Source organism: Lutjanus erythropterus, chromosome 8 (assembly GCF_056507025.1).
Source record: "Lutjanus erythropterus isolate fLutEry1 chromosome 8, fLutEry1.hap2, whole genome shotgun sequence".
Taxonomy (NCBI): domain Eukaryota; kingdom Metazoa; phylum Chordata; class Actinopteri; order Lutjaniformes; family Lutjanidae; genus Lutjanus; species Lutjanus erythropterus.
The window spans coordinates 1,903,024-2,029,879 of record NC_139324.1 but is presented as its reverse complement, the minus strand read 5'-3'; the positions used below and the strand labels follow the sequence as shown (position 1 = coordinate 2,029,879).

The following is a 126,856-nucleotide window of genomic DNA, read 5'->3' as shown; positions in this document are numbered from 1 at the left end:
ATTGGTATTGTATTGCCTTATATAACATATTGAGCTTCATGTAAGAAGCCACTTACTCATTGATTTCTGGGACTCGCAAATATATTCTTATTTTTGCCCTTCTCTTAGGTAAGAGAAAATGCACCACCACACACAACCAGTGCCCATTTTAATTTTTATTGTCCCTGTTCCTCAGACATAAAAAACATACTCATAAAACAAAATTATATAAGTGGATGAATATATAATAAGACATAAAAAATGAAATATTTTTATGAGTGACGAGGATAAATGTACGGGTCTCGGAGTAATTATAAGTCCTAACTTAAGAAACTATACTGAAACTATACTGAATCCAAAGCAAATCATGGAAAAAGAAAAAAATACATGTAGCAATAACATAAAAATATCTCTTTTCATCTCTGTTTTTCTTTATTCAACTCCAACATAGAAGTGTTCAGAGATTGTTATTGTGACATCTGAGTAAGTTAGAGTAAGTTAGAGAGTAAGTTTTGTGGAGAGCAATGAAGTGTGTGTGCGCATGTGTGTGTCAACCTGTTGTCTGTTATTTGCATGTTTCATGCACTTTAGTGAGTTTTGGTAAATTGTGTGAGAGTTTAATGAGCTTAATATGGGGTAAGGTCACTGTCAAAAGATTTGTGCGTGCATACATAAAATATTGTGCACGTATTAAAAATCTGTGCATGTTAGTCTATAGTTGTGCATAAATAAAAAAAATGTGAACTCTTGTTTAAGTCAAATCATGCATAGATTATGTAGTGTATATTTTCTCTGTGAGAATACAACACATAAAGTTACAACTTTACTAAATTAAAAATATGGATTGCAGTTGTATGGTTTGGGTTTTCTTCATTATGGATACGAATCTGACACCCGTGAAATTACTGTCAAAACTAGGTCACAGGCATTATGTATCGAGTGGAAGAAAACATTGATTCTACAAACTGCGCATGTGTGAAAGATTAAAAGGCTCTGCTCTTTAGCTAATTATTGTCTTAGCAAGGTTGTTTATGAGTGATATAGCTTATAAACTGATGGAAGACGTTAAAAATGAAAAGTAACTGAGCTGTACGTTCCTAAAATCACCAAACAGATTAAAATTTAAACTGTTAATATGAACGGGAGCAAACAGGAAAAATGACTCTGCTTCCCTAAATGGCGGTTAACATGACAGTGTGACGCACACAGTTTGTGCCGCTGAAACACTATGTTAGATTTATGCATTATATGGATTCGTTCCGTGATTTTAGGAACATACAGCTCAGTTACTTTCTACTTCTCTACTTACCTGCAGATGTGTTAGATGTGTGATGGATGACAGGGAGAAAAATAGAGTCAAACAAAGAGGGAGACTTTTTGAAAGATGTGCTGCTAGAAAAACTTTGGGAACTGTTGAATTAGGATATAGCCGACAAAAAGCATATCATTTCTATTTTTTGTTGTTTTAATTTAATACAATACAACATACAGCTTGTTATGTCTTATTAGTATACCATAAAATAAATTGCAACCACCATATCTATTCACAGTGTGCAACTGTGCCTATAGTTTAAGTACATTTCTACCTCTACTTTTGATTGTGGTGCTGCAGTAACAAGTGATTATCCCCCTGGTGCGGGATCAATAAAGGTGTTTTTTTGTGAAGGAGGACATAATAGGTGAAACAAAACAAGACAGACTTTGAAACATTAAGAGACATGACAAGGTTGGCATGGATAGTACAGGCAAGTCTTGGGTATAGCAACAATGAGGGAGAGCAAAATTTGTATTGGATGGGGGGAATGCAGTGCTCACAAAGGGGCAACAGGGGGCTAAAATAAATAAGTGAATAAAATTAAAATAAAATAAAAGGCGATCAAAAGAAAGGGAATGGAAAGCAAGAAGAGGAAGCAGAGCAGAAAAAAACAAAACACACAGACACAAAAACAAAAATAAATAAACAAAACAAAAGAAAAAAAAAAACTCCTGGCATGGGTTGCTAGTTATGCATCCAGCAAATTTATCATTGCATTTATTCAGTTTATTATTACTTTTTTCTTTTTTTTCCCCAATCTTTAGTTTATGCCTTTAGACACTATACTTTCTTTCCATCTTTGCCTCTTTTCCATCTCCTTTTCAAAAAATAATTTAATAAAGTTTGTCTTTTCTTATCACTAGCAAATTTTCAGTTCTTCTGTTTATGTGTTTGTTATCTTTTTTCTTATTTCACACTTGGTTTGACAACATAAACATCTGTATCTCATGCTAATAGAGCCACTTTGACACTGTCAGTACTGGTTCTGTTTCCTCTCATCACTCTCTTAGCGACCAGCTGTCTTTCTACAACTTGTACAGTTGAATATAACTGTACAGTAGTTCTAATCTGGCTTCCTTTGTATAAACTTAACAAGCAAAACATCTCCTTCAAAAGGTAACAGACACTCACTCTAAACAGTATTCCATCGAGTTCAGTCAGACTGCATCTGTATCAAGTTTATACCACCTGGTGAACATCCGAATGCATTAAGACATGAGGATAATTGACTGGGGGCGGCTGTCTGTTTCAGCCTGGATAATATAATGTAATTGTGACTGGCTGTGCTGGACAATGACACAATGTCAGTCATATCTGGTCAGAAAGAACTCAGAACCCAAAAATTCAGGCAAACACGCCATCAAAGAGTACAGAATTGAACAGACTAGTTACACTGTAATATGGAATATGTCTTGATTTGTTTACCAGGTGGGAGTTTCCTCTTGTTTCTAAAGGAAACAAGGTCAATTAAAGTTTTAGCAAGCAGGCATTTACTTTACATTCAGTGCTGTTTGTGTTGAATACAAGGAAGTGGGTGTATTAATACCACAAATGGTGAAAGCAGGCAGGCTATAGGAAACTTGTTCTATTTCAGCACCGAATGTCGCCTACTCTCTAACTCATTGCTGGGAGAATGAGTACACACTGTGAAAAAGTTAAGAAAATTTTAAATTTCAGGGCAAATTATTTTAATTGATTTTCAGAGTTCTGGGTCCAACTCAGACACTTAAGTTTTGAAAAAGTTTTATCAAGTTAAAATGTTTTGTTTATATAATTTACTTCTTCTCATTTGATAAAACTGAATCTTTGAGTTTTAGAAACAAAAACTGTATTTCAAAAATTGTTCACTAAAGTATATAAAGCTTAATGTTTCCACCACAATGAGTGCCAGCTCCACAACCACCACAGGCGCCTCTTACACTATTACGAACACCAGCTCCAAGACCACCAGCACCAGCACATAGCAACAGTAACTAAGGAGGGCGCTCCTAGAAAAAGGTCAGTTGCAACCATTTAATTTTCAACCCCCCAAATAATGACAAATCTGGTTTGATTTAACATTTTTCAACAAGTTTTGAAATGCAATTGTTTTAGCTTTCTAAAACTCAAAGATTCGAGTTTATCTCAACAAAAGATTTTAAGTTCGGCAAAACATTATTTTATTTCAAAACTTGATTCAAAACTCAATGGTGAGGTAGGTAGGTAGGCAGGTCAGGACTGTGATCAGCTGTACATTAATGGACATTTCTTCCTCTTCATTCAGCTTTTCCCCATTAGAAGTTACCATTGCAAATCATTTGTGTCTTACTGGCAAACCACGCCCCTCCCAACCCGGTATTGAATTTTGTGATCTACATTTGATTTACCAATGCCCAGGTGATCTCCTCCTTGAACCGCCACCTTATCGTGGTGGAGGGGTTTGAGAACCTAAATGATCTTAGGAGCTATGTTGTCGGGGGCTTTGCCCCTGGTAGGGTCTCCCAAGGCAAACAGGTCCTAGGTGATGGGTCAGACTAAGAGCGGTTCCAAAGCCCCCTATGGAAAGTTCAACACCAGGGTCAGTTACGTCGCCCGGATTGGCGTTACCGGGGCCCCACCCTGGAGCCAGGCCTGGGGTTGGGGCTGGCAGGCGAGCGCCTGGTGGCCGGGTCTTTGCCCACGGGACCCGGCCGGGCCCAGCCCGAAGGAGCGACGTGGGCCCGCCCTCCCGTAGGCCCATCACCCGCGAGAGGGTTCAGAAGGGGCTGATGCACTGTGATTTGGGTGGCAGTCGTGGGCGGGGGCCCCGACAACCCAACCCCAGGACATGGAATCTCACAGTGGGGACATGGAATGTCACCTCGCTGGGGGGGAAGGAGCCTGAGCTGGTGCGGGAGGTTGAGCGGTACCGGCTAGAGATAGTCGGGCTCACCTCCACGCACAGTCGGGGCTCTGGAACCCAACTCCTTGAGAGAGGCTGGACTCTTTTCTACTCTGGAGTTGCCCACAATGAGAGGCGGCGGGCTGGTGTGGGCTTGCTAATAGCCCCCCAGCTCAGCCGCCATGTGTTGGAGTTTTCCCCGGTGAACGAGAGGGTCGCCGCCCTGCGCCTTCGGGTCAGGGATAAGTGCCTCACTGTTGTTTCGGCCTACGGGCCAAACGGCAGCGCAGAGTACCCGGCCTTCTTGGAGACCTTGGGAGGGGTGCTGGAAAGTGCTCCGACTGGGGACCCCATCATCCTGCTGGGGGACTTCAATGCTCACGTGGGTGGCGATAGTGTTACCTGGAGGGGCGTGATTGGGAGGAACGGCCCCCCCGATCTGAACGCGAGTGGTGTTCTGTTATTGGACTTCTGTGCTAGTCACAGTCTGTCCATAACGAACACCATGTTCAAGCATAAAGGTGCCCATCAGTACACGTGGCATGGGGACGCCCTAGGTCGGAGGTCAATGATCGACTTTGTGGTCGTGTCAACTGACCTCCGGCCGTGTGTCTTGGACACTCGGGTGAAGAGAGGGGCTGAGCTGTCAACTGATCACCACCTGGTGGTGAGTTGGATCCGCTGGCAGGGGAGGAAGCTGGACAGACTTGGCAGGCCCAAACGTACTGTGAGGGTCTGTTGGGAACGTCTGGTGGAACCATCTGTCAGAGGGGTCTTCAACTCTCACCTCCGGGAGAGCTTTGACCAGATCCCGAGGGAGGCTGGAGACATCGAGTCCGAATGGACCATGTTCTCTGCCTCCATTGTGGATGCAGCCATTCGGAGCTGTGGCCGTAAGGTCTCCGGTGCCTGTCGCGGCGGCAATCCCCGAACCCGGTGGTGGACACCGGAGGTAAGGGATGCCGTCAGGCTGAAGAAGGAGTCTTATCGAGCTTGGCTGGCTCGTGGGACTCCTGAGGCAGCCGACGGGTACCGGCAGGCCAAGCGTGCTGCGGCCCGGGTGGTTGTGGAAGCAAAAACTCGGACATGGGAAAGGTTCGGGGAGGCCATGGAGGAGGACTACCGGTCGGCCTCGAGGAGATTCTGGCAAACCATCCGGCGCCTCAGGAGGGGGAAGCAGTACGCTGCCAACACTGTTTACAGTGGTGGTGGGGAGCTGTTGACTTCGACTGGGGATATTGTTGGACGGTGGAAGGAATACTTCGAGGACCTCCTCAATCCCACTGACACATCTTCCGTAGAGGAAGCAGAGGCTGGGGACCCAGAGGCTGACTCATTCATCACCCAAGCTGAAGTCACTGAGGTAGTTCGGAAGCTCCCCAGTGGCAAGGCACCGGGAGTGGATGAGATCCGCCCTGAGTACCTCAAGTCTTTGGATGTTGTAGGGCTGTCTTGGCTGACACGCCTCTGCAACATCGCGTGGCAGTTGGGGACAGTGCCTCTGGACTGGCAGACCGGGGTGGTGGTCCCTCTATTTAAAAAGGGGGACCGGAGGGTGTGCTCCAACTACAGGGGGATCACACTCCTCAGCCTCCCTGGTAAAGTCTATTCCAGGGTACTGGAGAGGAGAATTCGGCCGATAGTCGAACCTCGGATCCAAGAGGAACAATGCGGTTTTCGTCCTGGTCGTGGAACACTGGACCAGCTCTACACCCTCCGCAGGGTGCTTGAGGGCTCATGGGAGTTTGCCCAACCAGTCCACATGTGCTTTGTGGACTTGGAGAAGGCATTTGACTGTGTCCCTCGTGGCATTCTGTGGGAGGTGCTTCAGGAGTATGGAGTTCGGGGCCCTCTGCTAAGGGCCGTACGGTCTCTGTATGATCGGAGCAGGAGCTTGGTTCGCATTGCCGGCAGTAAGTCAGACCTGTTCCCGGTGCATGTTGGACTCAGGCAGGGCTGTCCTTTGTCACCGGTTCTGTTCATTATTTTTATGGACAGAATTTCTAGGCGCAGCCAGGGGCCAGAGGGAGTCCGATTCGGGGACCACAGGATCTCATCTCTGCTTTTTGCAGATGATGTTGTCCTGTTGGCTCCTTCGAACCTGGACCTTCAGCTTGTACTGGGGCGGTTTGCAGCCGAGTGTGAAGCAGCTGGGATGAGAATCAGCACCTCCAAGTCTGAGGCCATGGTTCTCGACCGGAAAAAGATGGCTTGTTCCCTCCGGGTCGGAGAAGAGTCCCTGCCCCAAGTGGAGGAGTTTAAGTATCTTGGGGTTTTGTTTACGAGTGAGGGGAGGATGGAACGCGAGATCGACAGACGGATTGGTGCGGCGGCAGCAGTAATGCGGTCGTTGCGCCGGTCTGTCGTGGGGAAGAAGGAGCTGAGCCGAAAGGCGAAGCTCTCGATTTTCCGGTCAATCTACGTTCCTACCCTCACCTATGGTCATGAACTCTGGGTCATGACCGAAAGAACAAGATCTCGGATACAAGCGGCTGAAATGAGTTTCCTCCGCAGGGTGGCGGGGCGCTCCCTTAGAGATAGGGTGAGGAGCTCTGTCACCCGGGAGGAGCTCGGAGTAGAGCCGCTGCTCCTCCACGTCGAGAGGAGTCAGCTGAGGTGGCTTGGACATCTATATCGGATGCCTCCTGGGCGCCTGCCTAGGGAGGTGTTCCGGGCATGCCCCACTGGGAGGAGGCCCCGGGGAAGACCCAGGACACGCTGGAGTGACTACGTCGCTCGGCTGGCCTGGGAACGCCTTGGGGTCCCTCCGGAACACCTGGAAGAAGTGTCCAGGGAGAGGGAAGTCTGGGTGTCCCTGCTCAGACTGCTGCCCCCGCGACCCGGCCCCGGATAAGCGGAAGATAATGAATGAATGAAGGTGCACAAAAAAGTCTGTAGGACCTACAGCTTAAACCCAACAGGAAAGTGGCCATTTTGAATTTAGTGGTCAATTTTGGTGTTTTCCACGCACTGTATTTGAACAAACTCATTCATCATAATGACTTCAAAATCAATGTTTGCCAACTAGACTACTTTATAAAAGTTATTCAAAGATTTCACTCTTGTTGAAGGCCGTGGCATTGAACTCATGAACTTTATTATACATGATCTAATCTACACCAAACTTCACTTTGGAAAAGAGCCCTGCCCTGAACACATCTACATGACAACATTCAGTCATAGTGTCACCTACTGGCAACAGGAAATGACATGTTTTGGGCTCTGACGTCCTCATGTTTCTCCGACACACAGGAAGTTGTATTAACTTCAGTGTACATGGTTGAATCCCCCTGAAACGTCACATGGTTGATAACAGTCCAGGCCTGATCATATGATATGACTTTCATCGCTCTTTAAACAGCAGGCTGAACAATTTCACCAGATTTTATATTGAGGCAATCCAAAAGTAACATAATGTAATCAAATTTCATTACTTTATTAGTGTCATACTTGGATTAGGTTACAGGCTACATTATTTATCAGGTAACTAGTAACTTGGAATACATTTTTAAAGTAACCCCCCCGAAACCTGTAGATACGACTGGAGAAAGAAAACAGTTCCTACATGAAACTGGAGAAAGAGAGTGCTGTTAAACTTTTTTTTTTTTTTTTACCACAAGTTGAGTGCCGAGTTTAGTTCATTTATTTTTGAGAGAAGACATTTTCAAAACTTTTCAACTGACCAAAACTGTCTAGATGAATAAGCAGATGAGAGGAAAAATTGATTTGAGGATGAATGTCCCTTTAAAGAGATTAACACCAGTAGTTTAATCATTTCTGTACATGCTTAGAGATGCAGAGAATATTTTGCTGCTCTGTACAAGTGGTGTCTTTAAATACAGTGATAAATAACAGCTACGCAAACAGCCACACATGCTAACAGCTATATGTGCTAACAGCCATTCACAGTCACCTGCACAGGTTTATTTCATCTGCAGTCAAGCACACCCAAACAATTTGTTTGTTTGATATAAATCTTGTTAATTTGCTTGTGTCCTCACTCTGTTTAAATGGAGTGAACACATTCTGACTCTGTGGCCTTTAACAAGCTGTTTTCTGTTTTATTAACCATGTGTTTCTTTGTCTTTGACTTACTGTGGTTGTTGGGGGACAGTTCACCTCCTGGTTGAGCAAAGGTGAGTCTGAGGGGTGGAGCCTTTTAAATCTGAAATCCAGCTCATCAGACCAAACCATGTGCTGCCAAGTCAGAGGGGGGTCAGGCTTTAGTTAGTTTTTGTCTTGTATTAGTTGTAGTTGGCGTCCATCTTGTTTTCCCTTTGTGTGTTATTTGGTTTGACTCAGTCACTATATCTGTTCACTGCTGCCTCCACAACAGTTTCGTTCCTTCCTCAGCCACAGAGCTGCTCCATGAAAGAGGCGTTTATGGACTCACAGGTACGTTCAAGAATTATTTAATTCATTTTATGAAATATTTATGAGTGATAATGTTAGAGGTGACAAATGGAGGATAACCTCTTTTACTTTTGTAGCTTTCCAAATGTTATTGGGACTCTGGCCTGAACTCATGTGTGTATTTAAAACTTTTGTCCAGTCTGCATAAGACAGACTTCATCACACTCTAATGTCTATACTCTATTTCTATTTTCCACCATTTCCTGTAGTCCACAATGTCCACATCACCTGTAGCAGGATTACTCATTAATGTCCTGTTGAAACCAGTGTGAGCAAATGTCCTCCTTTCTACTTCGACTGATTTCTCTTTTTTCTCCTACTTTCCTTTGAATGCTGTAGTGACATAGGTAGACTGAGGTAAATGTGTGAGGCAAAATCTTCAAATTTAACTGTTTTTAAAAACGCTGCTGTGGACATAAAATTGTTATTAGTTAACTCTAAATTTAAATTTATTTTTAACAACTTAACTCAAATGTATAACTTCACTTCTGAGTCTTCAATCATACATAATTAAATGAAATTGAGGGGAAGCGAAAAAAAAACAAACAACAGATTTAAAGCCTTCACATAACCACTAGAATATAACTAATTAAAATAATGTGCATAAATGTCTCTAACACTGCCTGTTTCACTGACATAAAATATAGCACCTATTTGTGTGAGTTGCTGTGAAAAGAGGTCTGAAAGATTCGGGAGTGAAGAACTGAGTCTGGCCGCCATGTTGCAAGTAGCTAATCAAGGAGCCCAACAAGTAGCAAATCACGTAGCTCGAGGGCGCCTCCTGAGGCAGCTACCGGGGGGGGGGCTTTTATTTATCTTCATCCCAAAGGTCAACTTCATTGTGAAATCATAATGTTCAGCTCTCTATCAGTCACTGTACACCTCTGTTAATCGTTATTGTTGAAGGACGTCACTGCTTCCTGTGGTGTCCAAAACACGTGACAATTCAGAGCCTTGTTGACCAGTCTAGTGATGGGGTCGTGGTGAGCACACATCCCGATGGGTGCAAGGGCCCATTCAATGCTGCTTGCAGCTTTAATTATCTAATTGTAATTCTGTTTGTAATAACACAGGTGGAAACTCACAATGCTCAACACACAACCACAAACATACTGTTGTGGCTGGATTTATCCTACATTGAAGTGAGCTGTCATATTGTGGACACTGGCAGTGTGTTCTGTTAAAGGTTGCTGACTGTATGTTTAAAGACTGTCTTTTGAAGCAGCACACCCCACTGCAGCTCACACAGGATTCATATTAATTAATATTTTCCCAGGGCCAGTCCTGTACATCTGGGGGGACAGGTTAGAGGGCCCTGCCTCACGGTGGATGGACAGTGAAGTACTCATAGAACCAGAAACTGTATGTAATCATAACACTGCATTTTATTGTACCTCTATCAACATCATGGCCGCAGTTCTTTTAATGCTAATTATATACAATCACTGAAACACTCAGTGTAAAGCTGACTAACTGCTTGTTCTTTTTACTTCTACTTTGAACAGTAGAGTTAAAAACATAGTGGCAACAAACGGGAAACTTACCACCAGTAGGGGACAAATTACTCAATCCCAGTACTTGAGTCAAGGTATAGATACTCTTGGTCAAATATTACCCAACTACAAGTGAAAGTTGCTTAGTCAAAATTTTACAGTTAAAGTACTAGAGTAACTGCTTTGAAAAATACTTAAGTATTCATTCATTCATTCATTCATTCATTCATTTTCTGTAACCGCTTATTCCGGAAGGGTCACGGGGTACTTAAGTATTCAAAAGTACAAATTACAAAGTACATTTTCTAATATCAATATATTGCTGTATTGTTCTCTCGATGCATTTACAGAAGCTTGTAACTCTCTGAAACCACATAATGATGCACTGACTTGTTTGTAGAACCACTCTGCTACACAAAGTCTATAGAAACACCTATAAAAACTTCAGCATAGAAATACAATCAAAAACTAAACGGACAGCTGTTGTTGTTTTCTGATGTAAATGTTTTAAAATCACCACATGAAATTAGCTTGAAGTCAACTGTAAGGAGTTATCCAAGTCTGTTAAATAACTGAGATTTCTTTCTGTCTTCAGAGGCAGTATATACTTGAATTATGAGGTATTTTTCACCACAATAAAAACAATCCAACTTTAAAAGCTACCTGGCATTATTTCTCTTTTTCTAATTATAATAACATCTTAAGATTTAATTTTGTCTTTCTCCTGCTGTCATCATTACTGAGTTTTGTTTGAATGAAAGAGGGAGAGCTTGTTTGTTCTTGTTACAGAGTGTCTGGATGATGTTGTACTTTTGTGAGTCAAGAGTACAATATTTGTCTTTGAAATGTAGTGGAGTGTAAGTCTGGAGTTTCCCAAAAAACAAATCCTTAAATAAAGTACAGATATTCAAAAAATGTACTTAAAGTGATAGTTTAAGAAACGAAATTTCACTCAATATCTACTCATCCCTGTGCTGATGTGAAGATCTCCACTTCACAAAACACTACTGAAGCTTCAGTGGAAAGCGGTGCAACGTGAGATATACGAGATCTTGCGATAGCCTCGGATCTGCTCAGAAACAGTGACTTGTTATGCACACAGTTGACTTCACAAACTTTCAACAAAGAAGAAAATGTCCAAGTACTTTGACATAGAAGAGGAACATTATTTCTTGCTGCAGCCGCACCGCTTGGGCGAGAGCTTGTGTATCCGCCTCAGGCGTGTGCACGTGGATCAGATCTGAGAGGCTACAGTTGACATTTAGGCTAAAAACATGGTGTAAATTTTTGGGTCAAATTTTAATTTCGCAGCTTACGGACACTTGGATTACACCACACAAGCAGTATGGAGACATTTTGTGGGGGGTTTTTTGTGTTCTTTTTTTACATTTTAAAACTGGTCACCGGTCACTTCAATTATACTGGTTTTGGTTGCAAAGCTGTTTTCTGCTTAAGCTCTGGGAGTGTTTTGTGAACTGGAGATCTTCACCCATCCTCACATCAGCACAGGGGGGAGTAGATGTTGAGTGAAATTTCATAAGGTTAAATTTCTGCATTTAAATGTCTAAAAATGAGGCGCCCCTGTAGCTCAGTTAGTAGGCTGTGTGCCCTACACACTGAGGCTGTCAGTCCTCTGCAGTGGCTGCTGGTTCAACTCCCGCCTGCGGCCCATTTGCTGCATGTCATCCCCTCTCTCTTCACCCCCCTTTCCTGTCATATCTTTAGCTGTCCCTATGATTAAAGGCAAAAAGCCCAGAAAAATAATCTAAAAATAAATAAATGTCTGAAATTCTATTTTGTTGACTTTTGTATGGTTGTTCCAATAAGATACCAGCATGGGTATTGACCTATGATACTGCTTAAAATACTTGAATACGTTGGACACGTCAGACTGTGCCTTGTCCATGAATTTGATTTCTTCTTCAGATAAATTTTCATCAGAAATGGTGGTTGTTTAACAATGAAGAAAACAACTCCCATAATCTCATTCTACTTCACAATGTCACCAAACTGCATTTTTTTTTTGTTATTTTAATGTGATTAAAACACACACACACACACACACACACACACACACACACACACACACTCACACACACAACCTGCTTGAGGATCCAGCCTTGTGTGTCTGTCTCTGTACTGAATTTGAAGCATTGTTGCCAGTAATTTCACTTGTCTGAGGTCTCAGTAATAAAGCTGTAATATTGTGTGGGATTAATTCATTTTCATCTTTCCTCTGTAGCACACAGTCTCCAGTCCAAGCCTATTTTTCTTGTTTTTCATGTAGGTATTTTCCAACATTAAACCAGCTGCTTCTTTCTCCAGTTTAAAAAAAAAATTATATAAAATAATAATAAAATAGAACTTGGAATTAAACAGGAATATATGCTATTCATTTTTTAAGTATAACAATACATTTCTTTCTACATATAATTTTTCCACTGAATAAAAATGCACCTCACATGTATTTGTTTTGACTGTTGCAAATACTACTAGGGGAGACTGGGGACAGTTGCAACACTTTTTGCATTTTGCTCATTTACTCAGACTATTTGGACTAAATCTTTATGTAAGAAACTTACATATGTCTGCTAATTACCCATTTAAACCATTTAAAAATGATAACATGATTTATCATTTGCAGTATTTATTGGAAAGGAAGAGGTTAAAAAAATAGTTGTAAGAAGTTGTAAAAATACGTTAAATTTTATGCATGAATTTTGCCTTTTGTCTCAACAGGCAAAGAATTCTGAAAAAAAAAGTATTACTTAACAATAATATTTACTTATTTTGTAAGTTATTGAGTTGTTTATGCATAGAACATAGGCCTACATATTTTAATTATATAAAACTTAATTTGTTTTAAAAACTGATTTTTGTTACATTCCAGTAACACCACCTTTATTTACCTCACAATGACTTCTGTCTGTTACAAAAAAAAAAAACTCATACAAATTTGTATTTGGGTGAACTCTCCTTTTATGTACCCAGCAATGATTTGTGTATTGAAAAATATAGGGCCTATTTTGATATGACTGCTTGCAACAAGTTGTTGCAACTGTCCCGACCCTACATTACAGAACACCATGTGCTTGCTAAACACATTGACCGACACATCCTAAGCCCACAGAGATGTTCTATAGCCCAAATATTTTTTGTATATTTTTAATTTAAAATCATTGATTTAATTAATTAGATTTTTAAAAAATACATATTTATTAATAAATAACTTAATATTAATTTCCTTTTTTTCATATTTCTGTTTTTATATAAATGGCCAAAAGTACTGTTGTTAGTAATAATTCTCAAAGACAACATAATATAAATATTACATAATAATAGTCTGTAAATAATTGACATATTACATAATAATCTGTAAATCATTCTGGCACCATTCATCTTCATCAATCACATTTTTTCATAAATTAAATACAGTTCAATACTATAAGTTTTGTAATGGTGTCAGTTTTTTTGTTTCATTGAAATAAATCCAGTAATGTACAATTTCCACAGTTATCCAGGTGTTTTACATGAACAGGCTATCGACTGGAGGAATGATGCCTGCGTGTGTGATGTTGCAGGGTGTTCCCAATGGAAGAATCTTGTCAAGGGAAGTTCCTTTAACTGATGTTCCCTGAGCAGGGAGAACTGTTCATAGACACTGTGGAACAGAACCCAGCTGAAGTCACTGAAAAGAACAAAACAAAACAAAGATTCAAACTATGTTTTGGTTAATTCATATGAAAAATTCACACACAAAAAATCAGGACAGGATGACAAAAACAAACAAACAAAAAACAAATGTCCACAGTTATTTAAAATAAATTAATTAATTCAACTTTATTTAAATAAATAAGTCCCTCCAGGATTTTGCAGGCTTTCTTCAGGATGGTTGCGGCCTAAAAATACAGGATTACACAGCAGCTGTTCTAAAATATTGTGATGCATGTTTGAATGTTTTGATGCATTCTTTGCAAAGAAATTGTGGAACCATGTGAAAACTGAAAAAAATTGTTGTTTTTTAAAAATCAAAGGCAACTTTGTTCCAGGGAGAACAAAACTACACTCTGTGTTTTCACACTAATCAAACAAACTGGACTTTAGAGTCAAGTATATTCAGATCTGGACCCAGGTTCTCAATATGAAAGTCCCCTAAGTAATATTACCAAAAAGGTTACAAAAGTTCCAACAACACAAACTTTATTCATAAATGAAGAAGTGCACCTCTGCGGTATTCCAAAAAGAAGCAACATTTTTTGGAGCTCAAACTCAGTCAAGACAACAAGCACAAAATTATTAATATAGAAGTGAACAGTGCATTGATAAATGTCAATAACAGTGACAGACTTGTTTTCAGCACATATGACAAAAGAGTAAAAAATAAAACATTGAGTTGTTTCATTGAGACGTACATGTATGATGTTTGTGCAGGCGACTGTTACAATTGGTAGAACTTATGGGAAACAAGAATGATTGGTCAAATTTGCAGAATTTAGACAAATTGCAAGGTCCTGCAAAATTCCCATGGATAGGCTGAAATTGGTTTAATTGTAGCAATCGCAGCATCGCAACTTCCTAGAGCAGAGGTTTGCAACCTGTGACTCCAGAGCCACATGCAGCTCTTTTGCTCAACCTCCAGTGGTGGCTTCCTTTACTTTCACTTCAGTGATATTACTCTGCATTTTTTGAAATTTTAAGGGCTTCTAAAACTCAAAGATTCAAGTTAACCTAAAGGAGGAAATGTAAATTATCTCAACAAAACATCATTAGTTGATAAAACTTTTTCAAAACTTAAAGGAGAAGTGTGTGATTTCCAGTGGCATCTAGCATTCAAACCTTAGATTGCAACTAAGAGGATTTACCCCAACACCTCCCCTCTCTCACCACAAGTACGGTGGCCGTCAGCGGACAAAATGGCGAGCGAAAGCTATCTCACAACAAACTACAATTATGTGTGGAGGATGAATTACCTGTCCAGCAGAAAACCTCAGCGTCACTGTGAAAACGTCCATCAGCGATTTCCATCGTGTAAACGCTATGCCGATGTTGATTCGCGTTTTGCCGTTTCCTGTCATGCTTGTGTTTACTTTCTTCGCGTCTCCGCTTCTTGGATGATGGGGATTCAATGTCCGCTGCTTTTTGTTCTGGTACAGTGTATGTATGATCCTCCATTTGTCAAAACTGTGCTAGTCAAGGTTCACAACGCTAAATGGTCTGCCAGCAATCACCCGCGTCTACCCTCCCCGTCTACTTCCGTGTTTACACTGCGGCGTCTACGTAAGGTTGCCATGGGCTTCCCAAGACTCACTGTTATTGCAGTTTGTCCGCTCTGCGCTGCCGTAGACGGCGCAGGATGATGATCTCCCTAAGTCGACCCGACAGTGGCTATTTCTAAAGTAACGGGAACATATAGATTCTGAGTTTACTTGGATTGATAATAATAAACAACATACTTATATATAATATATGTCATTTATGTACATAAATTCCTGTAATTATTACACACTGGTCCTTTAAGAGTTTGTGTTGGGCTCAAAAAATCTTTTCAAGTTGCCTTGAAATTTTGAGTTTTCTCAACGTTTTCCTTTCTACAGTGTGTGAATCTCCCTTGGCTTGCTTTGGATGTCAAATCCAAAAGAAGTAATGTCTCTGAGAATGTAATAGTTGCGGCTTCAGACAGATGTTCCTTTTTTTTTTTTTTTTTTTTTTTTTTTTTTTTTTAGTTCTTTTGAGAGTAAAGGTTGCAGCCCTCTGTCCTGGTCTAAGTGAACATGTGCAGTATGAGTATCATCACTCTAGCATGTCTAAAGTGGAGGAATAAGACTTGTTGCAACTGTCCCCTGTTACATCCATCCCTTGTCTACCCTACTGTTGGGCTACTGCTTCTCTAGTATTAGTATGAATGATAAATATATCCTAATAATACTAACAATAATGATAGCAGATGATGGTGATAGTAGCTTATACCCAGCTCTCTTCCTCAGACAAAACACAACGTGTTGAGGCAGCATGTTGTTGTTGACTCAGATAGGCAGGTTGTCCTCCAGAGTCACGTGGTCATCTGAGCTGAGCATCCTTCGCAGATCCAGCAGTCTGCGTGGCGTGTCTTCTCCTTCTTCTAGGTTACGGTATGGACCAGTTTCCCTGCTGCTGCTGCTGCCGTGTCTAATCGCAGCATCTCTTTGCTTCTAGTTTCCCCACCGCTGGACTGCTCTACGAAACCGCAGGTAAGGCGGTCGGAAAGGCTTTAAAAGCGTTAAAACAGCATTGACTTCTGAGTGGGAAACTACGCACAGGCATGAAAATGATGCTGAGTCGCTTTTGCGGGGGGGGGGGGGGGGGGGGCTTGCTGTGCAACAAAGACGTGCATGTGCACGAGCGAAGGAGTCGCAGCATTGAGGTTTCGGCTCGGACTGAGACGTGCAGCCCTGCAAATGAATGCTGAAGAGTGTGTCCTTGCAGGCGGGGTGGGGGTGGGTGGGGGGGTGAGCGTTGCCTTTGGGTGCTGGGCTGCACTGAGACGTCTTCATTGTGAGCAGGTGGAGCAGCTCCGCTCCGGAGGCGGTGGCTTTTTCTGGTTGTAGTATGTTGATAGTCGCTGTTGTGCTGCTGCTGCAGTGTTTCGCCTGCACAATACTGTACTAAAGAGCACTGACTTGTTGTTAGAATAAAAGATCAGAAGCTCTGCGTGTCATCTGTGAGATTCAAGTTCAAACAGAAGCTGGAGGTGGGTAAGGTCACATAGTAATGACTCAGCAACAATCGTCTGCTGGCAGTAAACTAATGGTGCTTCACGGGATTTACAATAAATGAAGGGTTAAAGCAGCTTGTGGAAAGCAGATGGCTGTGATAACCTGACACCTTTCTGCTTCAATGTTTTATAAATAAGGAATTTCAAAATTGAGTGCAAGTATTGATTATTTCACCACTTATGTCTGAGCTAGAAGAGGCAGTGAGTGGGATTTCAAAAGCTGTCTAACTTACAGTACGTCCTCTAACATGGTTATTACTTATTTTATGTATCACAAATATCATGACTGACCCAAAGTGATTAAAGGGTCTGTTCATCCTAAACATTTTCTCTCACATCTAGTGGTAATCTTGTAATGCGTCTTGTTTTTTAATTCTTCGGCTTTCCTCCTACAGAGTGCCTAGTCACGCCCCTTGCTTCAGGTTGCTTCATGGTATCAAAATTCTGAAAAAATATTAACAGTAGACTATGGTGTGAGCCAAATTATTTTTTGATTTTGTTTGAACTGTGCCACAAATTACAAATGTGATATTTGTCAATTTGAAACATTTTTTTAAGTCAAAGTTTCAGTTTGTGGAAAGTTTGTCACAGTTTAGTTTAGTTTTGAGTGAAACTGCTCAGTAAACTACATCTCTTGTCTCACACAATATACATCATCAACTTCCCTTTTGTGACATTCTCTTACCTGAAGGTTTTTCAACGAGCGACTCCTGGTCCTTTTATCAGCTGTGCAGAATGAGTGTGACTACATCCTGGTGCGAAAAAACACAGGTATCATAGCCTCAGCAGCTAATGTTAGCTTTTGGAGGGGGAGATGACGTCACTTACGGGACTTCTGGGTTTGTAGTCTTTTGAATTACGTATCGTCACAGTCTTATACTTCAATAGTTTTATGACAAATTATGACTGTCTTGACTTGAAAAATGATCAACAAACAATTTGTGTGATTGGTGGCACTAGGGCTGAACGATTTTAGGAAAAGATCTAATTGCGATTTTTCTGGCAGATATTGCGATTTCAATTCAATTCACGATTTTCTTCAAATCAAGCTTCAGTGCAATATTCACAATGTACAGGAACATTTACAATCATTATTAATTATTCAAACTAGATATTTGTAAAGGCTTCAAAGAAAAACAACATTAAGAGAAAAACTACTGACTATACTGAAGACAATTCGCACGCATCCGTATAAATAAATAAATTAATAAACACACACACACACACACACACACACACACAGGTCTGGTCCACTCAATAAGTTCCATAGCTTTGATGACGTTTGCTGCATTGTCGATTGTGATGCACGTCTGGTCCTCTTTTTTCAGACCCCAGCTTGACAGACATGCTCCCAATCCCAGGGCAATATTCTCTCCGGTGTGGTCAGTGGGAAAGTTTGCTGTCTGCAGGCAGCGACTTTTCAACTCCAAGTTGTCATTTACGAAATGCACAGTTAAACTAAGATACGGTTCGGTCCTTCTGCTTGACCACATATCAGTAGTCGTGGCGTAATACTACACATTTTTCAGCTCTGTTACCACTTTTTCTTTACACTCTGCATACAGCTGTGGGATGGCAACCTGGTTGAAGTAGGTGCGGGAGGGAATCGCGTATCTTCTGTCCAGCGTGTGGAGGAGGTTTTTAAATACGTCTTTGGTGACCGTGTTAACAGTCACCATGTCCTTGGCAATGTAGCGTGTTATGTCAGTCGTTATCTCTCGGTGTCTTCGGCTGCTCTTGTCATACGGAGTTATACTGGCAAAAGATGCTGTAATTGTAGTCTGTTTGCTACAGTGGGCCTGAGCATCATGTTCACTAGACTTTTCACCGGACTTTTTCGTCATGCACTCCTCATGCAAATGCCTGTGGTGATTTTTCAAATGCCGGTATAAGTTGGTTGTGTTTCCGCTGGATGTTGCAACTTTAGCGCGACAGGTTTTGCACAGTACCTGTTTCTGGTGCACGTCTGCAGCCTCAAACCCGAAATTCTCCCAAATGGCCGACGTGCAGTTTTTCTTTTGACGATTAAATCCCCTAACTCCGCTTCTGGTTTTGCTGAAGCCATTTCAAATCACGTCAATGTTACAAAGCACGGGGTGCACGTTAATACTGATTGGTTAGCGTGACCTGTCCACGAGTAGCCTGCCGCTTCTGATTGGTGAGCTTGGCAGGATGGTAGGGAGACGGCATGTATGTGTAAAATAGTTGACACAACAGATCCTGGGTCAGTCAGGAGCACTGCAAAAAAACGCAGCTTTGGCGATCAGGTGATTGCATTGTCTGAAATCGCAATTTCGATCAGAAAACGATAAATCGTTCAGCCTTAGGTGGCACAATTCAAACGCAATCAAAAGTGAACCTGACTTGTGCCATTCATTACAGTTATTTTTTTTTCCAAATCTGGGTCCCATGGTTGTCCACCAGAAGGAACGTGATTTAGGCACTCAACAATGAATTGAATTTTGTACTTATGAAACTTACAGCATTGAAATTTGACATTTAAAACAGTATTTTCCTAGGTGACTAGTAGTTGTTAGTTTGTCAGTTAGTAAGTCATTAATTGACTTGTCATTACACTTTTATAATATATAATTTATTTTGGGGGGCGTCAAATTACAAGGGGAACAAAGCAAGCCACCAATTAGCCTAAATGCAAATGGAAATCACAGTGATGATACTGAATGTGTCGGAACAACCAGCAAGCAAACATTTTGTTAGTTTATTTCAACACATTATATCATCACACAAATAACTTTCAACTTGTTATACTTTACGTATTAATTACACTTTAATTAACTTAACTGCTTCACACCTCTCCTGTCATTGCCTGAACCCACCGTGTTCATGTCATTCCTGCAGTCAGAGTCCTAGTTGGAGCTGTTGTAAATCACCTCTGTACTGTATGCCCGGCTGTCAAACTGGCCTCCATCGGTCTCACTAACTGAGCTAACTATTTAATGGCAGCTTCTGCACAGTTTTTGTTTTCTCCTGTGACTAACAGATTAATGGAAACTTAGTCAACTCTTCTTACTGACAAACGCTTTGGTTGACTTTGACAAAAAAAGCTAATGTAAGCATGCTAACATGCACCCAATTACAATGCTAACATGCAGCTACTACTACAGAATACTACTTAAAAAGCACTTACATTACTTTCCAAAATACAGAATACAATACCTAAAATATAAAATTACATAAAATATAATACATAGCCAAGGCTAACTGAGCTAATGACAGTTAGAGGTTACCTAAGTTCTTTAAGTAACAAGTAAAACTATCATGAAACTCTGCAAACAACCTCTATACTGTACTGTATTCAGTTGGCTGGATGTGTCCAACTCAAGACAATAGCAGTAGACACTGGAGAAAGATACTGTAACTATAATTGGCAGCAAACACAAAGTAAGCTATACCCGATACTGTAGATGTGGTATTTGGTCATAAACCAGAGTATTGGACAGATGTTGGCACTAGATTAGATGCTCAGGGATCGCCAAAGTTAAAGTTTTACCCCAGATGTTTTTATTCTATCCTTTATATTCTTGTGTACTCTGTGTTTGGTTTAAATAACACCGGACTGCTTCCAGTGACAGTTTGACAAATCTTTGGTTTGAGTCCCATATCTTCTCTTTTATCACCTCTATTGTCTTACCGAATAAACAGTGATAGTGATACTAACATATTTGCTTGTTGCCTGCGTACAGCTGGCTGCAGCCTGGCAACATCATGGCATTGAAGTTTGAGGCCTTTGTAGAACTGTGGGCCACTCTTGTCTCTGAGTTTACTGCCCACTTGTCTCTAAATATAGATTTATGCATCGAGAAATAGCTCATGGCGTGTCTGGAGTGGCTTGATCTGGCCTGGAGTGGTTGTTACTGGGCAAAGACCTGTAAATGACGACCCAGCTGGTTGCCTCTGTTCACACCTTCTGGCCAACAGGACAGCAAAACACTAATTGCTACCTTGTGGTTGATTAAAGCAGTGCAAATACATGAGGGTGCATTAAGTACTGAGCGATATTAGTGGTGCTAGGGATTGATATGTGTGGTTTAACAGGTTAACTGTGGTTTGCAGTAGCACTCCATCCAACACTCTCTCTCTGCACTGTACGTGAAGTCGTGTCCATGTTCTGTCAGTATGTACTGTGAAACTCTGCAAGATGTCTCTGCACTGATGCCAAAACTAATATTGTAGTTAAGTTTTTGGATAAAGTTAATCACTCTCTGGTTTCTGCAGTGCCATAATAATTTCCAGATAATGCAATTTACTAGTTACTAAGAGTAACATCCTGTAAGGCTCAAGAAGAATCATTGAGCAGCCACAGACTCCTGCTGAGGGACAGACCCACAAACATATGCATGAAATATAGAATGTAATACAATAGGAAGACAGTAAACAGAAAAACAGAAAAACAAAAAATAAAATACTGGCACTGGCACATTTAATGGTGTTTGTATACAGAAAGATTATTTTAATGCATCTGATAATTAACATATTCTATTTGACTAGCCTATATGGAAAGTGCATTACTATAGACAAACTTTTAAAGTTCCCATCAATTCAAAAGGGGCAGTTCACCCAAAATGAAAAAAAACAAAACATATTTCCTCCTTGGCTTGTTGTGTCATTTATCCATTTAGATAATTTGGTGCGAGTTGCAGAGTTTTGGAGATATCAGCCGTAGACATGTCTGCCTTCTCTCCAATATAATGGGACTAAATGGCACTCTGCTTGTGGTGCCTAAAATACCAAAAAACAAAACAAAAAAAAACTTTGAAACCAGTGTCTCTTTGCTCAAAGTAATCCACAGACCTTGTTGTGAGCATTTCATGTTTGCAATAGTATCTACTGGAACTACTTTAGTGTCTACTGGAACTACTTTCTTTCTACTAGAAGGAAAGTTGTTTCCACATGAAACTGGAGAAAAGGACAGATATCATCAAAACTCTGCAACTCAACAAAACAATATAGATGGACATGTATTTTTGATTTTGGGGTGAACTGTCCCTTGAAGTGTTTTTATAATGTGTTGCACAATGTGTCACCTACGCCATCTGGTCCAACAATGACAAACAGATGTTTTGTGGGTATTCCTGGGTATTTTTAATGGGTTTCAGAGTTGTGAAATGATTTGAAACTGCTGATGACTCATCCTGCACCCAGGCATTGCTAAATTTGGAAAGACAGCTTTACTCGTTGTTAAAGTAAATTGGATAGCTAGCAGCCATTAAATTTGTTAGCAATGACTTAGAACCAGGTGCTGGAAACCAAAGCCAGAAAAAAAACCTTGGTACTTGTAGCCCATTCCCTGTTATCAGACTGGCCTCTGTTGATCTCTGTGACTGTTTTGGTCCCACTCTGGCCCTGTTAGCTTGGAGCGCTCAGTCCCAGAAGTGTCCATTGACCACTTTAGCTGGGCAGCGCTATTGGCTACTGTAATTGCCAGTCTGTGTCTGCATCAAGTCCCTCCCTAGCTGCCCGTTTTACAGGAAACATGCTACCAACAAGCACGCTGCTGGCTGTTTCATGGGAAAAAGATATGCAATCCCTGCATTGGGATCAACATAAAAATACAGGTTTAAAACAAGAATGACTGTAAAGCAGTCTACTGAGCTGAAGATGAATAGTGATACTCAGTAATGTCTGTTATTCATTGCTGCTTTCAGACTGTTTGGAAGTCCGCCTCAGTTGATTGATTCCCTATAGCCATCTGGGGGCCACACGGCACATACAAGTTTGGCTTCTGTAGTCTAATTTGTAAAGTGCTGCACCAAAGCAACAGGCCATTAGAGACAAAGATTATTAAATGACGTGAACAAACACCAGGCAGCTGAAAAATAACCACACAAACATCTGTGCATCTGGGCGCATTAATCTGTGAATTACACTTCAACCTCCTTTTTGCTTCTGTCTATGTCTCTCAGAGATATTAGCTTTCTTTCCAAAGGCCTGGCAAAAATGGCATTTCATTTAAAATGCATTTTGGCTTCTGATATAATTTGATACAGCAGAGCATGACTGCAGTTATTTTTGTTTGTTTCAGTGGGAAAGAAAAAAGAAATAAAGAAAAGAAAAGAAGGAATGAAAACTTTATTCCTGATAGTCAGGTAAATGAGTTAAGGCTGTAACATTTTCACATTGAAATGTCTAAAAACTCTAGACATATATATTTGTTGAGTTGTGTACTCCTAAATGTCTCCAACAATGGTTAAACCCAGAGAAACCTGTAATTTATGCAAGATAAAGGTGTGTTTCCTTCTGTTTGTTGCTATAACTTCTGGGAAACCGTGGAATATGTCAGAGAATGAGGAAGGAAGTCGTCTTACGTGATTAAACATAACATGAATAAGACTTTAATACTTCACCTCATCTGTGAACAATGAAGAAAACAACTCCTGTTATCCCATGTTACTTCATGACATCATCAAACTGTGTTTTTTTGTAACCTAAAACTGCATATCTTCATATTTTTGATGGTTGTGTTTTGATGGTTGACATTACACTGGGCTTTGGAAAATTGTAATTGGCCATTTTCAAGAAAGCAATCAACAAAATAATACAAATGAAAATGATCATTATTTGCAGGCCTAAAGCTTGAGGTCCCTATCAAAACTATTATAAGTTTTGTTTTTTATGTGTCTTTTCTTTCTTACTGTTAATACAAACACTCAATTTAAGTACAAGTACTTGAGTGTATACTTTTCATCTCAGTTAATTGGCTCATTTCAGCCCTGATAGTGCCTCATTCCTCTTCATCTTCACCTCTCAAACCTTGTTGACAAGTCAAGGCAACACAGAATTTGAAGGCAGCTGCCTTTAAATTCTGGATAGAAGTATTCTTAAAGTCAAATGCTTAACAGTTCACACAGTAATCGAATCAAATTAAAAGCCTGACTACAAATACGCCCTGACTGATATTAGATTTTTACAACCATTGCAGATACAGATATCAGTAAATATAATAATTCTGATATTGATATATAGCGGCTGATATCTTTATTTGTGTATAAAAAATCCAAAATAACATCAGGTCTTTTTAAAAATTCTAAACACAAAAAACAGAACAAATAAAACAACTTGAAGTAAGAAAAAGGATGAAATATACATGAAATGCTGCATATAAAACTAAGAAAATGAATAAAAACAATCCGCAAAATATGCCTTTGCCCACTTACTCATTATATCCACAACTACTGAGCTCATCAGTAATATCTTCAGTGTTAGCTGTTTCTTTGTAGTAGTAGAGAATCAGGTCATGAGTGTGCGTTCAGTCTTGCCCACGTTGTCGCACATTTGGGCCAGTATTTCTTTTCTGCAATGAAATAAGTGGTTGATTACTTTAAGGAGGTCTGAATGGAGTCACCTTCAACATGTATGGAGCCCCATCTTTCACCAGAGGTTTTGTTTTCCTTTTTTTTTATTGTGTGTGTGTCTTTTGGCATTCCTCAGCTGCTCCCGCCCCCACCCCACTATCGATGTCTGTCACTTCTGTTTGTCAGGGTCCTCTTCACACATTCAAAGGGCGAGCCATTCAGGGCTCTCTGATTACATGGCTGGTATGAAGGGGGTGGGACATTCAATATTACCGTCGCAGGGAGTTAAGTGGTGGTGGGCCGGGCAGGAGGTGGGTCAGCTTTGGCCAAGGTGACTACACGCTCCACCTGTGGCCAATCAGGATGACACACTGGCCCTTCAGACACAATGGAACATGTGTAGGGGGTATATTTTCACAAAGCACTTTGAAACAGCACAAATGCTGCTTTGAAAAGGCGTGAGGTGGTGAGAGTCGCTCAGAATGGATTATTCTGTGGCTGTGCAGGCTTTGGTACATGAGTAGGCTGCTTATTGAGCTGTCAATGCACACATCACTTACTTTGGAATATGCAGGCTATTATTGGTTTAACTAGTAAGACAATTCAGCAAAAGATTATGAATGCTTCATTTTTGATGCATCAGTTGACTGAATAATAATAAATAAGGATATAATGATAGCAAAACTCACGGTAAGACCACAATTAAAAAGACAATGATGCAATATTTATTATAAGTATATTTATAAAATCCTTTTTTAAATAATAGATCTGATGAGCACAGCATTTTTGTTCATCCAAAATGTGTTTTTCCTTTGAATTTTAAGTGTCTCTGCTTTCCTTCTTCTTGTAAGGAGTTCTGAAAATTGATGTGATTAAAGTATAGTAGGACAGGGGTTGAAGTAACTAATTACAAATACTGTAATTGACTTTTTGGGTATATGTACTTTTACAAGTAGATTTGCATGTCTGTACTTTTTCTCCTACTTATGTATGCATTACAGGATGTAATCTACTTAGTTACTTTTAAAATCCTGGTTGAGTGCTGAGCACAATTTGAATTAATATCCAAACTGCATTTTAGTAGCCAATCATGTGATCTGATAGCAAACAGGCCAATGAAAACAATGAAACACAAATGAAAAACAAAACAAAATATTTTGACATTGTTTTGTCTGGCAGAGCTATTTCTTGAAAAAAAAGAAGAGAAATAAAATGTAAATGAGGAAATAAACATTTGTTTTTTATCTCATAAATTACTGATGATTAATTGATTGTCAGTGTTTTCTACTATTTGTTAAGAAAATGTACCAAATTTACAACTCTAGTTTGGTGAAGTGACATCAATAGTTAAAAGTAACTGAGTACTTTTTGAGACCAATACTTTGTACTTTTACTTAAGTATTTTTTAACACCAGTACTTTTACTTGTAATTGAGTAATGTTTTAGCAATGTAACAGTACTTGTACTTGAGTACAGATTTTCAGTACTCTTTCCACCACTGGTGATGCAAAAGGTTACCAAAGAAAAATGAAGTCTGAAGTGCAAAACTGACATCCACAAGTTCCTAACAACCAATTAAGGGGCGTGGTTAAAATGTGGGGGCGGGGCTAACTGGGACCATGAAATAGGAACTTGCTCCTGAGTGTAATATGCCTCCCACAACAAACAATTCATGAATTTGGTCATTGTACATGAATCCATTTAGAAGTTACGTCCCTTTTTTTTAATAGGCCACTCCCCAAAATAATTAAATAAAATAATTAATAGTTTTGAAGTTACAGGTTTTTCTTAACATACTTTTTTTGGTTGTGAGTCATACTACTGAGTGTTTTACTTTATTGTGGTATGTCATTTTGTAAATACACGTTTTACTTCATTTTATTTTATTCTTTTTTATTATATTATTGTATATTTATCTTATTATTCTTGTTCTATTTTTGTTACTTAACTTACTCTTTAATGGAGCTTCTCAGCAAAAGGTTTTCACGTTTGTACTTGTATTACCTGTGACAATAAACATCGTGTATCTTGATTCTTTAATCAAAAGGATCATAAGACCTGTTTCCACTAATGTTTTTTTTTTCTGAAAAATGAGGGACACCATGTGACTATAGACTAAATTTAGTGTGACTAAACTACAAGGAGTTATATCAAATGTTTTTGTACCATTGGATTCAAAACCTCTTCATTTGACATAATTTGGGATTTGATCCAGTGTAAAACTGAAATTTAGTGTGAATTTTAAACTTACTGTTGTGACTCTTGGTGGGGAATTTTAAAAGAATATCAACGTTGTCTACCAGCTAAGGCATGATAGCTATGTGAAATTCAATAAAATTATGATGTGAAGTGTAGCCATGTCTTCACAGTTTTTTCAGCTTCTAAAAAACAGAAGTCTGTGGGGCTTTTCCTTAACAAACTATATATAGTGGTTAGTCATTAATACTAATGCAGAAGCACCATTGTTGCATGTCAGATTGTTGATTGGTTTCTGTCTTGCATCATAAAATCTTGCACAACAACTGGACTTTGATTTCCTGGATTATACACAAGATAAAGCGACAAGAGCCCAGACCTGCCTTTTTAAAGAACAAACAAACCTTGAAATAAAATATTTCAGGAGTGGATGACTATAAAACGGCTCTGTGGGTTGCAGAAGAGCGTAATGGTGCCACATTGTGCTCTTCTTGTGCTCAAGAGATAACCCCAAACTGTTCTGTATATCCATATCAACAGCGTACTTTTATTTGTGCAGCGCCTTGTACATAATGTGAGCTGTGAGCCAGCAGTAAAAGTCTCACAGGGAGTGAATGAGTCAGCTGAATCAAACTGAGACAGATGTAGAGCCTCTTTTTGCGACAGTGGGAAAACAGCAGCTTCAAACAGGGTGGGTCACTCTGGAATTATCTGCCATATTTTCTCAATTCCCATGACTACTTTTTGTCAACAATACCTTATATGCACATAATGTTTCTAATATTGGCTTTTGGTTTGTCACCTCATTGTAAGCCCTGTTCTAACTTAATTATGAGCTTAATAAAAGCCTTCACAAAAAAACTGAACCCTAGACACACACATAATTCATGAAATTACACTGTGTGCTTTATATCACCACTTAAAAGGATAGTTCACTCAAAAATGAAAATTCAGTCATTATTTATTTACCTAGATATTTACCTGCTGACTGAAGGTCGGGTTTAGTTTTTTAGTGAATGGTGACCAGTTTTCAAATATAAATAGAACAACAGAATAAAAACATAAATGCCTCCATACTGCTTTTCTGGCATAAGCCAGCATGTCCACCATGTTTTTAGCCTGAATCTTCACTGTAGATCCTTACACACGCACACTGTCTGAACTGTGTGTGTGTGTTGTGACGGTATGCAAATGGCATGTCAGGACCTCAGGAGACTTGGATTATGCTAGAGAAGCTGTATGGAGACATATGTTTGTTTTTTTCAGTTGTTTTTCACATTTGAAAAGTGGTCATCATTCACTGCTATTGTTTGGGAGATTCTGAAACACTGTTTTCCTGTGAAAATCCAGCAGAGTTTTGCTAAAAAGTGTTTACTAAAAAACGTAAACCCGACCCTCAATCGCCATGAGGGTGAGTAGATAATGACTGAATTTTCATTTTTGGGTGAACTATCCCTTTAACCAGTAACGGTATAATGTACAAAATAACAATATGAGTAGTGAGATAAGATAATATAAGATATCCCTTTATCCAGCATCAATAAAAATATATAAAAAAACAGAATATAAAAATCTAAGCTAGAGGAAATATAAAAAAATAAACAATTTAAACAGAGGAAACTGAAAAATAAAAATAGAAACAGTATGTACAATAGAAAGACTGAGCAACTGAATTTACACTATTGCACAGAGCAAATATACTGCACACAATGATGATAATATAGGTGATTATTGCATAAATACAGAGTAATGCCTGCTCTTCAGAGAGGGACCACAGAGCAATACATTCAGATATTCCTTGTTTGGTCTCTTTAACCATCCTTGCAAGATGGAAACACTGCAAATTGACTGAAATTCTGAGACTAACAGTGAATGACTAGATATTTACTGGAGTAAATGGCAATTGTCTGGCTCAGCCTCTCCTACACTGCCTAGAATTATTAAAAACCAACAATCCTTGGCATGTTTATATGGACGAGAGGCACCTGCTTTCCTCCACGTTGAAACAAAAATAATCAGCGCTGTCCATTTTGGCATCATCAGGATAACTGAGCGGTCTCAAGGTGCTTTCTCTTGTTTGTTTATTTGCGTATTTGTGCTACAAAAGTTTTTCAGATTAGACTGATGAAGTCTGTCGTCACTCCCAGCTCATCCGTGTGGCAGCCTGGTCAGGGGCCCCACTGTGTCAAACTATGTATGACGGTGTTGGTACACCTAGAGCGTCATTTCTGGAGACGTCCATCTGGCGCTGTGTTTTAATGTGCCGTTGAAGCCATGTGATGTAGTATAAAGAGTGAGAAAGTCTGTGTATGGAGGAGGTGGCATGGATAAAAGGGTCAAACAAACACAGGACCTTTACCCAGGAGAACTAGGTACATATATGTAAGTTACATTACATGACATAGTTAAGTTATGTAACATCAGTAAGTTCCATTATGCATTAGATCTGTAACAATTAAATGATTAATCAATTATTAAATTTTTCGCCTAACTATTTTGAAAATCGATTAATTGGTTTGAGTAATTTAAAAAAATATATAAATGAATAAATAAAAATCTGTGTTTTCAGCTTCTTCAACCTTCATCAGGTTCTGAGGAAAACACAGGAAACAAACACAAACATCAACTTAAGCTTTGGGCAACACTTTAAACCATTTATTGACATATTAAAACACAGACTGTTACCAATTAATTGAGAAAATAACTGACCAATTAAACAATTGATTTAACAAAAATAATAGTTAGATGCAGCCCTATTATGCATGTTGACTGACTGACATGAATATACTTATTTTAAACAAAAACATGTTTTTTTTTGTTTGTTTTTTTTGTTTTTTTTTAAACCTAACCAAGTCATTATTAGGGATGTTCCTGGCAACTAATTTCCCTGTTCAGTTCAGTTCAGACTAGTCAACGAGTCTAACAGTAAAAAATCACTCTGAACGCAGTTAAAATTGAGCACAGTTTATTAATTGATAAAGTTAAACGCTGTCTGAAAAAATACTGTGTATTAAGAGCTGTTTGAAGTCATTAATCACAGTCTAGAATCACCAAATCATATTTTAAATGCTGCTAAAATGTGTGCCACTTTGCATTGTGCAATACAAACATTATACATTAACCTGCAAAACATGACAACAACTCACTAAATACTTCACCTTTTCAGACCAAAGAGAATGACAATGTTGGCAAGTAAACACCCTGGAGTTGACATTGGCTGCCAGCTTGCTACACAGTGTGGCTAACATTAGCAGTGCTAGCAGCAACAGCTGCTCTGCTTACAGGTTAATGTTCGTGTCAGTGCTGAATGTGGTCACATGTTGCACTAGTCGAGTGATTATATACCAGTTTATTCTGTCACAGTCTACATTCAACATTATTTCCATTTTCTAGATTAAAAACTGCCAAACCACGCTGGTTTTATGAGCTGTCATCTGTCTGACTTTGCTGATATAAACATCCACGGTTGCCTGGGCCCTTGGGGCGTAAGTGCTTACAGTGAAAGGGGCTGCTGTCTGATTGGGCCACAGCCCTATCTAGTGGCAGGCGGCTGCATAACACCTTAGGCAACAGTTAACTGGCATGAAAGAAATATTGATAAATGGTTTAACTGACTAGTATTTCTGGTTCTGACCAGCGAGGGTGATGATGTTTGTAGTCGAATATTCACACACATCCCGAGTCACTATGTGCCTTTATTTTGAGAATCTACCCAGATGTGACCCTAATTATTATGACGACACAATTGCCAACAAAACATATTATGTTATGACACATGGTGAGTTTTCAAAGGCTTAGACTCTGGTCTCGAAGGTAAAGTTAAGATGAGTATTTCACGAGATAGTTCATTCATTAATGAGACTTGATTCTTGACTTGATTCTGATTCTGTTTGCTGTTAGCAAAAAAAAAAAATTAAGAATGAATCTGCCTGCGACAGTGAGTTAAGTGATTTGATGGCATCATGATATGAAACAGCGTTTCTCACTTGGAAAAACAGCTGATCCAGTGAACGCTGTGGAAGGGCTATCTAATAGTCAATCAGCATCAAAGGATCAATGCTATTATCAAGCGTTGTGAGTGTGGGTAGGGGCAATTTGCAAAACTGGACAGGTGTAGGACTCTTCTGTGATCATTTGGAGTTTTTGCAGTGCATTGTGTGTTCTTAGATACTGTTCAACAGTTCATATCAGACTTGTAACTTTGTTTCTCCTGTTCACTCTCCTACAGGTTATGCCACCCCAAAGGCTTCCTGGATCCCCAACCGTGAAAGAGAAAGGCTGATCCCCCTCCTCCCCCAAGTTCCTGCTGCTCTGCACCCCATCTTTCCCCACCTTCCCCCTCCTGCTTACAACCCCACCCGACTCCCACACCGGACCCTGCCACCCCTATCATCGTCATCATTTACATCCAGTCACACCTTCCACCCCACAAGTCCTTCCCGACAGCAGCTCCATACCCAGCCTCTCTGTTCAGTTTTATTCCAGCCACACTAGCCGCCTCCCTGCAGGCCCCTGCCTTCGTCATAGAGCTATTCTTCACCCACTGGCTGCACGCCAGGCCCCATGGCTACAGGAGGTCATGCCCCAGAGATAGATGTGTTGATCAACCTACAGCAGGTGAGAATTACATGTGAAAATGTAATTTTAGTAACAAAAAAATATTTAGCTTACTTTCATTTCCAGTGATATGAAGTGTTGAAATCTGCTTTTTAAAGTTATTCCTTCATTCCATTTTGAAACACCGACATGTGAATTGCAGCTCTAATATCAAAAGTTGAACCTTATTTTTTAAGACTCCAAATGTTCCTCTTGTTTTATCCAGAACTATTCAGTTCAAGCCTGGGGAGATTCTGTTGCCTTTTGGCCATCCAGCCCAGTGCTTTGAATGGCAAAATAACCTTGTGAAAAAGCCAACAGCTTTCAGTTTGATTTGAATTGCCCTAATTAGACCCAAGAGCTCTCCCAAGCAAGTGATTACGAGCAGTGGCAGAGTCCCTGTGGCAAGTGAGGTGGCGTGCCGTGCTTTGTGTGTGTGTGTGTGCTTTGGATTAGTTAGTCCTGTTGACTTCATTCATGGATTTTGTGTTGAATGTAGAGTGCATTCCTTGTTGTGTTTTAAATTTACAAAATCAGTGAACATGTACATATTTCAAAGAATAATTGGGCATTTTGGGTAAATCACTTTCTTGCTGAGAGTTAGATGAGAATATTCATGCTATGTCTGTGTTAAATATAGACTTAGACCCTTGAGGTATTTACGTAGCTTAGTTTAGCATAAAGATCGTAAACAAAAATACCAAGCAGCAGCTCCAAAGCTTTCTAATTAACACCATGTGTCTCATGTGGTATAGGTCATGACAGCCGGACTGATGTTATATATATATGTGTGTGCATGTACCTCATCATGAAAAAAATATGGCCCTGGAGACTCCTACTGTAGCAAGAACTACCACATCTGTCTGTCTTTGTGTTGTTCTGGTATCGATATTTGTACTGGAAAATGCCCGCGATACTGCCAACAAAGCTGGTATTGGTATTGGCAAGTATTCAAGCACTGATCCAATACCATTTAATTTATTATCCCCAGGATGGCTAAGTCATACTCTATACCATTCATTCTTCTCAGGCCCTACAAAGGTAATAGCAAACATATTGCATCTAGTATTGGATCGGGAGTTGGTATCAAGTGATACACAAAATTCAGGTATCAGAATCAGTTTGTATCAGAACTTCTATCTATGCGTGGGCACATTTTGTCCGTGCAATAGCACCACAACTGTGGAAGAAGCAGTTACAAAACAGGAGCGGGTTGCACCAACCAATCTTTACCAAGGCTGATCTAAAGTGTTATGTTGGTCTTAGTTAAGACTAGTCTTTAGAATGAATTTAACATTGGTTGCACCAACCAGACTTAATCCTAGTCTTAACTATTCCCAGTCTTGTGAATGCCCATAAAACTATGGCTGTTGCTTAGCAGTGTGTGTTGCTAGGCTACATTGTTGATATTCTGCTGTCTTGCTGATTGGTAGCTCATCTTTTCTAATTTTGGAGGATCAAAGATAAAGAAAAGGCAATTTCATCTGGCATTGAGGTAAAAAAAAATACTAGCTGACTGAAGCAGTCTAATGTAGTCTAATAGTAAATAAAAAGCAGTCAACTTGGAGAGAAATAGCAAAAGACATAAATAGTTGTTCAGGTAAAATAGATTTCACCATTGAAAAATACTATTTGCACCCAGGGTGTAAATAGCCACCATGGGTATTTTGGCTATACTGAACCAGCCACATTGGTTGTGGTGGATGGGTGGGCTATACCAACTCATCCCCCACAACCTCTTGGGGGTTGGGTATGATTTGACAAATAGCTGCCGTGCGTATTTGTACCTGGGTGCAAATAGACGCTACCCTGGTATACCATAATACCTTGATACTGCCCAAGTCGGGTATAGTCACCTGAAAATAAGAATCATTGTGTTTTCATTACCCTAGAATAAGCTTTTCATGTCTATGTCGATCCATAGAGTCTACTATGTTGCGCTGCCATGTTTCTACAGCGAGCTAGCCCAGCAGGGACAAACAAAGCACTGGGTGGTACAGCCTTTCACGTTTTGCACAAGTTTCACAGCCACCATAGGTCCTACCGCAGGCTTGAAAGGGGAAAGTACAATGACGCATTTGCAATCTGCAAGCTCACCATTAGATGGCACTGAATCCTACACAGGTCCTTTAAAATTTGAATTCAAGAAGAAAAGAAGAATATTGAAATGCTATCTTGGTTATAACAGCAAACAGGAGATACTTTTGTGAGGTTTGTGCTGAATTCATTCCGAAAGTCCATTTTTTGTATGGAAGAAAAATTATATGATTTATCCTTTTATCCTTTTCAGATAGCGGTGCTGGTTTGCAGTGTGGGGCGTGGAACTAAGGGAAGTGAAGGAGGGGTAATAGTTCATTTTGGAAAGTGACTGTCATCTCAGGGATGGAAAAATGGATATGCAAATATGAACTGCTGAGAAGTGGAGGAGGGTGGGACTTCGCAGGAGAAAAACTACTGTGCCAAATATGTGAAGAGAGAAATCTGGACAATGAGTGTGTTACTATGTTAGCTTGTACAATGGAGTCGTGCTCAATGAGCCAGTAAAAAAAAAAAAGTCCTTTATAGGCACAGCAGGTTTAGTAATGCTTGCCGTGTGGCTGAAAGCTTGAGATTGAGAAGTGAAGTGAGAAAAAAAGACTTCATGAGCTTGTTTGACAGACTGCTGTAAGAAAATGCTTTGTGCCTGTGTTAACTCATTTGTTAGCTGCAAATTCTCTAACACCCATTTCACATTTTCACACCAATCAGCTGCCAAATAGTCTGTTCATTATAGGCCGGTGAACAATGCCAGAGGATCAGGTAAAATGTACATGCTGAAACACAAAATATTTGTTGGATGCTGCGTTTTCTGTTTCCAAAATCGTGCATTATCTTGGCTGGATGTGGTATTTCAAAGGGAAGCATTTGGCTGTAACTGTTCTTTCTCTAACCCTCAGGCTAGTGCTGCCCTTTGAAACAGCTTGTGTGTCATGAATGTCAAAAAACAAAGGGCCTGTTTTAATTCTTTCAAATGGGTTTTTGATATTGTTGTAATGCTGATATTATTCAAAAAGACTGTGAGAACTCAAGTAAGCTCTGCCTATTGTTTTAACATAAATTTGACATACAGATATAGCTGAACAGTTCTGGTAATATATGGCCACAATTTTGGCATTTTTATTATGTATTTAGTAAAAATACAGACACCAAGATGTGGCAAAGAAGAATTTATCCACATATCTTTCATGAATTCATATTTATAGAAGCTTGTTGATATAGCAGGTCTAGCTGACAAACTACTGTAGGTGATGAGCTGGCCACTAACAAGCTGGCCTGTATTTTTTAATAAGCTATGATAGCTTTCTCTGGAACTGGTGAATGAAACCAATCAAAGTGTCATCTCCTATTTCCTTTAAGAGTCAGGTATGCCTGCCTCTGGAGTATCGCTGTTTAAAGGACTGATTCAGCAAGTTGGGGAACCGAACAAAAATGCTTAAAGACTGACCCACATATAGTGATTCAGGCACTGCGGTTAATCCATGGGTCAGGCGGGCGGGTGTCATAAAAACATTATAATTAACAGTAGACTGGCCGCAGGTGGGTGGAATAGGATGGAGCGTCTCCTCTTGTCCTAACTGCAAGTACACATCACAGATGATCCGAGGCACAGAAAGATGACTGCTGTGACATTACAGCGCACATGGAAACTGTATGTTAATTAACTGAAAGCAGCTTCTCTAAACGTAGATTGGTAAGGAAAGCACTCAGACATCATGAAAGCCAGCACTGCCTAACATTATTTACCACGGTTGAATCATCAGAAAGGCTACTTTCAGTTTCATTTCCATGCATGCAGCAATGTCACTGCAGAAAATATCTTTATAATTTAAGCGGCAAAATCAAAAATTGTAATTTATAAATTAGACAGAACAGAAGAAACTCTCTTGATGAAACAGGAAATTGTTTATTAGACAGCTCTGATGAAAAGTCTTGGTTTATTTGGAGGATGGCTGCTTTACTCTAAACAGTTTCACTGTATGACACATCACTTACACGACGTGGGCACTGGGCCAGAAGACAACAGCATTGGTCTGACAATAGCAATGACAGCTGCGCTGCACGGTGCGCCGCTTTGCTCTGAAGACTGGTGATTGGTGATGCTGCTTTGCCCTCATCGTTCTCTGTTAAGTTTGCTGCAAGTGATGTAATGTAGAGCTGCACGATATATTGTTTGAGCATTGTCATCGCAATGTATGTGTGCGCAATAGTCACATCGCAGGTCCTGCGATGTAGGAGGCAAACGTGTTCTCATCTAATTTCAAGGGTACCTGACACACAGTGATCCACCAATCACAATCATTCTTAATCAGTTTGCCAAAGCGTACCACGCCCCTGCATATGGAGGGAGTCGCTGGTAACAACATTGAAAAATGAGCAACGAACAAGAGAAAATCAGCGAAAACGAAGACTTGGTGCCAAAAAGAAAAGTAACGTCAGTTATCTGCAATTATTTCAGCTACAAGAAGGATGATATTGACCAAACACGTGTTCTGTGTCGATAGTGCCTTGCACCTGTTGCCACAACGAGAGGTAACACAACTAATTTGTTTGACCATTTTCGTTGGCACCACACAGCTCAGTACGACAAATGCGAAGCCAGATCTGAATCGGGCCACATGTGAGCATCATAGTTTTACTGTCACTGTTACTTTTGTATAAGTTATAATACTCAACATCTCAATGCAGAGTTGCAGTGAACAGACAGGACAGATGCTGCTGTGTGCAGCTCATCTCTGTGAAGAGCGACTGATTTAAAAGCTGCACATTGTCTTGAGTGAAATCCAGACCATAACTTTTTTCACTGATGTAACTCTGCTATCACCAAAGAAACAGATCATAAAACTTTGATGTTCATTGAAACTTTGTTGATATCAGCTGTCTTAACTTCTACACAGCTCCTCTCTGCTCACCGGTGCAGCTCTGTCTCAACCCGTCTGTGACACAGTGTGTCTGCTGATTGACCATGACGTCTAACCAATCAGATGTGCTGCTGTAGGCGGGACATTGAACCAGACTACAGAGCGTAGTTGTGTATTATACTGTACAGTGTATAATGATCTAATATATGTATAGTATATACATAGTACAGCAGAAGTTTTTAATATATTACCATTATCATGACTATTATCATTATTATTACCTTACATAACTATGGTGATAATTACAGACAGACAAAGATCAAAGACAAGTGCATTTTTAAAATAATTTAACCCTAATCCCACCACTTTTTTCTTTTTTGCTGATCTGAAAAATAATCTGTGACTCAAAACCGTGATATAATCCGAAAAAAAAAAAAAATCCTGTATTTTTACATATCGCAATATATATCGCAGGCAAAAAATTGCAATGTCAGTTTTTTCCAGTATCGTGCAGCCCTAACGTAATGTAGCCCGGTGTGTTATGTGGCGTGAGCGTTGGGCTGGAGTCTGCTTTGCTTGTCAGCGACTGCTCATATGGAGGCTTGAGAACAATTTTGTCTTGTGTGCTTTGATTCATTTGGCATGCCACTCATAATTTTGTTTTAATGAAAACACTCCTGGCATTTGCTGCTGGTGTTGCTCATCACAATTATGTAAGAAGGAAATAACGTGAGTAACAGCGAACTGGCTTTAAATAGGTGCTGTGTGGTGGATCTAATTTATGCTGGTGTAGTTTTGCATGTCTAAATTAAACTCAATGCAAAAAGATTCTCCCAGATTTACTTTGCCCCCATGAAATCCATTATTGTAGTGATTCAATTAAAATGTAATGATTTTGCTGTAAAATGTAGCTGTTTTTAATGTTGGTATTACCAGGTCTTCATTCCTGTAAAGAGTTGAAGGCCCAGAATTCCCCCCACATGACAGTATAATGAGAATCTAGAATGAAAGGAGCACTGAAATGTCTTCATGACCGAATTGTTCCCCCCAAAGTCATCAACAGAGGGATGAGTCACACATGAGTCTGTGGAAAAAGCTCATGTCCGTTATGGCAGAATGTTTTCTAGCTGTTATTCAAGTGAAGCCTGTGTTCTCAGGGAGAAAAAAGCCTCTGCCAACCAAGTAGGTGATGTGTTATTATGCACAGTGGGGACCATGTCATCCACAGTGTGCATAGCATATTGTGACACTGATTTGAAGGAAATAATAGGCTGAATGCTTGGCTACATAAGTGGACCCTTCAATTTCCTACCCTCAATTACTTGTGCACTCTGTCCTTAAAATACACACACACATATACACAGCATCCATAAAGAGAATCAGAAGCTTCTTTGCACCAGTGCCTCCTTCAGCTGGTTAATGCAGCTTTGAACTATGAATGACTTATCTTTTTTTTATGCCTCCAATTTGGCGATAGCTGTTGCTGCAGGATGTTGGTTTGTCCATCTGTCCCATTCTCATGAGCCTGTTATGATGGAATTTCCTCAAGCTTGGCACAAACATCCACTTGGACTCAAGAATGAACTGATTAAGTTTTGGTAGTCAAAGGTAAAGGTCACTGTGACGTCATGCCCATCCCATTCTTGTGAATGCTGAACGATGGAATTTCTTAAAATTTGACGCAAATGTCCACTTGGACTTGAGGATGAAGTAATTAAAAAGGTCACCATGACCTCATGACTGCCCCATTCTTGTGAATGTGCTATCTCAAATACACCTTGACAGAATTTCTTAAAATTTGGTTCATGTCCACTTGGACTTGAGGATGAACTTATTAGAATTTGAAGGTCAAAGTTCAGCTTTGCTGTGACATCATAATGTTTATCTCTCTATCAGTCCTCTGTACTCCTCTGTAACAATAACTTCCATTTTATCAATAAATACAGTTCATAATTTTTATTAAATTCCTTCAAAGTCTTCACTACATACGAGTCTGGACAGACATGGATGGACATGGATGTAGCCTTGAGCCCAGAGTCTTGGTCACCATAGAAACATCACCAGCTGATGTTGGCTTGTGCCAGCTGCAGTTTTTGCAAAGATCCTTGTGTGGGTGTTGGTGGTTTTGGTCATATGCGTGTCTTAAGATGAAGATGTTATTTAATTGAAACTCTAGGTCTGGACTTTAAGTGATGGTGTTCAGTGGAGCTGACTGCACCACAACTTAAAGTGGTGTAATATTTTTTACACAATGACACATGTGAGTGAACAATGGATTCATATTATTCCTCTTATATACAGGTGGCTTTCTGATGGTCCACTGTGTAAGATTTAGGGGGATTTATTGGCAGAAAATGACAGAAATGGAATTTAACACACATAAGTATGTTCACATATAATCACCTGAAAATAAGAATTGTTGATTTTTTGTTAACTTCATTTATATCTACAGACAGGATTGGATGGAAACTGGACACAAAGATGGTGCCTATAAAGAAGTTTTCTTGGTTCTCGAATTTCTTCTAGTATTTTTCTTACAGGCCCCCACTGTGAGTTTCTGCTCAGCTCATAGACTTTACATGGTAAAGATGTCAAAGAATTTGCATTGCTTTTCTTGCTTCTAGGAAAGTTTTACAAGTCATAATTGACTTTACTTGCAGTTTGAAGTGTCCTGTCAACAGTCTTTCTCATAGCAGTGGCTTTTGGGGAAATGTTCGTCTTTGCAGTACTGCCAGTGGCCATTCGGAAAAAGGGGTAACACTGTATATAGTGTCTTCTTATAGTTCCATGGTCTTTTTTCACCGCGTCTGCCATGTTGTGCTGCCACTTTTTATAGTAGCCCAGAACGGAAAAAACAAACACTAGCTTTATCACAGCAGTTAGTGGCTAGCTGTTTGCCATGGCTAACTGCCGCAGTTTGCATTTAGCCATGGTAAACTTAAAGCTATAAGCAGTGAGCTGTTACCTTAACAACAAGTAAAGCAATGTTCCCATCAGGAAACTCTGCAAGCAAACTCGGTACTGTATTCAATGTCTGTCTCTGACGTTGTGTTCGTCCCCGTGACCATCTGTGTTCATTAGGAAGCTGCTGAGTTTTGGCTCTGTTGCACGCTAACAGCAGCTAACATTTATGGTTAGCTACTTTAGCAACAAAGTTAAAGCTATAAAGCTACACCCACCAAAAAAACTAAAACCAGTATCACTGAGAGTTGAAGCTGAGGGGTTGCAGGACATCAGCGGGGAACCAGAAAATATTTCCTCCATAAAATATGATCCACTTTTACCCATATTAGTGAATACAGTTATAAAGTTGTGCTTTTTGTACAGGGATGCCCCGCCCCTAAAAACACTCCAGTCCACTCCGGAGCATGATTGTATCCCTGTTTGCTCAGAAGCATTATAAAGTGCTTCATTGAATGAAAATTTAGTAATGCCCCTGGGTGCAGGGTGAGTCATCAATAGTTAAAACAATGATTAAAATGACAAAATATATAAAAAATGACTTTTTTGTCATTGCTGGGTCAGAAACAGACATATATGTGACGTATGCACACTTAAAACATCACTATTGAGTTCATGAATCAAGTATAAAGCAGTTATAGTGACTCAGATGATATCAACAAACCAGGTATAACAAAATAGAATAAACTGTATGTCTGAAGAATTATACTTGCCTTTGTTTCATTATGAATTTATTACATGAAATGGTTGTACCTTCAGGGTTCTGCTGAATCTGACTGTTCTTTTTTGCTGTTGCTTAATATTGGCAAATTAGAAGAATAGATGAGATAAAAGAAATAATTGTGTTAGATATTTCAGTGTGAATGATTGGACTATAAGGAAAACTTGCCTACCTTCAACTTAATAAAATCACCCACTGTAATAAGACAAACACTTTTAAATAATTGCTCATAAATATCAGCTGCGCAGTAAAGAGAAAAGCAAAACACTGATGCTGATATTTATGTTTGTGATTTGTTTGTCTGGGAAATGGGCCAGCTCCTTCAAACACAGAGGCAGAGATGAAGGACTGAAGGGAGTGGGAAGGGAGTTTAAACACTGCTAAATAAAAAGAGCAGTAAAGCAAGAGACAGCAGGGTGATCTGCAGAGGCAAACAAACTGATAGCATGTTTTTATTAGCCTGAATTTTAATACGTGTGATGATCAGTAAAGAAGTTTCACCTTTTAAATTGACTCTCTAATACTAGCCAGCTGTCAGATCCTCGGCCTGACAACTGTGTTGTAAAATCTACAGTATCTGCCTGAATAACAACATACAGTGACACACAGATCATAAATTCAGTCATTCATTGAGGCAGCATGGCATGCAGCTGTTGATGAATGCAGGACTGATATTCACTCTTCTTTTAGCTCTGGCTTTGGTCTCCACCAGCTCCTGAGGGAAATCTTTGATTAATTAGCCACTAAATGCTCCGCTGTGTTCAGCAGCTTATTTCTAATATTTCCTGTTTGTAGTTTGGTGCTGAACAGGTATTGTACCTGGGTTGTGAGAGTTTTTTGCTGAAAATGGGAAAACAAAACTATGATAGTTACTTGATTCATTGTTATTATAAAAATATTGATTTTAGCCACTTCAAACTAAAACCAAAATGTCCTGTGCTCTGACCATGGTACAGATGTTGGTTCCCAGAATTTGTGTAGGGCAGCTGTAAAGTGTGTTGCCCCTTTCACCTGCAACAATGTACAGAAGGACTTTATTCTTTTAAAGTTTTAAAGGATTTGCTTTTGTGGTCTATTTTTTTTTACTTCTTGAAAATTGTTTGTATCGTTATTTGTTTTATGCTCTTTTGTGAAGTGTTGCTAGGACAATGGTTTTGTGTTTCCAAATTTATCTTAAAAAAGGCATTTAGGTTTTGCCCTGGTGGCTAAGTTGCTTTACGCGCCCCACATTCCAAAGCTCTCAGCAGCGGCCATAGTTTGGTTGCAGTCTGTGGCCCTGTGCTGCGTGTCGCGCCCCCCCCCCCAACTCTCTCTCCCCCTCTCCTGTCATGCCTTCAGCTATCCTATCTAATAAAGACACAGAAGACTATTACAATAATTGTGAAAAAGGGTTTTAAGGGGATAGTTTAGATTAGTTCAATAGTCAGTGTATTACCTACAGTAGATGCCATTTGGCACTTTTGGAGAAGCAGAGAGGAGTACCAGCAGGGAACCTTAGAAATCTCCTGCTGTGAACGGGGTCAGCAACAAAATGTATCATGGTCACTTATAAAGGTTCACCTCAATATCAGTTTAAGTGTATTGTTACTTTGCAGACAGACAGCGTTTTCTAATGGGAAGCCAAAACTGCACTGGCAAATTCTGTAATTTTACCTCACAGAACATGTGAGTTGCTGTTCTCTCCTGTCAGTCAGAGTTTGTTTGTGTTATTGTGTGACTTTGGTGAATCCAAACTGTGATAAAAAAAAAAAAGTATTTTTATGGGTATTCTCAGGTATTTTTAATGCTATTTCGGAGTTTTTCTTTTCCTGCTAAATGATCTGAAACAGTTGATGACTCATCCTGCACTCGGGGTGTTACTAAATTTGCATCCAACGAACGCTTTCTTATGATGCAGTGGAGCGTAGAAGGAGGTACATCTGTTCACAGGAGAGGACTGGAGTGGGCTGGGCCTAACTGTACAAAACCACAGCTTTATAACTTTATGTGGGTGTAACTAGATCCAAATATTTTCTGGTTTCTGGCTATCTGATGTCCTCTGGCTGATAACCTTCAAGTGTCGGTTGTTTAAGTCCAGTGTTTCCTGATGGACAGATTAGTTTACTTATTGCTAAAATAGCTAACTGTAACTGTTAGCTGATGTTAGTGTGTGTGTTGAACTTTAAGAGGCATTTACCTGGGAAATTAAAGTTGCGGTGTAAGATTTACAGGGATCTATTGGCAGAATATGGCAGATAATATTTAAGGTATGTTTTAATTAGTGTATAATCACCTGAAAATAAGAATTGTTGTGCTTTAATTACCTTTGAATGAGCTGTTTATATCTACAGCTTGTCCTCTCCCAAGGAGGTCGCCATGTTTCTACAGTATCCCAGAACAGACAAGCCAATCACTGGCTCTAGATGTGACCTTTTGAGTTTCTTGAGAGTTTTGCAGGCGGCGTAGGTTCTCACAACCTAGTGGTTCTCAAACTGTGGGGCCACTGAAGGTGAGGTGTAGATAACCAGTGGACAAATATGGGGTGAAATGAAGTTGAATTAATATGACTTATGTTGGGAAAATAGACAAGAGTTTGCTGATGCTATCATGCTGAGCTTGTGTTCACTAAAATTCTACTTGGATCCATGATTGCTTCCCCAGTATTTGTTAATAATTGAGTAAACAAATGTGTAGGCTTGTGGGGCGTGAAGTTTTTTTTGGCTTCTGAAGTGGGAAAGTTTGAGAACCACTGTCCTAAAGGCTTTGAAGGAGAGTGTGAAATGAGGTGTCTGCAATTTGCAAGCTTACCAATAGATGCCACACTGGTCCTTTAAGGAAAATAATTATCTGATTATTTAAACATCTCATGTAGGTTGTAAGATGGCTGTAGTATAGTTTTTTTTAATTACATGGCTTTGTTAAATACTCGATTCTGATTGCTCAGTTGTAGTATTCTAAGATCTGTTATTTCTGTGTAGCAGACCGTTGCTACATATAACAGACCATTGTTATGAAGAACACACCGTTGGTATGGACACGTTTCTGATCGTAGGCTCTGGAGGAGCAATAAAATCATTGAAAAATGACTAAAATCATTTTAAAATTTATATTTTGTGTCAAAATATTACTTTTTTTGGTACTTAACCATGTACCAAGCAGGATAATGTATAGTGAGTAGGTCACTATTGCAACAGAAAAATCTATAAAATCTTTTTAACATTTACATTTTGTGTTATTCTTTTTCTTCTTCTTCCTCTTGTTATTATTATTATTATTATTATTATTATTGTTATTATTATTATTATTATTATTATTATTATTATTTTTATTATTATTGTAAGTAACCATGTAATAAGCAGACACAACAGGGTGATGCAGCTGCACCATCACATCTGGTGTAAATATTCTGGATATCTTGCACATTAGACATTTCTTCCTGTATAGAATTCTATGTAGAATAATGAGCGACATTTCGTGGGTGCTTGCTCAGCACGTGTTCTTTAATGATTTACCTCTGGTGGGTTTGGCAGAGCGGAACAGATTAATTGGTCAGATGGTCTGCTGGTCTATGGGTGTTTATGTTACATTGAGCTCTCCAGGTTCAATCCACCAATGGGAGGAATTGTTCCTAATGTTGATGAATTTCTCAGTCAAATATTCCTGAACTCTAACATTAACCAAATTGTTTTAATTGCCAGTTGCTTTAAACTGGAGCCTAATTACAACCCCTAACCTTGATATTAAACCTAATTGCAGAGATCCTAACCTACCTTTAGCTCTTCACCTATAATGTCTTGGACAGAAATAACCTCCAGAGGTTTTCCTGGGCAGCTGATCCTGTCAAACAAGGCAAACACATAGCACAGATACACACACACACACATACACACACACACACATCCTCCTCCATATTAGTCAGCAGCTGATAAATATTTTAATGCATCTCTCTGGCTCAGCATTCCATTAAATCTGAAATATTAATGTCACAGTAGAAGTTGGGCCGTCCATGAGAAAAGGTTAGACGACATGTTTTTAACCGAGCAGTGGCTTGACCTCCCCTCCTCATATTTGATTAGAAATGGCCAAACCAGCCACAAAGCAGTTGAATTTTCATGCCTCATGTATCATTGTGTTTGATGTCAATGGTAACCCACAGTGCTAACACTCACAGAAAACAGGCTGAAATGAGATGAGAGCTCTTACCCAGCATTCATTATAACAATATTAACATTAGGAGACTTCCATCTCCATGTTGGCAGCACAGCTGACTGATAATGGATTATATAATATCCTTTGTGCTGCGGTGGGTTTATATAATGTGTCAAAGCATCCCCTCTGTTGACTGCTGGTTATTTTTTGAATTTTCCTTGATCAATCAATTGATCAATAATGTCAGAAAACAGTATAAACTGAGTCCTGAGATGACATCCTCTGATGCTTTGTTCTCTGATCCAACCAATAGTCTGAAACCTAAAGCCATTCAGTTTACTATCAAAAGACATGAAGTTGTGAATTTCCAGCGTTATCTGATGCACATTCCTTCAATTCATTTCATTTTCAGGCACCAAAACAATGACAAACCAGGTTCTGAGTTCCTAAAACTCAAAGACTCAAGTTTATCTGAAGAAGAAAAAAGATTACCACAACTAAAGATTATAGGCCAATTTATTTCAAAGCTCAAGGGTTGGGCTCAAAACACAAAAATCTATTGCAGTACCTTGTCTTGAAATGTTGACTTGTCTCAACTATTTTTACAGTGTAAGCTGATTCTTATGTTGTTGAACTGTAAAAATTTGTAGCCTATGCACCAAAAAATATTTTGTCAACTACATTTTGATGGTGGCTAGTAGGGCTGGGTGGTATGACAAAATTTTCATATCACGTTTTTTTTTTGTTTTTTTTTTGTTTTTTTTTTAAGTCATATTGGTTTCATGATATTTGACTTTTTTTCATGCAACAGTGTTCTTACCCACATTTTCTTCTAATGAGAACAGAATTATTGCAGTTGATTGTCTTTAAATAGCCCATTTTACTGTCATAAGGACTGTATCATGTTTTTTTTTTCCATGTCCAGACACAGGTAAAAGCATGACCCCTTTAAAGTATGGTTACCATCACATGGCAGGGACGACTATACGATTAAACGTCCCCATCCACGCTAGTTGGCACCAGAAATATGCAGCACTGTCAGACGGCAGCTCCTCTCACCCAGCGGGTATGAACCGATCGCCGTGGCAGCACCGGATGTTTATATCAGCGAAGTCGGACAGATGAATGTGACAGAATAAGCTGATACATTTTCACTCGACTGGAGAAACGTGATCACATTAAGCACAGACACAGACATAAACCTGCAGGCGGAGATGCTGCTGCTGCTGCTGCTAGCTCTGCTAACATTAGCCACATTTGTGTGTCAGGCTGGAAGCTAACGTTAGCTCTGAGTCCTTTACCTGCAAACACTGTGACTGACAGTCTGAAAGGTGAAGCATTTAGTGAGTTGTTGTCATGTTTTGTACATTAATGTGTAAAGCTTGTATTGTACAGCTTAAAGTAGCGCATCTCAGCGGCATTTAAAGTACAATTTGGTGATTGTAGACTGTGACTAACGGCTTCAAATGGCTCTTAATACACACACTATTTTTTCGGACAGTGTTTAACATTATAGATGAATAGATTCTGCTAAATTTTAATGGCTTTCTGAGTGTTTTCTTAGTGTTAGACTAGTCTAAATTAAATTTTGCGTTTAATCGACAGGGAATTTAGTCACCAGGAACATCCCTACGGCACACGCTCAAGCACGCCTGTGGTGTTGGTGTGTAGCAGTGAAATGGGTCCCCACTGAAACACTTTCCTGCTGCACATGTTCCAGATGTTGTTTGGGCTATTCACTGGTATAGTGGTATATGAAAAATTTATATCATAACGAAAAATAAAGACCGGTTTTTGGTATGAACCAGTATACTGCACAGGCCTAGCGGCTACTCTTCTTGGGTCTCCATAAGATAGCTATGGAAAATTAAAAATTAAAGAAAAGTTCTGATGGAAAATAGGTAATGTAATAATTACAGCTTCAGACAGACTTTTTTTTCTCTTTTTTTGTCCAAATCTTTTGATCTTTTTTAATCATAAAGGTTGCAGACCCTCACCTTAGGGGAAAAACTGAAACCCAGCATTCCCTGTAATAGTAAAATATTGCAGAATTGTATTGTGAAGAGTTTAAAGGAAATGAAATGTGTTCATCTACCAAGCAGGTAGCTCTGTGGTAATGGAGATGCAAATCCCTGCTGACATGGGCTGGCGTGCTGACTTAAACTGAGTCAAGCCAAGCCAGCTAGTTTGCATAGCCTCCTCCTGTTCTTACAGAGCAATTGAGGGAGATGTGTGTGTGTGTGGGCGCTAACATTACTCAATAACTCATAATTAAGCCACACCCAATTTTGAGAGATCCAATCAAATTTAAAGATTCGATTTAATAACTATATATAATATAATAATATATAATAAACTACGCCCACATATTGTGTTTCATTCGGGAATAAACTTGAAAAAATCACAGTGTTGTGAGTTGAAAGGATAATTCATCCAAAAATGAAATCTCAGTCATTATGTACTCACCCTCATGCTGATGGAAGGTCGGGTTTAATTTTTTAGTCCACAAAACACTGCTGGAGTTTCACAGGAAAACAGTGCTGCGGAATCTCCCAAACAATGGAAGTAAATAGTGACCAGTTTTCAAATGTTAAAAAACCCACCAGCATAAAACCATACTGCTCGTCTGGTGTAATCCAAGTCTCCTAAAGCCCCAGCATGCCAAGTTGACAAAAAAATATTTATTTACACCATGTTTTTAAGCCTGAAGCTTCACTGTAGATCTTTAGCTTGGAGCCATGTTCATGTGTACAAGCACACTGTCTGAACTGAACTGGACTTTGATAATGCCAGAGAGGCAGCATGGAGGCTTTTTATGTTTTTTTTCCAAGTTGTTTTTAAAATTATGAAACTGGTCACCATTCACTTCCATTGTTTGAGAGATTCTGCAATGCTGTTTTCCTGTGAAACTCCAGCAGTGTCTTGTGGACTAAAAAAATAAACCCAACCCTCAACTGGCATGAGGTTGAGTAAATAATGACTGAATTGTCATTTTTGGGTGAACTATCCCTTTAAGGGAAACAGTCTTCTAGATTATTTGTTCCCTCTTGTAAATCTGGCAAATGTAAATGTATGGATGCTGTATTATGGTAATATTGATGTCTGGTTGCTGAGAGGTTGTATACCAACCTAAAATTCGAACACAGCATGAGCCAGACTACCTCGAGACCAACAGGCGCAGCTGTGTTGCATCAGCCAGAGCTGATTCCGTCCATTTTATGTTATGCTTGTAATTCCACCCGCCTCAGCGCGTCCCAGAAAAGGCTCTCCACTTCAAGTCTATTTTTGATGGATACCGCGTCAATTAGTACAGAGGATTGAGCTGGCAGGAAGTTAGACACAGAAAAAGCAGAGAGAATCTGGTCAGATTTCAAAATAAAAGACCCCATGCAGATGATTATAAAAACAGACAGAAAACTATGCAGTGTACTTATCCATGGTAGAAGCACAAGAGCAAGGAAAGAGGACCTGATCAACAAATTCTCTCTCTAAAGGATTTCTGTTTTTTTTTTGTTTTTTTAAGCATGCTTGTCTTTGGGGACTGTTGTTGATAAAATGTACTGTATTTGCATTTACTGTACTCCATTGTCAGAAATCCAAATCCCATTCACATAGTGCCTCCACCACCTGGGCTGGGGGTTGCCCTCCTCCTGCGTCTCTCCACCCGGACTGACTTCAAAGCTGACATGAAAGAGTTTCGAGTCATTTGCGCCCATGGAGCCGGAGCAAAGCAAAACCAGCTTTAGAGAAAGTCCCTTTACTGTAATAACTGCCTCGGCTGAGATACTGCTCCCTTGTGAATTACAATAGGACTATTAAATTCAGGGTCTTTCTCTGATAAACAGTGCTCACCAGAGCAAGGTGAGGACAGGGAGGGTGTTAGAGTAGACACTGAAATTAAACTAGAATTGGTTTGCAGGAATATAGAGTACCTTAAGTAACGAACAAAATTGAGCAGGCCGTCCAGTGAAAACAAGGCTTTTGCTGCTCACTCAATTTAAAATCCTCCTTTTTTATGTTCTGTCTGGCTTCATCTGCCTCGGCCTCGTGTAGATAGGTAGCTCGGATCATTAAACGTATCCTGTCCCTTCATCCCACTGGTAATTAGGAAGTAATGGAGCCTTGGCACAGAGAAATCTGAGACCATAGAGCAGTAGCCAGAGTGCTCACCGTGCCAGCACCAATCTGAGGCAGAGGAAGCAGCCTGTTCCAGTGATTTGACCTATCAGAGGCACCAAATGGCTCTGACTGGACACTCCCTCCAGCCTCCAGTGTCTCCCGGGGCCATCTAGTGCATTAGTTCTTTGCTGCTTAGCACTTTGTTGTATTGATTAGATGTCCTCTATACATTGAGTGGAGGATGTACAGACACCATGTGCCTGTTATATTGAAGCAGCATTATTTTAAGTTTCTCAAATGATAAAGAAAAAGCAAAATATAGGTCTTAAATTGGGGCAGACAGTGAAAAGCTGAAAAGCTGAAAAGCCGATTTTTGCTATCCACAATCCATAATGTTAACTACTTGAATTAATGTTTTATTTTAATTACTATCATGTGATCAGTAGCGTATGTGCATGTGTGTGTGTGAGTGTGTGAGTGTATGCGTGAGTGATCAACAGACTGGAAACTTGTCCGCAGCTAATCATGAATACTTTCGGACCAATCAGCCTATTTTTTTTTTTTTGTGCACATTCATGACTATATGCTGAAGGACCTCTGTGATTCAGAATTCTTGAAAAACCTTTGAAACCCCCTTTTTTTAAAAATTGTTTTTGTGAAGAAATAACAACTGACAAATAATGACTACAATGACATGACAATGAGATTGGTTTAGGCAAAAAGAAAAAGAGAAGAACAGAAATTATAAAGTGGGTAATACCTGTGTGACCTTTTTTCCAAGGTAAGACCCATAAAAACTTTTTATATGGCTCCACTGCTGCAACAGTCGTGACCAGAGGCATTATGTTTTCATGTCATCCCGTTCTAGTCAAGAACAGTGTTGGGCATGTTACTTTGAAAAAGTAACTAGTTATAGTTACTAGTTACTTCTCCCAAAAAGTAACTGAATTAGGAACTGAGTTACTCCACTATAAAAGTAACTAGTTACCAGGGAAAGTAACTATTGCATTACTTTTTTTTTTTAAGTTTAAAAATGTCAAAGAATTTGGATTTTTTTCAGAACAAGTTTCAGACCTGCCTATCAATTCATTAAGTTCTGTCTGTGTCACAAGTTTTTGTTGAGCTGGAGCAGAAAAATCCAGCTTTTGCTGCTTGGACGGCGTGGCTACGTGTCCTTCTTTGTTAGCAGAGCTCACATTAACAGCACCTGGCCTGCTGTCATCATTACCGGTGTCAACAGTGTTTTTGGCCACTAGTTTAGTAGAAGTGTGTGCCGTCGAGAGGTGTTTCATTAAATTGGAGTTGCTTACACCGGACGTGGACAAACTCTATGCTCTGGGACATAATGTACACTCAACATGTACATTTTTACCTTTTACCTTGATGAGGTTAAAGTAGTGCCTGTATTTCCATCTCGAAAACGCCGTCTTTCCCTGTGACTCCAGACTCGCTATCTCTGATAGTTTGTGTGTGTGTGCTGCTATGTGCTGGGTTTGTGTGTAAACACCCACCCACCTGATGTCTCCTGATTGGCTTAACATGAAATCTTACTCTACCTTAGCCAATCATCATTACTTAGGCGGTTATCTCGCCCCTCCCCTCCCCCCTCACCAAAAGGAAAAAAACACAACGGCAATGGCGTTGTAACGATAGAAAAAGTAATTAGTTAGATTACCCGTTACTAAAAAATGTAACATCGTTAGTAGCGGCGTTTATTTTAACACCGTTATTCCCATCACTGGTCAAGAACACCTTGAAGGAATTTCTTCAAACTTGGCCCATAAGACCACTTTCACTGAAGGATGAACTGATTAGATTTTGATGGTCAAAGGTCAACTTACTTAACAAATTTTGGCCAGATCTCAAGAATTCATACACTAATTACGATAAAGTTTCATACATACATACATATATATCTAATAGGATAAAATGATGAGGTGATGACAAATCAAAAATGTCAAAGGTCAACTTTACAGTGATATAATGCTCAGCTCTCAGTCAGTCCTCTGTACTCTCTAAGTGAAGACAGCCTACTTCTACCTGTAAATTATTCACTGGACAGGTCAATAAAGTGATAAGTTCCCAATTAAACTCCTTTAGACTCTTCACTACATACATTACATGAGTCTGGACAGACATGGATATAAGCTGCAGCTTGACTTGTTGGTGGAGACAAACAACTATAAGGCATTAATTCTATCTTGATTTTTTTTGACGGCCCTGTTTTATGCAGGGTTGAAAGTAATTAATTACAAATACTCAAATTACTGTAATTAAGTAGTTTTTTGGGGTACTTGTACTTTTATGAGTAGATTTTCAAGTACTTGTAAGTATTCATTATGCCATGTAATCTACTTAGTTACTTTTAAAATCATAGTTGAGTACTGAGTACAATTTGAATTCATATCCAGACCTTTTATCTGCATTTTAGTAGCCAATAAAGTGATTTGGCAGCAAAAAAAACCAGGACATATGGACAAAAAACAAAACAAAACAAAAAAGTATATATAATGACTGATCTTTAATTGATTTTTCATTAAGAATTTAACCAGTTAAAATGGATATTTAATCAATAGTTTTGGCAGTAACTGCACCTCATCTAGCTTTGTTTTGTCTGCTGGAGACATTTGCTGAAATAAAAGGAAATAAAAACTTGAAATGAGAGAAAAAAAGACAAAAAAAATTAGGGATGTTTTGTATCAAATCAATTATTAATGATTCATTGATTGTTAGTGTTATAACTATTGGTAAAGCAAAACAGAAAATTTAGAGCTCTAGTCTGAAGAGGTGATGGTGACATCATCGGTTAAAAGTAACTAATACTCTGAGTAGTTTTTTGGACAAATACTTTGTACTTTTACCGAAGTATTTTTCTAACAATAGTACTTTTACTTGCAATTGAGTAATATTTTAGCAATGTAATAGTACTTGTACTTGAGTACAGATTTTCAGTACTCTTTCCACCACTGGTTTTATGCGACCATAGACAGATGACTTCCCACTGTTCTTCAGTGTCTGCTAGGGGCCACAAGTGAGGTCATGTTAATGCTGGCAGAACTTTACAAATCTCTGCTGGTTGCCTCTGGTAGTTGTGGTGGTATTGCAGTCGGTGCTCCACGATCTGCACTCTTCTGAGTGCACTGTGATAGTTTAGCATGAATCTGCTCCTTGTGTGGCTTTTACTTGGGCTGTCAGAGCCAAGCTGTGTTATGCTTAAAGAATGTCTGATTGCATTCCCCTTTTGGGTAGTACATATATATAATAGAGAAATCAGAAGTAATCATCATGCAATCAGCAGCAGTGACTGCTCTCTGCATGCACAGATGCCTTTATTCAGCACAGTACATGTGATTAATGATTGTGACACGAGCAAATGTGAACCCACTGTCACCGTTTTGTAGCCTCAAGTTTGGCATTATGGGGGCGCCATTGTGTTCTTCTGTAAGCAGAGCATGTGCAGTGCAGATGAGAGTGTGGAGCTGGTGGATGAAAAGTCAAATCTTTGAATTTCAGAAAAAAAAAAAGTATACTTTTCAAGTGAAAGTTTCCTCTTTCTCTCCATTCTGCTCCAGGTGAAGGTGGAGGAGGGAGATGAGGAGGGATCAGTGGAGGAACGGGAGGAAGAAAAGGTGGAGGAGAACTGGGAGAAAGCGCTGTCTGTGGAGCGCTTCGGAGACATCATCAGTGACTCTGCTTCCACCAGTGGAGACAGGATGGGCCGACATTACACGGAGAAAGACTTTGAATGTAAGCAAAGTACTGTGTACACACTGTACATACAATTACACAGTCAGTGTCACTTACAACCTGTTTTGTAATCCTGTATGGAGTATTGATCCACAGTATTATCAAACAGCTACTCAGAGTAAGAATGCATTTGTTTACATTCAATTGTTTAGTCCATTCGACATTGACATTTTTATAATTCAACAACAACAACAATATCATTATATTGAATGTATTTATGTAAATTTTAGTCATGGCAATGTGTCGGTCCATCACTGTGGGCCATGCTAATATATATCTCAACTACCATGTCTCAGCTGTTTTTTGTGTTTTGTGCTAATTAGCAATTGTTAGCATACTTGCACACTAAGCTAAGATGATGAACATGATAAATATTGATACCTGCTAAACATCAGCATGCTAGCATTGTCACTGCATATTAACATGCTGAAATTCACATTTAGCACCACTGCATCTTAATAAAGCCTCACAGAGCCGCTAGCATGGCTGTAGTTTATCATTCTTGTTCCAAAATTATTCATGTTAATTATAGATTTAAGCTGTTGTGCAAACACATTATTTTGAAATATTGTAATCCAATTATATAATGTTTTCTGTGTGTTTAAATATACATGCAAATGTGATCCTGACCTTGTCTATCATAGTTTGAGTCATGTTATATTAAGGGATCAGATTCAGAGCAGGGCACTGGATTGTGTGTATGTAAGTATATCAGTGGATTAGTGTGACAGAGATTAGCAGATGAATACCACATGCTCTGGTAGGAGATAATAGTGGCTAGGATTAGATAGAGCAGCTTTCTTTTGATGTTTATTAAACAGTGCATTTCTCCCTTATTGCATGTTAATTAAAATCTAAAGCTTTTGTTTGGGTTGTGTCTTTCAAGTGTTTAATAGGGAATTAGTGGGAGAGGGAGCATCTCCTCTGAGAATAGTGCATTTTTTTTCTTTGCATGTTTTATTTAATAGAAAAAGAAAGAAAGCCTGCAGCTAAGAAAACAGGATTTGTTCCTGTAAGGCAGTGTGTATTGAAAACTCAATTCTGGATGCTGTAGCTGTACAAATAATGTGATTTGAAGGTTACTGTCAGTCATGGTTTTAATTCATATAGTGACACACATGGTTCTGTGTTATAGTTCAGACTACATAGATTAAATATCTTTTTTTTCTGATTGAAACAGCTGAGCATAATACAGTGTTCTGCACAGGCAGGTGCTCTTAAATGTAGCATGGATGAGAAAATATAGTTCCAAAGGAAAGGGCTCTTTGATGGTAAAGTAAAGCAGAAAAAATATTCTAAAAGGATATTGATTTTCTTAGGAAGGCCTTTTTTTTAAGTGGCTAAAATACATTTTGTTTCTGACCCCATCTGCAGTCATACAATGCTGAGCTTCCGTGCTCTTGCTCCAAACTGGGAGCAGACCAGCTGACCAGCATTTACTGTAGGTGATACTAGGGCTGCAACTAATGTTTTTTTTCTTGGTCAATTAATGGGTCTGTTATTTTCTTGATTAATAGTGGCTTGTTTTAAAAATTCAGAAAAAGGCAAAAAAATGTCAACCGGTGTTTCCCAAAACCTAACCGGTTGATTCCACCAAGCAGGGCGCGTCTGCACCATGGTTCTGATCCGTCCTCTTCCCGGCTGCAAACCCCACCAGCACTGTTTCAGAAGCGTTTCAGTAGTGGAGTGTTTTGCCCACCTGATTGTTTACTTGCTCAGATTTTGTTGATTATGTCCTCTTTCCTTGCTCCTTGTGCTTCTACCATGGATAAGCAGGCTACATGGTTAAATACTTTCTTTTCTGTCTGTCTTCATGATCGTGAATCTGCATCAGGTCTTTTATTTTGAAAATTAACTGGATTCTCCCTGCCTTTTCTGTGTCTGACCTCCTGCCCATTTGATCTGCTCTGTGCTAATTGACATGGAATCTGTCAAAAATAGAGCGTATTTGAAGCGGAGCGGAGAGCCACTTCTGGGATGGTGGTGGAATCACAAGCATCATGTAGAATGACTGCGATCAGCTCTGGCTGACGTGGTGCAGCCGTAACACGAAGCAGTCGTGCCTGGTGGAAATTAGCTGCAAGATGATTTTCTCAAATGTCTTATTTGGTCCACAAGATAAGATAAGATATTCAATTTAGTGTCAGAGAGGAGCAAAGAAACCAAATATTTTTTGGCTTCTTTACTTCTCTATAACAAATATTAAGCTGGAATCAGATAATTTTGAGTGTTTTTTCTGAAGAAATGGCTCAAACCAATTAATCAGTTATCAAAATACTTGGCAATTATCTGATTAATTGTTGCAGCTCTAGGTAACACACTAACAATAAGTACCTTATATAACCTCACTTCAGATAATCTGAAGTATAGCTTAAAGTGCTTAAAAAGTAATCCTTGTTGGTGCAACCCAGACAAGCTGAAATGTGTAGAGTAGCTCAGAACGACAACCTTCCCTACTAATGCATCTGTGCTGTTGAGGAGAGCTAACCACTTTCAGTCTCAGATTAGTTTCATATCAAAAGCATGGTTGAACAGTATTGTCTGTTCACAGAAATATCACTGACACACCTGAGACACAGAGGGATGGAGCATGACCTACTGTATGACGCCATCTTGTCTTAAGTTTGATCCAATAGTGTGATTTTGATTTTATTCTTTGTTTTGTTTAACGCAGATCACAGACACACATTCCACCATACGCACCACCCTTTATCCACCCACCTGCCCCTGCCCCAGCGTCTACGCAAGAGGGTGCACAGCACAGACAGAAGGCGCAAAAAGAAGCGGAAGAAAAAAAAGACCTCTCTGCCCCCCTCCGACGTTACACCCACCATCCAAGAGGTAGACGAGGAAGAGGCCGAGTCTGAGACGGACGGACAGGGGGCGGCTGCCACGCCCACAGAGCTACCGGACATCCAACCAGAGGTAAAATAAGACTGAGGAACCGACTCTTCATGGCAAAGGCGGCAAGATAAATTCATATAATTAACGCAGGCTGTTAGAAAAGCATGTGTGGGAGTTCTTGAAACAAAAAACAAAAAAAGACATTTTTTTGGTATTTTGTTGGCCTTGTCCCAGCTTTTTTGAAATGTGTTGCAGGTATCAAATTCAGAGTGAGTATGTTTACAATTAAAAATAGTTCATCAGTTTGTAGATTAAATATATTGTCTTTATACTGTGTTCACAAATCATTGCATTCAATTTTTATTTAGGTTTTACACAGTCCTAACTTTTTTGGATTCAGATTGTAATACCACTTGATAGCTATGTATGGTTTTGACAGCCTGCAAGGTGTGACCACATCTTGGCATATTCCTCCCCTCTCACTGATCTTCCTCTTCCTCTCAGTTTAGTTTGGGGAGCCAAGGGGACTTGGAGGAACCCCTCCCGCTCACTGCCTTCCACACGGAAAACGAAGAACAACCACTGTCGAGGAAAGCCGCACCCACTCTGATAAAAGAGGAGACTCATAACGGGGGAATTGATGTTGTTGGACAGAATGAGGAGGTGGATGGAGAGGAAGCTGCTTGCAGCAGGTAGGCTATGGCATCTCTGGTTGTTCTGTTTGTACTGAGGACAGCTGTCTGACTGGATTTATAATCCAAGGAGTAGTATATGTACGTACCGTGACATTCATGAAGACGAAACAGAGAGCTCAGGAAAAAAAATGCAATATAGATAAACAAATCAGATCACCATGTGTAATGTAGGAACAAACTGAAGAATTATCATATTTTGCCACAAGTTTGCCACAACAACTCTGTTTTATTTATTTTGTACGTTGCTAGCGAATCTGGCAAGAAAACAAACTGATAATCTACTATAAACAATATAAATGACATAAATGATCTAATTCTCATAAATGATGGAATATGCATCCCAAGCTTTCCAGCTCTCCTGTTCCAAGAGTTTCAAATCTGCCCATCCACTATATTTGTTAGAAATCGTATGACTGCTGTTTGTGGTTGTGTGCTTATTCCATATATTTGTCAGTTGTGTCTACAAAGAGAAAGGAGACAAACACACATGGAGACAGGCAGGAGAGGAGTCCTTCCTCACAGATCATAGAAGGCGATGGCTGGTTTAACTTCATAATTCATAAGGTTATGGTAAAGTTCAGCTCTTTGTGTGAGCAACAAAGAGCAGAGGAACAGACTCTGTTTGTGACAGGTGCTGAGAAATGTGCTTCTGGTGTGTTCAGTCAGGATGCATCGCGTCTGCTTCCTGTGTTTTCCCAGTGTCAGTGTTGTGTTTACAGCTTATTCTGCTGCCCCCATGTGGTTAAAAAGGGTTGATGATTTTTGTTACACCTAATTTTGCTATAATGGCAAGGCTTGAGTGTGAGAAAGACCTATTGCCCACAGATGGCTATTTTGTATTATCCTCAGCCAATTCATACTCCAAATCATTGTTCATCATTCATAGGAAATGAAGACAACTATTGCATCTTATCACCTGTACAAGCTGCACACACAGTGTTATAGACATTATAGATATTATATACAATGTTGGACTTTTTTGTTCCAGTTGAATTCAGATTTGGATATCTGCCAATGCGATAAAATACTGAGATCAATGCAGTTTTTTCTTGCTATTTATAATTATTCATTGTTATTATTATTATTATTATTATTATTATTATTATTATTATTATTATTATTATTATTAGTATTATTATTATTATCATTATTGTTATTGTTATTATCAGTATTTCTGTTGCTGATGTTATTATTAACATGAGTTTTATTATGATCATAATTATTATTATTCAACCCATGTAAGGCGCTGTAGGATTCTGGTTTCTGACTTTGACATGTGCAGCCGACAGGCTCAGAATTTCCCAGGAGGCATTGCTGAGAGTTTAATTTAGCCGTTTTGTGTTCCAAAATGAAAATGTTAATGTTTATAAGTGTTTTAATGTGTTTGTCATACTCATGTGATGTTTTGCAGTGTGTTTGTTCAGAACATTGTGGTTTACATTTGAAATTGTCATTTTTGTGCTGGTTTATTGCACCATAAATTAAGTACATTTCTTCACCCCAGCTGTGTTGTATTACAGTAATTACTATATCAATATTGGGCTCTGCTACCAATATTGGATGGGATCAGTTCCATCTCTAATTAATATGTTGCCATCTTATAAAATTGTTATTGCTAATATGTTAGTTAACAGTCTATTTACACATGGAGCAGACATGGAGCAACATTAGCATCCATTTGGAGTTTCTGGCTACCTGATGAATGCGTATCTCTCTCCTTTAAGCTCTTTTTGGTCTCCACCAAATGTCAAATATCTCTCTCTTTAGCTGCTATTTTTCCCACTATGTTCACCTGCTACTCTCTAACTCTGTCTATGCAACATGTATTGCTGGACAGATATGTACAGTGATTTTATCAGGGCTTTTTTGCTGTAAAAAGATGCCTGCTGTGACTGTAAATAAGATTGATTAGAACAACGAGAATGAAGTCAAGTTGTGGGCCATAAAGCTAAAACAATCAGCTTGAAGAGTCTAAACTGCTCCACTGAGCTGAGGGGAACTGCAGATGCTGTGATAATTCTCAGTGGGTTCATCAATATGAGCAACTCTCTCCACATCACACGCTGTGCCTGAATCCATTGTGTTTGACTGATATAAAATATTGAGTTTTGCAGCTCTTCAGGTTGTTTGTAGTCAGTTTATACCTCAGTTTCACCGGGGACAGTTTACTGTTAAAGTAAAATGAAACGTACCTTACACAGAGGTATGTTGCTATGGTTACCTGCAGTTTAATATGCCTTGTAAACTGGTGTACTGTGGACACAGGAACCATGTTTGTGGTGTATTGTTTTTCAGATTTAACGGCCTCCTGCCTGTCAGTCGGAAATAGCAGGAAAAAGTATTTTATCAGCCATGGTATAGGAGAGGAATACAGAGCATCATATTCAAAGCTTTATTTTGCTTTCTAAATTTGGAACTGACCCTCTGCATCAAATGTATCTATTACACAAAGCAGGTGCTTTTCAAAGCAGCACAAAACAGAATAGAACAGACAGGAGCAAAGATTGCTTTATTAGATGCTCTAATTGCATGTAGTGACTCAGATATGTGAACTTAATGTGAGCTTAATTTTTTCATGAGAAATGTGAGCATGAAACAAATCAATAGTAATAACCCATATGTCTGGTATGGAGTATGGTTTAAAGGAGAAATCTGTAATATATTTACTGTAATTTTTCATAAAATGACCATGATATGCCAGCAGAAATGAAGGAAACATGCTAAATTAAAATGCTTGCTTCTCTCACAACACTGCAACTACGGTGTCCTTTGAAATTTCTATTCTAGGCGGGAATATGTTAATTATATTTCAAATTAATGCCAAAAGTGTCTGTTTATGAGTCGTTAGAAGTCATTAATAATGTTTCAGAGGGCAGAGATGTTTATAACAGTAAAATCAAGCAAAATTTTAATGGAGCCTGGCAGGCAGTGAGGCAGGCAGTCACTGAAGTCAAACTCCAGAGTGGGCTTTTGCTTTCAGGATAGAATGCTTAAATTAACATTGACAGACAATATACATACAGCTGATCAACTTACAGTAGAGGACTTGTCCTCATGTGTTGTCCTCAAATTGCAATGTTGCACTTGTCTTGTGCTCCTGCAGTGTTTCTGCAGCCTGCCCGAGGTTCCTCCAAGTCTGGGGAGGTGGGGGGAAGAAGAAAAGAGAGGAAAATCCGTTCAACCGTAGATCGAATAATAAATACTCAACCTACCTCAACCTCAACCAACACGGTGCTCCTTTTATTGCTTTTTTTTTTTTACCCATAATTATACATTTCATTATGGAGTTTGCTGCTGGGAGGTCAGGGGCCCCGTGGTGATTCAGGTATTCGTTTCTGCCTGACTGAGTAAAAGCACAGAAGCACCATCATGCCTGTGCCATGCAGGATTGTGCAGCTGTGTTTGAGTGAACACAGCCGAGGATGACTCAGAGGGTTGTTGAGGAGATCCTCATCTGTTGCTGTGTTGTGAAGCCCTCTGCTGGTGAAAAGACGGCAATACAGCCAAGAGGCTCAACACTGCATTTCAGACAGCAGCAACATTTGACTTTTGTTTGAATCTTTTCATCTAAATATTAATCTAAATTTCACACACACATTTGTATGACATGTCCAAATGTCACATGATGTGGAGTTCATTATGACAACTTTTGATAAACTCAGCATTTTTCTTACCAATATGTAAGGGCCCCCCTAAGCAATGGAACTTGTGTAGCAGCTACAGCCCCACAAGTAGATTTGGTGGACGTGTCCTTTTGCATTCTGATAAAATCAGACCTGTTTAATATTATCTAAACTATCTATTACAATTATTATTATTAATATTATCTAACTATCTATTATACTATTATCTAACTACTAATATATAGCCATCACACACATAATAGACAGTGAATTAATAGTGTTGTGATTCAGTGTTTAATTCTGTGTGTATTTGATCTACCAACCAGCATATATTTTATTGAGAAATCTTGATTTTTCAAATGCCTTTGCCTCTCATTCTTACAGTTTAATCCCATGGAATTAGTGCAGCTAACCAACAGAGGCTGGTACACAAGCTGAAGGAACAAATCCAAAATAAAATGTGTAAAGAAATACAGTTTATCTTTATGGACTGTATTGATGCCGACTGTCGACATATGATGCCTTTTATTTTCTGTTTCTAGAATTATATAAAAATGTTTTTCTGGACACGTAAGGGTTTGTTAATATGTGATATTACTCAACCCTTTAACAGGCACACCAAGAAATTAAAAAAAAAAAATTGTTTTTTTTTTTTTAGATGACCCAAGTAGGAGGTGGATATACAAGTCAGCTGTAATAAATCTTGAATCTCACAGAACTTTACAATACTGTGAATTTACACTTAAAATTACATTTATGTTATTCTACCCATTTCAACATTTTCAGCTAGTGGATATAATGGGCATCAGATTCTCTATTCAGGCATGTGAATAATTATAATTTGCCAAATATGAGTCTTTTAATTACAGAAATTTGGTCCTGATAAAGGATGATCATGCAGTTACAGTGCCTGTTAAAGTTAAAGTGAGCACAGGGAGCTTTAGTTTAATTCAAACTGCTATGTATATATATTTTAACATATTGTCACCACCACAGAAACACTGCTTAGTTGTCTGACATTGATTGCTATTAGTTCTTCTTTTTTTATTAATGGTTAATAATGTGTGTATTGATTACTGACAGTGGCTAATTAGGTTAATTGTCACTTAATTGTAATCAGTTTCTAAAAGTATTATACAGCAAATGTTGACCTTTGTGAGCATTTATCTGTCAAATCACTGCTAAAAGTATAACAAAATGAAGTACAAATATTTTTATATAAATAGTGCAATTTAAAGTGAGCTTTATACTGAAAGAGTAGCTTTATTGGTCATGATTGAAGACTTTTCCTGCCATACTAATCTTGCACCCTGATTATAAATAGGCGCCCATGCCAAAATGTATCTTTGCTTTTTGTCAGTGTTCCCCCAGGATCAGACCCATCGAGCTTTACCACGACCCGCGGCTGGTTCCGCAGGAAGCCTGTCCACCACCGTCTGGCAGGCGCTCAGCGGAGCAACTATGACCTGCGGGAGCGGATCTGCATCGGCAGCATGACCGCCCTGGAGACGGCCGTCTACCAGCAGGTGCCCACTGATGAGGCAGAGGCCCAGATGTTGGCCAGCGCCGATCTGGATGACATGAAAAGTAAGCATGATGTAACTGAGAGCTTCTGGGTAATGGTGGCTTTGATTGTGTTTGTAGCCGCACTACAACATGACTATCTACAAAGTGTTCAAAATATGTAGCTTAGCCTATTTAGCTTTTGATCAACATGGTAATCGTTGAAAGCTTGACATCGAAGATGTGTTTGTGTTTAGATTTTTTTCACAATGATTAAACAACACGCACAGTAAAAATTTAAAGCCTTTAAAGGGATATTGCACCTCAAAATCAAAAATGCATATTTTGTCCCTGGCCTGTGGTGCTATTTTTCCATCTACATTTGTTTATTATGAGTTGCAAAGTTTTGGAGATATCAGCCATAGAGATATCTGCCCTCTCTCCAATATAATGGGACTAAATGGCACTCGGCTTTATAAAATTTAAAACCAGTGTCTCTTTTACAAAAATCAAGATAATCCACACACCTTGTTCTAAGCAGGTTCATGTAGGAACTACATTCTTTCCAGTAGAAAGAAGATAGTTCTGGTAGACTGTACTGCGGAAAGAAAGTAGTTCCCACATGAAGTGTGTGGATTATCTTGAGTAACAGGCAGTGGTGGACAGTAGTGAAGTACATTTACTTGAGTACTATACTTAAGTACATTTTTTGAGTATCTTTACTTTGCTTGAGTATTTGTTTTTATTGGAAACGTCTGATTTTCACTCCACCACATTTCAAAGACAAATATTGTACTTTTGACTCCACTACATTTCTAGGAAGGTTGTTGTTACTTTTTGACTGAACACATCGAAGTCAGCTGTTGGTGTTTTTTCTTTTCTAAAATACAATTGGTCACATGCTGTTCCTCACAGAAGGAAACCAATCACAGTACTCACTCTCAAATGGGACTGATGTAAAAGAAGGAAATATGTCATCCAGGCGCTCTGTAACAAGAACAAGCAAGCTCTCCCTCTTTCATTTAAACAAAAAGTGACAATGATGACGACAGGAGAAAGACTAAATTAAATCTCAGATGTTATTATAATTATGAATTATTCCAGGTAGCTTTTAAAGTTGGATTGTTTTTATCGGGGTGAAAAATACCTCATAATTCATGTATATACTGCTCCTGAAGACAGAAAGAAATCTCAGTTATTTAACAGACTTGTTGAACTCCTTACAGTTGACTTCAATCTAATTTTATGTGGTGATTTTAATTCAGTTACATCAGAAAATAACATCAGCTGTCCTTTTTGTTTTTGATTGTATTTCTATACTGAAGTTTTTATAGGTGTTTCTATAGACTTTGTGTAGCAGAGTGGTTCTACAAACAAGTCAGTGCATCATTATGTGGTTTCAGAAAGTTACAAGGTTCTGTAAATGCATCATGAAAACAATACATTATATGTTGATATTAGAAAATGTACTTTGTAATTTGTACTTTTGAATACTTTAGTATTTTTAAAAGCAAGAACTCTGGTACTTTAACTCAAGTAAAGTTTTGACTGAGCAACTTTCACTTGTAGTTGAGTAATATTTGACCAGGAGTATCGATACTTCAACTCAAGTACTGGGGTTGAGTACTTTGTCCACCACTGGTAACAGGGTCATGATTTTTGGAAAGAGACACTGGTCTTGTTATACACTTGTTATATTGGAGAGATGATAGACATCTCTAAAACTCTGCAACTCACCCCAAACATTTGTAATTAGATAGCACCACAGACCAGAGGAAACATGTATTTTTGATTGTTGGATGAACTGTCCCTTTATAACAGAGCTGTGTCTATAAGTTGAGTTATAGCACAACCACGTCAATCTCATCCACAGTTGTTGCCATTTTTGTGTCACAATTTTTCTGGGTCTGGCATAGGAGGCTAAAGACATAGTTTGGAATATTTGAAGAGGGGCTGTACGAGGTCCTGCCAGCATTTTAAAAGGTCTGGATTCTCAGAAGTAACAAAATAGCAGAAAACAATCTAATCGATCGAGGCAGCGGTAGACCAGCAACTCTGGCTTTGGAGAAAGCAGTATTTGGTTTATGTAACTCCAGTTTCCAGTCAGAAAAAGCTGCCTGTTGGCGAGATAAAGCAGTGAAAATAATCTAATTATAGCGTACACTTTAAGTGATGCTGCTTTTTTTTAGGTGGCTAAAATATGTTTTCTGCTGAGCCTGTGCACAGCAGTACATTGCGGTACTCCTCTTATTTCTCCAAACTGGGGCCTTTCAACCACCATCTACTGTAGGTAATACACTCACTGTTGATAACTACCTCATACAACCTCACTTTAAGTAATCCAAAAATATCCCTTTAAAAACAACACCAGATATTTTATTTACATTAAAAATAAAGAATTGTTGGCAGCAGTTGATCGGTCTGGAACCAGGCTACATGTTGTCTCTGCCAACCTTCACTATCTTATTATACACCTCAGATTAGCACACACAGGTAGATAACTACCTAACATGCTGTGCCTTGCTACAGGCTGATGTTCGTTTCAAGCTGCATTGAAACATAGCATGAAGTAACAGTTCTGATGCTATAAAAAGTGATTAATGTTGACAGGAACAATGTTGGAGGTGTCTTGTTATACAATTTAAACACGCACCTGCAAGATAAATAGAAATTATTACATTCCACAGCCCATAAAATCTTCTTTAACCATGCAATGTGAACTTCTTGTTGATGCTGTGCCCTAGCAGTGATAATTTAAAGGGACAGTTCACCCCATAATGTTTTTCCAACTAGATAGTTTTGGTGTGAGTTTTTGAGTTTTGCAGAAATTGGCCGTAGAGCTGTCTCCCTTTTGTCAAATTTAAAGGCATAGATCAGATGTTTTGAAGTGGGGTTGCATGAGGTACCGTCCACCACACAGAAGGAAGCGTCTACCGAGAGACTCGTCCTCAAAAACATGCAACTATTAATGGTGTCGACCAGAACTAGTTTTTTTTTTTTTTTTTTTTTTTTTTTTTTTACCAGAAAGAAAATTGTTCCTGTGTGAAACTGCTCACAAAAAGATTATCTTGAGAGACCAGGTCATGATTTCTGGGAAGACATTGCTGTTGAGTTTTTGAAATGTAACATACAGCAAAATAATGAGAAAATAAGGAAGTGCAGGCAGGATCTGTGCAGATACAACCACCGCCACACACTTCTAATGGGTCATAAGTGATGATTGAGAGGGATTATATTTATATTGTTTCTTAGAAAAATGTGCATACTATACCTTTACCTTGGAGGTCATTTTCAGACCTTTGTTGTTGGTTTATATTATATCATTAGAGCTCAGTTGTGAAAAGAATTGCAGTGTTAAGCATGTTATTTTCAGGTAGTTCTTTTTTGTGTCTGCGATTAGTAGTAGATAGTAGAACATTATGAATCATTTGCTTTTTTGTGCCGTATTTTGTCTCACAAAGTTATGACTGCACCAATTTACTGCTACAAATAGCCTGAAAAACTACCTTTATATTTGACATACGTAGTGTAATGAGAAATGAAAACCTTTGAGCAGGGGAACGGGAGATGATTTCCTCTGTTGCTAAATGTATCTTCTGAGATGACTCAGTGTTACTTTTCACCCACGCTTCAACAACATCGTGAGGGGATCTTTGTGAGGTGTCTTTTTCTCGCGTGGTTGTTATATATCAGCCAGAAACTGTACGCTACACCAGTTCTCCATCAGACCTCCATGGTAGCGGCACCTGATGTGGTTGCTAGGATATTAATGATGTAAATGCCAAGTCTCTATAGCAGTGGATGTAGTCAGGTATGAAACATGTTTCCAGGTTGTTCAGCATTTAGACTGGACTTTCAGCTTTGCATTTTTTAAAGACTGCAGATGGTTATAATTGAGTCCTTCTTAATGGCAGACACTACATTAATGACGAATGAGGGATGAGAATTCCAGCAATTAGTCAGATTAAAGGGACAGTTCACCTCAAACTCAAAAACACATATTTTATCCCGGGGCTGTGTTGTTATTCATCCATCTAGATTTTTTGGGGGGGTGAGTTGCACAGATTTGGAGATCACAGCCACAGAGATGTCTGCCTTTTCTCTGATATAATGGAAATAAATGGCACTCAGCCTGTGGTGCTCAAAGCATCAAAAAAATACATTTGAATTCTAAACCAGTGTCTCTTCCCAAAAATCATGACCTGGTTACTCCAGATAATCCACACACCTTGTTGTGAGCAGTTTGATGTAGGGCTGCCTTCAAATGTCTTGTTTTGTCCAAAACACAAAGACATTCAGTTTACTGTCGTACAAGAGTAAAGAAACCAGAAAAATCACAGCACTTGGACTTTTTTTTTTTTTTATTAAAAAATGACTCAAAACTTTTAATCAATAATTGATTAATTTGATAGTCAATTTATAATCCATTAATCATTGCAACTTCAGTTTAATGTAGGATCTATCTTTCTAGTGGGAAAAAAAATAGTTCCAGTAGATTCTACTACAGAAAGAAAATAGATCCTACATGAAACTGCTCACAACACGGTCTGTGGATTATCTTGAGTAAATGGGTCATGATCTTTGGAAAGATATGCTGTTTTAAATTTTTCAAATGTTTTTCTTTTGTTCTTTGAGTGCCATTTAGTCCCATTACACTGGAGAGAAGGCAGACATCTCTACAGCAAATATCTCCAAAACTCTGCAAATCACACAGCAAGATCTAGATGGATGAACAGCAGTACTGGTTAGAAATAAAATGTGTATTTTTCATTTTTGGGATGAACTGTCCCTTAAAATGTATTCGATAAAATTAGTAAACAACTGTGAGAAAAGAAGACTGAGAATAATTACAATAAAAAGATAGAAAGTGCCATTTTTTAGTTTGCTCGGCATTCTGATGTGAACATAAATGAATGACTTTAGATTCTCAGCTCTGGATGTCTGTTCTCTCAAAAGATAGCAAAGGAAATAAATGGTCAGCATCCATTTTATCTGACAGAGAGCTGGATACCAGACAGACCCCCCTCTTTTCATTACTATGTTGTAGGACTATTTAATTGCCATAACATGTCACAGTCTGTCAGAATTTCACTTTCCATGCAGCAACATATATTCAAAACTAATATGTTCTCATCAGATAGTATTTTCACCTCAATTTTCATTTGAGGGCTGGATTCATAATAACAGCGCCCTCTGCTGGCAGTGAAAAATACTACTACATAATCATGACTATTTTGTAGGTTTTGTAAGTATTTTGTGGGACATTTTAGCTTTTTAATTGTCTTTCTGACCCTCTTCAGTAATTGGATCTTATATTTATTAAGAGATATTAGGATTTCACTCAATGACTTTTTCTTTCACACACATCATTTTCCTTGATGAAAGACAACATGACCCAGCAGCTGCTGCTCTTTGTTTTGTAGGTTTTTTTTTTTTGTCAGTAAACCTCCAAAACAGCAAAGTAGCTTAAGCTCCTCAATATTAAGTACTTAATTTAAATAGAGACATTGACTTTTAAGTGTGACTTATGTTTTTTGTGTGTACTGTACAGCAGGGATTCTCACTTTGCCTAGGGACCACTTTTGCAAAATGACAGCAGGTCAGGAGCCAGTTAATGACTAAACTTAAACTTAATAATAAAATGATTCGTCAGATAAAATAAGTTAAAATTAAAAGGCTCATAAATAGCCTGTCACTGAAATGAACTAAATTAACTTGGTGCATGGATTGACTGATAAATCAGATATTTTACTGCATTTAATAACAAAGAAAGTTCCTCATTAATGATGATTAGTCAGATATTATGTAGCAAACATGTCCTATTTAAAGAGGGACTGGTGTTCTGTGCCATTAAATATTACTTAAAGGTCTTTTAAAAAACAGTTTTACTTGTTAAAAGTGTAATTTCTGATTACAACAATGATTTACACTTCTTATTAGACATAATGCATATGCTTATGTAACTGCTTTTCTTATTCTTCTGTCATATCTTCAGTAGATTAGACTGTAATTCCCAGAGACAGCAGTTCTGGATGTATCTTAGCACCATATGCAAAGTCCTGTAACATTTTTAGAGGAAGTTTGGAGCGGGGTGGAGGAATGTGGATTGGAGAAATGGCTGGACACACAAATGCACAAACACACCACTCTCCAATTATTTCAGGATTAATAATAATTTTGTATAAACATGGTTAAAAAAACTTATTGTTATTGTTTATTGTTCCCCTCTGTTTGTCATAGTGGTCATGATGGGTAGCCTGTTACAACATTTATTGACTCCCTCGGCACTCTGGTGATGACCATTGACAAGTTTTCTTACTGCTGCCAATGACTTGGCTCCACTATGGCTGTCCCACACATTCTGTCTCATGAAAACAACCCACACAGCTCCCAGCCCCCACATCCACTGCTGAGAACAAGCTTCCAACAAAATATAACACAAAGGATGGAGGACAGAGACATTACAGTATCTGCTCAAATACATTAAAGCAGTGCATTATCACGTTTTAATTGTCTTAACTGCCGTTTAGAATGTTAATAAGGAAATTAGTAACACAGAGCAGAAAATAACATGTAACATTTAATTCCTCTTCAAAAAACAGATTCTTCACATTAATTCACAGTCACTTTATCTGACCATAAAGTGTCACATTATTAAAAAGTAGAGAGCATAACTGTTGACCTGCCTTGGGAACAAACATAGAATTATTTAGAACATAAAAGAAAAGAGCCAAATATATTGTGGACTGCAGCCCCCTCTGCTGGCCAGAGTGAAAAAAAAAAAATCCCTTTTAGATTAATTTAAAAAAAATATCTTCTAGTATCTTCACATGTCTGCTTGCCTTCACTTCACCTCAAAGTTTGGAGGAGCTGCTGAATATAACTGCCTCCAGAAAATTGCATGAGAAAACTGTAATATATTTACTGTAATAAATCATAAAATGACCACAATATGTCATCAGAGCTCAAGGAAACGTGTTAAGTTGAAACACTCGTCTTTAACAACAATGCTGCAATGCTGTGAAATCTCAATTCCGGGATGGAACAACTGTTTTTATTTGCCTGTTTCATGTTAATTACAGTTCAAATTAATGCCGAATTTTGCGGAATAAGTAAGTGTCTGTTATGTGTTGTAAGAAATTATTAATAATCTTGTAAAAGGTGTAGATATTTATGACAGTTAAATTGAGAAAAACGTTAATGTAGTCTGGCAGGCAGTGAGACAGGAGGTAATTTAACTCAAAGTCCAGAGTGTGTATTTTCAGAGCAGTGGGTTTTTGTTTAGAGGATACCAGGTTAAATTTACACTGACAGACAACTGACAATTATAAACAGCTGATCAGCTAACAGTGGAGGACTTGTAATCATTTGTTATTGTTTATCAGATCATATATTAAACAGATTTTTAACTCATTTGATATAAAGTTTATGGCTTGAACTCACTGTACTCATTTCTGCACATGCAAATGATACATTTTGCGTTTTCAATCGTACAGAAAATATAAAATAGCATATTTCACTTCACTTTAAAGGTGCAATATGTAAGAATTAGTTAACTGGCAAATTCATACCTCATAGGAGAATAGGTGCCATTAGCTAGTTAGCTCAGTTAGCTATGTAGCTAGTGGTCCAGAGGATTGGGGGATGTTGATGTTTACGTTGCTGGCACAGGAGCTTTGGACTGCAGGAAGGACGACTCTTTCAGAAATGCTGGCAGGAACAGGGGAACCTGGGCTGACACCAGCCTCCAAGACCAACAAAGACCAGTCTGTCAGCAGGGAATACAGTACCAAGGTGATTCACAGTGGCTTTGACCAGTACTCTGACTGAAACAGCAGGTTCTGGTGAGGGCCTCGAGAGACATGAAGCAGGAGAGGAGAGAGAGGGAGGTCGGGCATCAGTCAGTGGCCACCTCTCGAAGCTTGAGTGGGGGGTCACAGTGAGGTCAGCCCTGGAGTGCTAGGAACAATACCCAGCAAGAAAACCACCTCAGTGTTGTTCGACTGCGATCAGACTGGAGGCTACAGTGACTTACGATCGCCTCTTGAGGCACAAAGTGGTATTACGAGACAGGATGGGCTCGAGCTAGGTGGTTAGCATGCTAACTTCAATACATACATGCGTTGAAACTGCCATTTCTTCAGATTCTGTTGATGATTTTAGTTAATTTTTGAATGTTTTAAATTAAAATTCTTATATGTTGTATTGAAATAGTCGAAAACCAACTAAAAAGGTTGGAGGGAAAAAGGGACACCATATTCAACAGTAAGAGTGAGACTTTTTGTGCTGCCTGGCAATTTTTTTCCTGTAAATCCAGTGTGCGCAAAGCAGCAACTAAATATGGCACACGCTAGAAAGAGAAAAAGGATAAAAGGAGGAGAGGAGCTAGAGATGGGGAGGCAAAATCTCTTGTTGCCAGAGAAAAACTCCCTCTCACAGCATCCAGGGGCATTAATTAACCGAGGCTGCAGTCGATTCCCCTTTAGCAGTAACCCTGCCCCTGGCCTTTCCTGCTTTAACAGAGCAAAGTGATCATTGACTGTTTAGGAACCATCTGGAAACAGAAAACAGGGCACCCACAGTCACTCATTGGATTTGTAGGGAGTGATGCTTGACATTGACAGGCCAGATACTGAATATCACCATTCTATGTCCATCTGGTCTCTTCTGGTCATCCGTAATGAGGTTAGTTTTATAACGAATTTTGGCTGATTAATTTATTGAAACTTCAAAATCACACGAGCTGCAATTTCAAGCCAATTTCAGTCACAACAGACAGACAGCATATGAGTGCTCATCACTTTATAGAACACTCTGTATTGTAATGTAAATGATTTGGTTTTTGGAGTCACTCCAAATCAGGCTTTGCAGGGGTGTGGGCACCTGTATTTGTGCTTAGAACATAACCGCTATGACACAACTCTCTACATTTGACCTATTCAAAGTATTAGGAGCAGTCGGCAGCCACTGTGCTGCACCAGGGGACCAACTCCAGCTCTAGAGAGCAGATCATCATGTAAGGGGATCACACCAGCTACGATCCCCGTCAAAATGCTGACATGAGTGCTACATTGCTTGCATTTTTACATGAGTACTCAGTACTCATGGGTCAGCCCACGCCCATCTTCAAACTTTATTTTGAACTCAACCACACACCTGTAAAGTTTTGTGACTGCCCTAGAAACAAGGTATGACTACAACAGAGTGATAGTGATGTAGTGATGCTCCTGCAACATCATACATAAAATGTTACATTACAGCAACACTCTGGCAAAGACTACTAAAACTAAAGTCTTAGTAGGGAAGTTGCATGTGACATCCTGGTGACATGAAGTGTCACTGTCTCCGAAAAGTATTGGAAACATTAAAGAGATAGATCATCCAAGAATGAAAGTTCAGTCATTATGGAGGTTGGGTTTAGTTTTTTAAAAACACTCCATAAAATTACTCCATACTGCTCATCTGGTGTAGTCCAAGTCTCCTAAAGCCCTGACTCTCTAAGCTAAGGAAGTAAAATGAAGATTAAGATTAGAAACATGGTATACATGATGTCTTTCAAGTCACCTTAGCATATCAGGGGTCTAGGGGTCTATGGTAGACCCTGCTGTCTCCAGAACCACATTTTGCCATAATGACACACACAGAATCACAAAGTGAAAATAACCACCAGCACACATTGTCATGTTTGGTTATTAACCTAACATACATGTTTTTGATGGTGGGGGAAACCAGAACAGGCTCACTTGCTACCACTGTTCCCTCTTCTCATTCACTCTCTAGCTTGCTTAACCATTTCTGCACTCTGTAAAACAAATGGACACAAACGAAAGGTGATATTGCTATTCTGAAGCAGAGACTGCAAGCCCAACTCAGCAGTCCAAGCTGGCTACACAAAAAAAACAAAGCGAGGACACAACTGAGAGAGTATCACCATTTGGTTCATGAACTCCGTCCAGTTGAAGAGACATCTCAGGGTCACCAATTTATGTCACATTGGGTTACATTTCTCCAAAAGATGATTCTGTTTCAACTTTTTGCAGCAGGGCCACTGTTATTTTTCTGCCACCCCCCTGTGGTCCCCACTGCTGCAGCCTAAATATACAAACCTCATTCAAATGAATGGGAGCACTGGCATTTTTGCCACAGCATCTGATTTGGTCTGAATACAGCCTAAGGCCTACAGAGTCATGATTCATGATGGTTAAATGATCCTGTTGATGGCATCATGTAGTTTTGAGATTTTTGAGTCATTTAGCAACTAGCTAGGTTAAGTGATGTGAGGTGAGACAGAGATATGAGATGATTGGATGAAAGAAATCTCAAGCACATATTACACTGTAAAAAATAATTTTGAGATAATTCATCAGTTCAAGGTGTCTATCTTCACAAATTATTTTTAGTTTAGAAAACTCAGTTGTTTTTTTTTTAAATAAATTAATCTAAAAAAGGTTCCCAACCTATAAACTTTTCTTCTTCTTTTTTTTCTTTCTTTCTTTCTTTCTTTTTTTTTTTTTTTTTAATAATCTTTGTGTTTTAGAAACAAAAAGAAATGTATTTCAAAAAACTGTTTGGTAATTTTGAAAGGTCAAAGTGAATAATGGTTTATGACCTAAAATTTTCAGTTGCAGTTATTTAATTTACAAGCACCCAAATAATGACAAATCAGATTCACAGCTCACTGTGAACATTTTTTAAAAATACAGATTTTTAGGTATTTCTAAAACTCTAAGGCCTTATAAAGAAGAAAATTAATTATCTCAATAAAAGATTGTAGGTTGGCAAAACAGTGTAACTTATCCTGGGACTTTTGTCAATATGTCATGGCCTCATCAGATCATTTATTTTCTTGAGTAATTGATTACTCGTTGTTTGTCTGTAAAGTGTCAGATAACTGTGAAAAATGTTTATCAGTGTTTCCCAAAGCCCAACATGATGTCTTTAAATGTCTTCTTTTGCCCCCAACCCAAAATATTCAGTTCAGAGGAGTGAAAAAAACACAAAATATTTGTGTTTAAGAAGCAGAAATCAGAGAATTTTTTATTTTCTCCTAAAAAATCACTCAAACCAATCAATCAATTGTCAAAATAGTTGGCAGCTCTATAAGGGACCTTAGTCTGTGATAACATGTAGTCATATATCACAGGAAGGTTTTAATCAGTGTTCAAGGATGTTCTTTGGTCCACTGTATTCTGTGCTCAACTATCAGACAGTCTGTTAAATTTTTAAATAAATCTTTTTACATTTTAATCTCTGAATATGTATTTTAATGATTCAGAACTGATTTTAATGGCTAATACCAAAACTGAATTTGTATTTTGTATTTGTGCAGTGTAATTCAGAGTAATTTTGTGGTGTAGTGATGTGTTTCTGCTAACAGTGCCAATCAGAGATCAACCTGTGACAGCTGCTGTCATATGAGTGGGTGCAACAGGCGTTAAGCAGACCAGCTGGGAGAGCTGGAGGCATCTTGCGAGGCGACAAACAGCAGCATCATTTCATCAGGTTCCTTTCATGAAAAAAAAAAATATTTGAAGTTATGCTCAGTAGAAATCTATGGAGACCACTAATCAGTTCAGAGCGTAATATAAAGGAAATAGAATATAATACAATAAATCACACATTCTTGAGAAATTGGGACAAACCATGTTGTGAGGGAGTTTTGATTTTTACTCTTCAATTATGTTGGAAAATATATGTTTAAAAAATATCAAACTCTTGAAAAGATGGAAAGTCTGACACAGTTGATGTCAAACAAAAAATGTAACATAATTTCTCAGCATAGTTGTAGTGAGTAGCTATTTTTTCAAGTTGCTAAGAGTTCTCTTAATGCTAATCAAAATACACATTTTTAATTAAAAGGCAACATGATGAGCTACGGAGTTGACATGTTATGTTATGGTTGATAAACATCTGATAGCAATAATATTTAATGAATTTTATGGGAAAATTGAAAGGTGACCAGTGCTTGAGTGGTATTCCCGCCTTTTTTTAAACCAGGAAGTGAGATAAGGGAGCTTAGGGTATGGCTAACTCTGTTAATGCCTGATTAAATCATGTTTTTGTAAAAATCTGGCAGAGTTGATGGAAATCTGGGACACAACTTTAAACATTTTCATAAAAAAATTAAAAAATTAATGTTAAACCAGATGATAATAATAGCATTTTTTGTTTTTGAATTGTTTGATTTTATGAATTCTTGTTTGGCACAGGAAAAGTTTAGAAAGTAAAAAAACAAAGCAAACCAAAACATTTAAGAAAGTATAGATATTTCATATGTATAAACTCTTAAAAATAGACTTTCAGCCTAAAGTTGGAATTAGACTGCTGGCATTAATAATTTTTCAGTTTTTTTTATAGGACATGATTTGACCTATTTGTCAAAAATGGCTGATATAATGCAATGCAATATATTATTAATATCTGTTAAATGGAATATATAATTTTAATTTAAATCACAATTTTAATCAGAAAAATCTCTGTATTTTGAAACGGTCCAGCCCTATAATGAACATTTTCAGTGCTGTTTTACAACCTCTCTTGGAGAAGTACAGAATATTTGTCTCGTTTCATCCAGGAGTCATGACTGTTGTTTTGTTTAGAACACAAATAACAAGACACAGTTGGTATCTATAGAAAATGTATAGTGACACATTGTAGTGAATCATACTTTTAAGCTACTTCATAAACTGAAAAGAAATACAAGTCAGTAAAAATGAAAATACCACATTCTTTCCTACAAATCCTTGTACTATATGTGTACACACACACACACACACACACACACACACACACACACACACACTTGCATGCAAATGTGGACACACACACACACACACACAATATTCAAGCATACCCAGCATGTTTTAGAGAGCGTCCTGTTTGGATCACACTGGTGCACCTGTTGTAGACGAGTCAGACCACGACACCTCGGGGGACGCATGGTTTCCATGGAGACCCAGGGACAGGAATGGTGCAGCTCGCTCTGATACGCTAATTAGCACCATGATATCTCACTAAGCAGAGTGCTGAAACTGGTCCTCTCTAGGTGTTATTCTGTTATTCTGCGAGTAGTGTTTGTGGACTTCTCAGTACAGATTTCTGCATGTGTCTTTTTGGTAAATATGTGTGAGTTTTTTTCAGTTTAATGCAATTTGGTTGGAGATGCCTTGAATGCTTTGGATCTTGACCTTCACCCTCGTGCACATCGCACCATTGGAAAATAATGGCTGCACTATGGAAACGGAAGGCATCAACTCTTCTGCTGCAATCCACTTTATGTTGGTTTTCCAGCAGCCATGAGGATCAATGGGCTGGAGACATCATTAAAAAAGGGCGGTGCTGCCATTCAGCTGGCAGGCGGGTCTCACAAAGTGGACCATCCCTTATCAATACTTCCTTTTGGGGTTGCAGGTGAAGCGAATGTCGCCACCATTCATGCTTCTCTCAGATCTTTGATCCAGTATGGAGGCTTCTGCCTGAGGGTCCAACTTTGCATTTTGTTTAGCAAAAGACATTGAGGATCTTGTACTTATGATTTGTATTTTTCTACTGAAAGGTGTTTTCTTTTGCTCCACATAACTTCTTGTTCGCAAGTTGGACTCCCTGAACACAAGCTGTTTTGCTTCTAGGTTGACTGAGGTGAAATTCTTTTTAAAACAACTGATTTTGGAGTTGTTTTTACGTTGGTTCAACACATAGCCTAGCGTTCCCTGGAAAGGCCAAATCTCACCAGAACAGCGACCCAGGGCGAGCAACGGCGTTCAAGAGTTGGAAGCCCTGGATGAGCAGTGCGTCCACTTGGAGAGAGGAGGATAGGAGGAGGTACCGACTGTGGAGATGACAGACATTGAGGGACAGGAGAACCAGGGGCAAGGGAGCTCCGAGAAGAAGCGTTCCACCGACCACCATGGTCCTGAACGTCGGTGCAGTGTCCAAAGAGGTTTTGGCACCCAAACGCAGCACCATGGCTCGTTGTCTAACGTGGAAGGGTTTGAGGACTTTGAAGAGTTTGTTTTGGATTTTGATGACTATGACTTGCTTGAGTCGATCCACACTCAGCTGGGGTCACCACTCGAACCTATCCGTAAGTTGTGTGAAGTTGTGTTTGTGTGGAGATTCAGCTGTACTTTTGCAGGGTAGCATTACACCTCTGTGCATTCAGTGCGAGCTCTAAGTCATGGCTGTTTGTCATTAGAAGCTTAACGTAACCTTCGCTACTGCCAGAGATCTGAGGCAGTCATAACACAATGAGAAATTCAAATGGTCAAGCATTTTATTCTATTTACACTTTCTCACTTTTTTTCCATTGATTGTGTAGCTTGCCAAATTAATGACAATATAAGGTTCATTCATGGCCACACACAGAACAAAGTTGTCCCGTGGTATTGATTGAATTGACACGGTGCTCGACTGCTGCTGTTTCCTGCTTTCCTATTGATCCAGTGGCCCCTGTTTGGTTTTGGGGTCTGTCACAGCTAGAGCGGAAGGACATTTCATTGACCAGCCATGTGTTGTTCTGCTATTTTTATCCCTATTTAGACTTAAAAACATGGCACTTTGGTCTTGTGATAAAACTATGTTCCAGAAAATGCAAAAAATATTTGATTGATCAGCTGGAAATATCTTAGCACAAGCGCTAATTGATGTAGGGTTCAGTTGTTGGTGAAAACAGCTAGGAACTACTGGGTTAGTATGAATTTTGAGCAGTACTGTGATGCTTGTGGCACCCTGCCTTCATTGTGCTTACATCTTGGAGCTCAAACCTTCTCAGGTTTTGCAAAATATTAATGAATCACCTACTAGATGGATTATCATGAAGCTTTTTGTTAAAAAAATAAACTGTAATGACTTTATGGATGCCCTAATGTTCATGCTAGTACCAAAATGAGGTTTATATTTTTTTAATTTTTGTATGAAGTGCCACAATGACTGTTAGATGAAATGCGTGATTAATTTCTGGCAATTTATTTTTCTTCGTTTATCTGAAAATGTCACTCCTCCTTAGTTTTTGATGACGTTGAGCAGTAGGTTGTAAGACTGTTGATTTCCCCCGAAATGAAGTCTCATTGTTGATTGAAATCCAGCAAATGGTGGTGGTGTCATCAGCGAACTTCATGATAGAGTTTTTTTTCCATGTCTGAGGCTACAGTCATGGGTGCACAGCGTAAACAGGAGGGGGCTGAACACACAGCACTGAGCGGCTCCAGTGTTGAGCGCTTGAGTGTCTGGGGTCTGTTTGTGAGAAAGTCCGATATCAAGTTGCAGGGTGTGGTACTCGAGCCAATCAGCTTAATGGGAGAATGCTGAGCTGAAATCAACAAACAGGATTCTGATGTGGGTGTTGATGGTGATGACGACCACGATATTCATGATGTTCATGGAGGACATAAGTTGTTAAATATCATCATGTTTACATCGGCTTCCCTGAGCTGCTAGCTTGACTGTAGACTCTTGGTCTTGTTTATTTTTATCCCAAACTGGAAGCCACACCCCATTATGACTTTGTTTCACCAATTTTCCATATTCACAGAGTGGCCATTTTCGTCTGACATCACACTCAGGGTGGGAAGCTCGAATGTTGCATTGCTGTATTCCAGGTTGCAAATCTTATAAATGCAGGGAATCGGGAAAATAATTATTTATCATTATTTTACTGCTTCCCAATTGATCAGCAACTGAATAGACAATATAATAAAAATCTGGAGGGACAGCGGGCCATTTTTCAAGCTGAAATGACATATTTGATAACCCATCAGTGAGACATACAGACACTTCCTAGCTATCACTATCATCTATTGCCCAAGTACTTAAGCAACACAACTAAAACAGTTACCAGTATATTAGGTTTGAACAAACTAGCAGTTTGGTGTTATATTTTTCTTATCATTCTTACAAACGTTTTGTGCTGGATGTAATCTGTATCAACACTACACTGAAATGTGTGCCAGTGAGCATAATGTCACTGACTTAACCAGAACATTCCTGAGGTCAAGTGAAAAGCAAGACAGTTAATATTAAAGTTGGCCAGCATTACAAGCTTGATTACGTTTTACTTCCAGACTTGGGGTTAAATAAACGTGTCCAAGATGTGCATTAATATTTCCAAATTACTGCAGGTCTTTCCTGCCATAACATCAAGTTTTCTTCTAACATTATCAAATGGTACTGTTAGCCAGGAAGTGGTTGACCATCAGCTATTGTGTAACACTATTGAAGTGCTTATCAGATATGTCATTTTAGCTTGAAATAAGGTCCAATGTCCCTCCAGATTTTCACTATCAATTTCGGTTGCTGATCAATCAAGAAGCATTGAAATGATAACAGTTTGTCAGATTCTACATTTATACAACTTGCAACCTTCAACACAGCAGTACACCATTTGAGCTCTCAGTGTGACATCAGAGAAAAATGGCTGCCATGTGAATACAGTGAATAGTAAGATATTGGCTGAAGTCACAGCAGAAGAATTGAGCCAAAACATCTCTGTTTTCAAGAACTTTGACCACTAACCATGAACAATGATAACTGCTCATGGTTGAATTTTGATCCCATCTCATTTTGTGCACATGCAGAGTCCTTTGTAACAGAAAGGCTTATTCATTTAACAATTAATGTGGGCTTGGGCCCTTACAGGTTGCATTGCTGTGGCTTAGGAGGTAGAGCAGGTTGTCAACTGGGAACAGAGTTGGCGTGTCAATGCTGATGTCCTCCTGTTTACATGTCTCAAAGTGTCCTTGAAACCTCAGGTTTCTCTCCAGCACCTGGGGATACACAAGCTGGCACATTCATGATTACTCACCCTTCCCCCTGGTTGGGTGGGGTCCGGTTTGCCAGTGGATGATCTAAAGAATGCCACTTTAGTTAAAAAAAAAAAAAAAAAAAAAAGTTTAGTTCAGTTTGTTTGGTTACAAATATGTTGGACAAAAGCAACAGAAAATCAGATACAGTATGTAGACAGCATGGTACCTGGGCAAGCACATAATAATGAAGGGGTTTTATGGTCATTCTTGGGATTTATTTAATTTCTAAAATGCAGTATTATCAAAATGAGATGGTTGGTTACACAGGGTTAGTTTAGCTGAGTTGTTTTCCTGAGAATAAATATAATGTAGATCATGTGTGTCTTATCACTGACCCAAGTGAGCAATCAAGACCAATCATGAGGCTGCTCATGTTACATATCGCAGAGAGAAGTCAAAGGGTTTGTCTTCAAGCTCAGAAGAAATAATAGTCAATGGTCTATGAATGTGCCACAAGGCAATAGAGTCATAAATGTCTAATAATAAAGAAAAACCGTGTGAATTCTGGGTAGATTTGATATTACCTTTTAACGAACGAATCTATGATCCCCAAAGCCAATTCCGTCTTTGGAAGGACGCTGTAAAAAAAAACTATTTAAGTTTTGAAATGTACTAAAATAAGTTTCCCAACCTATAATCTTCAATTGAGATTATTTAGTTACTGTTTTCATTAAATAAACTTGAATTTTTGAGTTTTAGAAACTAAGAAATGTTATTATTTGGTCATTATTTTGGTGCTTTAAAATTATGTGGTTTAAATTTAAAATTTTAAAAATTGACCATTATTCACTTTCACTTCCTTGAGTTTACTCACTATTTTTTCAAAATACAATTTATTGGGTTTCTACAATTCAAAGATAAGTTTTTCTAACGAAGAAAAGTAAGTAACTAGTTGGGCTCAAAACTCAAAACTCTATGGCAGTAAGTTGTTTCATTTATCATACAGGAATTTAGTGTCAACTAACCTTTTCTCATTAAGTTAATGCAAATATACAAGTTTTATTTATTCAAGTTAATAAAACTTTAAATTCTAGAACTGTTTTAAGAACTTATGAACATGAGTTCTTATAACTTGAAGTTTTTTGACTTGAAATGATGGGTTGGATGAACGTACTGCACTGAGTTCAGTCAGCTTAGTTTCTAAAGAAACACGATCAGCATATTAGCAGACTTCCCAGCATGCATTGTTTGAGAGCTCAAACTCTCTTGAGACCCTTCTTTTTTATAATTTGAAGGAAATTTATTTGTGTGTCTCTGATGCACATTAAGTCATCAATTGTTGAAAATACTGTAAACATTTTCTCAAATACAACTGAACTAATATCAAATTTATTTAACTAGTTAAGTTTGTTTTAAATCTTCACAAAATTACCTCAACTTGCCTTTTTAAATTCAGTCAACTTAATATTCTAAGGGAGCCCGAAGACCAACTTTTTCAAGTTAAAACATATATATATTTACAGTGCAGATTATGTATTTGTATTTACATTCATTTAAGTGTGGAATTTGAATCAAATGCATGGAGATGTGGAAACTGCCTAATGTATGCCTGACAGTTACTTTTGGCTGCTGGTCTGTTGTACTATAACTATAAAAGTAATAATGCTCACACTCACTCAGTTACTCAGCTCAGGCCAGACACCAGTTCAAGAGGAGGAAGAGGACCAAAATTAACTTCATTTCACCTTATTCACCCTGTCCATGCCCTATGGTGAGAAAAACCAGCTCACCGGATTAGCTGGAGCAGTTCATACAAGGGCAGCCTTTAGAGCCTTTCCTCTGGGAGACAAAATAAAAATACAGCCTAACTTCATCTTGATTTCCATTTCTGTCTGTTTCCCCAAGGAAGGCATGACACAGCAGAATGGAACACTTACTGTAGTTTATGCACACACACACACACACACACACACACACACACACATATACTCGCTCTCTCACCTCTTTGGTTACCTCTGGCTGCTCATGTAAAAATATTAAAAAAGACAGTGTTTATTTAGTAAGAAATGATATTCGCCCGCCGGGCGGTCTGACTGGTCGACAGCAGTTCCAGACTGAATGCAGATGTCAGTTTCTGAAATGTCCCCAAGATCTTTACCATGACCTTAAATGCACCAACCACATGTCATAATTTAACCATAACCTAATACCTACCCATAATTCTAATCTTGCATCTCAGCTGCTGTGCTTTTGACTTTGCTGTGTTACCAATCATGTTCTCTTCCATGTTTTATACATCTACTCTCAAATTTTGATGTTTGAGCCTGTTTTAACACATCCATGGACCACAATTTCAATTTCAAAGGCCAACCTAAAAAATGTATTAGTTTAAGTTAAGTGTATGCTATATTTAGGATTTTTTTCACCACTTTATCTTGCTGTCAGACAGTCTTGTCTGATTTGAAAAGCCAACCAAACTCCATTGGTGAAACCAGTAATTTTACCTCTCTGACCACAGGAGTTGCTGGTCTATTGCTGCCTCGATTGGTTAGTTTGTTTGCATTATTGTGGGTCTTCTGTGTTTCAAAGGGTTAGTTCAGGTTCACTAAGGTCACACAAACAAAGTAACCAATCAAGTCAGCGATAGACCAGGAACTTCTGTGTTGTCCACTGTTAAATTACTGATTTCACCAGTGAAGTTTGGTTGGGTTGGATAGAGGGATATATGGCCTTTCTATCAGTGCTTCCCCATCAGAATAGGCTGTCTGATGGCAGTTTAAAGTGGTGTAAATATCCTAAATATGCTGTACACTTCAGCAGATTGTTTGGGGTGTCTAAAATACATTTTACTACCGTGCACAGCAGTATGTTGCTTTGCTCTTTACTCCGGTACTCCTGCTACTTCTCCAAACTGGGATTGTGCCAACCGCCATCATGGCCTTGTGCCTCAACCAATCCCACTTCAACAATCTGGACTATCCATGTAATAAAATTAATATAAACTCATTTCTGCCTGGAAAGTGGAAAATCAGTCTTAATGCAAAGAGCGCCTAGGAAAATAATTGACAGAAATGTAAATATGCATTTGCAGGTGTATTTTATTGGCATTTTCCTTTAACCATTTCCAATGTATTTCTTAAGTTACACCTAAACATCACCAAGCACCAAGGCCTCAAAGTAATATATTAGTCACAATTTTGCCAAATTACAATCATTACCTCAAATCATGTAAATGCCCTTTAAACCACTCTCTAAACACATTTCCACACAGGTGATTAGCCTTTTACTGCTCATTTCCCTGTTCCTTTATCCAAATTAAGTGGCTTCCCAAGCTCACCACTCTTTTACATGGTAAATCATAGCCAGGTCCTCATTATGCTGAATTCAATAAAATATGATTTGTGGGTCAAGGAAATTGAAAATGAAATTACTTTTGAACTGGGGGCAAAGCCACCTCCTCTGTAACAGTTTCCCATGGCATACACAGATTCCCACTCACCCATGGAGCCTTTTCCTTCTGTTATTGGATGGTCTTCTGTCAGCTGGAAACTCAAACAGACACAAATTTGATTTGTGATTTTTCCAGCATGGAACGCATTTTGCCAGTTAGACAGGATGTTTTATTTGCTCACAGTCCTAAAAAGGGCATTTCAGACTGCTGCTCACAGAAATGTTAAGACCCAGTGAGGTTTGTCTCTGAATTACTCAAGACATCACAGCTCGGCCATGTTGACCTTTTTCGTTTTGACTTCAAACACTTGTGGCTTTACAGGTCACAGATTTGAGGACAACCCTGGGGTGAGACGCCACCTGGTGAAGAAGTCGTCACGATGTCAGATGACCCGGACCAGCAACAGCTCCACACCGCTGAGCAGCCTGAAGAAGAAGAAGAGAGCAGCAGATAAGCAAACTCATGAGGTTTGCAACAACTCCCTCCTTCTCCCCCCCAACTATATTGATCTGCATACTGATTGCAGGGCGAACACTTCAAGGCCCCACTTTATTTTACAGTTCACTAATGAGACATAACAAGCTGTACTTTGTCTAAAAACTAGAGGCATGTCCTTTATTAGACATTAAATAAACACAACTATACCATAAGTAAGATAGACACCATGCAACTAATGATACACTAACAAGCCATACATTGTATCAAATTAGACAAAAACTAGAAAAAAAATTTCTTTATTATACAGTATTAGACCATTTTTTAGACTTTAATACAGTGTAATTTGTGACAAATTGCAACCAAACTGCACTGTAAACTAAAGTGTATTGTTTCACACTGTAACTAATGTGGATGAGGTTCTAACAGTGGGAAATAACACACTTTATTTTACAGTACAGTTCTGTTGTAATCTGTTCCAAATTATCTAATGTAATTAAAGTCTAATTTAATAAAGGGTCTAGTATTGTCTAATAAAGAAAATTTTGGCTCTGGTTGTCATCTAATTTCATATATATTTTGTAAGTGTACCATCAGGTGTATGGTGTCTAATTAGCACATAATTACTGTCAAATAAATAACATATTTTTAGTTTTTTGCCTAATTTGTTCTAAACTACCACTTATTACTTCTTATTAGTGCAACTTTGGGTGTATGCTAACTAATTAGGGTATAGTTGTTTAATGTCTAATACACAACATATCATTTTTTGCTGAATTTGATACAAAATACAACTTGTTACGTCTCATTAATTAACCATAAAATAAACCGTGACCCACTTGAAAATGCAGGCGACTTGAAAACATTTTTCTTTTTTTTTTTGTTTTAAATCTCATATTTAAAGCAGTGTTCACTTGGCTTCAGAGAAAGTACCTGCTATCACAGCACTGACATCTTATCACTTCATTAAGTCCTTTAGGCTAAAGGTAATATGATTAGGTCACATTTGACCTCCCCTCGCGTTCACCAAACTCCCTTTACAGAAACAGTACATTTACAGTAATTATATATTTCATTCAAACTTGACAGAAATAATTGATCCCCCACTAAGTCCCACCTCCAAACAGCAACTGTCCAATCATAGCTTAGGAACCGTAACTAGAGCTGTCAAGCTTTCCATTTCTCTACATGTTGAAGCAGTTTGCAAGAAGCTCAGAGAAGAGTGACACTCAGCTTTTCATGAGTCTGGACAGTGATGTCTTTTCTGTAGTCTCTTAAAAACATGAAACACAGCAGCACACACGTGGTGAATGGATTAAACTCTGTCTTCAACTACTCTAACATTAGCTGCAAACTTTAGCATGTCCAGCTAAGTAACACTAGCTTACTAGCCGCAATAACTTTACCTCTAGCCAATCTCGTTAGATCCCACTGCATCTGCATTTGTTCTGTGGGGGTTTGAGGAGGAGGATGTGGACTGATGCAGAATCAAAGTGGGTCAACGTTGATGCATCTCACTCTGGCTCGCTGTCTCAGGACTAAGCTGGGTTTGCTTAGCTCTTACCCCTGTGTTCTGCGATCGCAATCCAGCTGGTCTTGCTGGGTGACCTGTCACAAAGTCCGCTGCACTAATCGAGTCCCTGCACTTCCTTTTCCCACATTAATGAGTATATTTCTGTCATCCATCATGTAGATATACCTGCCATATTTCAGTATCTGACTGATGTTTGCTGAGATGTAAGCTAGCTTTACCCTCAGTCTTTTAGCATTAGCCTTATATACATAAACACTTTCACAGGGTTCTTGTTTTAAAAAGTGTCAGATGGAAACATTAAAATGTCAGCTGGAGACCGGCTTTTCAGCCAACTCAAGGAGAAAGCAAGAGCTTATGTCAGCCAGCTACACTTAATAAAATAAAATCTGCTTGTGAGTCATTATTTTAGCTAACAAAATCCACTGTCATCAGCTAGAAATGAGGAGCTGCTTTTGTTTACGTCTCTAATGATTCAAAGACCTTGTGTATCAACAATGACTCCCAATTTCGATGTTATATTTGCTACCATTATTACTATAAATGGCATACATGCAGTGCGAGAATAGAAAGTTTGGCAGGCTTAGCAGCAGTAACTAAGTAGGACGGGGCTTAGTGAAGGGTCAGTTGGTTGAAATAAAGCCTTAATTCACTGTTTCAGATGTGAAAAATTTTGACTCTACGTGTCATTTCTCCTTGCTGCTTCTCTGATGTCTGACCTGCCCTCTCGCTCTTTTCTTGAATTGTTCCACATGTAAGGCAGTGAATTAAGGTTTACTTTGATCAAACTAGAGTGGGTGATTGTTGGAACAGTGGAAAGAGGAGCCAACACATTTTTATTGAGTTTTATTTAGTTTCCGTCGAGTTTGAATAAAGATTGAAGAAGAATGAAGAAAGGTTTCTGTAAAGGGAGTCTGGTTAGTTCATAGAACAATAAAACAGCTGTTTCTGGTTAAACAAACCAGACCTTCCTCTGTTCTGTCTCTGTAAGGATCCTTTCCAAACACTTGGAATAACAATCTGAGCCTGTTAAAGGAAAAAACAAGCACTTTTAGTGGACTTCATTTAGCTCCTGGTGGCTACAGTAGTCTCCTTCAATTCTGGTCCAATTTCAAAAATTCATCAGGTACAAAAATACGGGAAAATAGGGTTCAGATGAAAAATAAGTAAGATACCCTTTAAGCCATGTATCATTTGGGTTTTATTTTTTTGCTCATATGTCTGCTCTACTTCATCTTCAGTTGTTCGTGGAGCTGAATGAGCTAATTGTGGAGAAGGACCATGAAATGCGTTGGAAGGAGCGGGCTCGCTGGATCAAGTTTGAAGAGGACGTGGAGGAGGAGACGGACCGCTGGGGCAAACCTCACGTGGCCTCGCTCTCCTTCCGCAGCTTGCTGGAGCTTCGTCGCACCATCACACATGGTAACCTGCTCCTGCACGCCAAACATCAGTATTCAACAAATAACTTAAATAATAATAAGTACACAAGCCAAAGACTGGATGTTGGTATTAGCAGCCAATTTGGTTCCTTGTCTTCCCGCACTTTCCTCCCACAGGCGCCATCCTTCTGGACCTGGAGCAGAACTCTCTGCCCGGCATTGCCCATCTGGTGGTGGAGACGATGATCATCTCTGATCAGATCAGAGCTGAGGACAGACCCAGTGTTCTGCGGGCTCTGCTACTCAAACACAGGTCAGTCACCAGGCTAACACTCACTTTGGTATTTAAAAGACATCTTGTTTAATTTACCTCCCTCAAAGAGAACATTTTTATCAGTCGGTTAGATAATTGACTCTGGCATTCCAGGACAGGGCAGAGGCTTTAAAGGCCTCATCTGTAATATTTTTGACCAAATAATTATCAGGAATAGGTGAAAATTTAGCATTTTTTGCAGTTTAAAGGTGGCCAGGATTAAAAACACATGATTTTTGACTCCTGATTTGTGACATTACTGCAGAAAAGAAATATTTTAAAGTACCTGTGGCTGTCTTATCAAGTGAGTCCAACTGATCAGGCTCTCTTTGACTATTGCCCAAGTATAAAATGTAGGGTTATTCCAAAATACTGGATCAGGTATCAACCAGTATGCGAGCCTTTGCACCAAACCAGTGTGACTTAATCTATTAGCCCCAAATGAGACCCTGCTACTTCCCAGCAGCATTCCATATGCAAACTTTTTTTTTTTTTTTAGCTGCACAATAATAATCACATTCATACAGCTGTCAAAAATTACTGATAGTGATGTACTGATATTTTGCAGGAATCAATTAGATTCTTAAAGGACAAATCTGTAATATATTTACTGTGCTAAATCATAAAATGACAATGATAAGTCATCAGAGATTAAGGAAAATGTTAAGTTGAAATACTGGGTTCACCGACAACAACTCTATAGCCAGCATGCTCTCCTCTGAAATTCTCATTCCGGTGCAGAAATATGGTTTTTATTTGCCTTTTTCAGGTTAATTAGAGTTCAAGTCTCAATAAAATAGGAATCATTAAAAATCTTGAGATTTAGAAGGAGTAGATGTTAAAAACAGTTAAACTGAGCAATATGTTAATGGAGTCTGGCAGGCAGAAGGCAGAGAGTCACTGAACTCAAACTCCAGAGTGTGTATTTTCAGAGCAGTGGACATGTTATTTGTCAGGATAACGGGCTTAGCTTTACCTCAACAGTTATGAACAGCTGATCAACTGATGGTGCAGGACTTGCCATCGCTTTTAATTGTCCAGTTATGATGTTGCGCTCGTCTTGGCCTGTATCTAACCTGCCTGAGCTTAGAGTCTAGGGAGGAGGTGTTGGTGGGAACTTACTTCACCCATAGATTGTGTATTAAATAGGGCTTTTACCTTTTTAGTATACTGCTGTTTCGACTGCTGTGCTCATTTTTGAAAGCTAAGGTCTTACATTTTGCCCCTTTAAGAGCTCCACTAATGAAATATGAGTATGCTGAAGTGGCAGTACTTATTCATTCACTATTAGGAATACCCTAAGAGAATTTCAGCACAATTAATATGTGAATCAAATTTAATTTTATTTATTATTCACACAGGAAAACTGGCTCTGTGCTGTTTGCTATAAACATATAGACAAAGAAAAGATATTTATTATATTTCTAATGAAACAAATTATCATGGAAAATAATGCTACTGGGTTATAAACTCATTACTCTGTGTTCTCAAAGTTCTTAAAACTCTACTGTTGTCCAAAAACACAAAATAATCAAAAAACACATCAGTGAGCCACACTGTTGTACTGGGTGACATGTCCTCTCATTACTATGAACACACAAACATACTCTAGTTTATTATTAAGTCAATCCCATGTACACTCCTGCTGGAAATACTCTCAGGAGCAACCTAATGTGCATTAATTTGCTGCTGGAAATAGTCCTCAAAAATGCCCTATTTACACTTGTTTGGGTTATTTTTATAATAACTACAGGACTGAGCTTTTTGAGGAAATAATAAAAACTATATATTCATATGTTTTAAAAACACAGTATGTTCAATTCTTGAATTGATGAAGGCTTTCTTCTTTTTGCATGTTTGATCTGAAAGCTTGAACAATGTGCAGTTTCGGCCTGTGGCGTTACCATGGCAACAGATCTCAAACAATCCTAATCCCATTTAATACAAAGTCAGATGACTTACCCACCTGCTCCAGAAGACAGGCCCCTGGAAACATTGTTTTCTTAGATTGAGGTGCTTCTTTATCCATGGATTAACAGACCTGCCAGCGTATGGTTCTGTGGAAGCTGCTTTGTTTACATTTAGATCGAGGGTTACATGTTTGCACATCAGCATGAAGAATAAAATCCCAGCCCTCTTTCTCATCCTCATTAATCATCATACTGCAGTAGAGGTTACAGAAAGGCAAACTCAGGGGAACTGAACAGGGAATTTCCAAGTTGTGACATTTAACAACATTTGGCTTGTCATCTGCTGTACTTCCCCGGGGTTGACTACGTTTCAAATGTCAAGACTGCGCTGGAGCTGCACCGGGTCTTAAAGCCTTGACAGTCAGATTGAAAGCCTGGTTCTTCATTGTGTGAGCCATCCGGGCCCTTTGATCTCTGTCTTTGTGAAGATCTTTGCCCCCTCTGTCTGACTTACTTATGTTTCACACACAAAAGAGTGGGTGTTTCAATCTGAGGCTCAAAACTACACAGCATTAGGCATCTCAGATTATAAAGTAAGGTGGAAGGATAGAGGATGGAGGTGGAAGTTCAGGACTTACAAGTTCCAGTTTTGGCAGGAAACAAAGAACAGACAGAAACTATAAAGCATGTCATGAGTCCAATAACAACATTTAAGAAATAGTTAGGAAATAAAAAACTGTGCTGGGTTGCATATGACTCAAAGTGAAAACCAGTGATATATGATCTAAGGTTTAAACTGTGTTCAAGGACCTCTTGTAGTTGTGGTGATTCTCAATTTTCAAAAAATCTGCGTAAAACCTTTATATAACCTACAGTAGGGCTGCAACTAATAATTATTTTCATTGTTGATGAATCATTCGATTGTTTTATTTATTATTTTCTTGATTAATCAGTTAATAGTTGTTTGTTTTAAAATGGCAGAAAATTGTGAAAAATGTCAATCAGTTTTTTCCCAAAGCCTCAGATGACATCTTTAAATGTCTTATTCTAATCACAGCTCAAAGATATTCAGTTTACTGTCAGAAAGGAGTAAAGAAACCAGAAAATATTCTTTCTTTTCTTTTTTTTTCTTTAAAAAAAAAATGCTCAAACCGATTAATCTATTACCAAAATAGTTGGCAATTAATTTGGTGCTGCATTAATAATGGACTAATTGATTAATTGTTGCAGTTCCAGCATCTAGTGAGTGCTGGCTTCTCACTTGTCCTAATCAGCCAGTAGGGGCTGCATGTTCTCAACAACTGCTAGGCTAAAACAACAATTACCTACCTGCATTGTTTGGGGAGTAGTAGGACTAGTTACATGTAATTAAATTACAAAATAAATGTAACAATTACTGAAAAAGATTAAATTCCAGTTAGAGTTGCCTGGCGGACATCTGCACTCTACTGAGTGACCTCTTCTAGCTCAGTTTTGTATTGGTGATATGTTTAACTGATGCTCATGATGTTCTGTCCACAGCTGAAAACTCACTAAAAATTAAAGTACAAAAAAAGGATTTAAAAAGAAAACAAAGTTATAGGCTTGGTACAAACACATGAACTTGCTAGCTTGAAACCAGCCATTCTAACTATTTTGTTACCTTTAACAAATCCAGGATCATTTTGTTTCTAAAATGCTTGGTTTGAGATGAGGCAGACTTAAAACCCAGGATTTAAGATGAAAGGCAACTGACTAAACACCGAGCTATTTGGGTGCCTTCATTCCAGAGGTTTACTGATTCTCGTCAGTAGGGTCAGGGTTGTTGTTTCAGCCTTTGGGTTTTTGGTGCTTCTTGGTTTCTGCATGAGCTGGTTCTTTCCAGTCAGCCACCACTGGTATCAAGTTCAGTGGTGTTGGTGGAAAATATTGGGTGTGATATTGTCAAACCAGTGGACGTGTATGTGAATAAATTTATCATGGGACACAACAAAATTTGTTTTCAGGCGTTAGGGTCTGAATTCAAAAAGGCATTAGCGACCAGGGCTTGCCTGCTAGAAAACCTCAAATTCTCTCAGCTGTGTGCTCACAAAACACTCGAGGGGTGTTACATCATATCCTGCACGAAGCTAAATGTAAAGTCAAATAAACACAAACACGTGGAGGCAAAACATGTGACATGTCAACTCCTTTCAAATGGTGCTCACTTATTGATCGGCACTTGTATTGACATGCCAGCTGAACTGCCCTGACACATATGACCAATGGAATAGTGCTCTACACATAGTGAATTATGGATTTTTCACAGTTACATAATGAAGGAAAACAGGCTAATGAAATGTCAGCTGTCATATTGAATTTCCAAAAGGAAAGATAGGCCATGCCTGTCGAAAATTCAGATTGTCATCATGATCCAGCTTATGTATTTTGTGTTTTCAGGGAGCATTTTAAATGCTGTTCTGCATGCAGTTACAGGCAGAAATGGTCATTAGAAACAGCATATATCAAGCCTCTCCAACTACTTTATGTGTCAGGTCAGCCATTACTGTAACTAATGGATGGATTGCTGTGAAATTTTGTTCAGACATTCAAGGTCACTTGATGAAGCCTACTGACTTAAAGGGACAGTTCAGACTTTTTGAAGTGGGATTGTATGAGGCAGTTAACAGAAAATGGCAGGTGGGACGCCCCCACATTGAAGAAGCAATAGGAGCACCAGCATGAAAGCTAAGCAATGTGCTGCTGTAGGTAGACAAATCTGAGTCTTTTTTGGAAAGAAGATCAGTGTGTTTTATGGCTCGTTGGTCTAGGGGTATGATTCTTGCTTAGGGTGTGAGAGGTCCTGGGTTCAAATCCACGACGAGCCCTTATAAAGAACAGTTTGGGTGTCTCAAGTCTCTAAAATTGATACATTGGTGAAGTGGACACCCCTTGAGGCACCTTGTCTTTCTCTCCAGAGGAGACTCTCTAGTGTTCCCCTTGTAAAAAGCACTGTGGGTGTGGCAAGTCTCTAAATATGATATGGTGATAAAAGGGAGGGACCATCTCATTAAAAGAGACTCTACAGGGTCCATGTTGGCATCACTGCAACTTTCCACCCCCAATGCAGGGGAACCTGCTAACATCATTTAACCAAAACAAGGCCTATGTCTAATCTGTAAATGTATGTGAAAGCATTTTTTCAAGACATAATGAACTGGCAAATGTCAGATTAGCTGGTTTCACTGAGACCACAGTGGAGTAACTCGTAAGTCTCGTAAAATGTCTGCACACTGCACATGGTAGTATATCATTCTGTATATATTTTAAAACTGTAATCCCCATTTTTAATAAATGTAACTTTAATCTGATTATATCTTTTTGTACCTGTAATGGAATAAAGTTCACTTTTACTGTATCCTACTTATGTAATCCATGCATACAAGTTGATGCCCATTAACTTTTTTGGAGCTGTTGATCCTTTCACACATGCCTCCTTAAGAGATGGAGTTTTCCCAGTTGTCACAGAATTGTAGGTATTAAAATTTCCTTTTTGCAGACTCCTCATCCACATTGGCTATAAAGTTCTCAACTTTTATTGCGTGATAAAATCAAAAGCTAAAAAGAACAGTTAAATGCACCTTGGGGTGAGATTGTTTTGACATCTGCTGTTGGAAAACTTTCACTCAGTTTTATTTTCCAAACCTCATTTTATTCTTCTGTCTGTATCAAGCTCTGCTAAACCACTGGTCCTGTCTGGCTCCACCTCTGTCAAGCCAGAATGGTACAGCCCAGGTTAGATCAGTGACAGTAATCTTAGATGGACGATGCTTTGGTGTGAGGACACTTCAAAAGTTTGGATTAGGCCAATAGATTATAGCACGTAATTTAATATTACTAACACTGTGATGACAAAATGTGCATGGGAGACAGGTTTTGCACACACAAAGCGACACAACAGATGAACACAAAATAAGCCAGCCAATAGGCTGGCCATCATGTGCATATTCCATCTTTCACAGCCTTTCCACATAAATTCCCAGCATGTTACTGGCTGCTTCCACTGGGAAAAAAAAGCACTCATGTCATTAGAGTCATCACCAGTCTGAGATACCAGATTTACAACATGGAAAGAAACACATCGTGGTGCTGCTAAAATTTAGCTCATCGCTTACTCAAGCCACTTTAAAGATCCTCTGGACGCGTCTGGAGCACAATTCACATCAGTGTCACACCTAGTTCTTTTGTCCCGCAGTGCTGTTGCGTCCAATTTGGGCGCCGTCTTATTGGACCTTTAGGGCCTAATGAGTTAGGTGAGATCACCACTGGACTGAGCTGTGATGAAATGAAACAGTGTTAAAGATCTTGGCTGGTGTGACCTACTAAATACTTCTCTTTAAGAGGGAGAGAAACGTGCTTAAACTCACATGCACAAAGGCATAGCTAATAGGACGACACAGGCTGTTTATTGATGCTCTAATGCAAATGTCACACTTTGAAAAATTACTGTCAACTCAGATTTTCTTATTAGGCCTAATAATTAGCTTGAATTGAAAAATCGTTCAGTTTTAAAGGACTGTGCTGATGATATCCCTAAATTTATGACCTTTATTGCAACTGCATGAGGTACAGCTCTTTAACATGTCGAATGAACAGAAGATTAGGCAAACAAGAATCACAGCGGCACTGGTCATTTCTACAATCCAAATAACCCTGCAGCCCTCTTAATTAAAATACTTTATAATGGCAACTTTTCATTTTTTACAAGTGAATATGGCTCTATTGTCCTTTATTTTAATGATGGTTTAATTTACCCTTAAGCTGGAGAGATAATAAGATAAACATTCCTGTTGAGGTTTCTGATACCTGGGAGAAATATATTGATATATCTATGAAGGAAAATAAATGCAATGTTGTGATCCTGCAACTTGGTAGTGTGTTGCAGAAACACCTGTTAGGCCTTCCACTATGCTGATAGGATAGTTTGTGTGTTGCTCTGAGTGACTGAAGAGTCATGAGTCAGTTAAGTCGTGTCAGCACTCTCTATCACATAAAGTGGTAGTGGAACTTGGAATTTTTGGCTTTAGTAGTATATAACATAAAAAAAAATCCCATTACTAACTACTTTTTAGCCATACTAGCGGTGGGGCCAGGACGAGATCATATGTGCATGTTTGGGTGTTCAACCTGAAGCTTGTCTGCAGCTAATCTAGCATACTACTGGACCAATCAGCCTGAATTTTTGTGCACATTTATGACTATTATGCTCAAGGACCTCTTGTTTCACATTTTTAAAAAATATATTGAAAAACCTACATATATATACATTCTATACTGACTGCTGACTCCTGACACCTCTTAATCGGCCACTAGGTCCTACAAGTCTTCAACAGCTGCTACTCTAAAAATCTCCTCTCCACTGAGTGCACTCTGCTTAATATTTTATAAAAGGCCACTGTAAGATTGTGACTTATGACATTCTTAGGTGCTGCAGATGGTGCTGAGAGACAGGCCTTATTTCCCATAATGCATTTCTGAGAGTAAGAGACCAATACCAGCACTAACTACCTAGCTTGGTCAGCAAGATGCATCTGTAATTTATGGTGCCTGTAATAATAACTGGGATACTAATTTTGTTTAGCAAAAAACAGCTCACAGCTAGCTGTAAACTTAACTTGTGTTTTCTTGTTTTTTTTTTTTTCCTTGAAGCCATCCGAGTGATCTGAAACATCGTTTTCACCGCCACCAATCGTCCAGCAGTCTTCATGGCAGCTTCAATCACAACCACGTCCCAGACCCCAATCTGCCCCTGGTGGCAGAAGAACAGGACGAGCATGTGGATAACAAAGGACCGGTGTACGACCCAAAACAAGATGTGTTTGTCAGCCTGTTTGTAAGTTTCCTCTGTCTTCTACAACGATCTTTATTTCACACACTTCCTTTACTCTTTGTATCAGTGTGAGAGGCTGGTGACAAAGATATATGCAACATAAGATCTGGGTGATGACAGATTGTGACAGAGTTGAAACAGTGCAGGCAGACAGTGCAGTAACTACGAAGCCAAAGTAAGTGATTAACCAGTTTTGACAAGAATCCACAAGGATAATTGAACTCAGCTATCGAAATGGACAGAGATAAAAGCCACATTGAGCTTGTCCTGTTCTAGTTTATGGTTTGCATTAGGTTCTCAGAATCAGCAGTAAGCACAGATTTAAGCGTGATTACACTAAATTCCTGATGTGAGGCCTGTGGCTCTCGCATTGTTCTGTGAAACACCCCTCCATGAGGTCAGAAGTTGTGTAGGTAGTTCTTGAAGTCAGAGAAAACGAGCCTTTCTGTGCCACATGTGTTGAATTATGTTCTTAGTCAGCTTACAGGTGCTTCTAGTTAAAGCTTCTTGATGCATTAACTGTGAAAACTTAATGTTCCCCATGGCTTAAAATGTTGCCAATTTTAAAACAGCCTATTAAAAAGATTCAGTTCAAACATAAAGAGCCAGTCATCCAGTTTAAAATGAACTACGCAGGGGTATTAGATTATTGTTCATACACAGGTCTCTTCCTACAATACATTCATATTATATTCATTTATTGTTCCCATGCTGTCTTATGGTGTCATATCATGTGGGTTGGAACAACAGTGTGGATATATTTTTTTTTCGTTCTGTTGCTCCTCCAAGAAATCTCTCCACCCTCTGCCTCCTGAGAGCCATCCAGCCGCAGCCAGATCGATGAAACTCCTTGCCAAGATTCCCAAAGATGCTGAAGCTGTCATCGTTTTAGTGGGTAAGCTCTGGGAGGTTTGACAAAGTGGATTAGTTCGAGGAATCATGTCTTTTCTTTTCCAAGATTTTATAAACTGCTAAGACAAGAATCTGCTCATTGTAACTTCTCCATTATGGTTCAGATACAAAAACGAAATAAGTACCTCACATCAGTAGTAGGGATGTTCCTGGTGACTAATTTCCCAAATATAAAATGGAAATTTTATTTTAGATTAGTCAACTAGTCTAAAAGTAAGGAATCATTCAGAAAACAGTCAAAATTGAGCCCAGTTTAATAATAGATGTTTAAACATTTTACTAAAAAATATTGGCTGTATTAAGAGACATTTCAAATTGAAACCAAATCACATTCTTTAATAGCCAAATTTTATGTTAAGAGAGAAGTATGTAATATATTTACTGTAATAAAGCATAAAATAATCACGATATGTCAGCAGACATTTGGGAAACATGCTAAACTGAAATACTGGCTTTTTTGACAGCAACTCTACAGCCCACATGTTCCCCTTTCAAATTTCCGTTCTGGGCTGAAAAAATGTGAGGAAAAGCAAATGTTATTGTTTGCATGTTTCACGTTTATTAGAATTCAAATTAATGCTGAATGTTCGCTGAAAGAGTAAATGTCTGTTTATGAGTCATAAGATTAATACTCTTTTAGAAGGAGTAGATGTTTGTAACGATTAAATTGAGCAAAATGTCAATGGAGTCTGGCAGGCAGTCACAGTCGACAGTTATAAACAGCTGATCAACTTACAGTGGCGGACTCGCCCTAACTTCATTGTCCATTTTTATCGTTGTTTACCCACGGCTATTGTTAGCTGCCACACAGTGCAGGTAGTGTTAGCAGTGCTATCACTAGCAGCTTGCTCACCTTGCAGGTTAACGTTCACATGCTTGGACTGAATATGATTACAAATTGCTCTGGTCGAGTGGTTTTATGACAAGTTTATTCTGATGCATACAACCTTATTTTCAATTTCTAGATCAAAATACTGACAAACCGCACAGGTTTTATGAGATGTCATCTGTCCCACTCTTTGTTTTCCACTGTGCTGGATTACAACATCCAGCCATTAGTACATTAGCACTGCTGTTGGCTGTGGATGCAGCCCCAGCTAGTGGTGGCTGGCTGTTTAACATCTTAGCCACCAACAGTTGCTAATAGCGAGGGTAGCAAGGATGTCATATGTCTGTGATATGCCTTATGTGGAGGGATTTTAAACCTCTGAACTTGTTGAACTTGTTGTTGTCATTTTCTATCAGGTTGTGTTGAGTTTCTGGAGCAGCCTGCTATGGCCTTTGTCAGGTTGAACGAGGCAGTCCTTCTGGAGTCTGTGCTCGAGGTCCCCGTCCCTGTTCGCTTCCTTTTTGTTCTGCTGGGTCCTAGTCAGTCCAACGTTGACTACCACGAAGTTGGACGCTCCTTCTCCACTCTCATGTCTGACAAGGTAGATATGATTCTTTAAAGATGAAACACCACATTTCACCTATATGGAAAAGAAATAAATAAAATGTACAAGAGTTTCCCCACTGCATCCAATACTAAATCTTTGTCTTGTATGTACTGTATGTGTCATGCTATGATTTACTCAAAAAAATATGGATGTTGTTTATAAATGCATAGCAAATAGGGTTTTCCTTATATATCTTGTTTCTATATAATCAGTGGTGGAAAGAGTACTGAAAATCTGTACTCAAGTAAAAGTACTATGACATTGCTGAAATATTACTCAATTACAAGTAAAAGTACTAAGTATTCATCAAAAAAACTACTCAGAGTATTAGTTACTTTTAACCGATGATGTCACCATCATCTCTCCAGACTAGAGCTCTAAATTGTGTGTGCTTTGCTTTACCAAAAGTTAAAACACTAACAATCAATGAATCATTAATAATTGATTTGATATAAAACAAGTGTTTTTTTCCCCTCATTTTGATTGGCTGTTTTTTTCTTTTTTCTCTCATTTCAAGTTTTTATTTCCTTATTCAGCAAATGTCTCAAGCAGACAAAACAAAGCTAGATGAGGTGCAGTTACTGCCATGACTATTGATTAAATATCCATGACTACATTTTTAACTGGTTAAATTCTTAATGAAAAATCAATTAAAGATCATTGACATACTTTTGGTGTTTTGTTTTGCTTGTCCATATGTCCTGGTTTTCATTAGCTTTTTTGCTATCAAATCATTTTATTGGCTACAAAAAGGCAGATAAAAGGTCTGGATATGAATTCAAATTGTGAATGATTTTAATACTTAAGTACAAGTAAAAGTACAGACTTGAAAATCTACTCATAAAAGTACAAGAACCCCAAAAAACTTAATTACAGTAATTTGAGTATTTGTAATTAATTACTTTCACCCCTGTATATAATATTTGCATGATTTTGTATTCACTAATGGTTGCCCAACTCATGTGAGTTTACACATACCTGCAAATGCTATTATGTGTGGATTGACTGTCATATATACATGTAACATTTGACAAAAGTGATAGAACACAAATTTACTAAGGACTTTATGTCAGGTGTGATTGTTATAAATATTGACTCTTTGCTAAGCCATGTCCTCCTTAGTTACTGTTGCTAAGCCTGCCAAACTTTCCATTCACTGCATTTATGCAGCTTACAGTGATAACGGTGGCAGATTTAACATTGAAATTGGGGGTAATTGTTGAAACACGAGGTCTTTGAATCCTTATAGATGTGAATAAAAGCAGCTTTTCATTTCTAGCTGATGACTGTGGATTTTGTTTGCTAAAATAATGACTCACAAGCAGATTTCATAAGTGTAGCTGGCTGATGTAAGCTACTGCTAACTCCTTGATTCGGCTGAGAAGTCTGTCTCCAGCTGACATTTTAATGTTTCCATCTAGCACATTTTAGAACAAGAAATCTGTTAAAGTGTAAGTGTAATGTTACCTGTCACCAGCGCACATGGTGTAACGTTAATGCTGAAAGACTGAGGTTAAAACTAGCTTACATCTTAGCAAACATTGGTTGGATGGTGAAAGATGGCAGGTATATCTACATGATGGATGACAGAATTAAGCTCATTAACGTGGGAAAAGGAAGTGCAGGGACTCGATTAGTGCAGCGGACTTTGAGACAGGTCATCTAGCCAGACCAGCCGGACCACAATCAGCCAGCTGCAATAAGAGCTAAGCTAACTCGGCTTAGACCTGAGACAGTTGGTCAGAGTGAGCTGCATCACTGTCGACCCACTTTGATTCTGCATCAGCCCTCATCCTCCTCCTCAAATCCCCACAGAACAAATGCAGATACAGTGGGATCTAACAAGTTTGTCTGGAAGTAAAGTTACAGCAGCTTGTAAACTAGTGTTAGTTAGCCACACATGCTAACATTTGCAGCTTATGTTAGAGCAGATGAAGACAGAATTAAATCTATTCACCAGACGACAAAAAAACATGTCACCATCTAGACTCATGAAACAGAGTTTCACTCCTCTCAGAGCCTCCTGCACACCTTCAACATGATAAATGAACTGCTGGACATCTCTAGTTATGGTTGCTAAGCAGTTGTTGTTTGGAGGTGGGGCTTAGCAAAGGGTCAATTATTTACACGTTTCAGATAAAACATATAAACATTGAGTAAAATGAAGTGAATGATGTAATTTATTCACTCTTAAACCTTAATAAGTTAGATTTACAATTGATAAAAATATGCAATTTTGTACACAAACATTAAAATAAGTAAATATTACAGATTGATTATATTCGTCTCAGCCATATATTTGTAAGTGCCGTTATTCAGTGGCATGGAGGACATCCAAGGCTCATCATTTTGTCGTGTTTGCCAACATTTTTCACTGAACCAAAAAAACCCAGGCCAGAAAATGTTCGAGGTTTAGAAAGTGGAAGGAAATATGGAGAAAACATGCAATAAAATATTACATGAAACAGCCCATTTGATGACTTTGTGTTGCATAAAATCTAACATTATTACTTTCCAGACGTGAAGCCTAGCGGCTATGGTTTTGTACTGTATATGGCCATTGAAGACGCCTCTGAAAATGAATAACCGATTGGAATAATTTTCTAATCACTAATACAATGTCAATTCACAGCAAAGACCCTCTCACTACCAACAGATACTGTAGTACATACACAGTTATTGTTATAAATTGTAGATGAAATCCCTTGAGTTTGAAAGGCCTGTGTTAAGCTTCTGGTGATGACATTCAATTGTATTTTGTTGCAGAGTTTCCACGAGGTGGCCTATTTTGCTGACGACAGACAGGACCTCCTGAATGGTATCAATGAATTCTTGGACTGCAGCATCGTCATTCCACCCTCAGATGTGGCGGGCAAAGACCTCCTGAAGACGGTGGCGGACTTCCAGAAGCAGATGCTGCGCAAGAGGAAGGAAAGAGAACTCAAAAGGCACCACTCCTCATCTGGAATGGAGCTGAACAACAAAGGTGCTCTGCCGAGTAGCTAACGAGCCTTATTTCCAAGCCAAATTCCCAATTACTAGGTTTGAAGGAGGTACCTCTCATTCTATTAGTCCTGTAACGCAAAGACAGAGCAATCCCAAGCCAGATTTCTTTTAAATTGTGTGCAGAACATTCCCTGCATATGTATTGTTAAAAAACATAATCTGAAACGTTAAGTAGATGAAATGGTTGTACCTTTCAGTATTTTGAAAAATTAGATGATTCACCGCCTCAACCCCAAAAATCAAAAATAAAACTTTTTTTCTCTTGTGGTGCTGTTTATCAGTCTAAATTGTTTTGTTGTGAGTTGCAGAGTTTTTGAGATATTAGCCACAGAGATGTTTGCCTTCTCTTGGATATAATGGAACTACATGGCATTTGGCTTGTGGTGCTCAAAGCACCAAAAAATACATTAGAAAGACTCAACAGCAATGTCTCTTTTCAGAAATCATGAGTCTGTTATTCAAGATAATCCACATATCTTATTGTGAGAAGTTTTATGTAGGAACTGCTTTCTTTTTACTGAACTATACCTGGCAACTGAATCGTTGCACAGAAGGAAGTGTGCATCTACTCATTGGGGAGAGGCTTATTTTCGTGACTAGGGACTGATGTTTTTACAGAAGATTAGACATTTTCTATCCCAGGAACAGAAACACATTATTCTGTGAATCCTGGGAAGAGTACTTGTTTTATAGGAATAACTTCAACTACAGTCAAACCGCTTTTGTCGTATTTCAGACATAAACAAACCAAATTTCTTAAAGCATTCATTTGGTCTTGTGGTGGAAAATCTGAAAAGGAAAACAGGCACAAAGACCAAGATTGTTTTTGTGGTGTTTTAATTGGGCTGCAAAGGATCAGTACACAGTCACACAGAAAATGTAAAAGGAACTGATAATGAGTCAAGAATGTAAATCTGTTTTACAGGGTTAGGAGATGAAGGAGGTTGGGTCAGGATGGACCTGAACTGCTTATCGGGAGAGTGAGGATGTGATTGTGTTATCAGAAGTTGTTCTTCCAAAGGGAAAACAGCTGTATGTTCAAGGACCAGTAACCAGTTAGTGCCTAACAATACATGAGAAGTGACTAAGAGGAACAATAGTGACCAGTTCAGCATATAATTTTCCCACTACAGTCTTTTTAAAGTCATTTTATTAAGCTGAGACAGATTGATTCTGAGCACGATGCAGCAGAAGGCTCACCAGAATTAAAATAAATAAATAAAAGAAAAAAATCAATGCCTTTTGGGACCTAGTTATTATAAGGATCAGGGGCTGAAAACTTTCAACTATGTATACCTTAACAAAATCTTACATTGTTTGCTAGCTACTTATAAAGTTAACAAAACATTATGCTACATTATTTGCTAGCTAGCTAAAAAGTTTGCATACAAACATGGCTCAGCAGAGAAGCTCTAATCTCTCCCCTTTGTAAAAAATGGTTGTCTGAATTAATTCATCAGAATTTTCAAATAATAGAAGATACAAACTAATAAATAAATAGAAGAGGATTAAAAGATGCTGCCTGTAACTGGCAGACTGGTTTCACATATCGACCAGAGTGAAAATACCATAAAACTCAATTGGGGTGAGTCTGCCTCTAAACTTCCCTTGAAGAACATGATTATTTTGCTCAATCCATTTCGAAAAGGCAGCCATTTTAGTTAAGTTAAAAGTTAAACTTTCTCAAGTGTATGTAGAAAGCTTGGACCACAGTTTAAATTGAAATTTAAAATTTTGGTGCAACAGAAGCTAAAAATGAGGTTAAAATTTAATATTTCTTGATTTTAGGATAGTTTAAAACTTCACTGCACAGAAAACTTAAGCCATGATTTAGTTGGCTTTAAAAATTAATCCTTGTTTGTGCAAACTAGCCTAACAGGAGTAAATAGTACTCTTATTTAGGCCTTTTTTCAGCTCTGGATTAATACACATTTGTTCCTCTTGTGCATATTTAAGGTAGCAGACAGTAGAAGTGGGATGAACCCTACTACAGTGATCATATTCATGAAAATGTTCATGTTTATAGAGTAACCTGATGCAACAGTATGGTTCAAGTTTAAGATACACAGACAATACTGTAGTTCTTAATTAGCTTTGGTCTTTTCATAGCATTTGCTCACAAAAAGAAACAAAAACTAGAATTTTGTCAGTTTTCTTTGTTTCATTTTGGTGGTAGTGTTTACATATTACAGATTGTACCTTTAATGTCTGTTTAGGGTTCATTCCTGTTTTTTCCTGAGTTTCTGTATGTAATGGAGGCTTTAACCTTAACTTCCTAGAGGTGAATGCAGAGGAGGAGGAGGAGGGAGACCAGGAGGTGGACCCACTGAAGCGCTCAGGGATCCCCTTCGGAGGCCTGATCCATGACATCCGCCGCCGCTACCCGCACTATGTCAGCGACTTAAAAGACGCCCTGGACATGCAGTGCATCGCTGCCGTCATCTTCATCTATTTTGCTGCGCTGTCGCCCACTATTACCTTCGGAGGCCTGCTGGGTAAACTGACACTACAATACACTGGGATTCTATGTCATATTTATACCTGTTTTCTGAATATGTGTTTTTTTTCCACATGCAGGAGAAAAAACAGAGGGCATGATGGGAGTTACTGAGCTTATTGTGTCCACTGCAACTCTTGGAGTTATATTCTCGCTGCTTGCTGGTCAGCCCCTCCTCATCATAGGCTTCTCAGGACCCTTACTGGTGTTTGAAGAAGCCTACTACAAGGTACTTAATGTGAAAATGTAGAAATCATATGAGTTTACACAGTAATTACCACACAGTACATCACATACTACAGTTTTTGTGTTAGATGATTAGTGCCTGATCACCAGTCTTTCATTTATGAAAAAAAAAGATCACATTTTTAGGGCCTTAATGTGCTGGAAAACTCACCAAATATGGCACAAAATTTCAAATGTGGTGGAAATTTAGGTGTGTTATGGATTTTGACCTCGGGCGTGGCAAAATGGTTTAACCACGCTCCCTAAAACCCAGCCCTTGCTTCATGTAACACTAACAAAAATCATTCGGCAGCTGTATGATTTCAAGACACACAAAAAGTCTCTTGGAGTTATAGCCTAAACCAACAAGAAGTCAGCCATCTTTCATGATTTCCAGGTGTTGTATTTTTTTTTTTTTTTTAAGGATATTTTTTGGGCTTTTTGCCTTTTATTGATAGTGACAGCTAAAGGTATGACAGGAAAGAGGGGTGAAGAGAGAGGGGATAACACGCAGCAAATGAGCCACAGGTGGGATTCGAACCAGCGGCCGCTGCAGAGGACTAACAGCCTCAATACATGGTGCGCACACCCTACCAACTGAGCTATAGGGCTGCCCATCCAGGTGTTGTATTTTAAGGAATCGCTCCCACGGAATTTATTGTATTGATGTAAAGATTGGAGTGTGTGATCTAAAAAACTGGAGTATGTGATGAATCGTTATTGAAAGATTATGTTTTGATTGAACAGTGTGGGTGTGGTGTCAAATTTTGATGTTTCGCCATGAAACAGGAAGATGTTGTAACTTTCTTGTACATGGTCCAATCTGCCTCAAACTTCCCATGTTTGATAAAAGTCCCTGCCTGAAGACATCTACATGACAATATTTACCTACTGGCAACAGGAAAAAACATATTTCATTTCACTTTCAAGCTTCCATTTTTCGCCCAGACACAGGAAATTGTTATAACTTGTCGCTACATGGTCAAATCTGCCCCAAACCTCACATGTTTGAGTCCCTCTCAACAAATCCTCATACCAATATTAAGTCAGTATGGCAAAATGGCTCAATAGTGACCTCTACAAAGTTTCAACAAAGCAGCCCTTGCAACATTTTTCACCTACTTGTACAAAAGTCAGCAGGCATCTGTATCATGTCCAGGTGTACAGAAAAGCCTCTTGGAGCCATACCCTAAACCCAGCAGGAAGTTGGCCATTTTTAATTTAATGTGCCATTTTAGTGTATTTTTGGCAAATTCCATGTGTTGCACTTAAACAGACTCCTCCTAGACAATTGATAAGATTGACTTCAAAATCAGTGTGTGCAATGTAGAGAGGTTTCCAATGACAAATTAATAAAAGCTTGAGTTTTTGTGCAGTGGTGTGGTCATGGTGAGGCACTGAATTTTGTTATTTCACTGTAAAAGAGGAAGTTGATATAACTTCAACACATTGTCCAATCCTCCCAAATTTCACATTTAATAAGAGTCCTTCATGACAATGTGAAATCATAGTCATAGCAGCCGATGCATGCCCTGACACATGTGGGGGTGCAAGGACCTGATAATTACTGCTTGCAGCTTTAATTCCCATTTTGTTTTCCCTAAACACATCCTTGTCTTTTCTCTCAGTTCTGTCAGGCTCACAACTACGAGTACCTGACCGGGCGAGTGTGGATTGGTTTCTGGCTCATCTTCATCGTCCTGGTGATTGTGGCAGCAGAGGGCAGCTTCCTTGTTCGCTACATCTCACCTTTTACCCAGGAGATTTTTGCTTTCCTCATCTCCCTTATCTTCATCTATGAGACTTTCTCTAAGCTCTTCAAGGTAAGCCTTCTTATCCTTTATCGTATCTGCAAAAAGCCACTATAACCAGTTGACAGAGGATAGATGGAAACTCTCCTCTTGTTTTCAGGTGTTTAAGGAACATCCACTGATGGCAATGTACCCAAGTGACTTCACCCCAGAAACTGGGCTTGAAAATTCTGATGACCCTGTCTTCAACCAGCCCAACACTGCTCTTCTGTCTCTAGTCCTCATGATGGGCACTTTCTTTGTTGCTTTCTTCCTCAGGAAATTCAGAAACAGTCGCTTTTTGGGTGGCAAGGTACCCTACTTTACTAAGTCTCTTACTTCTCAAATGTTCAGTTCAAACAGTGGATCTCAGGCTTCTTGTGGCATTTAAAGGCACCCTGTGCTTTCTTGTAAATGAACAACGTCACGTAGAGATTCATTTGAAGTGTTCTCAAGGTTAACAAAAGCATTTCTTCACAGTTTCTTTGTCACAAACTTGTATTGTTTGTAACACATCCATGTTTACAGTGCGCCACCTTCTTTTTCTTTCTTTATCGCTATATTCTTTGCACATTAATGCCACCCTCTGTTGATCAGTGGAATAATCTGAAACCATCTGTCACATCACGGTGTGCATGTGCGTCCTTTTAATGTGCACGAGATGCAAAAATTGAAAACATTGCTCCATAGCGCTACTAGTGGTCAAGGGTTCCTTTAAATACACTTAAATTAAAGGCCTGATGTGTAAAATTTATAGGGATTTAATGTCAGAATATGGCAGAAATGGAATATAATATTCACTAATGTTTTCATTAATGTAGACTCACCTGAAAATAAGACTCAGTGTGTCTTAATTACTTTATAGTTAGTGGTTTATTATTGAGAGAGAATGGGTATTCATACATTTCTATACAAGCCCAGAACAGACAAACCAACGCCGGCTCACAGACTTTAAGCTTCGTGCTCACAGTAGGTTCTCCAGCCTAGCCTATTCAGCTAGCGGCCTGTGGGCCAGCTTTGGCCCTAGGCTGCCTGCAAATCAGGCTGAATGTCAGAGACCTGACTGTATGATCTGAAGCAATATGGTATTGATTACAATTATCAAAGCGTTTTTGTTCTGTGATTGACGGCAGCAGGCTTACACCTGCTCCACACCTGTCATTCACTCAGTCAGACCTCAGGTTGCACTCTGGGCTGATGGGCCACAGAGAAACTCATGTTTGTGAAGCTAACAACAAGCTTCAAAATGTTACAAGATTAAAGAAACATAATGTTGATTGTGATTTGTGAAAATTACAGCTTCAATTCCAAAGCAATTGGACTGACAATTATTTATTTATTTTGCCAGCTGGAACAAGTAAACTAGTGTGTTTATTGTGCAGTGATTGCATTAGTCATCATTATTTTTCTATCAGTTGTCCTGAGTGCTTGGAGGAATATTTGTATTAATATTATGCTGTATATTATATTGTATTAGACTGGCCAACGGACCCCCTTGTGGTTTATTTGGCCTACTTGCTATATGCTTGGAAGGGAAGAGTGACATTTGGTATTTACAATGTGCAAACTCACTGCTAGATATCACTCAATCCTACACACTGGTCCTTAAAAAAGTCAAGACAGAGAAAATGTGTCTTGCCAATACACCTTATATTTAGCGTTCTGATTGTGCATGTTATTACACTCTGTGAACAACTGTCCAGTTTTTTTTCAGTCACAGACTGTATGCTGGATCAAGGAATCTTGATACAGTATTTTTTTTCAGCTGTGTAACACGTAAAGTAAATATCAGGTATTGATGTCACCGTGTAGCCTGTCAACATAGAAACAAAACAGAAACAAAAACACTTGGTATAATGCTTTCATTCTAGCCAGTCCCACTGCAGTTTCCAATTGGCAATAATGAAGTATTTTACCTATTTGTGAATATCAGCTCTCTACAGGCTTTAAATGACCTTTACATATGTGTTTTTAAAGTTTACAGTCAAAGCCTAATGTTATCTTTCTACACCATCTTGCACAATTGCCAATAAAATAATATAGCACTATATACACCTTAGAAACAGAGGATCCACTTTTTCTGCAAGCAATTGCCCCTATAGACCCTTTATGAGATACAAAACATACGGTAACACTTTATTTGAAGGGGAGCGCATATGACTATCATAACTGAGCCTGGAAACCTGTCATGAACATGCAGGAGTCAATGAAATATAAGTGATTCATGAATATTTTCCTTTACCTCAAGTAAAGTGGTACATTTTGCACTTGTCATAAAGATAGCGTTAAGTTTTATTACACTGTAACAACGTTATGGATAATTCCCTTGACCTCAAGTAAAGTGGTACCATTTGGACAAGCGGGTGCAGTACCAAACAGTATTCATACACAGTCGTACATCAATAGTCAGTACATCAATAATACTGATGCATCCAACGATCAGATGTAGAGGGCCCACTTTGACTTTGACCTCTCTAGCTTGTGGTAAAGTGAGCTTTATATAAACCTTTGAGTGATAAAAAGTGTTCAGAATGTCAGTTTGATTTGACTTGTGTTTGGCTTCTCTATATCTCCAGGCCAGAAGAATCATCGGTGACTTTGGAATCCCTATCTCAATTTTAGTTTCAGTATTGGTGGATTACAGCATCACTGACACTTACACTCAGGTAACAGTAATGGCTTCAGTCAATCAACAGGTGAAGGGCATTTTCATCACATTTCCAGCAAATCCATATCTGTTATCAACACTTAAACATTATTTTTATTTATTTTTAGAAACTCAATGTGCCGTCAGGCTTCTCAGTCACCTCCCCTGACAAGAGAGGCTGGTTCATCAGTCCCTTTGGTGACAAGCAGCCCTTCCCCACCTGGATGATGGGAGCGTCCATTGTGCCTGCCCTTCTTGTCTTCATCCTCATTTTCATGGAAACTCAGATCACTTCGTACGTACAAAATGATTATCTACAGTGATTATGCTCTTTGAATCTGTGTGTGTAATTGTAAGGTTTACTGTTTTACCACCTTTCCACTTTTTAAATATTTTCTCATATTTTCATCAGATTGATAGTCAGTAAGAAGGAGCGTCGCCTGGTTAAAGGCTCAGGCTTCCACCTGGATCTTCTGCTCATCGTCACTCTTGGTGCCATCTGTCCTCTTTTCGGCCTGCCCTGGCTCACCGCGGCCACTGTGCGCTCCGTCACTCACGTCAACGCCCTCACTGTCATGAGCAAAGCAACGGCGCCTGGTGAAAAGCCAATGATCCAGGAAGTGAAGGAGCAGAGGCTGACTGGGCTTCTTGTGGCGGTTCTTGTTGGTAAGAGGAGTCTGATTGCTTGTTAAACCCCACCCCTTAACAGCGATTGTCCAATCATCAGCCCTAGCTAGACACACATTTTTTAATTTTTTTGCATTCTTGTTTGTTGTACAAAACTGGAATGCAATTATACAAGTTATAAGACTCTAATAATGTATAAAAACAGACACTAAATAAGAGACATTTAGAGAGACCTTTTCATTTCATTTCATTTAAACAAAACATTTATCATTAGGTCCAATTTTATTCTCTAATAATAAACCAAAAATAAAACCCTGATCTATAGTAATAATTTCAGTGGTTTTGTTACTTTTCAAACCTGAATTTTAGTCTTAAAAACACATTGGAAGAGTAGGAATCATTCTTTATGTCGTAGTGGTCTTCTTTGCTTTTGGGTGGAACTGTGTCTTTTAAGAACATTGTTCAGTTTAGATATTTTTGGTTGGTTATACAAATTTATAATCCTACAAGACTGAGCAAAATATACATATTTTTTTAAAAATAGATAAATTATTTAGTTTGAACACCTTTTAGTAGCTAGCTAGCGACCTGTAAAGCTTTAGATTTCTGCACAAGTTGAAAAGGTGTGTATATGAGTGATACTTACTATCTGAAGAATTTAGATTGATGGTGTATTTTTTACCCTTTAAGAAACCAAAAATATAAGTAAAAAATTCCAAGGAATGCATAAAACAGTGTGTTTATGTGCAAATGTTAGCATGCCTTGCTAACTAGTATTCAATAGAAAGTTTACTATATAATATAATATAGAAATTAGAAGCCTGCTTTTGTGTACCCAGTCTTAATATATTTATAGCAACTTAAATCCACCACCATTATCATTGTTAAACTTATAATATGTAACATTTCCACATTAAAAGGTCTTAGGTTATATATTTTGTTGAGTTGGAGATTTACAGTACATTATACCAAATGTTTTCAATCATGTTTGAACCTTTGACATATATAGAAATGGGAAACATGAGAGTTGACCTTAAGTGAAGCCAGAACATCTCGATCTGCCCCTGGTGGCTGGCTGCAGTATAGGTTATAAATCCTGCCTCCCCAACATTAGAATAGTTAAGATGGTCATTTTGACCTTTTTCAAATTTATATGTGCAATAACTTTGTTGAATTAAAAAATACAGTGCTGCTGGTACCTGACTTTTCCTAAAAGTGTCTGTATTTTTATTTAAAATGTTTTTATATAAAATGGACAAAAGGCAAAGAAATGTGATCATTTTAACCTATTCCAGCCATAGGCGGTCATCTTGACCACATGGACATTGCCACTGTTATATTGCTACTTTCTGCACAGCTCGAGATGTATCTTGGTTGCTTAGCAACTATCATTGACTCTGTAACAAAAACTTAGCAAGAGGTCTTGATTTCCAGTTTCCCAACATTAAAATACAAATAATTATTAATAAATAATGATTTATATTCAATTAAAAATAAAGTAGGGAAGAACAGTGACAGTTGTGATACTTTTTGTCCCAGCACTGGCAACATTTTTATAGTCTTATAAAATACATTTAAATGTTTTTTTACTCTAAGTAATTCTAGATTAATCTGAAATTTGAATTGGATCACTGATTATTATCCTTCAGAAAAATTCCACTGTGGGGTGGCACAGTGCTGCAGTGGTTAGCACTGCTGCCTCACAGCAAGAAGGTCCTGAGTTCGATCCCCCGGCTTGCTGGGGCAGGGCCTTTCTGTGTGGAGTTTGCATGTTCTTGGTGGTTCTGCGTGGGTTCTCTCCAGGTTCTCCGGCTTCCTTCCACAGTCCAAAGACATGCATGCTAGGTTAACTGGTGACTCTAAATTGCTCGTAGGTGTGAATGTGAGTGTGAGTGGTTGTCTGTCTATGTGTCAGCCCTGTGATGAACTGGCGACTTGTCCAGCGTGAACCTCGCCTCTTGCCCAGTGTCAGCTGGGATAGCTTAGATTTTGGTGGCTTTTAATTTTTAAAAAGATAAAGTAATAGAATAATAGAATAAAACAATAGAATAAATGCATTAATCTCTTATCATGACGGATAATAGAGTTTGGAAGTCAAAGGCCATTTAAGTAGTTTTGAAAGTCTGCTACTTCTCATGTTAATAGGTAGGACATAGGTTAAATTAAAACAACAAAGTACATGTTAAATACACTTTTCCCAAAGATGGTTTCTGTCATATTAGGTAGCTTCTATCATCCTAATTTATGTTGAGGTGCTATTTTTCTGATCAGTTTTGTTTTAATTAGTTATTTGATGCTATTAAAAGTGTGTTTCACATCATCACTGAGTCAGCAGGGTGTATGGGTGGGAATGGGTGGGAACTCCAAAGCGCGACTCTTACAAATTATTTATTAACAATTATTTATTAATACAAATTATTTTTAGCCTCAGTTTTGTACAGTTGGAGGAAGTGGAGACACAGCATCCATCTTTATTTATGTCAATGGCTCAAACCCAGAGGAATCCATGGTTTTATTCAAGGTTACACAGGATACATCCATAGAGAGTATAATATAGCAGTGTGTTAGGAAGGAAGCTGCGGAATGTCACATAATGTGAATAAAATTTCAATTCAGTTGATCTTCAATGTTGGATTAGTTGGTGGAATGCTCCTTTTGAGTACAATATGAAATTTTATTTTACTATGGATCTAATCATGAACTAAAATTGGCTTTAAATTCAACAAAATAGGTCAATAGTTCTCTTCAATATAAAAGAATAACATCAACATAGCAATGCATCTTGACTGAGCTGGAGAAAAAGTGAAATCTGAACTACTGACCAATTCCAGACTCATTATTCTATTTTATTTTCTGGCGGTGGGGGGTCTGTTTCTCTACAGCAGGGGTTTCCAAACCTTTCAATGCCAAGGCCTCCCAAATAGCATTAGCTTGTGGCCCTGGCCCCCCTTTTGCAAGATGTCTTTTAAAACCCAGAGTCAACATTTTTTTAGGCCTTTGCAGGGCGCTTTCTTTTCGAGCGATGCTGAAGTTTAGACAGTTTTAAACACTCACTGTTGAGGGTTTCGAAGCAGAGAAAGTATTTAAGGGACTGTTATGTGTGTCAATAAATCCATCCTGTTTTTTCTTTTCAAAAACATTTGATTGTTATTTATTTATTTAATTACATTTTTGTTGGTTACTAATCCAGGTTAACACTGACAGCTTATGATGCGATGGCAGGCAATTAAAAAGACAGACACAGGAAATAAGATTTTGATATGTCATAAGGGCCATTGTACAGAATTGTTTCAGAGTCAGAGTGGTAAATTTATTTTCCACTTTTGCCCCAAAATGTACTGTACAGTTACTGTCCAGTCACATTTTGTATTTTCAGACAGTTTCAGAATATTTATATATCATAATAAGAAGGCTTATATTGACCTATTAAAATGTGTACATTTACATTTTAAAAAATAGGTTAGTTATAGGTTATAGGTTAGTATACACTAAACCAAACACTATTATAACAGTGTTGTTGATAATTTAATATACTTATTATTAGTGTTAAAAGTGTTTTATTTCACCTGGTAACAATATCACATTTTTATGTAAAGATTAATTGTTTACAAAGAAAATACTAAATGTTTCAACTTCACTCTGAAACAAAGAGATCTTTTCAAAAACAACAATGAAAAAATTTACAAAAATCATTTTAGTAAAAATTTCATGAGTTTAACTGTAGGGATAAGGGTTTGGAACAGTAACCTCCAAGTGAATTTTATATATATTGAAATGACTACTGTTTTACAACAGCAAATAGAAGGATACTAGTGATCAACAAAAGATTTCCACACTTAGATGCTTTTTAAATTGTTTTTTTGTGTTGGGTTTGGGTTGTGGGACAGCAGTTTGCACCAGTTTGGTAGAATGGCTTTTGTATTATTCTAAATTATATTTTATAATAATACACATGATGAGAATTCAATTTAATTGAAATTAATTTTTTCGAGCATTTTGCTGAGACCCTCCTGGCATCCAGGCCCCCAGGAAGGCCACAGCCCCCACTTTGAAAATCACAGTTCCACAGCATCATTACAGTGCTGGAATATCCAGGCAATTACTGTATTTGTCTTGAAAGAAAACATGAGCTCAAAAGTAGAGAATGGCACCTCTGCAGCTCCTGCATGTTGAATCAGTCACAGCTTTAAATGAAATATATTCTGTTTACAAACTGTCCTTAAAATGAACCAAAACAGTCAGCAGTGCCTAACTATTGCAACATTGTTTTTTTATCCACTGACTAGCATTATTCTGCCAGCAGAGTATCTTGTTTCCATTAAGGTAGGGTTCCCAAAGTAGCCTTAAGTATAGTTTGATCCAGTTTGGGTATACAACCATAATGAGTCACCATGATGGTTGAGCTTTTGTTTGATTGAAATGCTGTTTGGATCAGGAATAAGACTTGATGGATTATCCCAAATAGGCAGCTGAATGGTGGATATGTTTCAAATAAATGGCATCGACAGCATGTTTGTCATGAGGGCTGTTCTCTTGTTGAATGAATAATTCTCTCCACAGTTCTCGTACATATGTGTAGCGTCTCAACAGCAAGAATATCACTTGAAAATACTACTACTACTAATAATAATGTTCAATAGTAAATTTAATACATTTTTCTAAATTCATAGAAAATTTTAAGGCAATTAAATGTATTTGCATTAAGATTTGTGCATCAAATAATAATATGTGTAATATTGAAATAATAAAAAATAGTGCGGTGATGTGAGGATGGGTGAAGATCTCCAGTTCATAAAACACTCCTGGAGCTTCAATGGAAAACAGTGTTGCAGCCACATCCAGTACAATTGAAGTGAATGGTGACCAGTTTTAAAATATAAAAATAGAACACAAAAAAATGTCTCCATACTGCTCGTGTGGTGTAATCCAAGTGTCCGTAATCCGTCCGTAAAAAAGACGCCATTTACACCATGTTTTTAGGCTAAATGTCAGCTGTAGCCTCTCAGACCTGATCCACGTGTACACGCCTGAAGTGGGTACACAGGCTCTCGCCCAAGCAGCACGGCTGCAGCAAAGAAATGATGTGCCTCTTCTATGTCGAAGTCCTTTTCTTCTTTGTTGAAAGTTTGCGAAGTCAACTGTGCGCATAACAAGTCACTATTTTTGAGCAGATCTCTCTCTGTTGTCTGAGTCACTTCCAGGTAGCATGTAAACACAGATTTGAAGGTGTCGCAAGATCTTGTATATCTACCCACTTCAAGCGTGTGCACGTGGATCAGGTCTGAGAGGCTACAGTTGACATTCAGGTTAAAAACGTGGTGTAAATGGTTTCTTTTTGGGTCAAATTCTAATGTTGTGGGTTACGGAAACTTGGATTACACCACACGGGCAGTATGGAGACATTTTGTGATTTTTTTTGTGTTCTTATTTTACATTTTACATTATACATTTTCACCGTTAACTTCAATTGAACTGGATTTGGTTGCAAAGCTGTTTTCCGCTGAAGCTCCGGAAGTGCTTTGTGAACTGGAGATCTTCACCCATCCTCACATCAGCACAGGGTGCAGGTTTCATTTTTGGAAGTAGATTTATTTAGATTTGGAAAAAAAAAACAAAAATAAAAACGTTTATCATGGAATTTGGTCAGTGTCAGTCAAGTGTCAAGTCATATAAATGATTAGTAACAAAAATATTTTTTGCATTTAGTTGACACAATTTGATTAGAAATAATGACAGAATGTAATTTTATTAACTCATTTCACAGATCTGAAAATTGAGACCACAGGTGTGGGACATGAAGAAAAGTGGTGTTTGGACCCATAAAATGCTTAATAAATATTATTAAATCACATTATTTAGTAATTATTTTTGTCAAGATTTTTAATAACACTGTGTATATATTTATCAAGACTCGTCTGTGGAATTCTAACATAAATTTTAACATAAATCGCACATTTGTTCAATTATAATAATGATAATAATTAAATTCATTTATATAGCACCTTTTATACAAAACAAGTAGTTCAAAGTGCTTTACATTACAAAAAAGGAATAAATACAGGAAATACAATGATTAAAAATCAGGCAATTTGATAGAGAGATTAAAAAGAAACCTCACCTTTAACCCCTTCCTACCCATCAGGTATGTCCATTGTGATGACAGACGTGCTCCGCCTCATCCCCCTGGCTGTGCTCTTCGGCATCTTCCTGTACATGGGTGTCACCTCTCTGACGGGCATCCAGCTGTACGAACGCATCACGCTCATGGTCACTCCCGCCAAGCATCATCCCGACCACATCTACGTCACCAAGGTAACGCACGCCATAGCAATATTTACATGCCCTCGTCTGTTGTCATTAGTGGTGAGGTGGAGGAGCCAAAGCCAGCAGAGTGGTAACTGCAGCAGAGTCTTGGTTTTAAGCTCAGTTTGATAGACTAATCAGATTATTCAGGCCCATGTATACACAATACATGAACGTTATTCTTGGACTCGTCCACATCCACAAGACTGTCAGAATTTCTTTACCAGCAGAGAGTTACAAGCAGAGCAGGGATTTCTGGTGCAATGTCATGAATAAAGGGAAATATGGCTGTTTTGACCCCAAACAGAGACTTAGCTCAACAGTTTGGTTTCTGGCCGCCTGATCACCGCAGGATTTAACTTCTGTGACTGAACGTCAGTTAGGAAACAATACACGTAGACTGGAGATATTCTTGCTTTTTAATACAACACGGTAGGAACCCTTATAGCTTCAGTTGTACACGTGCATGCCACTGTGGTCAAGTTAGCATGTTAGCTGGTTAGACTTTCAAAATAAAGGCACAAAACTACTTGAGTAGATTTGCAGAAAGCTTGCTTTGGGTTAAAATGAGTATATTACTTAAGTTCACATACGTGATCTAATGATGCATAAAATATGTATTGATCATCAGTTGCAACTTTATCCAAGTCATTTTTATAGACGGCTTACATAAGGGATGATGTACAGTGAGCAGGTTGTTGTTGTGAGGTGATTCCAACAGGATGATGCAGGATCTTGGTGTAAAGCAGAGGGGTCCTGCATTAATGAACTTATTACATGGTTAATTACCCCCCACCTGTTTCACATTTATTAGAGTTTTCAGAGCAGTTGGCTGTTGTTTTCAGGAGACTTGCTTAACTTTACATTGAAAGACAGCTTACAATTATAAACAACTGACAGAGCAGGACTGATACTTGTCAGTTTGTGATGTTGCGTGCGCCCTGCACTCCTGCAGCCTGCCTGAGCTTCCCCATGTCTCGGGGGGGAGGGGGTGGATGAAAACAACTGGCTTCAACCATAGATCATATATGAAACACAATCTCAACCTATTTAATATAAGGTCTGTGGCTCCAACTCACTATTTGGACTGTTTCGCCCATTTTTTCATGCACAGTTACAACATATTACTCCAGTAATATAGCTTGTTAACAATAAAATAACTTCTAACTAAAGTTCAATCAACTTACTATCTATTAATGGTGGTTATTCATGCATTTGGTTAGGCAGTGGATAGATAGTAGCAAAAAGAAATATCTGTTGTCAGGAAAATGTATTCAGAAGTAACCTGTTACTGATGCATTTACATTTATACATGGTTGTACATTAACAGCACCTCTATCATTGATGATTCTGATTTAAAACAAATTTTGTGGTACATGAAAGGGACTTTCAAACGAAAAACTAAACTAAACAGAGAATCCACTCTCTTTTGCATACTTTTCAGATGCAGGATTTTTCACTAGATGGAGCCAAAAACACGTGAGATTTTCCTCCTGCAGAGGAACAGTTTGGGATTCAGTGTTTTATGTGTTTTATGTGGTCTATGGTCTGTTTGTTTCCTATCTATTAACCACCACACATGTGTTCCTTCAGGTGAAGACATGGCGCATGAACATGTTCACCCTGACACAGCTGGCGTGCATCGTGGCCCTGTGGGTAGTGAAGTCCACCGTGGCCTCCCTGGCGTTTCCCTTCGTCCTCATCATGACGGTGCCACTGCGCCGCCTCATCCTCTCCAGGATTTTCGAGGAACGTGAGCTCCAGGCGGTAGGTTGGGTAGCAGAGATACTCCAGGAATGTTCGAATCCTTGCCACAAAAATCTGCTCCCACATGGCCTCGAGATACTTATTTTACAGAAAATTTAACATCAGATGGATGCTGGTGTGTTTATTTTTTATCTGTCTAACACAAACAGTTCTCAAAAATTACTGCAAATGAGCTACAAATGACTTTCTCCTCTGTGATTAGGGACATCTCTCTCATCCGGTATTTTCAAACGATATGCAAATATTTCTTTTAGCTCTGTGCTCTAACCAGAAAAACGTTTCACAGTCCATCCTGAAACGGGGCTCCATGTTTTCTTGGTTAGATCCCCCAAACCCATACATGTCATCACTGTCAGATTAAAACCTTCCATTTCCAAAATGTCAACTCTGTCAGGAGCTAGAATAAAGAGCTTTGTTCTTAACTTGACCGCTATTCATTTTCTGTTCATCCAAAGGTCTCATGAACCCAAGGCACTGTAGAGTCGCCTCCAACTATCAAAGTTAAAACTTTAAAATTACCTAAATTGGACCTCCATGATGTCTGATCCCTCAAACCTCCAACCTTCACTCCTACATGAACCAGATTCTACTCTCTATGGATTTTTCCACATTTCATTCTTTGCTTTGTTCTCCTCTGTTATGTTTAGGTACCAAAGATGAAATAGTTGGTAGCAACAGGTGCTGTCAGACCTGTAGTTTGACTCATCTGGTTGAGCCCATGGAAAAAAAAAGATTGAGTTGTCTTTGAGTTCTGGTCCAGTTTGTGTTCACACTGGCTTTTTATGAACTAACCAGCCGCTGTAAACATGAAGAGCTGGAGCTTGTTCTATTAAAGCAACTGGCATCGCTCACATGTCTGTATGCTAAATATGAAGCTACCACCAAACTTAGCTTAGCACAAAGACAACTTAACCCCCGCTTAGCACAAAACCCCCTGTACAATGGCAGATTGTTGTTTTCACCTTCAGTTCCTGCATGCTGCATGTCATCTCTTCTCTCTCTACCCTCCTTTTCTATCTGCTCTTTAAATGTGGTGTATAATAAATGCAAAATGCCCCCAAAATATACAGGTTAAAAAGTTATAGCTTATAATATGTTTGAATATGTGTTCATTAGTGTATAATTACCTGAAAATAAAACTTGTGCACTAGCTCTAAATACAGCTTTTTGAAATATTCTTCAAGTTTTTTTCGATGCCACTGTAGGTTCTCTTACACCCTTGGCAGGGGAGGGTGAGACAAGCTGTGTTTGGCTGGATGCAATTTATAACCTCCTCACTAGATCACCAAATCCTACATAATGGTCATTTAAAGCTTCTACAAGGACCTTTCATAATGTGTTGATTTTGGAGGCCCCTGTGGACAAAAGTGATAGTGTTTACATTGTAACAAATAATAGTATATATAAAATTATGTTAATCAAAATCAGGGAAAATGTAATTTCATCTGATTTTATGGATAATTTAACCCTGATGGCAGCTGTTAAGAATAACTATACAGAAATAGCCAGTCTTCTCATGGATGGTCTATGTTGCTTATGTAGGTCATATAGAGGCATCAGTTTGATAACCAGTTAAAAATTCAAATATTGTTGTTCTTTTTAAGAGTCAGGCTAACGGTTTCACCTTGTTTTCAGTCTCAATGCTAAGCCAGTGGTTCTCAAACTGGGGGATGGGCCTTCCTATGGGGGAATAAGGCCACTGCAGCTGGGCGTGTATGTCCAGGGAGAAAAAAGTGGAGTGCAGCTAAGTTTAATGATTATGATTTATGTAGGGAAAATAAACAAACAATAGTTTGCTGATGCTATTGTTCTGACCTGTATTTAACCAAAATTCAGTTTGTGTAATTGCTGCTTCCCCTATCATTGATTAAAAAATCGCAGGGTGTGGGGTGTATACTTATTTTGGCTTCCGAAAGTGTCCATGTCAGAAAAAGTTTGACAACCACAATGCTAAGCTACGCTAGCTTGTTGCTAGCTGCATCTTCATACTTATCATACAGACATGTATAGTATCAGTCTTCCAATCCCACCCTGAGCAAGTAACTGAATAAACTTATTTCCCAAAATGTCAAACATTTCCTTTCATATTTAGCAGATTCAACAGTAGTTCAGCTGTTCATGCTAAAATCACATATCTACAATCACAGAGACAGTGCAACCTGAATATAATATTCTGAAAACTACACCCACTGGAGGGGAAAATTATCAGCGCCACAACATACAACAGCTGAAACACTAGTAAAGTGACTATTGATGGCTAAAATCACTTGGCTTCAGCATTAAAATGATTATTTGTCTTACCAGAGAGGAAATGTTATGTTCAAAAACTTAATATTGCCTGTTTTCTTTCTCCCTACATTGCTTTTCTTGGAGATATGATCCCACTGAATGGCCTGAAGTGAAATACTTTGATATTTACACCTATCTGATTGAATGAACTGGCTATATGTAACCCAACTAGGATCAAAACCAGGCCTTTCGTGGCAGAGTTAATTTCTGCTTCACAGTTTGTTCAAGTTAACTACTGTAACTGATACTGAGTGTCGGGATTGCACAGTTTTCTTATTCCTCTTGCTAAGGCTTCACGTCTGTAACCCCCTTTTCTCTTTTTAAAGGCTCAATTTTTCAGTTTGTGAGCTTATAAAAAACTTAACCTTGTTGACAGTGAATTCTACCACATGGCAGCATTTAGACATTTTTCTGCAGTTTTCTAGCAGACAGAAAATGACAAGACACTTTCACACAATATAAAGTCAATGCTGAAGTTGGGGCTTAAATGTGCTCTGTTTTTATATGAAAAATGTCCACTGGGAAAAGACACACCTTTTCACATGGTCTCAGTCCAGTAGTTGGCACCAAAGAGGTTAGTGTGAAAGCTTATTTTGCCATTTGATCAAACCTTAAATGCAAATGACTGAAGAGAACTTGTCTTTTCTCAGTTGGACTGCGACGAGGATTCACCCAACTTCGATGAGGATGGAAGAGACGAGTACAACGAGATCCACATGCTTGTGTAAATCGAAACCGGACCCAGCCGACACAACTCCCTCTGTCCTCCGGCTCTGACCAATCGGAGCGAGGCTCTTTGGAAAACCTCAGCCTCTCTTTGGTAGCAGCGACGAATCGAGAGGAGCTACCGTTAATGGTGTTTGTAAAATATTCACATGCTATAGCTGGATAATCACTTCTTACCTTTGTTTATTCCAGTTTTTGAAAAAGAGCACACCTGATGTTAGATCTCTGTGGTGGTGGTGTTGTGTTAAACTCCCTGCAGATGTATTTTGCATCAGAAGAAACAGCTCTGAGCACCCTACCTGAAGTGGATGATGCAAATCTAGCAAAAAAAACTTTTGTCCTATCTATCCCTTTAATTATTCTGCAGGTTCTGGGCGTAAGTGCAATGATGAAAGTGACCTCTAGGACTACAGCAGGCTGGATGATATACTTATTTTTCTCCTGAAAGTGGGAAGTAGGGTCGATTTGCTTTCATTTCATAAAAATTCATAATTGTTCAGGTGAACTGACCCTAAATCCCAAAGCCCTGAATTCCACTGCCTGTGTAGTTTAGCTGCCATTTTCCTTTATACTACTGCCATTGCCTATAGGTTGCAATGATGTGCAAACAAGGAGTTAAGTAGTCCTTTTCCTTTCTGTACAGACTTTTAGTAATGAGCACTTTGACTGGGCAAAAGTTCACTTTTGTCGCTGCCAACCAAGCTCCCTGGCACAAAGCCTCCTCTCTAAATGTAGTCTCCCATTGAAGCCAAAATCTCCACAGAGACTGTGCAAGCCTCTTCAAGGGGTGTTACTGTACTTTGTTAGGTGTTTAATGCCCAACATACCAGTCCACTGACCCCATTATTGTGACCTTGGATGTATAAGTAAATAGCTTACATGGTCTCAACCTTATTTTTCTACTTTGTTGTATCTATTTATTTTGTGACCGATTTCAACTAGCGACAAGAGTTAGTATCAAATAAAAAAGAACATTGTGTAGGTTGACATGTTCAAAACACAAAATATGTCATTCTTCATCCCTTCTTTCATCTTTGCTGCAATTTTTCCACAGTGTGGTACATTTTTTCACCCATGTCATGAATAATATAATAACACACTTGACTGGAAAAGCATAGAAACTAAGCAAACACACAAGCACTGAAAACGCTGGGGAACAGTTGAGTGTTGGCAGAATGTATGAATGATGCATTGTACAGCAAGACTGTGAGCTTGGAATTATAATGTACCATCTGTGTTCAGGGTTGTTTTTGAAATGCCCAGAGATTTAGTTTTCACCTCCTATATTTGGAGCCGACCATAGAATTTTAATTACTGTTCAGCCATGACAGCATTTTCAGAAACCTTACTTCTGTCACACAGAAACGACAAATTTTGACATGAAATTTCATAAGAGACTTAATTATTCAGTCACAAGTTGAGCACTGATTTGTGTAATGCTGGTATTTATGAAGAGGAGGAAGAACTTTATGTGATTTTACGAAAAGACCAGCGTGGTACACCTGTGGTTCTCACCCCAGGGGTCAGGACCCCCATGGGGGTCTCAAGACAGTTTCCTGGGGTTGTGATGGTTGTGAAGAAAAAAATTAAAATAACATATTGTGGCAATCAGCGTGGAACGAGAGCCAGGACATCCAACATTAAAAATATGCAAAACACAGCTGGTTCAGCTCCAAAAATGTAACAGCCACCTCACTCATGGTTAAAACTATAAACTAGCAGTAAAATGACCATTAGCAACATAAACCACCATATTAAGCACAGACACAAAAACCAAAAAGTAAAGTTTGCATTTTGGAAAAGGCTAAGAACCCCTGTCTTCTGACCACTTCTGACTATGTTTACATGCACAATATGTACAGTATCTCACAAAAGTGAGTACACCCCTCACATTTCTGCAAATATTTATTTATATCTTTTCATGGGACGACACTGAAGAAATGACACTTTGATACAATGTAAAGTAGTCAGTGTACAGCTCGTATAACAGTGTAAATTTACTGTCCCCTCAAAATAACTCAACACACAGCCATTAATGTTTAAACTGCTGGCAACAAAAGTGAGTACACCCCTAGGTGAAAATGTCCAAATTGGGCTCAAAGTGTCAATATTTTGTGTGGCCACCATTATTTCCCAGCACTGCCTTAACCCTCTTGGGCGTAGAGCTTCACAGGTTGTTACTGGAATCCTCTTCCACTCCTCCATGATGACATCACAGGGCTGGTGGATGTTAGAGACCTTGCGCTCCTCCACCTTCAGTTTGAGGATGACCCACAGATGCTCAATAGGGTTTAGGTCTGGAGACATGCTTGGCCAGTCCATCATCTTTACCCTCAGCTTCTTTAGCAAGGCAGTGGTCGTCTTGGAGGTGTTGGGGGTTGTTAACATGCTGGAATACTGCCCTGCAGCCCAGTTTCCAAAGGGAGGGGATCATGCTCTGCTTCAGTATATCACAGTACATGCTGGCATTCATGGTTCTCTCAATGAACTGTAGCTTCCCAGTGTCGACAGCACACATGCAGCCCCAGACCATGACACTCCCACCACCATGCTTGACACATTTGTCTTTGTACTCCTCGCCTGGTTGCCGCCACACACGCTTGACACCATCTGAACCAAAAGGGTTTATCTTGGTCTCATCAGACCACAGGACATGGTACCAATAAGCCATGTCCTTATCTGCTTATCTTTAGCAAACTGTTTGCAGGCTTTCATGTGCATCATCTTTAGAAGAGGTTTCCTTCTGGGATGACAGCCATGCAGACCAATATGATGCAGTGTGCGGCGTATGGTCTGAGCACTGACAGGCTGACCCCCCACCCCTTCAACCTCTGCAGCAATGCTGGCAGCACTCATACATCTATTTTCCAAAGACAACCTCTAGATATGACACTGAGCACGTGCACTCAGCTTCTTTGGTCAACCATGGCGAGGCCTGTTCTGAGTGGAACCTGTCCTGTTAAACCACTGTATGGTCTTGGTCACCGTGCTGCAGCTCAGTTTCAGGGTGTTGGCAGTCTTCTTATAGTCTAGGCCATCTTTATGTAGAGCAACAATTCTTTTTTTCAGATCCCCAGAGAGTTCTTTGCCATGAGGTGCCATGTTGAACTTCCAGTGACCAGTATGAGAGAGTGTGAGAGCGATAACACCAAATTTAACACACCTGCTCCCCATTCACGCTTGAGACCTTGTAACACTAACGAGTCACATGACACTGGGGAGGGAAAATGCCTAACTGGGCCCAATTTGGACATTTTCACCTAGGGGTGTACTCACTTTTGTTGCCAACGGTTTAGACATTAATGGCTGTGTGTTTTGAGGGGACAGTAAATTTACACTGTTATACAAGCTGTACACTGACTACTTTACATTGTATCAAAGTGTCATTTCTTCAGTGTCGTCCCATGAAAAGATATAATCAAATATTTGCAGAAATGTGAGGGGTGTACTCACTTTTGTGAGATACTGTATATATATATATATATATATATATATATATATATATCTTACCCTTTTTCTGAAAAAGACAATATTCTTATTAAGATGTTTATAAAGATAATGACAATAAATATTCTACTAATGTATGTTTACATGCAGCTGCATGCTTCAAATTCTACAATGATGTATGTCCTACAGCCACGCCCTATGGAGGAATATGGAGGAATATACATCTCTCTTCTCGTACAATATGCAACAGGAATATTGCTGTCCTTTGTTTTATCCAGTGACTCCTGGTGCTTTTCAGCCACTAAGAGAAATAACAAGTAAAAGTTTTTGCTTGTGTGACTACATCCCAGTCTGAAAACACACAGGCATTGTAGCCTCAGTGGCTAACGTTAGTTTTTGGAGGGAAAAAGTCATAGTGTCACTAATGCAGCTTTGGGTTGTATAGTCTTTCTAATTACGTGTCATACGTGTCTTACATGTTGTATATTATGTCAACAGTATTACAACAAACAGCAACCTTCTGACTTAACCAGATTTTATAGCTGGTCAAAACATGTTGCTAGGGATTCAGTAAAAGAAACATATTTATACAGTTACATCCTAAGTTGGAAAATGTTAGCAAAATGTTGCTAATATGTAATGATTTGCCAGCTTGTTAACTAACATTTTGCTACATAAGCTACCAGATGTAACTAGCTAGCTAACAATTTATGTAGATTAGTTAGCTTGTGTTTTGTTAACAGTAACTAGTAACTAGTTAGCTAATGACCAATGTAGATTAGCTAGCTAGTTCTTCAAAATTTGGCTTTCTTTACAACATAGTTGAGCCTAGCACATAACATTGGTAAGTACAGGAAAGGAGAAAGTTGACCGAGGTCCCACCGGGTACCAAGCTTGCTCAACTGTTACCGGAGCACAGTGTAACAAGGGGCGGGAATAAGGAAGGGTCAGTGAGTGTGCATGTAAACATAGCCAACATCCCACTCAAAATACTTTGCTTTGGAGCATTCTATAAAACATTATATATTCTAACCAGACAATTCAGGGATGTTTTGTCCAATTTTTGACATGACACTAATAAAGTTTTGCAAAAAGTAGGATAGGGGCAGACTTGCTGTCACTTGAAAGTTGAAATGAAATAATCCACTGCTCCTCTCTGTGCAGTGCAGACAGGCCCTAGTGAACTCTTTGATCACCGATCACATTCAGGGGCACTAGAGATGACAGTTTCCCTGAAAGGTGCTAGATGTGAAGGATTAATTAAAATGGATGAAAGTTTCTGCACACTGTCGCACTGACATTTTCATTAAACAATATGCAGAATCTTTCTGCCTTTTTTCCTGTGTTTTTTCTTAACTGTATCTGCTGCAATGGATAAAGACATTTATGGTGAAATCAGTAAAGAGACACTGTGTGGCAGCTGGGGAGGTTTCTGTAAATAGCTATTAAATATGACAAAATAGTATTGTGTTCACCTGATAGTAATGATTAAACTGCTGCAGGCATACAGTCAACTAAACAACTCCAAAGTGCAAAAAAGTGAAGCACAGATTATGACATTCTAAAAAAAAAAAGTTCTTTAATGGTCAGCAGTGTAGTATAGTTTTTGTATGCTAACCACAAGAATGAGTCTCCTCTCATTTCACCCAGTCGTGACCCACATTACGAGCCATGCAAGAATTCTGTCTCAGGGGAAACTGACCTTCGATCTGTAAATATTGCTTCCCAGCCTTCAGTTTGTTGTCTCCTTTGTGTACATAAAGCGTTCAAGGCAATCCAACACTCGCGATGTAAAAATATATGGCTTACAGTCCAGGCTTTTGTGTTATACAATGGAGGAAAGGAGGTCAAGAGAAGAGAATAATGTGTTTACTCCAGTGGAATTATAACTGTAAATTAATCCTTTTCCCCTTCTCTTTTGTTCTCTTTACACTAGAAGATACACTTTGATGTGAAGCACACACCTGCTGAAATCTGTATTTCATTCTGCAGCTCCCCAAGTTAATGAGTTACCGAATGTGCTTTACATTAGCACTCTATAGCGGTTTCATGTGAAATAGGCTTCGCTGTTAATGGACCTTTTCAACCACATGTTTATGTTCCAGAGACTGGAATGGCAAACTGAGAGACACCGAGAAGTTTTCTCCACTGTGTTCATGACATTGTTGAATGTAAATGTTTGGCAGCCGGTGTTTTCAGGCGCATGGTTTTGTTTTGTCAGATTTAACAAAGCTGATTCCAGTTTATGGAGGTTCATTAACGACAAAGCTATTGAATGATAGTTGAGGGTTAAAGACGCTTTGTGAAGGATTATGTGTCAGAGGGAGGTGAGCAAGGCTATAGAGAAAATTTTAAATGTTAAAATACTGAGGTTTATCCATTGTCCCATCCCCACAAATAATTTTAAACAGACATGGAAAAGACCTTTTAATATAATGTATTAATATGGATAATTTCCCATGTTTAATTTATCAAAATCATCATTCATCTTATTTTATTTATTTATATTTTTATTCACTGAAAACAGTTATATGTCAGCTACATGATCGTCTAAAAGCTTTCTGTTTCTCTTTTCTCTTTCCCCTCTGCCAGGAAATAAAGGTCCAGTGTGTAAGATTTAGGGGGATTTATTGGAAAAATGTGGCAAATTTTTCATATAATATAATATATATGAATATAATGAGTATAATGTGTAGTATGCTTTCATGAGTAGTTATCTGGAAATAAGAATTTTGGTTTTGTTATCTCAGAATGAGCTGTTTATATCTACGGAGGGCACGGATCCTCTTCCATGGAGGCCACCATGTTTCTTTAGTAGCCTAGAACAGACAAAACAGACGCTGGCTCTAGAAAGGCAGTTTTGCAGCCACCATAGCCATAGATTCTCTTACACACTTGGAAGGGGAGAGTTCATCACTAGATGCCACAAAAATCTCACACATCGGTTCTTTGAATTCAAGTTGGGAACATTAACTTTTAATTTATATATTTAGTCATTTTTCTTGGTGTAACAATAATCAAACATAAAAGATCCAAGTCTAAACAAATATCGGTGACGCATATGTAATTTATTTAAATTTTATATTAATTATGAAAAGTAGCTAGAATTCATAGCCACAAATTCCTAGAACAAAAATATGGACACTTGCAGCTACATCCTTGTAGCCTTGTATTATACATCCCTGGGGTACCGTGTGACATATGTGTAGGATTTGTTGTGGACGTGTGGTGGATTTCATCATGAACTTTATCATTTGGCCGTTACAGACGCTGATCGACTGCGCATGTCCTCTTTTGGGAGTACAATCCAGTCTTAAAGCTTCCTCTGATCCCTGTCTTCAAAGTCACGCTCTCAGTTTTGGAAGTTCACATTCCTTTTAAACCTGAAGTCCATTGGAATTGACCCTTCCTAAGTCCCACCCCTTTACACTCTGTGCTCCAATGACAGTTGTAATAAGTCTGTGTTTACATTTTTCCAGGCAAAGTTACAGTGAGAAGTATCTTAAAAATAAACAGGAGAAGATATTTATGTAGATAATTTTATTTTGTAGTTATTACAGTGGGAACACTACAGCTTTTGTCCAGAAACCTCTAAAATATGAAAGTTCCTTAGTAGCTTTAAAGTAGCAAAATGCCAGCTTAGTTGCTAGCTAATTCACACATTCACATTAGCTAACTACTCAGCTAGTGTTTTGCTAACATTAGCCAACATAAGATGTGATCCTCTATGTCACTTTTAAAGAAAAGCAAAAAGTTGACCGAGGTACAAAGTATGCTCAGCTGTTATTGGAGCACAGAGCAAAAAGGGGTGGGACATAGAAAGTGTTAGTTGACCTGGAGTATCATTCAGTTGGAAGATTTCAATAGCGATGTAAATAGCTGGATGTGCGCGTCTTTTTGAAACCTGTCAGCCAAAAATTGTTGGCAAGCAGTTTGACTTTCTAAAGACCTCAGCTCCATTAAAGCTTGAATTTGTTTTGTGCTTGATAAATACTTTTGTCATTAGTGTTTATACATAACCAGCACAGGCAGTTAATTATATGCACAACACTTAGTGTACAAGTGCAATGCTATGAGAAACAAAGAGTAGAAGGACACCAACTGTGTTGTCAGGTCAAAAACATTTTGACCTGATTAAGATCAAGCTGGGAACAAATAAAGATTATAATCACTGTGCTGGTGTCAGTTTTTTGTTATCTAATACTAAATTAGCTCAATAACATCTGATGAGGCATTAGATGTGTTTTTGGTGCAAATAGTTGGCGTCTGCTTTCTAGGAACACCTATGATTTCCAGTGGAAGTGTGTATTTGCTGTGTCGGTTGACCCACAGTGGTGAAAGAGTCACAGGGGTCAACGTCCTTTGTTGTCTGAGAACACAAGTCTGTTAGACTGTTCAACACGTCCACGTGCTCTTGTTATGACAAGAACTGGTGTGTCTGAGGCCGAAGCCGAGACAGAGCCGGCGAGCGTATAACTTAGCAAAACATCCTTTCAGTATTTACACAGGAGAAAAAAAGTGGAATCGTGGGTATTATTTAAGATAACAAAAGGTGTGGTGCTGCCACTCTGTCCTGTCTGGGCGCTAGATGTTGAAACACGCGAGATTAAAAGAAAAATAATTTTTTTTGACCCTCAAGAAGTTCTTCCATGTCAATGCTCTGTGTTCACCGCAATTCGTCGCCTTATACCACCATGGTAGCGGGGCAGACCACCCAGCCAAATCTGAGACGTGGCTCTGTTATTTTTGAACCTCTTTTAATTCAACATCGTTGGTTTGAGTAGAGACGTCTGGCGATCTTGGAGTTCTAGCATATGGAATAGTGCATAAGGTTTTGACCATTATTTAACTATAAATCAGACATGTGTGAAACTAGATCAACTATTATGAGGAAGGTTATTCATGCTGATATTCCCCCAGGAGCAATGAGTTACAGTGGATAGTATCTTTTGGATACTACAGGAATGCAATTCATTTTTCTTTAATTGCACCGCATACCAAAGGATTAGTTCCTTAGCAGGATTAGTTTCCTAATTTTGGTCTTTGTTGTCAGATTTTGTTGGTCTCCCATGTTGTAAATGAAATACTAATCCTTTGTGGATAGTCTTTTTTATTATTCAGTGAAATGCTGTCATATAAAGTCACATAAAAGGTTTTAATCCAATGTTGTGACAGGAATGTTCATTCAGGAACACCTAAACATACTGCTACCATACCACTCATTTAAAGCCATGATTTCCATAAAACTTCAGTATTTAGCTCAAAGCACTGTTAAAGCTGCATTAAGCGATTTTTAAACTCCAGACCTTCAAAACGAATTCACAGTAACAAGCCAAATTAAAGGGACAGTTCACCCCACAGTTTTTCCCCTGACCTGTAGTGCTATTTATCCATCTAGACAGTTTGGTCTGAGTTGCAGAGTTTTGGAGATATCATCTGGTGGTGCTCAAAGAGCCAAAGAAAAAAAAAAAAACATTTGAAAAACCCAACAGCAATGTCTCTTTCCAGGAATCATGACCTGGTTACTCAAGATAATCTTCAGACCTTGGTGTGAGAAGTTCCATATAGGCACTATTTTCTTTCTTAGGTAGAGTCTTCTACAACTACTTTCTTTCTACTAAAGAAAAAATATTTCCTACATGAAACTGCTCATAACAAGGTCTGTGGATTATCGCGAGTAACTAGGTCATGATTTCTGGAAAGAGACTTCACCATTGAGCAATCCACAGACCTTGTTAAGAGCACTGTCATATAGGAACCAGTTTCTCTAGACAGCAGACATCTCTTCAGCTGATATCTGCAACTCACACTAAAACTATCTAGATGGTTAAATAGCACTCTAGGCCTGAGGAAATGTATATTTTTGATTTGGGGGTGAACTGTCCCTTTAAAGTGTAAGTGTTAATGTGCAAGCAATGAATTGCCTGTCAAAAATCCAGCAGAAACAACATGGGAGTCTAGTAATGTACAATTTCTTGGACTATCTTCAGTACCCTCTTGTTTACTTTTCTTACTCAGCGCATCACAACAGCAGATTTGGGTGTTGATTCACAGTGAGATTGGCAGAACTAGCATCCATTTTACTCTACAGGCATTAGATTCAAAGCTGAAATTGGAAACATTGCTAAATGGAGCTTTACTTTGTTTTGATGACACACAGCCAGTTTTCATCTACACAAGTATCCTTTGATGTATACTAATCTGATGACAAATTATGAAATGCAGTATGTGACTGACACTTCATCGTGTGGATACTTAAATAGCAATTCCATCTTGCTATTGATGTAAAGAGGTTTTCAAACAACTGTAAGACATTATTTTTTTGTCTGAAATAAATATTTATTATGTGTTTCAAATACAAACAGAATCTTCTTGTTTTTATCTTTAAAAAATTACAATACAATACATTTTATTCAAGTATCACATGTACTTTTGGAATGAGGTCGGTGGGAAACAGTGCAGTAAATCATTGTTAAGGTTTTGTTTTCCTATTCTTGCTATAGGTGCCAGACGGGTGGGGTTCATCATATATGACAAAATAATGACTTCCAGAAAGTTGAGACATTCACGGCAAGGCGTTCAGACAGTCAAGTATGAATTTCTGTCTGCAGAATGTATGATATGCTCAATGCATGCTGATTTACAGAACCTCATGACACACCCAGCCATTGAAGGATATGGAACATTTGACATTTCAGGGGAAGAAAATGACTACAACGATAAATGGCTTTGCAAGGAATATCAGCCAGGCATGCAACATCATGCAATCTAATGTTTTAGTAATGAATATATTAAGGGTGTAGAATTGAGTAGGGACAGTAGGGACATGTCCTTACCAATATCCAGGGACTACTGAATTGACCCTAGCAATAATTTTAAAAAATTTAAATATGACTGTTGTCTGTCAGTGTCTAGTCGCTGTTGAGCATAACTGTTTCCAGTATATGACAAAGCACCTGTGCTAATAGTAGACGCAAAAGACAATATATAAATATATAAATTATTTATTTATTTTTTGTGCCAAAATACTTAATATATGATTTAAGTGAATAGTGACAAATCAAGTGACTTTTTCAGACCTTCAGGGGGAAAGTGAGAAATTTACACAAATCTATTATTTTGGAATTTATTCCCATGCATATTGTAATCTCAGTCAGCGCTCCTCTGGCAGCAGCACAGCATCTTTCCGTGTTTATTGTTTATTATTCATATCTTTATTGCCCTCACCAACTGTGGCATTAAATATTCACCTTTGGAATATATTGAATATTGGTCAATATATTACCCATAATTGGACACTTTGATTAGAATATTTCAGATTTAAAATCTGTACTTAGAAATTGTAATAGTGGAGTGGCATGTGTTTGTTTGTGTTTTTTATGTGTATAAACATATCAATTATTTATAGAAAAATTGCAGTTTT

General features: G+C 38.6%; 2 protein-coding genes across 4 annotated transcripts in view; one reads left to right on the top strand and one right to left on the bottom strand.

Moving 5' to 3' along the window:
- The first annotated feature begins 16,087 nt into the window (after positions 1-16,087).
- Positions 16,088-117,869, top strand: slc4a3 (solute carrier family 4 member 3). Of its 3 annotated transcripts, XM_084724231.1 has the most exons (23): positions 16,088-16,287; positions 30,549-30,937; positions 51,316-51,490; positions 54,165-54,415; positions 54,839-55,026; positions 60,013-60,239; positions 80,667-80,812; positions 83,553-83,733; positions 83,868-84,003; positions 91,581-91,764; positions 92,551-92,656; positions 93,919-94,103; positions 96,876-97,095; positions 99,395-99,610; positions 99,693-99,841; positions 101,466-101,660; positions 101,749-101,940; positions 104,204-104,293; positions 104,403-104,569; positions 104,687-104,940; positions 111,044-111,213; positions 112,798-112,971; positions 115,911-117,869. In XM_084724231.1, the coding sequence occupies exons 2-23, from the start codon at positions 30,884-30,886 to the stop codon at positions 115,986-115,988; spliced, it is 3,738 nt and encodes a 1,245-aa protein (XP_084580357.1). In that variant the 5' UTR covers positions 16,088-16,287; positions 30,549-30,883; the 3' UTR covers positions 115,989-117,869. The 3 variants fall into 3 exon arrangements, with proteins under 3 accessions (XP_084580357.1, XP_084580355.1, XP_084580356.1); XM_084724230.1 differs by lacking the exons at positions 16,088-16,287; positions 30,549-30,937; positions 51,316-51,490; ... (1 more) ...; positions 54,839-55,026; positions 60,013-60,239 and adding an exon at positions 73,587-74,238; XM_084724229.1 differs by lacking the exons at positions 16,088-16,287; positions 30,549-30,937; positions 51,316-51,490; ... (2 more) ...; positions 60,013-60,239; positions 115,911-117,869 and adding an exon at positions 73,586-74,238 and having other exon boundaries at positions 112,798-113,703.
- Positions 117,870-126,421: 8,552 nt separating this feature from the next.
- LOC146322288 (receptor activity-modifying protein 1-like) overlaps positions 126,422-126,856 on the bottom strand; it is an 8,084-nt gene continuing 7,649 nt past the window's right edge. The window contains exon 4 of the mRNA XM_084724228.1: positions 126,422-126,856. This exon is cut by the window's right edge and continues 1,484 nt beyond it. The gene's annotated coding sequence lies outside the window, so the exon portion shown is untranslated.

Excerpts from the sequence above, each read along its gene's own strand:
- slc4a3 (XM_084724231.1), top strand. The coding sequence starts at position 30,884 with ATGGCTACAGGAGGTCATGCCCCAGAGATAGATGTGTTGATCAACCTA. Across the intron at positions 80,813-83,552 it reads CAGATAAGCAAACTCATGAG|TTGTTCGTGGAGCTGAATGA; the intron begins GTTTGCAACAAC and ends CTTCATCTTCAG. Across the intron at positions 104,294-104,402 it reads TCACTGACACTTACACTCAG|AAACTCAATGTGCCGTCAGG; the intron begins GTAACAGTAATG and ends ATTTATTTTTAG.